This window comes from Malaclemys terrapin, chromosome 2 (genome assembly GCF_027887155.1).
Source record: "Malaclemys terrapin pileata isolate rMalTer1 chromosome 2, rMalTer1.hap1, whole genome shotgun sequence".
Classification (NCBI taxonomy): Eukaryota; Metazoa; Chordata; order Testudines; family Emydidae; genus Malaclemys; species Malaclemys terrapin.
Window position 1 is genome coordinate 50,848,062 of NC_071506.1, and position 144,179 is coordinate 50,992,240.

Consider the following 144,179-nt stretch of genomic DNA (forward strand, 5'->3'; position numbering starts at 1 on the left):
CTTGACCTTTTTTATTTCTTAGCTCCAGTCATTTGACATGGCTCAGGGCTCCAAAAGGTTAAAATCCCTTCCCTATGGCAAACTGTCTATTGACTACACTGCCTGCTGCTACACCTGGATGTGCTGGTACACACTGGACGTCGGATTCTGCTTCAAGATAGCACAAGTATCAGCAATATAGTCTGCATAGAAAGCAGCACTAGTAGCAACCCATATGACTACAAATCCCAGCATACAATGCGATGCATGGGGCATACGTGACCTCACACGCAATGCCGTGAGTAGAGCCTGCAGCTCCCAGCATGCGCTGTAGTTTTTGCCGCGGTGTCTGCCGGGAGCGGCCGCCTATTTGTGGCCCCATTGCCTGCTGGGACTTGTAGTCTTAATGCTTTCTAAACTCGCTGCCAACAGTCCTTATTGGTATCAACCGGGAGGTGGGCGGGCCTAGGCCCGCCCGTCCCAGTACCCGCTGTAGGGCCGACCCCCACAGGTACTGACCATTACCCCGCCCCTTCCCTCGCGAACCTGGGCCTAGCCCCGCCTCCCTTTGCGCGAGGAGGGGGAGGGGCAGCTGGTGTGGCGGCGGCGGTGGCTGAGCGAGGGAGCGCGACGGGGAGCAGGTGAGGAGGCGTCGGGGTCCCCGCGGCCCTTGGGGCACGCGGGTGGGGTGGGGGGTGGAGTCTGTGCGCAGGGAGGGAGCCGAGCCCCCCGAGAGGCGGGGTATTGGCGGCCCGTGGGCGGTGGAACATGGGCAGCCCCCGCGCGCTGAGGGGGGAGGTATCGTGACCCCCCTGCCGGGCAGGCTAGTCACTGAGACCCTGGTCGCGGGCAGCCCCTGTCCTCCCCCCGCCCGGGTAGGAGCCTCGAGCGCTGGGGTGAGGGGAGCCCCCGCCGCAGCCATGGCGCGCGGTGCTCAGCGGCTCCTCTCTGCTGGCGCGAGCTGCTCCGAGCCTGGCAGGGCTCGCCCCAGGGGCTCGGCAAGCGCGCCCCTGCTCTGCCCACGCTGCCTGGCCGGTCTCTCCCCCCACCCCACCCCCGAGGTGGCTGCATGTTAGTGATGGGCGAATGAAACTCATTCGGGAATAAAATAAATCCTATATTTCATCGTCAGGTGGGTGAGTGTACTTTGCGTCTGGGCTGGTATATCGACCTGCCTTGTAGCGGGCGGGTGTTCAAGTTTTTTGGAAGCCTTAAAAGTAGGAATCGCTTGTGGATCTGTATAGTACGTAAAGAACCTGCGGTCTGGTTCAAGGGGCCTGCCACTGGAGCCTGATTCTGCTCCCACTGAGGTTTTGCCATTGACTTAATGGGTTAGAAAAAACGGTTCTGACAACATACACCAGGTATGAAGGCCTAAATCTGAAGATAGTGCAGATACTGTAAATGTAAGATACTGTTTCTTATTCATAAAAGTTGTATGCATTATAAAATACTCAAATTGCCTATATCAGCAGTTTTCAACCTGTGGTTCGTGGACCCCTAGGAGTCCCCAGTCTATGCCCAAGGTTTCCAAAGGGGTCTGCATCTCCACTTGAAATTGTTTAGGAGTCCGCAAATGAAAAAAGGTTGAAAAGCGCTGGCCTATATGGTATAAATTATGTAAGAAGAAAACGTTCAAATTACCAGATTCCAGAGGAAAGGGAGGTAGAGGAAGTTTTCCATGTATCTTCTTGTACTGTATATAGATGCACCTGATATGCCTATTTATCTAATAGATTTGGAAAATGTTATGTTAAAAAAGAGCAGTTTGCACTCTGATGGTGTAATAAAATCGGGGTTGTAGCACAGTGCCAAATGTTCATTTGCTTGATATTTGCCACATTTTTGGAATGTGTTCTAACAGTTTTTAAGTAATACAAACTAATGAGCAGATGTCAACCGATGACTGGATAAAGGGGTAGTGGCGATTGTTATTTAGTTTTAAAAACTTAAATTATTCAGAACCATTAAGACATGGATATAGCTAGCCTATGTGAGCACACTTTTTTTATTGCTGACGCCTTTGTCTTGCTGATTAATAAGCTCCTGTATGTTTTTTACAACACTTTGCACAACTGGCCTTAGCTTCACTGAGTCTCTGAGCAATATCTCAGTAAACTAATAAATGGCTAAATGGACAGTATCCATTTAAATTTAGCCCAAAATTTATTTTTTGTAAAAACAAGCTTTTATAGAACCTAAGACCCATAGAGATGTTCCTAAAATTTAACAAAAATCAAGTGTTTGAAACCAGAACTCTAGAAGTGAAATTGACTAAAACAAAACTGACTCTATTGTCCAAACAGAGAAGCACTAAAATTAAACAGAGCATAAATAGTGACAAGTAAATTAAAAAAAAAAAAAATCAATCTAAAGTTCTAAATAAAATTTTGTTTACAATATATGATTTTAAGTTTTGTGGTTTTTAACTTTTTTGTGTGTGGCTTTAGTGAAAAACATGCTGTTTTTTTAAACTGTTATCAGTATCCAACACGTTTAAATACAGACAAATTCTTTCTTTATGGTGTGTTGAGTTTAGATGGTTCACTTCAAGGAGAGAAGAGTTGGGTGTTGTAAACATGGAGACAGGAGAGATTGGCATCTTTGTTTTGTAGCATGTGATGATACAGAGATTCTGGAATCCAGTTCTTTGATGGTATTTATTTAGCAGTTAATCATTTTCAGACAACAACTTCAAAGGTGACTCCTCTTTTCTTTCTATTTAATTCTTGCTTTGCTGTTGGGGTTGAACTATCCCAAACAGAGGTTTGGGAGAGGAACAAATCTCTTCTGAAGATCAGGGAAAATCCAGGTCTCTCTGGATAAGATGAAGAAAAGTTGTTTACTTTGTTGTAGCGTTAGAATGTGCTGAATGTTTTGCTGTATGCATCCGTGAAGTTGCTGGGGTGTAATGATTCCACTGCTTTATTGTAATGAAATATGAGAGTAGTATTAAACTTTAATACATTAGATAGGTAGCTCATTTAAAATTATCCTTAACCGGTCATCCTCACTGCATCAGTGTGGGCCTCTTATCTGTCAAAATACTTTTAAGCAAGTAGCAAAACAGTTTTTTGTCTGTTTTTTCTTCTTCATTTTCATGTGTTGTGTCAATCCAAAATGTGTAGGAGCGATTACCTTAAGTTCAGTTGAGATTTTGGGCTGTCACATTTGCATTGTTTTCTTTTGCTGATGATTTGGCTTCCATACATTCTAGTTTTTTATTGTATTTTTGAACTCTGCCATTAGCAAATCATGACAGATCAAAAGGTTTTTGTTGTTGAGAATTTAAAACTGTGTAACATGATCTCCAAGTATGAAGTAGTGTGTTCTTGCACATTATGTGTGTCTTTAAAGTCAGGGCACCTGAAGGAGTTAAGAACATAAGAACAGCCGTACTGGGTCAAAACAAAGGTCCATCTAGCCCAGTATTCTGTCTTCCGACAGTGGCCAATGTCAGGTGCCCCAGAGGGAATGAACAGAACAGGTAATCATCAAGTGATCCATTCCCTGTCGTCCATTCCCAGCTTCTGGCAAACAGAGGCTAGGGACACCATCCCTGCCCATTTTGGCTAATAGCCATTGATGGCTCTGTTCTCCATGAATGTATCTAGTTCTTTTTTGAATCCTCTTGTAATCTTGGCCTTCACAACATCCTCTGGCAAAGAGTTCCACAGGTTAACTGTGCGTTGTGTGACAAAATACTTCCTTTTCTTTGTTTTAAACCTGCTGCTTTTAATTTCATTTGGTGACCCCTAGTTCTTATGATATGAGAAGGAGTAAATTACACTTCCTTGTTTATTTTCTCCACATCAGTCATGATTTTATAGACTTCTATCATATCCCCCCTTAGTCGTTTCTTTTCCAAGCTGAAAAGTCCCAATCTTATTAATCTCTCCTCATACAGAAGTCGTTCCATACTCCTGGTCATTTTTGTCGCCGTTTTCTGAACCTTTTCCAATTCCAATATATCTATTTTGAGAAGGGGTGACCACATCTGCAATCAGTATTCAAGATGCGGGTGTACCACGGATTTATATAGAGGCAATATGATATTTTCTTTCTTATTATCTATCCCTTTCCTAATGATTCTCAACATTCTGTTCACATTTTTGACTGCCGCTGCACATTGAGTGGATGTTTTCAGAGAACTATTCACAATGACTCGAAGTTCTTTCTTGAGTGGTAACAACTAATTTAGACCCCATCATTTTATATGTATAGTTGGGATTATGTTTTCCAATGTGCATTATTTTGCATTTATCAACATTGAATTTCATCTACTATTTTGTTGCCCAGTCACCTAGTTTTGTGACATCCCTTTGTAGTTTTTCACTGTCTGCTTTGACTATCTATCTTAACTATAGACTTAACTATCTTGAGTAGTTTTGTATCATCTGCAAATTTTGCCACCTCACTGTTTACCCCTTTTTCCAGATCATTTATGAATATGTTGAATAGTACTGGTCCCAGTACAGACCCCTGTGGGACACCACTATTTTTCTGTCTCCATTCTGAAAACTGACCATTTATTCCTACTCTTTGTTTCCTATCTTTTAATCAATTATCAATCAATGAGAGGACCTTCCCTCTTATCCCATGGCAGCTTACTTTGCTTAAGAGCCTTTGGTGAGGGACCTTGTCAAAGGCTTTCTGAAAATCTAAGTACACTATATCCACTGGATCCCCCTGTCCACATGCTTGCTGACCCCCTCAAAGAATTCTAGTAGATTGGTGAGGCATGAGTTCCCTTTACAAAAACCATGTTGACTCTTCCCCAACAAATTATGTTCATCTATATGTCTGACAATTTTGTTCAACCAGTTTGCCCGGTACTGAAGTCAGACTTACAGACTTGTAATTGCCGGGATCACCTCTGGAGCCCTTTTAAAAAATTGCCGTCACATTAGCTATCCTCCAATCATTTGGTACTGAAGCAGATATAAATGATAGGTTACACACCACAGTTAGCAGTTCTGCAATTTCACATTTGAGTTTCTTCAGGACTCTTGGGTGATACCATCTGGTCCTGGTGACTTATTCCTGTTTAATTTATCAATTTGTTCCAAAACCTCTTCTAATGACACCTCAATCTGGAACAGTTCCTCAGATTTGTCACATAAGAAGAATGGCTCAAGTTTGGAAATCTCCCTCACATCCTCAGCCGTGAAGACTGATGAAAAGAATTCATTTAGTTTTTCCACAATGGCCATATCGTTTTTGAGCGCTCCTTTAGCATCTCGAACATCCAGTGGCCCCACTGGCTGTTTAGCAGGCTTCCTGCTTCTCATGTACTTAATTTTTTTTGCTATTACTTTTTGAGTCTTTGGCTGGTTGTTCTTCACATTCTTTTTTGGCCTTCCTAATTATATTTTACACTTCACTTGCCAGAGTTTATGCTCCTTTCTATTTTCCTCACTAGGATTTAACTTCCACTTTTTAAAGAATGCCTTTTTGCCTTTCACTGCTTCTTTTACTTTGTTGTTTTTTTCACACTTTTTTGGTTCTCTTACTGTGTTTTTTAATTTGGGGTATACATTTAAGTTGAGCCTCTATTATGTTGTATTTAAAAAGTTTCCATGCAGCTTGCAGGGATTTCACTTTTGGCAATGTACCTTTTAATATTTGTTTAACTAACTTCCTCTTTTTTGTGTAGTTCCCTATTCTGAAATTAAATGCTACTGTGTTGGGCTTCTGTGGTGTTTGCCTCGCCACAGAGATGTTAAATTTAATTATATTATGGTCACTATTACCAAGCAGTCCAGCTATATTCACGTCTTGGACCAGATCCTGCGCTTTACTTTGGACTAAATCAAAAATTGCCTCTCCTCTTGTGAGTGCCAGGATTAGCTGCTCCAGGAAGCAATCATTTAAGGTGTTACAAAACTTTACCTCTGCATCCCATCCTGAGGTGACATGTACCAGTCAATATGGGGATAGTTGAAATCCCCCATTATTATTGAGCTTTTTATTTTTATAGCCTCTACTCTTCTTTTGTTCTGCAAATGCTTCCAATACTTAATGCTTCCAGCTCAAACCATGTAAAATGTGCCCAGATAACATGGTTATAAACGCCCTATAAATGCCTGTAATATTGTATGCTCTACACTTAAGCATTTTTTCAAACTTATAATTTCCTTTGCAAGGATACGTGCCATATTTTAGTACATATGAAATATACACAAATGTATCTTCCATTCCACCCACACCTGTAGGTTACTGTGTGTTTCCTGTTGATTCATGATATGTAAATCATCATTATTATTATTATGGATTTGGTTTATGTTGTGTGCTTCTTAAGCCTTACAAAAACTTATAACAACAACACTTCAGGAGGGAAGCTTCAATTTGTTTATGCTAAATATTAGTAATTAGTAAAGTAGTTGCCGTTTGTTTTAAGTATCTATCTATGTAACCTAAAAGTTATAATTTTTCCCCTGGTGATGCAACACTTGGCGGCGGGGGAAGCTTCCCCTTGGAGAGGCTAGTCCCCTGCCCTGCCTCTTCTGGCCAAGGCCACGTACCACTTGCTGCTCTCAGCCCCCGCCCCACTGTGCTGAGAGCTAGGTGGGGCCATGAGTGGGTGGGGGACCTGAGCTCAGCCGGGGTCAAGTTCTCGGCCGGCACCGGCAGAGCTCTCAACCCTAGCTGAAGCCCTGAGCCTCTCCCCTATTCTGCCCCTTCCATCTGCCCATGGTCCAACCCCGTTCTGCCTCTTCCCCTGCGGCTCTGTCCCCACTCCACTGTTTCTCTCCAAGGCCCCCGCTCCTTCTCCCCCCACACCCTGCTGCAGCCCTGAGACCGGAAACACTCTGTGCCCCTGCGAGGGCCCCAGGGCCACAGCAGGGAGTGAGAGTTCCTCCAGCCCCGGGGCAATGGCAGGGGAGATTTTTCCGAGTGTCCCAAATCCACCACTGTTCCCCTTTCCCGGCTGCCTCCCCCGGTCTCCATTTTGCATCACCCATGATGCAACAGTATTTAAATACAATCTTTTTCTTTGGGTTTGTGTAATGGGATGCAAGTCATACCTTAACTACCCATTCAGGTTTTAATGGCTCTGAGATGTAGAGGACCTCTCTGACAATGCACCTTTTAAAAATTAAAGATTAACTTTTGAGGGGGCACTTAACATGATAGCAAATTCCATGTGACCGTGTTTTAAGTGTTATCTTAATGTAACTGTGGACTCCTCCAAATACAGTATTTTAATATTATATTCATTGTAGAAATATTAAGAAAGATAGTCATTTCAAAGTGGGTTTTTTTTTGTTTCCAGATATTGTATTCTTGAAAAGAAGAGAATGAACCTTAAATTCTTGGACCACAAAGTGTAGATTTGCTGAAGTTTTCTAATGAAGAATGGCAACCCCCTACGTTCCTGTTCCTATTCCTATAGGAAGTTCCTCTTCCAACTTTACAACAAACAGAAACCAAAGAAGTTCTTCCTTTGGGAGCATCTCAACAAATTCAAATTCTTCAAAAGGGCAGCTGGAGGACTCTACCATTGGTAGTTTTAAAAAGATGAGTGTGCCTGAACAGATTGGCTCCACGTCATCTATATGTAGCAGCCCACTTGTTAGGACTAAATTTACAGGTGTGGACACATCTGTTGAATACTGTACTCAGCCTATGAAAGATATTGAGCAAAATACAGACTCTGGGAGCTGGGAAGATCGACCTTCTACACCTACCATACTGGGGTATGAGGTGATGGAAGAAAGGGCAAAATTCACTGTAAGTTTGTTTCAGTGAAGTGCAGTTCCTCCTATAAAGATAATGGGATCATGAATTTTATTTCATAATGCTTTTCATTTAAATAATTAAACCTTCCGTTCAAGGATCTGAGTGTGTTACAAACTTTAATTTAGATTCAAAATACTGCTGAGATGTCAGAGTAGTTTCCCCATTGTACGGATGGGGAAACTGAGGCACGTAGGTTTTCTTTCCCAAAGTCTCAGACACTCTGCAATGGAACCCAGTTAATTGCCTTATAGATTCCAAGGTCAGAACAAACCACTGTGATGATCTAGTCTGACCTTATGTATAACACAGGCCCATTGAACTCACCAGAAATAATGCCTAGAGCATATCTTTTAGAAAAACATCCAATATTGATTTAAAAATTGTTAGGGATGGAGAATCCACCACGAGCCTAGGTAAATTATACCAATGGTTAATTAAATAACTAACTGTTAAAACTTTACATCTTTTTTTCCAGTTTGAATTTGTTTAGCTTCAACTTCTAGCCATTGGATCATCTTATACCTTTCTCTGCTACACTGAAGAGCCCGTTACGAAATATTTGTTCCCTAGGTAGATACTTAAGACTGCAATCAAATCACACCTTAACTTTCTCTTTATTAAGATAAATAGACTAAGCTCTTTGAATCTCACTGTAAGGCATGTATTCTGATTCTTTAATCATTCTCGTGGCTCTTTCTGAATTCTCTTCCAATTTATCAACATCCTTTTTGAATCGTGGTCACCAGAACTGACCACAGTATTCCTGCAGCAGTCACACCAGTGTCAAACATAGATATAAAATAACCTCTCTACTCCTATTCGAGATTCCCCTATTTATACATCCCAGGATTGCATTAGCTCCTCTGCCCACAAAAATAAATTGGGAGTTTATGTTCTGCTGATTATCCACTGTGACCCCCAAATATTTTTCAGAGTCACTGCTTCTCAGGATAGTCCCCCAACCAGGGAAATGTGGCCTGCATTCTTTGTCTGTAGATGTATATATTTACATTTAACCTATTAAAAGGCATAATGTTTGCTTGTGCCCAGTTTACCAAGCAATCTAGATTGCTCTGAGTCAGTAACCTGTTCTTTTCATTATTTACCGCTACCCCATTTTTTGGTGTCATTTGCCAACTTTATCAGTGATGATTTTGTTTTCTTCCAGGTCATTGATAAAAATGTTAAATAGTGTAGGGCCAAGAACCTATCCTTGCGGGACAGACTTGGAAACACACCCACTCGTTGATTCTTTCCCATGTACAGTTATATTTTGAGACCTGCCAATTTTTAATGCATTGAATGTTTGCCATGTTAATTTTATATCATTCTAGTTTTTACTCACAATGTGTGGTACCAAGTCAGATAACTTACAGAAGTCTAAATATACCCAAACTTGTAAATTCATCAAAAAAGATACCAAGTTAGTTTGACAGGATCTATTTTTCATTAAACCCTTGTTGATTTAAATTAATTACAGTACCCTCTTTGTATTCCTATTCAGGTCCTGTATCAGCTACTCTATTACCATAAGACCATCTTTCCTCCTTTCAGGTCAAAAATTCCTTGGGGAAAAAAATACCAAGCAAGTGATAGAATCATAGTTATCAGGGTTGGAAGGGACCTCAGGAGGTCATCTAGTCCAACCCTTGCTCAAAGCAGGACCAATCCCCAACTAAATCATCCCAGCCAGGGCTTTGTCCAGCCTGACCTTAAAAACCTCTAAGGAAAGAGATTCCACCACCTCCCTAAGTAACCCATTCCAGTGCTTCACCACCCTCCTAGTGAAAAAGTTTTTCCTAATATCCAACCTAAACATCCCCCACTGCAACTTGAGACCATTACTCCTTGTTCTGTCATCTGGTACCACTGAGAACAGCCGAGCTCCATCCTCTTTGGAACCCCCTTTCAGGTAGTTGAAAGCAGCTATCAAATCCCGCCTCATTCTTCTCTTCTGCAGACTAAACAATCCCAGTTCCCTCAGCCTCTCCTCATAAGTCATGTGCTCCAGCCCCCTAATCATTTTTGTTGCCCTCTGCTGGACTCTTTCAATTTTTTCCACATCCTTCTTGTAGTGTGGGGCCCAAAACTGGACACAATACTCCAGATGAGGCCTCACCAATGTGGAATAGAGGGGAATGATCACGTCCCTCGATCTGCTAGCAATGCCCCTACTTATACAACGCAAAATGCAATTAGCCTTCTTGGCAACAAGGGCACACTGTTGACTCGTATCCAGCTTCTCGCCCACTGTAACCCCTAGGTCCTTTTCTGCAGAACTGCTGCCTTGCCATTCGGTCCCTAGTCAGTAGCAGTGCATGGGATTCTTCCGTCCGAAGTGCAGGATAAGTAGCTATGGGAGAGATTCTTCATGTTTTAATGTCTGAAAGATAATTTATCCGCTTTAAAACAAGCATTAAAAGACTGACATGTTTTTTATCTTTACAGCTGTTAAAGAACTTGCTAAAATGCCAAAACTACATGTTTTGTAGCTTTTTGTTTTGCCAGTGTTAGCCCCTTTAAAACAGATCTGTTGTGTTCCAAACACTTCAGTATGAATGCATGAACAATAAGCTGCAAACAATCATGTCTGGCATCTCATGTCAAAATACCAGCTTAACTGTTCTGAAAATTATTTACGGAACGTGTGGAATAGCTGCCAGTTGTAATTCCTTTGACATCCCATTTAGAACTAAACAGATGAAGAAGGCATTTACTTCAATGGATGTGGTTGAGGCACTTCATTGAGACTTCACATTCCTAAAGATTGTGACTTCTAAGTGAAGAAAATCACTTGTGATTAAGAGGCCAATGTGAAATAATGTGTACAGTTTCCTAGTAATGGTCAGGAAAATAATATTAATCACAAAGCAAGTAGGTGCAAATTAGATGGGGCTGGAAATTGGTGAATGGAGGTCTTTTTTTTTTTTTCTCTCTAATTCAGCTTCAGTTTCTTCCAGGTTAATAGTGACTGGAAGTTAATGCCATCAGACACTTACAAATATACTTTTAAAAATGAAAGTTATGAATCTCTTTGTAAGAAGTTTTTTCACTTATAGTATTTTAAAGGAAGTTAACATTTATTTCAGTGACTTCATACATTTCTCAACTTTTAACATTATCCTCGCTATCATTCCAAAAAACACATTAGCAAAATTATGTCACATATAAGTTAATTTTTAGGTTTCTAATAAATACTAGCTTCAAAACTGTGGTGACAGAATGAATGGTGCTGTTATGCTAACAAGTAAGTTTGATCTGAAAAGATGCTAACAGTGAAGTTGTTATAAGAACAATCATGTTCACTTCAGCTTCTTTTAAAATACAAAGATAAAATCATCAAATGCAAAAGGACAAAATAAGATATAAATAAGTGTCTCTATTCTGTAACACTTAAGGTCATATTTAATTAATATAAATATTTACAGGATCGGGGCCAAAGTGTGTGTGTTTGTTTTGTTTGTTTTTTTAAATACAAACATGGGGAGCTTAACAAAAGAGAGGCTTGGCTTTGGACTACAATAAATCTTTTAGTTTGGGAATCCTATCATATGTGCTCCAGGTATTATATTTACACTGATACTTAATTTTTCAGGTTTTTTGCTCTTGCTGAATGCCTTGCTTCTCTTTCCTATAACTGTTGCATTTAAAAATGTATAGTGGGGAACTATTCAACATCTGTGTTTCATGTTTTCAATAAGTAAGTGAAAACCGAGTTATACCTATAAAAACTGTGAGCATTAAGTAATAAGTGAATCAATCACTGATGGATCACATCAGTAATCAGACCTGTGAAACCTTCTTAAAATCAATAAGGCACAGAGGAGGAAGAGGGAAGCTCAATAGAAATAGCTTTTTGAAAAGTTACCAGGAAGAAGACTTCCTTGCTATAGTGGTCAAATACTTTAACATATGGTATTCCCTAAAATATAAATAGCCTTAAATTTCTTCTTTTTGTAGTTTTTGGAATTCAATGACTCCTGCAAGAGTTGCTTTGAAAAGTTGAAGTTTAACTTCATTTTTATTATAGAACACTTTGCTGCTAAAATTTAGTATAAAATTATTGAAATACTTTACTGTTAAACACTTGGTTTCATGTAGTAAGGTGGCTAAGCCAAATGATTATTTTAAAAATAGAAATCTTTTGTGTATAGCACATAAAGCAATGCAAGTAAAGTTGTAAACCAATTATCAGTTGGAAAACCCGACATAAGTCTTGGAAGATTTGAGGGAAGGGAGATTTAAATGATGATAATCTTGGAAGATGTTGATCCAGAAAATATTCAGGACACGGACAGATTCATTATTTTCTGCATATACATAAGCAGACTGTCTTTTTGCATAACTCTGACTGCAGAACTCTACAGTCTTTTAAATGGCTCTGTGGACTTGTTCTTTTATGCTTATTTAATTGCTTGGTGGCAGAGCATTTTCATAAACTGCAGTAACAATCTCTAAACATGTTGAAAACACAAACCAATTGTCAGTTATAGTATATACAGATGAGTGATTTTAGCTTTCATAACCTACAGTTCTCCATCCTTATGTTTCATCACATCAGCAATTAGTTTGTATCGGTGTCTTGGTTTTACAAATGAATTTTGTATCATTAGTCTGAATTACAAGATAAGATCTTATATTTTTAAACCACTGTACAATGCAACTTACACAGAGAAGTGATTTCTATCAGTCTCAATGCTTCAACACATAGAGTTCTACACTCTAAGAAAGTTTTTTTTTTTTTAAGTTAATTAGTGACTATAATAAACATAGGGTATGTCTGTGCAGCAAAGAAAAATTCACAGCTGGCCTGTACCAGCCAACTCGGGCTCACAAGATGCTGGTCTGTTTCATTGCAGTGTAGACTTCTGAGCTTGGGCTGAGCCCAAGCCTTGGGACCCTGCAGGGTGGGAGAGTCCCAGGGCTCGGGCTCCAGCCCAAGCTTAGAAGTCTACACAGCAGTGAAACAACCTCACAGCCCAAGCCCCACAAGCCCAAGTCAGCTGGCATGGTCTAGCCACGGGTTTCTCTTTACTGTGTAGACATATCCATAAAGACCTGTTCATAGATGTGTTTTTGTATTTTCTTTTTCATATCATTCTGTGTATTTATTTTTAAACCATAGTACAACTGTCTACAATGTTACCTTTATGAAGGACCAAATAAGCAAAAAGTAGTCTAACTCTCTGAGAAGGATTCACATAGATTTCCCAGAATTGAGAGTTATTAGCTACTGAGACTATAGCGGAAATTGTATTTACCAGTAAATGAAGAATCTGCTATAAAAAAACTTGAAGTACTGTAAAATTTCCTATACAAGGGGGAAAAGATGGTGAAGCAGAGAATGTATAGGATATCTCTGGGGGAAGAATTGTCTACAATTAAAATTCCAGAAATTTCTTGCTTGTCAATTTAACCAAGGAGCTGTATCAGCCTATACTGTGCCAAAAAAACCCAATATTAACTAAGCTTTTCATTATTTTTCCTTACACTGGGAAATCAAGGTTGTAATCTTGGAGTACTGGAAGTATCTTCACATTGTTTTTACTAATAAACTCATGAGTTCTTGATTCACTGAAGATCTTCATGTACTTAGCTACTGTGTATTGTAGATCAGTGATACTCAACTTATTTTCGTTTGGACAGTGTTTAATATTTTCTATATTACATCATCTCTTTAGCTCCATGGTATTCATGCATTTTTCTATACCATTATCTCTACCTCTGTCACTTTTTTCCCTGCCTCTTTCCTCTCCCCCATATCCAAATGAAAGGTGGAAGAATACTCCCCTGTTGACTGCAGGGAAGGGACAATCTTGAGTAGCCTGCAGGGACAATCTTGAGTAGCCGGCAGGGGGAGTACACAGTGCCTGGGAAGAACATGAAGGTTCATGCATGCATGGGAAAGGGGCTTCCACCCTTGAGGTCTGTTGCCTTACCATTGGGTTGGGATGCGGGAACGAGCTAGTCAACTGGTTCTCATGGAAGCCCAACTCTCCTATTTAGACTTCCCTGGGCTTTTCAAAAGCCTTTTCCTCCATTGTGGATAAAGCTAAAAGGGACCAGCTTTCAAAGGTAAATGAGACGTAGGATTTCACTGGTGGTCTTTTTGCTATGGGGAAAAATGGGAAACCTGAAATCTTCAGACTAAGATCCTCCCTTGATAACTGTTGCCTCGCATGCAGGAGTAGGTAGAGACATTCAGAAGTGAGTCCCAAAGGTGGGCCTACCTGGGTCTACCCCAAGTTATTGGTTGTATGTTGGAAGTCCTGAACACCAAACTGGACCCACTTAAATACCTGGTGTTTGAGAGATGGGGAAGAGGCCCATTAGTGTTGAAGTTGTGGCATGCTGCTTAAAATCCATCCTTTGTGCCTATTGTTCATTTGCCTGCATGTACTGATCAAGTGGGGTTGTTGTGATGTAATGACAGCACATCTGAGTCAAGTGATCAATTACTATAATTTTGATACTGTCAGCTCGGTCACTCTGAACTAGTATGTACATTATTGGCTGGTTTGTCATGTTCAGTCACTTGGGAGGACAAAAACTACCAGGCTGAATAAAAATGTAAGTCAAAACAGTGATTGTCTTTTTGGGGAGGTGGGGGTAGTGGAGGGGGGTTGTCCTGCAGTACCTACATGTGTGAATATGTGCAATCAAGTTTTCAAACCATTATCCAGTGCAAATCTGGATCTTTTAGATGATACAAGTTCAAAATTAATACTGCTCCAGAGCCTGCTTGGTAGCATCAATGTTATGTTTAAGAGGGAGATTGGTCTCATGGATCAGTAAAAAGTAAATACAGGCTAATTCCAACAGACCTAATTAGTTATAGCATGTTTTATTGATGTATCTTTGGTACCAGAGGTTTCAACTTTGGTGGAAAATACTTTGGGGGAAATCCTGGCTCCATTGAAGTCAATCAGAGTTTACCACTGACTTCATTGGAGCCAGGATATCACTCTTTGCTCTTAGAGAGAAAGGAATTTCCCCCTTTTTTTTTTTCCCCTTCCCTTTCCAAGTCAGTCTTCCTTTGCTTAGTTTCCCCTTCATGATCAATGCATGTTAAGTTCCATTTAAATGTTATGAGAGAACTTTTAAATTTAGGGTTTTTTAATCTGTGGAATACCTTTAGTTAATATTTTTGGTTAAACTTTTTTCATTTATATCATCCTTCCACTTTCTTGATCAGGAGAGTGGTTATTTCAGCCTTCCAATCATTGAACTATAATAGGAGGATGCACTGTTTGTACCCTTTTCTGAAGCCATGCTATTGATTTTTACATAATAGGTTTACAAAATACTGGTAAAGAGAAGTCCAGAGGAAAGTTGGGTGGTTTTCAGAAGGTACACTGACTTCTCCAGGCTTAATGACAAGGTGAGTAACAAGTTTAAACTGGCAAGTTCTCAAATGATTTTGTGTGATCTATTTCTTTTGTTTCCTTTATTTCTAACTTTGCTTATCTTATGTTGACTTTTCTACATCTGCTTTTGATTTTGATTTCTTTGCACATATAAAGGATTAGTTTGTTTATACTAATGACTGGAAAACACTGGGATTTATCACTTTTAGAAAATTCATGGAATTTTTTTTCAAGTGAAACTGTTTTAGTGCTTCATAATACACTGTATGTACCTGAATGCAGGGTATTTAATAATTAAACACTTGGATAGAAGTGGGGTAAGACTATCTAGTTGTCTTACAAGAATGATAGAGTATTTATCTAGATTCCTTATCTTCATAGTGTCTCTAATGCAGTAGAATTGTATTGATCGACGGTTAGATCTGATGCTCCTGATTTATATGAGCTCCAAAAGTATGACATATGTTTATGGGAAATGCTAGTCTTCTGTATTTGTCTTCAGAGACTTGGGAGTTAATAGATTCCATAAGTACTTTTATATCAGCTTCTTGTAATTAAAAAAATCAATAAAGGCTAGTACAGGAGAGAGCATGTATAGGCCAGCAACTTAACTTTGAACTTTATAGAAATAATATCCTTTTACAGTGAACTTCTTGTGTTTCTGCTGGACACGTTTGTTCAGTGTTTATAGAACACAAATAGTGGGATACATGAAAATTTAGGAGTATGGGAGTCTACAAGGAGAAATTATATTTTCTCTTTATTCTCAAGAATATCTGCTTCACATTTTGTCTTACTATTTGACATTTCTATTTCTTCTTCAGTATGTTTATTGATGTTTCATTTTTATATTTCTAAACACATTGTAATTTGGCTTTTCATCCTTGTTACATTTTTGTTCAGTTCTTTCTCTTTGTTCTTCTTCTCCTGATCTAACCAATCAAGAGATTATTTAGGCACATGGACCCAAAAAAGCATGGGTGCAATAACGGTTATAACCAATATCTTGGTTATTGTCTTGCAACTTAAGTAACAACTTGCACATTGCACATATACAGTATTTCCATGGAGTCCTTGTGTCTGTTATTGGTTATCCTCTAGGCCACCTGTATAACGACAGGTGTCAAAATACAATAGAATGTTTAAACTAGAAGACCACTGAATATGAATCAGTTTGTCTTCCTGGACAAATTTCAGAGCCTTAACTCCATCTTTCTTATTCTATGCACTGCTTTGGCACTAGCTAAAGCCTAATCATACCCTCTCCCTTCACATTTTCTCTTTCCTTGGCTGTAGTGTTGGTGGTTTCAGTTCAATTGCTAGTAGCCTAGTCATCCATCTAACAATTAACATTTTGTTAGTCCTGTCAAGACAAAGGCCAAGAATTGATAAGCATAGAGATTTAACTCAACACTCTTTCTCTCCAGGTCAAAACTGATTTGTTTTGGTGGAGAAGCTTAATCTTGTTTCGTAGATGAGGGACTGAAGGCATTTTTTGGATGCATTACAAAAAAAATGTTAGTTAGGATATAGGTTGTCAAAGTTGGAAACTAAGACTAAACTGTCTCATGATATTGTCATGCGAGTTTTGTTTGGATGAGTGTGAGTGAAGGCCATTAATATAAAGCCTTTACTTTGAAGTTCCTAGTTTTTTGTCAGCATCATAACATAATAAAGATATTTTGTTTGTTTTAAAGGGAAAACTATCGTAGTGGATTTTTTTGTCTCATTTCACTTGCAGAATTTCACACCTTTCCGATGAGTACTTTCAAAAGTTTTTCTGGCATAAGTTGGAATTTTTCTTTATAATTTTAATATGTGAATCCTCTCAAAGTTTTAGGATTAAAGTACTTTACAGCAAGCTAAATTGGTACTCTAAGGATATACAAGACTTAAAAGAAGCAGAGAGAAAAAGAAGTCTGTCCACTCATATTTATAGTGTTTACTAAGCATGTATTAATACTAGTACTGTGGTCTCTGGATATCTGAGCTAAAAGGCTATACATGCAACAGGGTTCAAAAGACATGATGCAATACAGATCAGCTTAGGCTATGGATTGGGATGATGGCAGAAACCAGAGATAGTCACAGGTGTATGTAGCCTTCAGTTTTCTAGCAAGATAAAGATAACATTACGCTTATAAAACCCCTGACCTAGGTTGATACTGAGATTCATGAGATGGTTGTAATTTCCCTGAAGTTAAAATGAAGGTTTCTATTTGAAATACATGTGATATTTATCACAGAAGTAGACTATTAGGCAATAATTTTTGCCTTTATCATGGAATAATTTTTAACTGCTTACTGCACTGAGTAATTGATATGTCTGTAAGCACAGAGACAGATCTATCTGCAGTAGTGCATAGGTGAATCATATTGAGCACCAGGGTTTGGATAAAGGAATCTGCACAACTTTGAATGTGTGTATATAATATCCACCATACCCAATGTCCCTTTGTTCTGGGCCCCACCTCATGCTTATATCTCTGTTTGGAAAGTACATGCAACAAATAGGGTTGCCAGACATCTGGTTTTCGACTGGAATGCCTGGTTGAAAAGGGACCCTGGCAGCTCTGGTCAACATGGCTAACAGGGCTGCTGAAAGTCTGGTTGGCTGCAGTGGCCAGTGCTGTGTGGCTCCCAGAAGCAGCTGGCATGCCCCTCCGGTTCCTAGGTGCAGATGCAGCCAGGGGAGCTCTGTAGCTACCCCTACCCGTGGCACAGGCATGGCCCCAAGCACTGGCTCCACAGCTTCCATTGGCCAGGAACCGTGGCCAATGGGAGTTGCGAGGGTGGCGCCTCAAATTTATTTTCAGTTCAAGACCTTTATGCATGGTTGAATAAGTAATAAGTTTATGATTTTGGACAGTCAGTTCACTTTCATATTTCATTTTTATATTTGGGTAAAATAGTGTAAAAGTTATTTCTGACACTTCAAAACCATTTCATTGCTGTGTGAATATGCCACAAAATATTTAGCACTGGGATTTTTGCTGGATCTGTGTATCTTGAAATGTTAATGCTCTATGCCATGTATGTGTCAAAATTGATTTTGATTGGCTGGCCCGAAAAAGGGATGACTTGCATTCCTCTGGGTTTGTAATGGCTTTTATATATTTTATTTATATAGCACCTTTCATCCCAAAGAATCCTAAAGTGCTTTACAATGAAATGTTTGATGCTGTAATACTTTAGCATTTGCACAGTGCTTTATAACTCATGAAGGTATACAAAATTAAAGCATCAAAACACAAAAGTGAGGTGGGTAACTCTTCCCATTTTTCAGATGGAAAAATCGAGAGGTCAGTTGACTGCCAAGGGCCAAACAATGAATGGCAACACTGTGATTAGAAACTTACACTGTAGTGTGGATTAGTCATTTTATGTATGCCAAATATTCATGTTGCTTGAGTTAATGGTGATGGAAGGGAATTTCTGATTATTAAGGGAAAAGCTGATTAGTGGCTTATCTAATTCAGTATTTCAGTAGGTACACTATTTGTAGTCTTCCTTCATTTGTCTTTGGTTTCTATTTCAGTTAAAAGATATGTTTCCAGGCTTTCGATTGGCACTTCCACCAAAGCGCTGGTTCAAGGATAATTATAACCCTGACTTCCTGGAAGATCGACAGTTGGGGCTACAAGCATTCCTGCAGAATTTAGTAGCTCATAAAGACATTGCTAACTGGTATGTGCCTGTTTTTTTTCCCCCATGTACTCTAACACCTGGAGTTGGCCTTGCTAGGCTCTAACAAACTAGCCCATCTATTTGAGCAGTAAGGTATGGAATTTTGATGGCTTATGCTCTGCAGTCAACCATTATATAGATTTTACTGCATCTTTTTAATCTCTATAAAGAGGAAATTGTGGTATATTCTATTTTAGATGGTTAATTAAAAACTGCACATTTTAAAAGAATTAAATGCAAGACAAATCACAAGGCATGTTTACTCTGAGATTATTTCTCTGTGCTGAATACAGAATTAATAAATGGCTTTTTATTTATATTGGAATGAGACAATGTTAGGCTTTCACAGTTTTATGGGCCTACAGTACCACACCACAATCACTTCCAACAATGTGCATAAATTTGAGATGTTTAAAGTTATGTAACTTAGTATCACCATGCAAGGTAGTTTTATCAGTGGTATAACAACAGAAGTATTTCTATATTCTGATTTTTCATAATACAATAAAATTTTTCTAGAGTCCCACTGATACGAGACTTTTGAATTGAGGATAATTATACCCTCTTCTTGTGAAGCAAAAGTAACTAACAAATAAAATTTTAAGATTTCATGAGGGAGTAATTGGGGAAGGAGAAGAGATTGAAGTGGGTGCTGGGAGGGAGAAGTGCAAATTAGAGAGCCTCTGCACAGTAGCCTACATTGAAACAAGGAGAGTCGCTAAAAGAAAGGGAAATGGTGTCCATCTCTTTCACCCTCTCAGGGCTTGCACTTAGAAAGGAACCACCAAGTTGTTTCCTTAGACTGTATGAATGTTATTGTGAGCTTTTCCCCCTCAGCCCTTCATAGCTAAAAAAGCTGCCTTTTTATCTCAGGTTAATTAACATGCCTTAGCTATCTTGAGATAAAAAAAATGGCAGTGAAGACCAGACACTTCAGTTTTACCATGAGGTAAACAGCCCTATGCCCCTGCCAGCAGTTAACTGTGGCAAGTTTACCTCATGCTAAAACTGAAGTGCTTTGTCTTCACAGTGTTTTTTATCTTGGGATAGGTAAGGCATGTTAATTACCCTGAGGTGAAAAAGGCAGCTTTTTTAGCTTTGAAGACAAGCCTTTAAGGCTTGTCCACACTTGAAATGCTACAGCAGCACGAAGCTGTAGCACTTCAGTGTAGTAGACACTACCTGTGCCAATGGGAGGGCTTCTCTGTTAGTGTAGGTAATCCACCTCTCTGAGAGGCGGTAGCTAGGATGACAGAAGAATTCTTCCATTGACGTAGTGCTGGGAGTTAGGTTGGCTTACCTACACCACTCAGGGGTGTGGATTTTTCATATCCCTGACCAATATAGGTAAGCCAACATAATTTTCTAATGTAGACCAAGCTTAAGTCTCCTTACCATAAATGTCTTTTTGCAGAGAGTACAAAAATATTTATTGTGTAATTGACTGGAAGGCATCTTGTTCCAAAATCTTTTTTGGGATTGGTCCTAACTACGTGACTATTTGCATGATAGCTGCATTCCACCAAAAAAAATGGAACTGTTGACCAATAGGAGAAGGCTTGTTAGTTTAGGAGACAGCACTTTCACAGAAGCTGGATCTAGCTATGGAACTTGCTCCAGGAGAGAATGCTCATGGCCCTCACCACTTCCAGAACTAAATGCAAAACCTTTTTGGCTTAGTTTTTCCTCAGTAAGTTCTTCCTACATAGATCCTGATGGGGAGGGAGTGTTAAACTAATCAAGCTATTCATCAAGCTGGGAAGTAAGACTTATTTCTATTTTTAAATAGTTGAGTGGTATTCAGATTGTAAGGCAGTGGGTACCATTTAAGTACTTAAATTGGCCACCATGATGGCTGTATTAAAAGAACCTGAATAAAATAGCTTTCCTGCTGGTCACCTCAGTCTGCAATCCAATTTTGTGCATTCTGTAGTATGCTGTGCATTCTGGGATACATTTTGGTCCAGAATCCATGGTATTTGAATTGACTGTTGGATCTTATGTTTAGAATGTGCATGTTTACAAAAATGCTCTGAGACTTGTTTAAGAATGTATGCGTGCACAGTTAAACAGTCACATTCTTTTTTTCAACCCCACCATCATGAAGAAATTGAATACAAAACCCTTTACTAAAAGTGGTTTTATATGAAGTAAAATCAGGAAATTTAGTTATGGTTCTGACAACTGTTACTTGGTCAAGTTGTACATCTGTCTTTAAATTCAGTGTGTGTTTTGTAAATTTCTTGTGTTTTTAGAATTGCCCTTACAGTTTTGCTTGCCTCTAACTGGTTGAGTCCCACAAAACTGCAGCACTGGTTATTATGCTGTGCAAGAGTCTCTTAGACCTTATCTACACTTAAGAGTTTTATTGAGGTAACTATTTTAATTAAGAGTGTGGCTTTAAAAAACAAAAACAGAATAATTACACCAGGAAAAGCTCTAGTGTGCCTGAAGTTATACTGGTGTAAAGGAATAGCTACACCATATAAAGTGCCTGTATATTGGTTTAACAGTCCACACTATGGGTGTTGTACTGCTAAAACTGTATCTGTATAGTTACGGTGGTACAACTTTCTAGTGTAGATAAGCCCTTACTCTGCTGCCATGCATCTGTAGATCTATCAAGGGTCTCACATCTCACAATGACTCTCATATTTAATAGGTCTGTCATGCATCTTAGAGATAGACGTGTTCCACTACAGGATATCCTGTAGCCTAGTGGAATGTATCACAAGCCAGGAGACCAACTGCTGTTAATGTTTCGGCACACTTCACAACCCATATTAACCAAGATTTTATGTCCTATCAAAGGGGTGGTAATTATTATTATTAACACATTTTACATGTAAGATACCTGAAAAATTGCACAAGATCACATCAGGCAGAGCAGGAATAGAAATTCAGTCTCAAATATGACAAATCCACTTGGCCATGCTGACTTTCAGAAGGAATATGCCAAATGGTGAGGTATGACTCTACTCCCAACACCAGGAATCCGGTACTTAACATTCCAGTATTGTCGGAGAGATGTGTAACTACTGGAAAACTGTGTGACATGTTGTCTTCTAGAGGTTTGTCCATAGCTGAAATGGAAGAAATTTGTGCTGTGGCTTTTAAGGTCATGGGCTTACATCCTGCTGATGACCCATATTGGAGGTTGAGCTCTCCACCTACAAAACTTAAGATACTCCTGCAAATCCATGTAATAGGGAGAAAGGAGTCTAACCTGCTAAGTAGGGGACTCAGCTGTGCTTTGTTCTTCAGAGGCAGCAGCACCTTTCTTGTCCTTTCACCCTACCCTAGGGGGAGTCTTAAAGGGAGGCACTCAGTTTCCTGCTGTTCAGTTTTATAGAATAGCTTTACACAGGCAGACATGGAAAGCCACAGTCTTTTGGCTTCTTTAACCTTCATAACATGTCGGGATGGTTTCAACAGCAGCGCCCTCATTTCCCATACCAAGCACCCATTGGGTTGGCCATTTAAAATGTGTTGACCATTTAAAAGGAGGGGCTGCGGTTTTCGGGTGAACGTGCAGCACAAACCCAACTAAAACCCCACTCGCACACACCCAATTCTCTGGGATGATCGCTTCACCCTCCCCTCACCGCGTGGCTAACAGTGGGGATGATTTCTGTTCAGCCACAGGCAAACAGCCCAGCAGGAACGGCCTCTTCTGAATGTCCCCTTAATAAAATCCCCCTATTTCAACCAGGTGACTCTGGGAGTACATTCAGGAGAGCTTCACTGAGATGTCCCTGGAGGATTTCCGCTCCATCCCCATACTCGTTAACAGACTTTTCCAGTAGCTGTACTGGCCGCCAATGCATCCCAAGTCTTCAGGGCAAATTAATCATTAAACACACTTTCTTTTAAACCATATATTATATTTACAAAGGTACATTTACCAGAGGTCCCTTCTCCGCCTTCAAGGTCCAGGAGCCCACCTTGGGTGGGTTGGGAGGGTACTAGCTCCAGGGTGAAAAACAGTTCCTGGCTGTCAGGGAAAACGGTTTCTCTGCTTGCTTGCTGTGCGCTATCTTCAACGTCCTTCTGGCTCATCATCATCCTCATCCCCAAAATCCGCATCCCTGTTGTGTGAGAATTCATTGATGGAGTCCACACACAGGGTGGGGTAGTTGTAGGGGCACCCCCTAGAATGGCATGCAGCTCATCATAGAAGCGGCATGTCTGGGGCTCTGACCCGGAGCAGCCATTTGCCTCTCTGGTTCTTTGGTAGGCTTGCCTGAGCTCCTTAAGTTTCACGCGGCACTGCTGCGGGTCTCTGTTATAACCTCTGTCCTTCATGCCCTTGGAGATTTTTTTCAAATATTCCAGCATTTCGTCTTTTTGGAACAGAGTTCTGATAGCACGGATTCGTCTCCCCATACAGCGATCAGATCCAGTACCTCCCATTTGGTCCATGCTGGAACTCTTTTGCGATTCTGGGACACCATGGTCACCTGTGGTGATCAGCTCTGCATGGTCACCTTGCTGATCAGCGCGCCACGCTGGCCAAACAGGAAATGAAATTCAAAAGTTCGCGGGGCTTTTCCTGTCTCCCTGGCCAGTGCATCTGAGTTGAGAGTGCTGTCCAGAGCGGTCACAATGGAGCACTCTGGGATAGCTCCTGGAGGCCAATACCGTCAAATTGCATCCACACTACTCCAAATTAGACACAGCAAGGTCAGTGTCAATGCTAATCCCCTCGTCAGGGAGGAGTACAGAAATTGATTTTAAGAGCCCTTTAAGTCGACAAAAATGGCTTCGTTGTGTGGACGGGTGCAGGGTTAAATCAATGTAACGCTGCTAAATTGGACCTAAACTCGTAGTGTACACCAGGGCTCAGGGAGTTGGTAGGTAAGATCCAATGGGAACAGGGCCGGCTCCAGGCACCAGCCCACCAAGCTTGTGCTTGGGGCGGCGCGGTGCTCCGGCCGCCGGGGAGAGCGAAGCCCCGGCCGGGCTCGCTGCCCTCCCCCCAGTGCTCCGGCCGGTCCGGGAGAGCGGAACCCCGGCTGGACTCTCTGCCCTCCTCCCTGCGCTCTGGCCGCCGGGGAGAGCGGAGCCCCGGCGGGCGCTCTGGCCGCCGGGGAGAGCGGAGCCCCGGCGGGCGCTCTGGCCGCCGGGGAGAGCGGAGCCCCGGCTGGGCTCTCTGCCCTCCCCCCGGTGCTCCGGCCGGTTGGGGAGAGTGGCCTGTGGCCGGGCTCGGCGCCCTCCCCTGCCACACTGGGGGGGGGGGGGGGGGGGGGGCAGCGGGAGGCTTTTTTGCCTTGGGCGGCAAAAAAGCCAGAGCCGGCCCTGAATGGGAAGCAAGTCTAAGGGGATAAACAGTTAAGGAGAGTTGGCAGTTTTTCAAAGAGACCTTATTAAGGGCACAAGAGCAAACTATCCAACTGTGTAGGATAGGAAGTATGGCAAGAGACCACCCTGGGTTAACCAGGAAATCTTCAGTGATCTGAAACTCAGAGTTCTACAAAAAATGGAAAGTAGGTCAAATTACAAAGGATGAATATAAACAAATACTACAGGTATGTAGGGACAAAATTAGAAAGGCCAAGGCCCAATATGAGAATAAACTAGCTAGAGACAAAAAGTGTAACATGAAAACATTCTACAAATACATTAGAAGCAAGAGGAAGACCAAGGACAGGATAGGCCTGTTACTCAATGAGTGTGGGGGAGGGGAACAATAACAGAAAATGTGGAAATGGCAGAAGCCTTAAGTCTAAACTTACTAAATTATTAATATTAATATTTTAAAAATATTGTTTCGGGGGGCGGGGGGGGGTTGTTTGTTTTCACCAGAAAGGTTAGTAGCGATTGGGCATCTAACATAGTGAATGCCAGTGAAAATGAGATAGGATCAGAGGCTAAAATAGGGAAAGAGCAAGTTTAAAAATTACTTAGATAAGTTAGATGTCTTCAAGTCACTAGGGTCTGATGAAATACATCCTAGAATACTCAAGGAGCTGACTGAGGAGATAGCTGAGTCATTAGCAGTGATCTTCAAAAAGTCATGGAAGACGGGAGAGATTCCAGAGGACTGGAAAAGGGCAAATATAGTGCCCATCTATAAAAAGGGAAATAAGGACAACCCGGGGCATTAGACTAGTCAGCCTAACTTCAGTACCCAGTAAGATAATGGAGCAAATAATTAAGCAATCAGTTTGCAGAGACCTAGAAGATGATAAGGTGATAAGAAACAATCTGTGTGGATTTGTCAAGAACAAATAGTTTCAAACCAACCTAATGGCTTTCTTTGACATAACAAGCCTTGTGGATGGGGGGAAGCAGTAGATTTGGTATGTCTTGACTTTATTAAGGCTTTTGATACTGTCTCGCATGGCCTTCTCATAAACAAACTAAGAAAATACAACCTAGATGGAGCTACTATAAGGTGGGTGCATAACTGGTTGGAAAACCATTCCCAGACTAGTCATCAGTGGTTCAGAGTCATGCTGAAAGGTGCATATTGAGTGGGGTCCCGCAGGGATCAGTTCTGGGTCTGGTTCTGTTCAACATCTTCATCAATGATTCAGATAATGTCAGAGAGAGTACACTGATAAAGTTTGTGGATGATACCAAGCTAAAAGGGGTTGCAAGTGATTTCGAGGATAGGATTAAAATTCAAAATGATCTGGGAAAAGTGAAGAAATGGTTTGAAGTAAATAGGATGAAATTCAGTAAGGACAAATGAAAAGCGTTCCTTCCTAAATGGAATAATCAGTTGCACACGTACAAAATGGGAAATGACTGCCTAGGATGGAGTACTGCGGAAAGGGATCTGGGGGTCATAGTGGGACCACAAGCTAAATGAGTCAACAGTGTAACACTATTGCTAAAAAAGCAAACATCGTTCTGGGATGTATTAGCAGAGTTTTATAAGCAAGACACAAGAAATAATTCTTCCACTCTACTCCGTGCTGATTAGGCCTCAGCTGGAGTATTGTGTCCAGTTCTAGGTGCCACATTTCAGGAAAGATGTGGACAAATTGGAGAAAGTCCAGAGAAGAGCAACAAAAATTATTAAAGGTCTAGAAAACATCACCTATGAGGGAAGACTGAAAAACTGAGTTTGTTTAGTCTGGAGAAGAGAAGACTGAGAGGGGATGTAACAGTTTTCAAGTGCATAAAAGGATGTTACAAGGAGGAGGGAGAAAAATTGCTTTTTGTCCTATCCTCAGAGGTTAAAGAGAACAATGGGCTTAAATTGCAGCAACTGGTTTAGGTTGGACATTAGGAAAAACTTCCTAACTGTCAGGGTGGTTAAGCACTAGAAAAAAATGCCTAGGGAGGTTGTAGACTCTCCATCATTGTCTAGCCTGCTCTTAAAAATCTCCAAACACCTGTCAGGGATGGTCTAGATCAGTGGTTCTCAAACTGTGGGTAAGGACCCAAAGTGGGTCGTAGCCCCGTTTTAATGGGGTTACCAGGGCTGGCTTAGACTTGCTGGGGCCCGGGTCTGAAGCCTGAACTCCATTACGTGGGGCTGAAGCTGGAGGGCTTCAGCCCTGGGCAGTGGGGCTCAGGTTACAGGCCCCCTGCCTGGGGCTAAAGCCCTTGGGCTTTGCTCCCTCCCCCAGCCCAGGGTGATGGGGCTTGGGCGGGCTCAGGCTTCAGTCCCCCATCCTGGGGTTGTGTAGTAATTTTTGTTGTCAGAAGGGGGTTGCAGTGCAATGGCGTTTGAGAACCCCTGGTCTAGGATAATAATTAGTCCTGTCATGAGTGCGGGGGAGTGGACTTAGATGACCTCTCACGATTCCTTCCAGTCCTATGATTCTGTGTCATAATCTGAGAGGGGAAACTCCCTTCCCCATTATGGTCTGAAAGGGTAGAGATAAAGGAAAGGGGAAGAGGCTCTCATTTCCTGCTCCTTTCTCCCTAAAGTCCCTGTTTGGAGTGGGGATGGGGCAGTGAAATTAAAGTTAAACACCATAGTAATACAAATTAAAATGCATTCCCAAGGGAGTTACAGTAAATAGTAGACATAAATTTTAATTTCTTAATTTCTGTTAATGCAAAAATGCATAATGTACATTTTTGTACTTGACTCTAATTTGCCAAAAAAATTTATAGTAGAAAATCACAGGACTTTCCACAAGCTACTCTACTGACGCACCAAGGAACTGATATGACCTATTGTAAATAGAAGTATTTATCTAGCAGACTGAGTACCTAGATGTAATTATTACGCTTTTTGGTTATCCTCTTTCCACACAATAAGAGCTTTACAGCATTTGTCACATTATTCTAATCCCACATTTTGTAGTGTAATAGAATTACTACCAAAATAATGTTGAAACTAGATACTTTAAAATACATTTGGATTGAACTTTGTGAAATCAAGGGTGAAGATATTAGAGGACAATGGTGAGCTGCATTCCTTTCTGTAATAATTCTTCCATGTTAGCCATATGCAATCTCGTTAAACACAGCTCACATCTTCTAAAAAGAATGGTTCAACCAGATAAAGATGGACTATAGAACCTTGTTAAAAAGAGGGTCATCTGTTTAAACAGTCAACTAAACAAATTGACACATTGCTCTAATATGGTTGTTTTTCAAGATGGCCCAACTTTCTGAGGTTGAATAACTATTTTTACATGTGAAAAGTGTTGGATTGATTTTTATTTTTTCTAGAAAATTAATAGATCACTCTGTAATCCAATCAGTCATGGCTGGAACGAATCTAAAATTAGCAGTTAGATAAGATCCAGCCACAATTGATAGGATTACATAGTGATTTCAAGTACTATATGAATATTTAAGACTCAAAATTCTTAGGAAAAACTATTTTAATTGCAGAAAAAACAGACAAATTGTTTACACTAGTCATAATTTGAGTGGGATGGAGACTTGAAAATTAAGGCTTGTAATGGAAGTCTGGATGCAGTCTTAACTTTAGAGTCAATATTGTGTCTCTAACATGGTCTCCAACCTCCACTTAATCTAGATAACAGCCAACTGATTTCCCAGAGCGGAATTGTTTATGGTGGCATAAGGGGTACTGCTGCCTACTGTGATTTAAAAAGTGGAGCGATTGGGGCAAGTGGGAATTTAAACTACATATTGGCAAAAATAATTCCAAAGAGGGAGAGGTCTCTCGAACAGGAAAGTGGAAGCACCATCAACTAGTCATTCAAAACTGAGTTGAAAAAAGCATTTAGGAACATACTTGACAATCCAGCAATGAAACGGAGTATAGTAGTCTCTTCGCAGTCCACAAGTCTAGTGGAGAGTGAAAAGCTGAAAGAAGAAAAAATAGCAAAATAAATGGTTAAGCATAGAGTGGAGAGTGTATTTCTGCATTTCTTTTGGTTGCCAGTCTTAATTAAAGTTGGTTAATTAGACAAGTAGGTGAAAAAAAAACTTGTTCCCATTAAGTTTTACATGTGCTCTTCCACTGAATACCTGTTCCTGTGTTTCAGATTTCGGTGTGGTTGAGAGAAGTGGAAAATGACATTCCCTGCATGCAACCTGTAGGGAGTGAAGGGGGCGGGGGCATATGAAATTAGGGGCCCAGACTTCTCTTTCTACTGCACCAATTCTAGCTTTAGACACTTCAAGGGTGTAAGGAACTGCATTCTTGACATTGTTTTTAATCCAAGTTAAAGATGATGATATCTGTAGCAGGGTAAACCAGAACCCCAGAAGTCAGGTCTTGGCAAGTCAAGGAAGGAGAGAGATTTGAGAAAATGTTAAAAAAACAAAGTTAAAAAAAGTATTTAACTTATTTAATATTAATTAATATTTTTTAAATTTTTCTTTTTTCAAGAAATGTACAAAAGCTATGCAGTGCAAAGAGCACTCAAATTAATAATTACATACACTAAGACAAAGGAATGCAGACATTATGTTATCTATTGCTGTCAACTTCTAGCTTCTGTTTTCTGATACAGGAAATGTCTGGCTTCTAAAGATGAATGTGTATTAGTTACAAATGTCATCTATAAAATATAGGTTTTAGTAATGACAGAACATAACCCACTTACATGCAATTCATCCACGTAACACCAAACTTGGTACCTGTAATTTTTTTTTTACTGTGTATTGGTTAATGGATTGGGATTTTAAACCAAGATTCTGCAAATAGATCATCTTTGTGTACCACTGTATCTGTGCAGAGCCCCATTGATGTAACTGAAGAAGAACTTAGAGGGATCCATGTGTAGGTTCTAGCCCTTACTAATTAGTACTGTAGTGATTTTAGTCCACCTTTTAATATTTATTTTATATATATATATATAAACAAGAGAACTTTACTGTTAAATATTTAAGGTGCCTGATAAGTAGCTTGTCAGTTGTCATCAAAATGATCAATTTCTCTCAAGAAGCTCAGAAATCCTCATTTTAAACTAGAAACTCCCCTATATATTTTTAATTCATAACTTATGCATGGATGTAAAAGCTTATGAGAAATTCATATAGTATCTAAGTACTGTTGCTGTCTAAATACACAAGCATGGCTCACATAAGAAGAGTATATAAACACCTATGTGTATTGGCGGGAATAATATGAAAGCATTGATTCCGTTCTTTAACAAAATCATTAGTCACTTGCAGAAACCCTTCAGTTGTGTTCATCTTTAGATGTTGTTGCATGTTTCTTTTACACCTCAGCTCAATATATATAATTTTTTTGTTTTTTGGTGAAGCCTTGCAGTGAGAGAGTTTCTTTGTTTGGATGATCCACCAGGTCCATTTGATAGCCTAGAAGAGAGCAGGGTAAGTGCTATATAACATCATGTGACAAGAACAAATAGTAAATATAGAACAATAATCATGTTTGTTTTTAGAATATTATAAAATATTGGTGGAATAGAGCAGAATGTTACAACTAAGATCTTTGTTTCCCATATGGCATTGTTCCTGTGTAGCTAAGGTAGACTTTCATTCATTCATAATCAGAAAGTAGTAAATGCTTATGCTTAATTCTAAAACTGACCAACCATTTTTGAATGATCTGGGTCCATTAATAATCTTTTGTCCTCTTCTATTGATACAATGATCCCTAAATGTACTTTGTCCCCAGGGGTTGCTACAGTATACTAGTTGTTGGCACACGTGAAGTGGGTAAGAAGACAGCTAGAGTGTTAGTGGCAAAGGTCTAGTTTAGAGTATGACAAACTACAGGATAAAGTTACTGAAATTGTATGTCATAGTTGTACAAGTTAGTTTTCTGGCTTCACAGTAGCATCAGCACAGTCCCAATCAGCAGGAATATTCCAGGTGGTGAACAAATGGTTAATCCAGGCCATTTACATTTAGTAAAAGAATCTCATGTTTCTCACATTGAGTTACTTTGCAGATAAAATAACTCTGATTCAGACTGAGCTGTCTGTTGTGGCAGCAGTCTTCCCTTGCTTGAATTTCGGTTCAGTGAAAACTTCAGCAATGCTTTTTGCAGGGAGCACATTACCTTGATGCATTGTAATTTATGCTGTCTGATTGTTTCTGGATGCAGTCTGACGTGATGGTTGAGACCTATAAAGCCATAAACAAATTGAGGCATGGCTGTCCAAAGCTATGTCTGCATTGGGGAATTTTAAAAGAATCTCACTGGTTCAACTGAACTCATATTAATGCTGGTGGAAGCTAGAATGTAGATGCAGCTCCTTCAGCCAGACCCATTTTTACCACCGAAGAAACTTGGAACCCAACTTCTGACCATCTCTCTCTGGGCACATTATTGTGTACATCTGCAAGGATTCAGTGTATCATTTTGTATAGTATACACTTTCATTTAGAAGATGGCGAAATCAGTTTTCGTGTTAACCATTTCATCGTAAACTCTGAGGTAAAAACAAACCATTTTTAATAATGCAAACTAATTGAATGACTAGTTCACGCTCATTAAACAAGCGTTCTGTTCATAGCGATAATGATCATAGACATATTTTCCTGATAGGTATCTCAAGCTTAGATTCTATTAGCGCTAATCCATCTCCCTGCCAGCCTAAGAACTTGCATAGTACACTTACTAATGTTTAGTCCCATGCAGATTTCAATAATTTCTTTGGGCAGCAGGGTTTAGTGGAAATCTTTATTGGAAATCCATATTCCAGGATTATTTTTGTAAAAAATAAGTACCCATTTAGCACAATTAACAGCTGCTTTATGGAATCTTAATTCAGTCTGTACATTTTTCTTTCTTTGTGGACTATTTATGACAAACATTTAGGTGCATTAATCTAGCTGTTCATACACTTTTGTAAGAAATTTGTATAAATGTTTTACACTATTTGTACATATATAATGACCAATCTCTAAACCCTAAATACTCTGACCTTCTGCAAAATACAACAGAATCCACATAAATGGCTTCCTGAAATGGAACGCCTGATTAATTGGAGTCATTGTTAAGGGTTCACTGAAAATGTTCACTGTGAAGGTTTCATTGGGTGCTGTGTGTTTTCTGGAAGACTATTCCTGCTGTGAACTTGTGTGAACAAAACTCATGCTAAACTGACTATTTGTTTCTAATGGCCTAGGTAAATTAAGGTGAATTTACTATACCATAGGCAATAAGATGAATTAACTTTTAAACCATGAAGTAATATAAAATCAGATATCTTTTAATGTATAGAAATGTCTCTGAATTGGGGATACATTGTGTTTTGTTTCAAATCTATATAATTGTAAATATTACCACCAATTTCATTAATTGTTATTCAGCGATGGATTTGTTGAAGCAAAATACAGTATCTTTCCAAAACATATTTTTACAGGTGACTTTTAGACCTCTGAAAAACAATAGAAGTGCTGACACTATCTTAACTGTAGCATACAGGTAACTTCACTAATATGAACCATATTACTTTTGACTTTAATAGGGCATAGCTCTGTCTAAAATATTCACATTTAATAAGTCCAGTGAATCAATGGTTAACTGCATGTAATATAAACCAAAAAGTTCACCTCTGAGTTGGATGGTTTCATTATTTAGTGAAGACACATACATTATTAAATCAGAAGTGCTCATTATTGGTGGCAGACTTACTGTTAACAGTAATAGAACAGTAGGCTAGATGCCAAGATTTATACCATATCCGGCACTAAATGGATATATAGCAGTTTACTTTAGCCTTACACATTAAAACTGGAGTGAGTTCACTGCGAAATTCAGTAGCGTATACATGCAAGGATTACCTTGCAGAATGGGGACCTACTTTGTCAATGCTGTACATTTATTTTGCAGTTGGTTAAATACATGTCAGTGGTGTGACATAGCAAAAGTATTTTAGTTGTGGTATGGTGTAATAAATGGTTCAAAGCCAAGTTGCATCTTTTTTTTAAAGACAAAAGTACAACTTTTAAAGCTCATTAGACCGCTCTTCAGGCGATCAATACAAAGAAAAGCAATTATAACCCTGTAACTATTGTATATTTTTAAAAGAAAAGCCGTAAACATAGTCCACTGTGGTGACAGGCAACTAACCTTGACATTTTCTTTTAGGCTTTTTGTGAAACTTTGGAGGAAACTAATTACCGTCTCCAAAAAGAACTTATTGAAAAACAAAGGGAAGTGGAATCATTGAAGAAATTATTAAGTGAAAAACAACTTCATATAGATACTATAGAGACAAGAATTAGGTATGTTGTGGCTTCAGTATTTTCAAAATTTCACAGACAGATATTAGTAGCTATCCAGATACATCAGTCAAGTGGCTGCGCTGAAGGCAGTGTTTTAAATAATGCTTTCTCATACATTGAGGGGCTAGCTAAGGAAATGTTCTGTTTGGTTTTTAAATCATTTTGCCAATCGTACTGGTCCACCTCCTCTAAGATCAGTGAGAACAAGTAAGAATGTTAAGTACAGTCTAAACTTTGTCTCTGCAGTCCTTGGTGTGTGGAATGCCTTCCTGAAGGTGAGAACAGTGGTATATTTGGCTTGCTTTAGAAGTTAAAGTTCCCCTATATTTGAAAGCCTTTGACATGGCAAAATGATTTTGATCTACTCTTGTGGTTTTCTCTCTTGTATTTCATGTGTGTTTATGGTTTTAACTTTGTTGCTCTGAGGTGCTTGGTGTGCTGCAGCAGATAGACAATTTGTGGTGCTGTTTCAAAGCTCTTTAAATCAAAGAAAAAGTGGCAGAGCTTCATAATAAAATTTTATTGTGCATATCTGCTAAAGTGTGCAGCAGACCCAGGGGAGATGATGTTGGAATATTGAGAGTTCTTCAGGACCTGCTGAATCTATCATTCTGGAATTTTTATTTGGAAAGGAATGAGTCCTCACAGCTATGTTAGAAGCTTTAAAAGCTCTAGGGATGTGTACTATGGCCTATACAAGTTCACTAAAACAATGAATATGGTGTTGGATGCATGACTTGAATTTAGTCATTAACACAATAAGAAAATAGTTTGAGGACTGCAGCTATTGCAAAAAAGATTAAGAAAACTCACAAACAAGCCACCAGTCACAATAAACAAAGATATAAATATTATTCTTTTTATAGCTTAAATTTCAACCAATCTTAAAATATACAGTATTAAGATTGTTTTCAAACAATTTTAAATGTTTCCCATCCAACTGCAGTTTCTTCTTTTCATAACACTCTACCTTGAAAACAGCTTTATCTTTTTTTTTTTTAAGGTAGGGGTAGGGATTGGAGGAGATGTTTGTATGGGTAGGAAAAGAATAAATTTGATTTGGAGAGAAGAGATGGAGGCAAGAATGAGAAGAAATTAATGAATAGTATGAAAAAACAAACAGCTTTGAACTTCATTCATGTTACAATTAAGTGCCAGATATATTTCCCAGATGGAATATGCTCTGGGGACAATCCATAGTCTCATGGCAAAATATCCATTTATAGCCAGGATCTGTAGTACAGGAACTTGCCACTGACCTAGTAACTTTTGTCCCATCATGCTTCAGGACAGACCTGCTACCTTTCTATGTTTCATTGCTAATGAAACACTATCCTACTTAGGCAAACTTGTGAGAAGATCTGTGTGTTTGTTATATCAACCAATACCACTTATTTTCCATCATTGGCAATTTTCTATGACCTGTGTTGTACAGGAGGTCAGACTAGATGATCTCAATGGTCCCTTCTGGCCTTGGAACCTATGAAGGAGAGCCTTAAAAAATATTGTCTAACATTCATCTGCATTTGCTGCTAATCTCTTACCCTGAAGTCACAGTCCTCTGAGGCATCAGAATCATTTTGCAATTTGAAGGACAGAGGCTTCAGGTGAGGAATAAGCAGCTGGAGCAGATGAGCTGCTCCAAAACATATATCCTGTGTAAACTGTGGAACTTTCTAATAATAAAAGAAACAAGAGGGGTAAGTAGAGGGAATGATAGTTGTTTCTAAATAAAATGTCCCATTTAAAATGAAGCATTAATGGCCCTTCAAGTGTTGATTCACTACTGAATGTTTTGCCATAAATATATTGGTTGTATTCTACATAAATGTCTCTCTTGAATTTGCTGTAGAGATTTGTCTTTAGGAAATGGGAAAACGCGCAGAATGTCAGGAGAAGAAAGCGAGTGCAGTGGCGAGGTGGAGTCTTCTGCAATAGAAGCAGATCAGGGCGCCTTGGGAGATGACAGCAGGTAAATGCAACTTTATTTTTTAACTTAAAATACATTAAGTACATGACTGCATAGACATACTACTCATCTTTTTGCGCAAAACTGTTTACTGCACAAGATTAGCAGCTGTAAACCGTGTTTGATATGGACCTTGGAGAAGAGGAGGAGGTAGACTTGCAGTGAGGAATAGTTACCTAGTTTTGCAAATGTTTTGCAGATGCCATGAAATTAATACAGAGCAACAAACTGGTTTCTGTATGACATACTTATTGATCTGTTGTTGCAGCTCTGATAAAGAGAATCATGAGACGTGCTGGAGTGGCTCATTGGCTGAAAACTCTGTACCAGAAATTGAAGTTGCTGAAGTAGCATATACTGCTGATGAAGAGGAATAAATTAACAGCAGCTGTCATTACCTTCAAAAGTTTCATAATGCTTGGGACAGACTATTTGTAGGTAAAAGCATGCAGTAGCTGTAAAGAATTTACAGCAAAGAGCAAGAATGCACACAGTTATTGTTTACATAAACAAATCCTTACAAATTATTCACATAGGAAATATACTCATTGCTGCTTTGATTCAGTTTTTATCCAGTCTTTATATATTTAATATATTATACAATCTAATTAGGGCTAAATTCAGCTATGCCTAGATTCTTAAGTACTGAACACAGAAGATCATGATGATTTGCTAGGGTAGTGACTAAAGCTACGTATATGTAGTCACCAATCACATGTGACGTGTTACGTATTGCATGTTGCTACAAATGTGATATATTTAATGTGTTCATCTGTTTGATGTTTGTTTGTTTTTCAAATTCTTATATAGCCGTAAATTAATGCTCATTGACGTAAAGATGAACACAACTTGGGTTTAATCAGACTATAGGAGTTACCATGTTTTTAAAGTTCTAAATGAAAATCATTTCTCTGGAATTTTAATGCAATAAAATAAGACTTGCAGTGACAAAAGAAAAGGATTTATGAAATGATGATCATTGGACATTTTAATAAAACAAACTTGTTGTTGCTGAAAGGAGTGAGCCATGGAAACCCAACACATGGTGTATGTTCATCACATTATAGCATGTTGCAATAATTCATTTAGTTCAGTAATGCATCTTTAAAATCCCACACCTTTGTGTCACACCCACTTAATGATAAAATCAGTGATGTTGCCTTTTATCCAGAACACTACCTCTTACCTTCTTGCTAATGCATACATACTTTGGTTTTTTTAAAAACCAATCTAGATTATATGTAGATGACTGAATGACTTGTAAAAATAAAAAAAAGCCATATTTTTTCTTCACATTCATAATTAGGTTGAATCTAGTTGCAATGTATTTTTGTTTCAATATATTGTACACATGAGAATATTGCTACAAAACATTCTATAGCCTATTTTTCAAAATGTATTAAGCCAAGTGATGCACTTTATAATAATTAAGACTCGTTTGTGCCAAGTTCAATTGGCTAATTTCTTTTGAGAAAGGGGAGTTGCAGGGAGGGAGAGGATTATGTTGTGCCTTTTTGTATTTTACTTGTTCATTACTACAGAAGTTTGCTATAGTACTGTGGGTCAGCTTTATGAAATCTTTCATACAGCTTGTTTCTGTTCTGTACATATTTACTGAAAGTGCCTTGTTTTCTTCTGCTCTTCTAGTGGGAAGAATGCTCTCCCTCCCCAGCCGTATCACTCACTCCTTAGTTTAATGCTGTTAATATGCAGTGTCTGTGTGCTGGAGTTTTCAAAGCTAACTTTGTATTTCAGGCTGTATATATAATCTTTATGCAGAACTGTATGAACCCTTCTGAGTAAATAAAACTACAGACATCACATCAACTTTCTTTATCTGTTGGTAGAAAGATTTTCAGTACCTGGTGAGAGAAAAATATAAAAATGTTTGAAAGACACATCTGCAGTGTCTCATTTATGTCATACAGTTGTTCAACTTTTAGTCTAAACTGTCATTTTTGTACCAAAATTTAATGTCTGCATGAAAATGTAGGAATGCTGCACAACATATCAGGAAACGTACTGTACTTCTACTGAAGGTAAAATAAAAAGTGATTTAACAGTTTGAATATCCTCCTGGGATAGCCTTTAAGGCATCCAGAGAATTCAATACAATTACTGACTTCCGGTACAATTTATAGTTACATCTCTTTTTTTGATAACTTGTCATCAAATCCCAGCAATCACTTACATGTTTTAAAAAACAGGTCTGAACTAAATGTACTAAAATAGTATTGGTTTTCGGATTACAAATGTTTTAAAAAAAAAAAAAAAAAACCTTGAAAGAATTTCGCTGATCATTTAGACAACTCTATTTTAAAATTCTCCACCTATGTTAATTTTCTGTCTGCCTTTACTCATTTAATGAATATAAGCCTAAATACAAACATTTTACAAAGCAATTAAATGGGAGGGTCCAGAGTTGGGGGGGGAGATTTTGTTTTGCCCTGCTCTCTGTAAAGATTGTAGTACAGTAGAACACCAGAGTTACGAACTGACCAGTCAGCCACACACACCTCATCTGGAATCAGAAGTACTCAGCAGCAGCAGAGACAAAAAAAAAAAAGGGGGGGGGGGCAATTACAGTTCAGTACTGTGTTAAACTATTAACAAAAATTAAGGGAAAGTTTATAAAAAAAAAAAAAAAAAAGATTTGACAAGGCAAGGAAACAGTTTGTGCTTGTTTCATTTAAATTAAGATGGTTAAAAGCGGCATTTTTCTTCTGCCTAGTAAAGTTTCAAAGCTGTATTAAGCCAATGTTCGGTTGTAACTTGAAAGAACAACTGTAACGTTTTGTTCAGTGTTATGAACAACCTCCATTCCCGAGGTGTTTGTAACTCTGAGGCTCCACTATATGCCTCTGTTCTTATAAACTGGGCTTTAATTGCCATATTTTGTGTGCAGCCTCTATTTCCTTTGAGCACACTTCCAGTTGGTACCTCTCAGATACTTATGTGGATTGACACAGTGGGTTTTTAAATCAATTATTCATACAGTGCCTTTGAAATGTACTGACTAAGGCTTCCCTGTAATAGTCAGACCCGGCTAAACAAAAAATGCAGTTTTGTGTGGCAAATACTTAGTATCACCTCATGTAAATAGCGTACAGTAGGGGACTTCAGTGTAGTTACACCACTGATGGAAATACAAAAGTAATTCCTTTTCGAGTTGTGCAACACAATGTCATCTTGAACATCACCATTAGCTAGTTTTTATACCTATTTGTTTCTCTAAAATTCACTTTTTGGGGGGGGGGGGGGAAGGTTCTTTGCAAGCTCAAATACCCTTCAATACCCTTATTTTAAACATTCTGATTCTAATACAACAAAAACCAGCTGGCAGTGGTTCCATTCATAAGGACTGAAGTGTGGATTTTTTTTGTTTTGTGCTCTCAACAATGGATGCAGCACGCAAATTGAAATCAGAGCAGAGTCAACTAATTAGATGGATTACAACCCAATAATGCCCTTGTCTCTGTTCTGCCAGAGTTGATACACTGTATCATCTACTCCAACCTGCAGGTTGTTTTCTATTAACATTGCCTAGCCCATATTGCTCCCAGAACTAATATTCTTCCTTTCTGCATTAGTGCCTAACTACTCTTTCCTACCTCAACCACCTCATGCTTAGTTAGTGAGTCTTGCTTTTAGTTCTGACTATTTCTCACCTTTAGCCATAACAAGTTAGAAATAAAAATCCATCTTCTAAAGTATTGCAATCCCTCCCAGTTTTGCATCTCTCTAATTTGATTAGTGTACTCTAATGCGCGTTCTAAAATAAATGAATGAAAACACTGAACAGTACTGAACCAAGAATGGATCCCTCTGTAACTCCACTTTGTGCCTATCCCACTTTGACAATGAACCATTAATTACTATGAGCAAAAATACTCCTTTGGGGTCTGCTCAAGGGAGGGGAGCAAATGCACAGGGAAACCGGGGCTGAAATTTACAGGCGAGTGGAGCCATGCAGCACGATCCTCCTTACAAGTTCCTGCTACCTTCCCTGTGGCTCATCTGTTTGGAACTCCACACCATTTGGGTGGCAAAGTCATAGAACGGGGCTGAGGTGGTACTAAGATGCAGCCACTTTAGGTGGTAGGCGCTCTCAAACGGCAGTTTCTGAGAATACATGAGTGCACTGCTTAGAGCAACAATAAATTCCATTCCCAGTTTGGCTTCTACTTTCTCTTTATTGGAGTTAGTCCATAACTTCAGCCCAGAACCCAGTAGCAGTATGGCTAGCAATCTAGGAGAACTGGTAGTAAATGAAGCTTTCAATTCAAAACTTCATAAATGTTTTCCTGGGTTTTTTCCTCTATGACCATTTTCCAAGTGGCATGGCAAGTTCTGGAAATCCCTGCTTAAGTCCAGCACCTTGAAATCTCTGCAACTGGGACCAGAGTTTTTGTTGTTTTTAGGGATTGTAAGGCTCCACCCAGTGTGAAGGCCAGATCACCTAACCCTCCCATGTAGTCATTAATCTCCATGTGGGGTAATGTGTTTGCTTTTCCTTGGTTTTAATGCCAGTCTGCTTTGAATTATTTCCTCTGTCCCTTCATCCTTTTTCTCTTTGTGTATCATTAGTTCACCTGCACCATCCTGGAGCTATTTCCTTGAGATTTCTAAACAGTCCTGCAGGACATGATGTTCATAGTTACGTACTTTACTATAAAGCTTGAGATTTGACTTTAAGAAGTTCTTAGTTATCCTGGCCTGTATCATTACATCCACATTTCTGTTACTTAGTCTTGGACCCCAAATAATGTGACCATCTAAAGTAGATGGAGACAGGTAAGTTCAATTAAATCCTACAACATCCTATAACAAGTACTGTTCTGGGTGAACAGTAGTTGGAAACATTCTATCCAGGGGAGCAAAGCTTTTGGCCGGTTTTCTTTTCAGTTTTGATTTTTTATCTTTTTTCCTTTTAAATTAGCAGGATTCAAATGTTTGTTCTTTCTAGCAAAGGAGAAAGTGGTTTTTATCTGTCTGCCCCTGCTCTCTGTAGCTCTGCTTCAGTTTCCCTCTGAGACTGTGAGGATGGATCAAATGATTGCCAATCATGATAAACTCTTCCCAGGGTATTTCCTTTAGCCATTAAATGTAGCCTTTTACATTCCAATGGGATTAGGTTCTGCTGTATGTCATAGTCTGTCATTCAGAAACCTATACCTGAAAGCCTGGAGTTTCTTTGTCTATAAAACCTTAACTCTAACTCTCTCAACCCTAATTCTCTGGGCATTTGTTTTAATTATGTGCTGCTTTGTCACAGCCTTGTTTTGCTGGGCACAGCTCTATATTTGGCTTTTTTCTTGTATCTGTTTCAAGGAAAATAACCCAAGCCAGGGTTTTTAATATATTTTAGAATTTGTAAGCCAAAAATTGACCTACCATTTTTATCTATGTGAGCATGATATCCAGTCGTATGAGTTTCCCTGCAATGCTTTGTGGTATTTTTGAAAAAGGCCAGTACTTATGTACAGCTCTAGTTTAATGAACAAAATCCTCACCCTGATGAAACTCAAAATGATGGGATCTTTTAAAGTTTCTCATTTGAGTCTGCAGCTGATCAAACCATCTCACTGATGGGAAATAGTGTGTACTGCTAGCAGCAAGGTTCTCCTGTTGGATTACAAAGTAGTTTCTAATTGGATTTAAGACTGGTGTAACAATCTTGGACAATTTTGTTATAAATTAGAAGAAAATTTCTCTTTAAATTTTGCCTACTGTTCCTAAAACACATTCAAAACTCTTCTAAAATCAACCATCTCTGAGTCCCAATGCCAAAGTGAGACAGTTAATACAGAGAAATATGTAATGATACCCCAAGACACATTATTTATAAAGCAGCACTTTTTCCACTGGTTGGCACAAACACTGCATCTACAGTCATATCTACAATGTCAACATGTACTTTGATTCTGAAACCAAACAAAGGAGCACCACAAGATGGGGTTTTATGCAGGCTGCCTATGCTTGAAGCAGAAAAGGCTTTTGAAAGGAAGTGTTTTAAAGTGTCATTTAAAGGTGGTAAGGGAGGCTCAGGCAGCTGTGGAGGAGGAGCAAGTTGATCACAATGTATGCCTGCACTGTCGCTCTGCTAAATAGCGCCCAGTGAGTATAAATTGAAGGGCATAAGGGGAAGAAATTTTGCTCCCATTGTCACTCTGAGATCTAATGGCAGGTTTGGTTTAAAATCAGCTTGTCCTAAAGAACAGCTGGCCCTAAAATTAAAATTCATGCACAGCAAAGTGTGTAGAGGAGGTGTGTAATTAAATCCCCATCCACAGCAAGGCTTCTGTTTCTTCTACCTCACTTCCAAGTACAAAATATTCTCATTTCTCCCGTCCCTCTTTTGTTTGTGTGCATGGGTGCACTCATCTCAAACCTGCAGCTACATGTATGTATTGCATGACAGACCAGGTAATAGCATGCTTGCTTTTTTAAACCTTTCTCATCCCTTACCTCAACCCCTCCCCACCATTTGTTGGGCTAGACACTGGGCAAACAGAGCAATAGATAGTCCCATTGTTATTTGTACTGTAAAGATTCTAGTGCATTTTGAGGCTTTGTAGAAATAATCAGAGTGGTCTTTGGGAAGAATGAGCCAGACAAAAAGCCAAGCCCAAGGAGAGCCACGAGAAGTGGGGAAGATACTCAGGCCCAACCAGATTGAGGTGCTGTGATGAGAGAAGCTCTGCTTGAGAGGGAAATTTGAATCTGTCTTTTCCAGTCCCATCACTATTAGCTGCGCGTGGACCAACTTCTTCCTCGGGGTGAGGGACACTTCCAGCCAAATTGTACCCTTGTGCTCCAGCCGACAAGTCTGTGGGGCCAGCAGGGAGTGCATTCATCCCTGGCTGACACTTGGCCTTGTGTGCATGAGGGGAAGTTGATGCACTAACCACCATGCCTAACTCTCTGTGTCACTTTTCCATTTTAAGCTCTCCAGAGTAAGGATTTATCTATGTACAGCACCCAGTACTATGAGGTCTCATCGCGCATAGGAGCTATGGGTGCTACCATAATCTAAATGTTTGTTAATAATAATAGCCTGCAATGGTATTGTGTCTTGCACCCAAGCACCTCAAAGTGCTTTACAAACATTTGTTTATTATATTATTCTCCACTTAAAGGAAGGGGTAATTGAGGAAGAGGGAAATTAAGTGATTCACCCTATGTCACAGCATGTCACTCTGCTACTGCTGAATCTGTAGCCTGAACAGCAGTTAAAATTAGATGACACGCTGATGTGAGGAGACAGTAGTCTGTGTACAGGAAAATTGTCCTGGGAAATCTTGACTGAATTTTAAATGTCTAAATGTTCTTGTTCATAAATTATTAGTTTGTTCTGGATTTTATTACTCTCTTGTAGAAGAAGATTAAACCTAAAATGCCCTTGCCTTCTCCTCTCCATCTGGTGATGGTTCTACAGACTAACAAGAGCGGCACAGATATTTTTTCTGTGATGTTAAGAATGACTATAGATCAAATACCCTTTAATTATTTCCGTTTCCATTTATAATTATACAGGTTGTCAAGCATTGCTCATCTGGCTTGTGTGTTATTGGAACAGGTCATGTATTGACGTTTTAACATTCCATTACTGTTGTTGTATGTAAAACTTTTTAAAAATGGTTTAAGAAACGGGTGAGCTATGGCAAATTCCCTCCAGGGCTTCATGACTCAAACATCCTAGTGCTCCTTCCCTGCCTTCATGTCTAGGTAATCCCAAACCAGGCTCCCAGCCAGGTTTTGTGGTAGTCAACTCATGATTTTAAGGGCTCTCTTCTTTTCCTTACTATTTATGTAACAGGAGTACTAAGAGGGCCCAACCAACACCGGTGCCCTATTATGTCAGGTGTTCTACATGCACATACCGAGAAAGATTCCCTGCCCTGCCCTGGCTGGGGTCTGTTGACTCAGGCTCACGGGGCTTAGGCTGTGGGCTAAAAATTGCTGTGTAGATATTCTGGCTCGAACTGGACCCCAAGTTCTGGAACCCTCCATTGTTGCTCATCTCCAGCCCCAGGCCCAGACCAAACATCTACAAAGCAATTTTTCAGCCCAGAAGCCTGAGTCCCATGAGCCTGAGTCAGCTGACGGGGCCAGCCACAGGGTTTTTATACCTCTGTAGGCAAACCCTAAGTGCTTTGGTTCCTCATCTGTAAAATGGGGATAACAGCAGTGCCCTACCTCATGGACATGGTGTGAGGATAAATACATTAAAGATGGTGTAGTCCTCAGATACTACAGTGATGGGGTGGGGGGGCATATAGACAGACAAGCAGCATCTCAGTGACCTAGGTTCTTTTTAGGATTAGCCACAAGCACAGGGCCGGCTCCAGGCACCAGCCGACCAAGCACGTGCTTGGGGCAGCACCTTGTAAGGGGCGGCCAATCTTGGGGTAGCGGGGCGCTGCTTAAGTTTTTTGTTTGTTTAATTTTGTTTTGGTGGGGCGGCGCCCGGGGGTTTTTTTTTGGTTGGGGGGGTAGCGCACGGAGGGATTGTTTTGTTTCGGCGGGGCGGCGCTCGGGGGGGGTTGTTTTTGTTTCGGCGGGGCGGCGCTCGGGGGGGGGTTGTTTTTGTTTCGGTGGGGCGGCGCTCGGGGGGGGGTTGTTTTTGTTTCGGTGGGGCGGCGCTCGGGGGGGGTTGTTTTTGTTTCGGCGGGGCGGCGCTCGGGGGGGGTTGTTTTTGTTTCGGCGGGGCGGCGCTTGGGGGGGGGTTGTTTTTGTTTCTGTGGGGTGGTGCTCTTTTTTTTTTTTTTTTTTTTTTTTTTGCTTGGGGCAGCAAAAAAGTTAGAGCTGGCCCTGCACAAGCAGCTAACATATTAACATGGTTTTGGATACACTTATTGTCCCAGTCTAGACCTGGCCTTGTCCAATTCTCTTCATATATAGTTTAAAAGAAAAGAAATTTTGGATGAGTCAAAATGCTGTTATGACTGAGAAGTTGACATAATAATGGACTTGCTTCTGCTGCTCCATATTCTATGGGGGCCTGCACCTCCCACAAGTCTGATCTGGCTTACCTGATCCTAATTCTAATAAGAAATAAACAGGCAAAAAGAAGCTCTTGGGGTTCAGTTAAGAGTGACCAAATCAATAAACAAACTCATGTGCAATGAAGGAATATTAAGCAGTGAAAACTTGAGCTTGTCGTTGATTACTAATTAACTTTAGATTTTACACTTGAAAGAGTCTGTACATGCAAAGAATTCCCCTAGATGCTGCCAGGCATAAACATTCTCTGTGTAGAGCCTGGAAATATTTAAATCCTTTATTTAGCAAAGTCTTTGCGGAGGCTGATGGTTTCAAACCCGGGTGTGTGAAGTCAAGCACATAATCAGAGGCCTGATTTTCAAATGAGCATCCCTGGCTCCCATTGCAGAGAAATCAATCACAGAAGAGTCAGGATAGTCCAAAGATTAAGCGGACAGATTATTTTCCCTGAACTGTGGAGTTCTCAGCTGTTGACTCCTGTACCTACTGCTCCACATGGCACAGGGAATTGTTGAGGGGAAGCAAATCTTGGCACAGGAAAGACTCCAAACCAAGGTTGCTAGGCCCAACTCTTCAAAGGTATTTAGACTCTGTACTTCCATTGAAATCAATGGGAATTAGGAGCCTAAATACCTTTAGGCTCTAAGCCCTAGTGCTGTTTGGTAGGTGTGATAAATGAAGGCGGGACACCCAGCCAGTTAGCTATAAAGTCCCTCTCGGTGGCTGTTCTCTGCTTGCTTTACCTGTAAAGGGTTAACAAAGTTCCCCAGGTAAAGGAAAAGGAGTGGGCACCTGACCAAAAGAGCCAATGGAAAGGCTAGAACTTTTTAAAATGGGGGGAAAACTTCCCCATTTGTGTGTTGTGGTGCTCCGGGAACAGGGCCGGTGCAAGGAAGTTTCGCGCCCTAGGCGAAACTTCCACCTTGCGCCCCCCCAGCCCTGTGGCAGCTCCCCACCCCAGCTCACCGCTGCCCCCGCTCTAATTCTCCTCCCCTCCCAGGCTTGCGGTGCCAAACAGCTGATTGGTGCTGCAAGCCTGGGAGGCGGGAGAAGTGGAGTGGCGACCGCGCGCTCGGGGAGGGGGGCGTAGGAACGCTGTAAAAAAAAATTGGGGGCACCGCTTTTTGGCACCCCCAAATCTTGGTGCCCTAGGCAACCGCCTAGTTTGCCTAAATGGTAGCACCGGCCCTGTTCGGGAAAGAGCGGAGACAGAGCAGCAATGCTGTAAGCAGCTTTAAAACCAGGTATGAAAAAGCATCAAATCGTACCTCAATCCTACTTATCTGAAACTCCAAAGGTGCAAGTAGATCAGAAATGTTTAGAAAGAAATGATTAGGGTTATTTCTATTTATTTCTTATGCCTAATGGACTCCTCTGTGCTAACCCCAGATGCTTTTGTTTTGCTTGTAACCTTTAAGCTGAACCTCAAGAGAGCTATCTTGCTGCTTAATTTTGTAATTGTTTCTTTTAAGATCTAGCAAAAAGCCTAAGTTCCAAATGTATTTCCTTTCTTTTTGTTTTTAATCAATTTAACCTTTTTTTAAGAACAAGATTGAATTTGTGTGTCCCTAAAAGGTTTATGCATATGTTGTTTAATTAGCTGGTGAAAACAACTAATTTCCTTTGTTTTCTTTCTCAGCTCTTCCCTGGATGGGGGGAGGGGAGAGGTGAAAGGGCTTGAGGGTACCCCACAGGGAGGAATTCCCAAGTGCTCCTTCCTGGGTTCAAGGGTTTTTTTTCCATTTGGGTGGTGGCAGCATTTACCAAACCAAGGTCAGAGAAAAGCTGTAACTTTGGGAGTGTACCTGGAGTGGCCAGTATTAATTTTTAAAATCCTTGCGGGCCCCCACCTTCTGCGCTCGAAGTGCCAGCGTGCGGAAGCAGCCTTCACAGTAGGCCACAGAGCACATACTGTGGGCCAGAGCTTCAAATCACATACATCCATATAGCTCCATTAACAAGGTTCTGCCTTGTGATATTTTGTATTAATGTTTCTTTTGTGAAATGTAAACAATAGGGTGTTACTAAAACTGTATTATACAATATATAGGACGGGCCTCACAACCAAGTTAATGTTGCTAGGACCCATCACATCTGGAGTTTCTAGATGCGTGGCTGATTTTTCTAGGTCAGATGAACCCTGAACTAATGCAAATTAGGATTATTTTGCTGACAAAGCTTTCAAACTATTGGGAGCCCAATGTTTAAATGAGGTTTCACCCTCAAAAGTAAGAGATGATCACTGCCCCCTACGCTCAGCTATTATCTTCTGAAGCTATTTTACTTTACTCTGCAGCCCACATGTAGGTCAGCAGTAACCCAATCAATCCATTTAATCTATTCCACTCGCATACACAATTTCTCACACGTACTTTGTTTTAGCAGCAGTGATCTGAAACAAAATAAGAATCATTGGATCGTTGTGACTTAACCCTGCCCTGGCTGTATGCAGTGGTGTTCCCATGACACTAGAGAAATCAAGTAGATGTGGTAACATCTTTCATTGGACCAACTTCTGCTGGTGAGAGACAAGCTTTCAAGCTTACACAGAGCTTTAACCACGGCTGGCATTTAGTTTTGGCTCTAATGTTTAAGAAGGCTGCACAGAGGGCTGAGAGAAGCTGTGCAGATTACTAGATAGAGCAGAGGCTCAAAGAAAAAAAACGTTTCAACAAAGTTTTAAGCTCTGCCACCATCACCATTTGTAGCCTTCAGTAAATCAGATCAGTTCTTTCTGTGTCTGTACCAAGGGGATACACGTCTTACCTCCCTCTCTCCCAGGTAGAATATGAGGATCAATTAATACTCATAATGATTTGCGAATGTGAAGTGTTATTTTGCATTTGGCTGTTCTGTTCTATTAGATGCCATGCCCAGTATAGTCCCCTTAAAACCTGCTTTTGCCTGACCACTCTCGTCCTTCCTGGAGAACATTTTACATCCTTTACAAGGCATTTCTGGGACTGTAATACATTTGGATGAGGATTTTTTTTTTTTTAAGGGATACTGCAAGAATTCTGAGATGTGACAAAATAGTCTTTCAAGCAAATTAAAATTAGCACTATGGAATTCAATAAACCATTTGCCCAGCTCTAATTAAAGTTGGGGCTGGGAGAAAGAAAGCTAAATGTAACCATTTCAAAGGCACAAAGTGACTTCACAGCCTAGGCTCTCAAGTCATACTGGCGCTTTTTAAAAAATTCACCCTCAAAGTCAAGGATTTAACCCATCAAATCTTGGCCAGGTCTCAAATGCTTGCAGGAGGGCACCCCAGCAAACATTTGCATGGCTGTGTCTCCTCTTTGCACATGTTAAACGTGCAGAATGAGAAACCAAGCAGGGATATGGAGGCAAAACAGGTCAGTAACTATAGGCATATTTGAGCTCTGAACCAGAAAACCTTTTTCTTCCCTTTAAAATTTACATTCCTACATGCAATGCCCTTTTCTTTGCCAGATGATCAATTAGTGAGATTGAAATAAAATTCTATCTGAAAGCAGGAGCCTGCTAAGCAGAATTCAGTCCCCCAGTCGGTTACCATTCCTATGCTGAAGACAGAGCTCCACCTACCGGCTAACAAATTCCTTTCCCTCCAAATACTATGCAGCCATGACTTTGGTGCAGCTTACAAGACCAACCTGCTTTGCAGCTTTATGATGACTGAGGTGTTGCAAATTCAAAGAATATGTCAGTCATTTTAAACAGCCCAACTCCATATCCCGTAAATCCTGGCTGACCTAGATTAATTCAGTATTAATTAAACTAATGATCTCATGCCAAAATATTCCTTTGGTTAGATTTAACACAGACAACAACACAGGGAGTCATGTAATACATCTGAAGATTTAGAGCCCTAAAATACATACCATTTAATCTTTTCAGGAAATAGTACTGCGTGTAGGGATCCAGGTGACTCCCATTTAACTTAATGGGGCTTCCAAATGATACTTCCCTCCGTCCGATAGAAGAGCAGATTCTAGGTTTTAATTTGATTTCAAGTAAGGAAAGGCACTAGCAGCACTGATAATTTGTTGCTCTCAAGGCCGTTGATGTGTTGTGTTTTTTTGTTGTTGTTGTTGTTGTTTCTTTTTTTTTTTTCAAATAAAAAATTACTCTGGAATCTTTAGCCTCCCAATTATCTTCTGAAATTAAACCAATTTCATTCCCACCAGCTCACAACTACCTGAGAGAACAAATGATATAAGTATGTTAGTTGCAACATGCTGCGATTGAAATTGATTTAAGAAAATATTTGGTGTGCATATAAGATTAGGCTTATGATATTAAAGGTCTCTTTAGAAAAAGTCTCCCAACTATTTCCTGGCTTTTAAAAAGGAGGGATAAAATTTGTAAGAGGGCTAAAGTTCCATTTCCAAAAGTGACTTAGTTTAAGTCCCATTGATTTTTCTCTTTGGTGCCTAAATCACTTTTGCAAATTTTACCCCGGGTGCCTAGGGACTGTGAGCATAGTGTTATCAGGACACCTTCTGTTTTTCATTGTTACAACTATCAGTAAGAGTGTTAGAAACTAGCAACTTTTCTTGGCTGTTCTGTTACCCAGCCCTAAACCCTGTTAATTGATGCATTCTTCACATATAGCAGGTATGTTCCATGTAAATTATTCCTACCATAAGCATTTACTTGGTGCCTGTCACTATGGTATTAAGGCTTGAGAGATTCAAGTTCTTGGTGAAAGATTAACCATGCTCCCCAGCTGCTTGCAGCTTTGTGAGTGAGCTGGGAATCCAGGATTTCATTAAGTGGGTAGGGCTGGGAAAGAAGATTGCCACAGAGAGCAAATTCCAGCTGAGCAGACCCACTCTTAAGAAAGCTCTGCCCTCAGCCATAGAATTACAATACTCAGTGAGAGATAGGAATGGGCAGACTTGGGTTTGTCTCATTTTGAACTCACTCAAGTAACATGAGTTCAAAAGCTCAACTCAAATATTGGCAAGTATGAGCTTTGTTTAGGAGAGATTGTGGGAGGGAAGTGAGGAAAGGAGAGAGAGAAAAATCTCATTAAAAATATGCACAGTATACACCTACACACCAGGCAATTAACACAGCTATGTTAAAAAAAGCATTAGTGTTTGCAAAGTGAAGAAAGTCAAGAAATGACAAAGATTATTCAAAAGATCTTAAATTTAATTCTTCCAAGCAGCCAAGTGTGTTTTCAGGCACCACATCATAAACTACCCAACTTGATATCCTCCCTTATGTGATTCTAAATTGGATTGCTTAAAACTCTCTCATGTTTGTGTTGACCCCTCTTTAACTCCAATGTCTAATGAACATTTTGGAGAAGGGTCATCTTTGTGGATTTGACAAGTGAGATCTGAAAGTCCAAAATATGTATTATTTGAGACAATCTCTAGCAACCTCAGAAAGAGGGAAAACCTGCATCTGTCCATCTCTTTCAGGCTCTCTTTTTAAGTCATAAAAAAACCCCAAAGGGGCACAAATCCCAATAAACAAGAGAACACCTCAGCATGTCTTCCTTAAAACTCCAGAAAAGGAGAATCTGGCTTTATAGGAGCTCATTCTAATTCAGTAGAATTTTCTCTGCAGGGTAGAAGGTCCCTGAAGATCTCCAGGAATGTAGCCCATGCATCACTTTAACTAGAATATATATTTTAACTGAATTGCTTTTGGAAAAACTTTTGAATTCAAGAACTCCCCCCAGCCACTCCCAAAATTGTTCACAAGACTTGGCGGGAGGAGGGAGAACTCAAACACTAAAAGTTTGCTCAGCCCAGGTAACAGAATTAAAGTGTAGGGAGGACGGGTTAGATAATAAGATAAGCAAAAACTTCTATAGATCAATTAAGACACCACAATATTTATTTTTTTAATTTACACAAACCGCACAAACTTAACATTTAATTATTTTTACAAAGATTATTTCCCTTTTTGAAAATACCCAGATTAAAGTGTCAAAGCCCAGTTTAAAAAAAAAATTCTTAAGAGAAATATTGTTCATAACGGAGGTTTCACAGAGCGGGGTCAGCTATAGTGAACCTTATGCTTCTAAAATCCTGCTTGTAAGATATGCCCAAGTTAATGGAGAATACTCTCACAGTAGCAGGTTGGCTCTAGCAAGTCCTTCTGCTTCAATATTAAACAAATACCATCTTGGCACAGAAGAGAGACATATATTCAAAAAGAAAGGCAGTTTTCAATTGGATCTGAATTTGCACATAAAGACTAGCTCTTCAGCTGTAGCTATAGCTCCAATTATTTCAATAGTGGCAGACTGATTGGTGCACCTGGGGATCTGGCCCTGTGACCACACAGAGCCTTTCAACTGAAAGTACATCAGTTCAAAAGTCTTAAATATCAAAATATTCATTCAGATTCTGGCCAGTCAGTGCTATGCTCTGACTGCTTTGGACAAGAGGACTAGAGCAAAGAGGCATCTTTGCTCCTGAACAGTTGTCTGACCATCCAAATCTCAGACTCCCTAGGTCTCAGCAATCCTACTTGGGTCTTTAGGACATCTCAGTTGGATGATTGCAGGTTATGGTTCCCAGGCCTTCAGAGGCTTTATTCTTTAAGAGCCGGATTCTACAAGAGGTTCAGCAACTCTGATGTAGCAGTAAGGCCTTGGCTACACTTGCAGCTGTACAGCGCTGTGAGGTAAACCTGTCTTCGTACAGCTGAGTAGGGAAAAGCGCTGCAGTCTGTCCACACTGACAGCTGCCAGGGCAGTGGTGTGGCCACACTTACAACATTTGCAGCTGTGTTGGGAGCGGTGCATTATGGGTAGCTATCCCAGCATTCATGTGGCTGCAATGTGCTTTTCAAAACAGGGGGGTGGATTGTGACAGGGAGTGTGGGAGGAGAGAGAGTGCTTTTTGGAGCATGTCAGCTCTCTATTTTGCAAGTTCCGAACTCCCGGCCCCCTGCTCATTCATTTACTCACTCAAAGCCAGCTGCAAATGGTTTGCTTTTCTCTGTGGTATGAGCTTTGAAACCGGCACTTCCGCATTCCTGCAGCCAGTCACAACACTGGAGAGGATTGGCCACTTGACAAGGTGATTAGTACAGTGCTGCTGCAGCCGTGTACCCAGGGAGATACAGCGCTGTAAGTGCTCTGCCAGTGTGGACGGGGAGTGAGTTACAGCGCTGGGGGAGGCTTTACAGCACTGTAACTTGCAAGTGTAGCCAAGGCCTGAGCACCTTTAACTCCCATGGAGATCAAGAGGAGCTGAGGGTGCCCTGTACTTCACGGGACCAGGACATAGGTGAAAATATAGCTGGAATTCTGCAGTTTGTAGTGCCAGCTTGCTCAAGCTAATGACTGGCCTCTGAACTTTCCATTGTCCTCTGAACTGATCACAGGAAAGGTTCCTGCACAAAGGCAGCACGTTTGCATTTTCTGAAGTGGACTAAAGTCATCGGTAGTCTGAAATGGGAAGATTCATATACATCTTTGGATGTATTCTCTTAGCCTACCAAGGGTGCATGGGAATTTGTGGTGGTCTCTCCAGTGAGATTTCTCACCTTTAGAATTTGTGTTATTGATATGGCTATGTATTGCCCTGCCCTTTGCTAACTTAAAACAACGTGGACTCCAGAGTCCCCTATAGTCTTTGAAGGTATGCTGCGGATTTCTATGCTGCCTTTTTCATTGTGTCACAAGGACGCTGACTCCCTGCCTGCAGTGATCAAAAAGTCGCTGGTTGTTAATATCTAGATACTTATGGGAGGCTTAGATCCGATAGAAATGAGTGCTGTACACAACTAGACACAGAGAAAGCTTTCCAGCAGGGACCATGTCTTTATTTTCAAGAGAAATTAAATAGCAATACAAATATCTCTGGTTACTTCTAAAAGGTACAATCAAATGTACATTGTATTTAATTAGTGTTAGTCAAGCACTTTGAATAGGTTATGTGCTAAGTATTGGAAAACTACTAACTTGAGGAAAAAACAGATGTTATGGGCCAGTCTTTCCAAACTAAGCATGTAAACATATTGGCACTGCCTAACTTATGTATAGAAATGCCAGAGGTGTGCACAGTGATCAGATCTGTGCAAGCACATGGCCAGTTATGTGTCTGAGTAGTCCATCACTGTTACCCAATTTAACCATAACTTAGGTACATTGACATATATAAGTTTGCTTAATCTTGAAAATGTGACTCTCAAACGCATAGAAGACAGATCTGAATAATGCAGAAGATTCGATATTTTAATAAACACCTTAGTCCCAGCAGCTTCTCGTCAGTATCTTGTCTTGCATTTTAGAAGGCAATATAATTGAATGACACTGTTACTGTATTAGTTTCCATAATGTATTTTAAATTTAAAATACACTGTTTTAAAATAGAGACCTACGAAGTTCCAGCTTTCTTTTTCTTGCTCCAGAAAGAGATCCATTCTGGTGCCTCCTAGCTCTGGAACAGAGTTGCACATGCACCTGGTTTTCTCTAAGGGCTTGTCTACACTTACCGGAGGATAGACGCTGTGGCAATCAATGCATCGGCAGTCCACCAGTCGCTCTCCCGTTGACTCCTGTACTCCACCTGATCGATAAGAGTAAGGGGAGTCGACGGGAGAGCATCTCTCGCTGATATTGCGTAGCATGGACCCTGCAGTAAGTAGATCTAAGCTACGTCGATTTGAATTATGCTATTCACGTAACTCAAATTGCATAGCTTAGATTGACTTTTCCCTTTAGCCGAGACTAGGCCTAACAGGTCTCTTAGCTGCTTAGCCTAGTACACAACCTGATTCTCCATTCATACCTACATAGACCAAAAGTAACTGCAGTGAAGTGAATAAAGTTACAATAGTTCTGTACTAGTGTAAGAAAGAGGAGAATCCAGCCAGTCTTATTTCAGAATCCACTCCATTCCATTAACAGGGCTCAACCCAGCAAGATGTTGAGCACTCTGGCCTTTATTCAGTAACACACACCTAAGCACATGCTTAACATTAAGTACAGAAGAATGGTGACTGAAGTCATTTGCTGGTGTGAGGCCAAAGTGCTTAGCACAGAGTCTTAAGTGGTTAATCTGCTGTTGCTACAAGGATAAAGAACCCCCGTTGTCCACTGTTTCCTGGCTGGCCTGATTATCAATTATAATTTTTAAAACTAGAAACCCAGATCAGTACTACTTTGATTTCCAGTACTCTAGAAAAACCCCCAATGTAAGTGTTTCACCATTTCACTACGGATGGCAGTGGGTTACTAAGTCAGAAGGTCTCAGATAACATCAAAATTCACTTTGACAGAAAAGCACGTTTAATTTTGCTTGTTCTGATTTCTCTGCATACACAGTACTTCAGCACTTTAGACTAAAAATAATCAGTTGTGCAATACTGTACATGAACATCACAAATAAATCACTCACATTCCAAGAAGTGAAAAAAAGAAGTTAAGAAACTTCAAACATTAACACTTCAATACAATTTCCATTCAAGTCTCAGTACAGGAACTGAATGCTTGGAAACCAATGTTATTTTGAAATTACAGCATTACAAGTCCCACTAGGACTTCTTTTAACAATCTGTAATATGAAGTTAAGACTCATCCTGGAAAAGTTAAGTTGGGAGGCATATAAGCAGTAGTTAGGCCACAACTCCTCTCGGTCTTTAACAGAATTAGCGGAATCAGTTTTAAATTGGTAGGGACCTAGATTAAAACTAATTCTACACTCTGGTTTTCCCCTAGTCACACTTGAGAGCCAAACTATTTTCACTGAATGAGCCTGAACTGATTTTAAACCTTGATTATAACTAATTATATAGGTGTATATGGTGATTTACGAGGGGGGGGGGCAGATAACACAGAAAATCCCAAAGCCTTCCATAGAAGATTCTGCCCCAAGGAGCTTACAATTTGGCACCCTGATACTGCAAGATGCTCTGGGTGGGTGATCTCTGTGTCCATATGCAGCCCCATTAGGTCCATGTGCTCAGAGCAGCTTATGGTAGCTTTCAAATACTCTGAACCAAACTGACTGCTTGTAAGCCTTTATGACGTTACTACATTTCAAACATTCACTCCAGCAGTGAATTTGGTCATGTGTGTACATAGGGCCTTAGTCTCTCACAAAAATACTCTGTAGTAAGGCTCCACCCAGTAAAAGTTATTTTTTAATAAAAATTCCATCTGAATTTTTCACTGTAAAAATGATACAAGATTGGCCAAGTCCTGAAAATCTCTTTTAAAAAAACAAAACATTTAAAAATAGTATTGAAGTTAAGTAATTATTATTATTATTTTTTAAGATCATTTGGCCCTACCAAAAGTAAAACAAGTGATCAAATTGGGTCTGACTTGTTAAGCATACAAAACGTTATTGCAACTCTTTACATGTGTGTTGTAAGAAACCTGTTGTTCTAAACACTGCAGTCTGATGTTACGAAGCCCAAGCCGCCAGCTGCTTCATATCATCTTCATCTTCCACTTTCTTCCTGGAGGATGCTACAGTGAGAGATTAACAATAATCAGTGACTCAAGTAACAGAGCCATTTTATTCACTGGCAGCAGGATTTGTGTAATGCTAGTCAGCCTAGAGGTATCTCAAAGCGATTTACCAAATAGTGAGCTAAATATGGTAGCCCAGGGAGTAGGCAGACTAAGTGCACAGCCATTATGCTCTCACCAGTAGCTCACTTACAGCCCTGGACATTATGGGTCTGATTCAACTCCCTGACTTCAATGGGAGGTATTTTGAGCCCTAAACACTGGAACAAGGTGGGGAAAAATAAATCAGTGGATAAAAGTTAACTCAGAGTAAATGGTTCAGAAGGACTCTAGAAAAAGAAGGGCTGTGTGTCTAGTTATTAGCTACTGCTTGATTTCAGAATGATACTGTTCAGGAAGCAAGCGTGGCCCATAAGGAAAGGAACTGAAGCTATGTCTGTAAATTTATGAGCTTTCATTTAATTCGCTGGTAAATACAAGATCAGCGGCAAATTTCAGGAGAAGGAGCCATGTTACTGAAATGTTCTGAATCCAGGTCACCCTCCTATTTCAAAAGAAACAAATGGCTGCTTTGCCAGAAAGGGGGGGAATAACTCCCCATTTCTGGGTTACCTACCTATGAGTCATTGGAAAATACTGCCACACCTATGTTAAAGGCCAAACAAATGCCAGAGGACATGCAGCCATTTACACCTGCACAGAATTTGGTCCTAAATGTTTCCATGAACCAAACCATACACCCCATTACTTCATCTGGGCAGGCACAACAAATGGGTAAGAAGACTACACTAAAAGTTAAAGCTGAGTTAAATGCTTCATTTGAGCTTTCACTCTCTTCCCCCTTCTCTCTCAGGACACGGCTTAATTAAAGGAAACTTAAAATGGCAGGCATTTTACCAGGGCGGGAAGGCAGCGATGTGGATGGGACACTTGGCAATCTGACATCCGTCATTTTCTTATTCAGTTCTTCTTGCTCCAATTCCTCCAGTTCCGCCATCAACTCATCCTGAATGCAAGCAAGACATCATTTGCAAAGTTATATTTCAAGCAATGGGTTCAGTTAACATCAAGGGCATCTCAAACCACAATCACTAATCAAGGTACCATTAGGAACATAGGACAGGAAGGGATCTCTTGGGTCATCATGTCCAGTCTCCAGCTATCTCAGGCAGCTCCGTCATATAATCCATTTCATAAATATGTCAAGCACCATCTTAAAACCAGGTAGTTTGTGTGTCCCCACAACTCCTATTGGACGGCTGTTCCAGAACCACTCACCTCTTGATGGTTAGAAACCTTCTAGTTTCCAGTCCAAATTTATTCATGACCAGTTTATATCCATTTGTCCTTGTGTCAACATTGTCCTTTAGCTTAACTAGCTCTTCTCCCTCCCTGGTGTTTATTCCCTGATGTATTTATGGAGGGTTGTAATATCCTCTCTCGGCCTTGGTTTTGCTAGGCTAAATGAGACATGCTTTTGGGGGGGTTTGTCTATACTGCAAAAACAAAAAATGGCGAGTCTCCGAACCTGGATCAACTAACTTGGGCTTGCAGGGGCTAAAAATAGCAGCCTGCAGCCCAGGTTCTGAAACCGAAAAGGAATGTCAACACTGCTGTGTTTAGCCCCATAGTGCAAGCTTGAGTCAGTTAACCCAGGCTCTGAGCTTTGCTGCCGCAAGGGTTTTTATTTGTTTTGCAGTGTAGACATACTCAGTCTCCTCTCAGAAGATAGGTTCTCTATTCCCCTGATCATCCCAGTATTTCTTCTCTGCACCTGTCACAGTTTGAATTAATCTTTCTTGAATATGGGTGACCAGAATTGTACACAGTAGTCCAGTGAGGTCTTATCAGTGCCTTGTATAACTGCATTAATACTTATCCATCTCTACCAGAAATTCCTCACCTGATGCCATTGAACTAACAGTTTTAATTTAACAAAGAGGATTGGAAAACCCATTGGTGTTTTGTTACATAATACAAATTAGCTTAAATTTCAAAATAAAAAGTCATTTGAAAAAAAAAATTTAGAAACAGTAAATTTCTCAAAACTGACCCTTCTTCTGTGAAAAGTTCTGGCAAATGGACATTTTGACGGACTAATGTCTTGTCAAAACATTCCCAACTGGCTCTAATTAAGACCAGAAAGGATGACTATGATCATTTAATCTGACCTGCATAATACAGGCCACAGCATATCTTTTAGAGAGCCATCCAGTGTGGTTTAAAGGTTTCTAAAGAAGACAGATTACATATCCTGTCTTTTCATTTAGCAAAAGTCAATGGGAAAACAAAACAAAATAAAGAAACCCATTGTTCTTTAACAAGTCACCAAAAGGCTAAATATTGAGGAACTGGGCAAAAAAATAAACACAAAGGATGGTTATTTTTTGAGGCACGTATTAAAATCTTTAAAAAATATATATAGATAGATATAGAGGTATAGAGGACTGGAACACTGTATGCTTGTTTTCAGCTGGGGTGGAAAAGGCGATTAGAGTTATTTTACTGCTTTGGACATGGTTTAAACAATTCTTAGTGCTCATCATTTCAAAATCAATATATAAAAATCTTCCAACTTGCCATGGACTTTGAGCTTGATTCCAAGAGGTGCTGAGTGCTTTCAAGAATCAGTTGCTACCTTCCATTGATTCCAGTGCTTATCACTTCACAGGATCAGACCCTTAGGCCCGCAGTGAGAATTAGTATTTTTTACATTTGAAAAAAAATTTGGTTTAAAAATAATTACGGGCCTGATTAAGTGCCCAAAGTCAACAGGAATCCTACTGACTTCAACGGGCATTGGATAAAGCCCTAAGGCCTAGATTTTCCAAAGATTGGATGCCTAAAGATGCAAACAGATGCCTATTGGGATTTTCAAAAGCACCTGAAAAGTGCCTAACTCCCATTGGAGTCAATTAGAAAGTTTGGCACGTAACCCGCTCAGGCACTTTTGAAAATCCTACGAGGAGCATATCTGCATCTTTAGGCAACTAAATACCTTTCAAAGTCTTGCCTTGAGCGTTTAGAGTTGCAAACAGTACAATGTGGCATACAAATACTGACGTTCAGTGCTCCAGATAGACCCACACTTGACTGGGTGTATATTTGGAGCACTGCAAATCACACATTTCAGGTATGTCCACACATACAGGGTAAGAACATGGAGAGCGAGTTTGTGAGATCAAAACTTCTTTTAAAAATATCTATTATAAATGATTAAATGTATCCAAGCAATTTTTGTCACAACTTGCATGGGGAAAAAAGGCTTAAAACAAATCACCACACAATAAAATAATCACTGTATTAGGCGGGTACATCTTTTATCCTTGACTTCATTGCAATACTAACCTCATCAAACTCATCACCAAACCCAACTCGGTTTGAAATAGCTTCTGAGATCTCCTGGGCAACTGCTTGCTGTTCAGTGATATCGTCCATCAGAGAATCAATTTTGTCTAGGTCCCTAGAGAAATAGTATTTAAACTGTTTTTAAAATACACATTCTTAGACCACATCTGCCTTGGGAAAACCTGGTCTGAAAAGGTTCTGGTCCCTTTATTAATAAAAACTCTGAATACAGAAAGTCTCCAATTTAAGGTGCCAATTCAGCAAGATACTAAGCACATGCCGATCTTTAAGCATGTGAGAAGTTGACAAGTCAAACATGGCAGATGTTAGTCCCATCCCTTAATGCACTACAGTGGTGGGGGGGTGGAGTATAAGACCCCATATTGAATAGAACTGATTTTACTTCAACAGGCTTTAAGCACATGAATAGTTTTGCTAAACTGGGGTCAAATTAGAACACCTTTAAAAATCTGAATTACACAGCCATTTAGAGACTTAGAGGAGCAATATGGACTCTTCTCTCCTAAGTGCTATTCTTTTGTTGCTCTCTCTGCCCTCAGCACCTCCCAAAGGCAATTCAGACCTAATAATAACATCCCTGTGCACTTCGTAGGACGGTAGGGCAACCTTTCAGATTTGCTGTTGAGACAAGCTATTTGTCTTCCAAATATAACATTCCAATATCGGGAGCGTTCCCCGAACATTAAACATTAACAAAAACAAAATCAGAACCAGGTGTCTCAGTGAAACTAAAACATTTAATCCATACAGTCAGAGGGCGAGTTTTACAGCACTGAACCCCCTACTGTGGAAGTGGACAGGATGCACTTACATATTTTCATGCACTTTTTTCATTGCTTGTGCAGCATAGCCCATATTCTTGAACACTTCTGTGTTGGTGTGGGAATTTTCCAACGCTTCCCGCTGGAACTCAATGGTGGAGAGCGTCCCATCAATTTGGCTCAACTGTTTCTCATACCTCTTTTTTCTCTTCAGGGCTTGCAATGCAGCTATTGTGTAATCAGAAAGGACAGTTAACTGTCTTTTCAGACTGAAATGCACATATGAGATTCAGTGACAGTGAACAGTGTAAATGGAACAAAGTATAATTTAGGAGACGCTGAGTTAAGCATTCACATTCTCTTGCCTTATTTTAAGCTGTTATCTATAAGCACTGGCACATAAACAGAGGGAAAACAGGACCTACTCCATAAAAGGCACTGCTCCGTGGTCTGCCTGCCTGTTCTGCTATTGCACGAATCTACCCTGTGGAAATAGGTTAGCACCTCTTGTGTATCAGAGAGAAGCAGCATTGCTTGGAGTCCAGAGGCAGCATCTTCCTTCGCTGCAGTTGGCCCTGAGTTTCACCAGGTCAAAGCATAAAGCAGGACAAGACAGGAGGAAAAGAAGGAGCATCAGAGCGGGGCTGGAAAACAGGAAAAGGAAAAAAAAAAGGAGAAGGAAGGAAAAGGAGGCTGGAAAACAGGAAAACCAAAGAAGATGGAGAAAGAAACTATCACATCACTGCTGGTGTCTGTCAGTGATGCTCCTTGAAAGTCACATTCTAGAATTGGCAAGTGGCAGGAGCAATAGAAATCCAGAGTCACCTAGCCAAATAGGTCAATTAGCTGGGAGGGCGGAGTCAGATTTCTTTGGGGCTCAACATGCTTTAGATGGATCTATTTGTCAAAAAACGGTTGTAGGGGCCAATCCCTGACCCTTACATAGATTCATAGATTCTAGGACTGGAAGGGACCTCAAGAGGTCATCGAGTCCAGTCCCCTGCCCGCATGGCAGGACCAAATACTGTCTAGACCATCAAGACCACCAGCAAGGTTCAGTCACTGCCTACTATCTCTGTGACTCAGCAGAAATAATACAGCAACAAACAGGATTTTTCAGTGGGAGCACAGCAGCATAAAGATACCATAAGGCATAAGCAAAACACACACAAGAAAATATGGCCTATGCTGGGGTTGAGGAGGGGTTTCATTCAAGCCCTGGGTGTGGACAGCTGTCTTCCCACAGGCATTCTCCCACTTCTGTCTTTCCAGCAGGCTAGTCTGCCCCTTTAAGAACAGACATTGGGGGATTTATCAGACCCAGCTGGGAAGGGGTCAAGTTATCCCTATAAAGGGCTGAGAGAGTTCAGTTGAAGGGAGATCTTCTGGAGGGAGGTTGGCTCCTGAGACTGGCCCTGGAGCAGAGAGAGGCACCTGCAGCCTGTGTTGCTCAGGGAAAGGGTCTTGGGTGTGGTGTTAGTCCTGCCTGGGTTGGGAAAACAAGCAGCAGCCCTACACAACCCTTCCTCATAGGCACTTGTGCCAGGAAAGCGATGGAGTTAACCCCTTGTGTATTATGGACCAAGTGATACTCCTACACCCTGTCACACTCCTTTCTTTCTTCCTTCTCACTCATATCTCATTTTTGAAGCTGCTGCAGGACTAGAAGATGACTGTAATACTGCATGTCACTGGAGCTATAACTAGCCACCAAATGCCTGACTGATCACCATATTTGGGGTCGGGAAGGAATTTTCCTCCAGGGCAGATTGGCAGAGGCCCTGGGTTTTTTTCGCCTTCCTCTGCAACGTGCAGCACGGGTCACTTGCTGGAGGATTCTCTGCACCTTGAAGTCTTTAAACCATGATTTGAGGACTTCAGTAGCTCAGACCTAGGTTAAGGGTTTGTTGCGGGAGTGGGTGGGTGAGATTCCGTGGCCTGAGTTGTGCAGGTGGTCAGACTAGACGATCATAATGGTCCCTTCTTACCTTAAAGTAGGGTTACCATATTTTGTGCCTCCTAATGGAGGACACTCCCGGGGGGCCCGGCCCTGCCCCCAGCCCCGCCCACGCCCCCGCCCCAACTCCGCCCCCTCCCAAAGTCTCCGCCCCCTCCCCTGCTTGAAGCCTGAAGCAGGTAAGGTAAGGTAAGGTAAGGTAAGGGGGGGGGAGGGAGAAGGAGGCGCGGCGCGGCCCAGGCTGGCCCCCGGCAGCTCCAGCCTGGGTCGGCTCGGGCCCTGGCCGACCACCCCCGGCGCACCCCCCGGCTCCCAACCCCGCGGCCCGGCTCCTGGCTCCCCGGCCCGGCTCCCGGCTCCCCGGCCCGCGGGCCCGGCTCCCGGCTCCCAGCCCCGCGGGCCCGGTCCCGTGGGCCCGGACCGGCCCGGCACTGCGACCCTGGCCCGGCCTGGCCCCCGGCCCGGCTCCCGGCCGGGCACCATGCCCCCGGCCCCGCACAAAGAGGTCCCGGCCGAGCCTCCCGATTTTCCCGGACATGCCCGGCTTTGGGGGATTTCCCCCCGGACGGGGATTTGAGCCCCCAAAAGCCGGACATGTCCGGGAAAATCCGGACGTATGGTAACCCTACTTAAAGTCTCTGACTCTATGACGACTGAGAAGATTATCTATTGTGCTTCATTCAGACTGCCTATCTGCGATAATGCTGAATCTAGATACTGTGGTACCTACACCCACAGATGAAGCCAGGCCCCTTACATAGGTTCAGAACAGTCACCATATGTGGAAGTGCACTGAAATCCACTGTGTTTTACTGATGAATGCCTTGCACTGTGTCTTATCCGTTGTACGAGGACAAATGTTTAGGTAGATTCTGAAATACAAAATATCTTGCAGTGCCGCCAGCAAAGTGTTTTGGGAGGAGGAAATTGTAGTTACAACGTCCCACCACTCAAAAGTACCCAAAATTGGAATGTTCAGATTCAAGATCCACCCAGTTTTGCTAGGCTGGTCCAGTGACTACAAATGTACTGAATTGGGATAATGTGTCTCAGCTGACATTATATAAAAAACCCTTTGACAGTCGGAACCAGAATTTCCACAACCTACGTACATATTATTTCAACTTCACTCTGAATCTTCCCCCCCCCCCCACCACACACACACTTGCATGCATTTTTCATGCTGTTTTACTGCCCTCTGCTCCCAAAGTGCAAAGCACTTCAGCTCTCCTGCTTCAAAATCACTCACTCAACCCTTTTTAGGGGCTACTTAATCATGGATTCACAGTTGTAAGACTAGAAGGGTATTCTAACCTCCTGCATAACACAGACAGCTTTCAACTGCTCTGGATAAAAGATTTTTCGCTATATCAATGTATTTTATGGTGCCACGTGGCAGAAAAGTACACATGAATTTGGGGGAAATGTCTGTTGTGAGGGAATGTAAATTAATAAGACAAAGAAGGCATTTTTGAGCTGTGGAACTTAAAAATGGTGTGTGTGTTAGAGTGCCCATATTTCCCCATCTGAATATGGGACACATGGTAAAATTACTGTTATTCAAGTGAGTTCAATGCCAATCAATTGTACAAGTGTTCAAATTATCATCAAGTTGACTGAGTCGCTGTAAAAAAGAAATACTGCATAGTCAGATTCTTTTTATTTACCTTATCTTTAAGACTTTAGGGTTCACGTGGAGAGGGGTAACACCCCCTACTCCACCACACATCTGGGGAGCAGTGACACACACACACACACACGTACACCTCTCTCACACAGGAGGGGTGACCAACCAACCTGACCCTCCCTGTCCAGCACTCTCCGCCCTCTGTGCCTGACTGGGTCCCCAGGACAGACCCACCTCTCCTGGTACCTGGCACCACATCTTCCTAAGGCAACACGTGGGGGGCTGAAGGGGCACGCAGGGCCACACCCAGATTTCTGACAGGGTTCACACCAGAATGTGGCCAGCAGCAGCCTTTTGGCCCTGTGTGGGAGGGAAGGGACAGGAGCTGCTTCCAGCTGCAAGGGAGGAGGAGGGGGTGAAGGGATGACCTGGCCTGTGTCTTTGCAGAGTTCATCTCTCCGTCCTCGACCCCTGTGGCTGGAAGCAGCTTGTCCGTTCCTGCCCGCAGAGTGTAGGGTTACCATACGTCCGGATTTTCCCGTACATGTCCGGCTTTTTGGGCTCCAAATCCCCGTCCGGGGGGAAAGCCCAAAAAGCCGGACATGTCCGGGAAAATCGGGACACACCGGCCGGCGGTGCGGGTGCTCGGGGGCCGGGCCCGTGGTGCGGTGCCGGGGGCTCCGGGGCCGGGCCCGCGGTGCGGTGCCTGGCCGGGGGCTCCGCCAGGGCCGGGCAGGCCGGCGGTGCCAGGCCGGGCCGGAGGCTTGGGGGACGGGCCGGGGACCGCAGTGCTGGGCGAGCCGGGGGCCGGGCCCGGCACCCCAGGGCCGGGGACAGCCTGGGCCGCGCCTCCTCCCCCCACACTCCCCCTTACCTGCTTCAGGCTTCCCGCGACTCAAATGTTCGCGGGAAGCAGGGGAGGGGGCGGAGACTTTGGGGAGGGGGCGGGGCCCCGTGGAGTGTCCTCCATTGGGAGGCACAAAATATGGTAACCCTAGCAGAGTGTCAAAAGGCTGCTAACACCTCCAGGCTTCTGCTGGACACGGACATAACAAAGCCACCTCCGGCCACAGCATAGGCAGGAAGGGGTTAATCCAGGGGTGGGCAAACTATGGCCCCTGGGCTACATCCGGCCCACCAGCTGATTTAATCTGGCCCTTGAGCTCCTGCTGGGGAGTGGGATCTGGGGCTTGCCCCACTCCCACGCTCCAGCCGGGGAGCGGGAGCAGGGTTGGGGGCCGCTCTGCATGCACGAGCTGCAGCTCCACATGGCTCCCGGAAGTAGCGGCATGTCCCCACTCCAGCTCCTACGTGTAGGGGAAGCCAGGGGGCTCCACACACTGCCCCCGTAGCTCCCAGTGGCCTGGAACTGCAGCTAATGGGAGCTGCAGGGGTGGTGCCTGCGTACGGGGCAGCGTGCAGAGCCGTCTTGCCACACCTCTGTGTAGGAGCTGGAGGAGGGACATGCTGCTGCTTCCAGGAGATGCTTGATGTAAGCGCAGCCTGGAGCCTAAACCCCTGAGCCCCTCCCATGCCCCAACCCTGATCCCACTCCGACCCTCCAAACTCCTCAATCCCAGCCCAGAGCTCCCTCCCACACCCTGAACTCCTCATTTCTGGCCCCACCCCCAGCCAGAGCACTCACCCCCTCTTGTGCCCCAACTCCAATTTCATGAGCATTCATGGCCCGCCATACAATTTCCATACCCAGATGTGGCCCTCGGGCCAAAAAGTTTGCCCACCCCAGGTTAAGCCCTAAGGATGCATTGTGCACCAGTGCCCAGGGAACCTGACTGCAAGGGCTTCAGCAAACCTGGCTAGAGAGAGGTGGCTCAGCTGGGGAGGGTGCCTAGGGACCGGAACAGCCCTGTACTCTCTGGAAGCAAGACCCAGGGTGTGGTGGAGTGCTAAGCCCCTGTCCGGGGGGCTGTTGTGGAGCCTGCAGGTTCCCCCCCCCCCCCCCCCGGTCCCATCCCACTACTCCAGAGCTTAGCTGAGGGGCAGAAAGATTTCCCTGTGCTAGCGCTGTGCCAAAGTCCCACACATGCAGGGCTTGGCTCTTCCTGGCCAGCACCCTAGGCCAGAAGGTCTTGGGCTTTTCCAGGGCACTGACCCAGCCAGAGGCAGGGTGGGGGGAAGGAGGAGTCTGCCTGCCAGGCTGTTGGTGAACTGAGCGCTTTGAGCAGGGGATAGTTCTCCATACAGTGCTGGGAGTGGGATGCGCCCCACCAGGAGGGGATATAGAGGACACGGGGAGCTGGGTGGGGTGAAGGGAAAAGGCAGGGAGAGGAGAGCCAGAGGGGAAGCATGTGAAGGGCTGATGGGTGGGCAGCAGAGGCAACACGTAACCAGCCCCCGCCTGGCGCCTGCCCGCACTCACCACCACAGCAGCTTGAAGCCAGTGCCAGCTGGAAACAGAATCAGGGGTGGGCCCCTGCTGGCCGAGAGCTGACACGCAGTGGTGGCTGCGCTAACAGATCAGCAGGGGGAGGGGGGTCTCCACCCACAAAAGAAAGTCTATTTAAGCCCATGGGAGACCCCTCCATTTTGTCTTCAGCTGGCTCAAGAGATAGCCGTTCCACCTCCAAAGTATGCCTGGAAGAAACTGAAACAAAGGACAGTAACCGCAGGAGGCGAGAGTGATTACTGGACCCAGACTAGAAGGAGACTAGTCTGTAAAAGGAAGCTTACTGGAATTCCTCTGAGGGTGAGGTTTTTATCTATATTCAGTTTTCTTACTGTATTAGGCATAGACTTGCATGTTTTGTTTTATTTTTTTTGGTAATTCATTTTGTTCTGTCTGCTATTACTTGGAACCACTTAAATCCTACTTTCTGTATTTAATAAAATCACGTATTAATTAACCCAGAGTTAACCCTGAAAGGGGGCAAACAGCTGTGCATCTCTATCAGTGTTAGAGGGCAAACAATTTATGAGTTTACCCTGTGTAAGCTTTAAACAGGGTAAAACGATTTATTTGGGGTTTGGATTCCATTGGGAGTTTAACACTCAGATGCCCAAGACAGGAACACTTCTTATGCTGCTTTCAATTAAGCTTGCAGTTTGTGGGACATGGTTTAGACCTGAGTCTGTGTTTGTGGCCAGCAAGCGTGCCTGGCACAGCCAGGCAGGTCTCTGGAGTCCCAGGCTGGCAGGGAAAGCTTGGGCAGTAGTAGTCTTGCACATCAGTTGGCAGCCCCAAGGGGGTTTCTGTGATCCAGCCCGTCACATATACAACATTCCCATGCCCCCACTTGATTAACCCATATTTGTGAACTGAATGCCACATTTGCTAGTTATCACATTGCCCAGTATTATGTGATCATGTACATAAGAGGCAGTATTGCAATACATAAAGGCAAGGGAGTTAAAGCTTCCCTGTGAATCTCAGATTTGAATTTCTACATTTCATAGATTCCAAGTCTCAAAAAAAAAAATGTTCAATTGATTTAGGGTTTTTTTTTTTCCCCCTTATTGCATAGACATATGACTCCTTAAACATTTGTAACTGTTTTACAAGTAGATGGTAGAATTGTACTGAAATTCTTCTCAGAAATGCTACTGTATAATAAATAACCCAGCTGTAAAGGAATAAATGACATCAAAAAGCAAAGAAAATGAGCAGAGGAGATAAACTTACTTCACAGAATGAGACTGAAAAAGGATGTTCTCCATTCCAAAGATTTCAGAAAAAGAATAGAGCCAGGCAGGAAGACTCAGAGTATAATCTGAGAAAATAAATGTAACACCAATTTAACCAGGAACAGAACTATGTTTTCTTCAGGAAACAACAAGCTTACATTAACACTAATTTCAGAGTGGTACCTGTGTTAGTCTGTATCAGCAAAAACAACGAGTCCTTGTGGCACCTTAGAGACTAACAAATTATTTGGGCATAAGCTTTTGTGGACTAAAACCCACTTCATCAGATGCATGGAGTGAAAAATACAGTAAGCAGTGATATATATACATACACACACACACACACAGCACATGAAAAGATGGGAGTTGCCTTACCAAGTAGGGGAGTCAGTGCTAAGGAGGCCAATTCAATTAAGGTGGAAGTGGCCTATTCTCAATAGTTGACAAGAAGGGGTGAATATCAAGAAAGGGAAAATTACTTTTGTAGTGCTAACGAGGCCAATGCAATCAAGGTGGATGGCCATTTCCAACAGTTGACAAGAAGGTGTGAGTATCAGCAGAGGAAAAATTACTTTTTGTAGTGACCCATCCACTCCCAGTCTTTATTCAGGCCTAATTCGATGGTGTCCAGTTTGTAAATTAATTCCAATTCTGCAGTTTCTCCTTGAAGTCTGTTTTTGAAGTTTTTTTGTTGAAGAATTGCCACTTTTAAGTCTTATTGAGTGTCCAGGGAGATTGAAGTGCTCTCCTACTGGTTTTTGAATGTTACAATTCTCGATGTCTGAGACAGAGTGGATGTGTCACTACAAAAAGTAATTTTCCCTCTGCTGATACTCACACCTTGTCAACCATTGGAAATGGCCGACGTCCACCTTAATTGAATTGGCCTCGTTAGCACTGACCCCCCCAATTGGTAAGGCAACTCCCATCTTTTCATGTGCTCTGTGTGTGTGTATATATATATATCACTGCTTACTGTATTTTTCACTCCATGCATCTGATGAAGTGGGTTTTAGCCCACAAAAGCTTATGCCCAAATAATTTGTTAGTCTCTAAAGTGCCACAAGGACTCCTCGTTGTGTTAATACTAGTCTGCTCCTAAGAAGTTCTGAGCACCTGCAGCTCCCAGTGAAGTGAGTGGCAGCTACCAGGGCTCAGAAGCTCTCAAGATCAGGTGCACTATGCTGAGCCACACTCAGGCTGAAGCAGAGAATCTCCTGAGGTGTCAGGAATCACTTGGCCTGTCTAGCTATACTACTTATAGGGTCTCCATTACCGTACTATCAGAGCACTTTGCAGTCTTGATTGCATTTATCTTCACAGCACCCTTGTGAGATAGGGAAGTGCTGTATCTAGAGCTGCGTGAATAATGGATTTTTCAGTTCATGGCTAATTGCAGAAAAAAAGGAAGATTTTGGATCATACCAAAAATGAAATGTTTCAACATTTTCAGCACAATGGAAAATAAGTATGTATGTTTCTGGTCAAATCAAATGTTTTGTTCTAATAAAAATTACTGCTAACACTGCTTTGATTTCAACTATTTTAAAATTATTTTGTTGTTTAAGGAAATTAAAAGAAACTCCGAAACAAAGTGGTTTTGAACCAAAAAACTAAAAAACACACTTCATTGTGAAAATGTCAAAACTTTTTTTGTTAAACCTTTTGCCCCCTAGTGAGTAGCAATGCAACAAATGAGGGAAACTGAGGCATACACAGACTTCAAAAAAATATTACAGAAAATTTCTCACTTCATCAGACTAGATATTTGGCACAAATTTGTCTATCCTCAGGGCTCTCAAATTAAGAGGTATGTTAGGCGGTGAGCAACGTGTGCCTCCCACAAGATCTGTTCTGTAAGAGTACTGATTAATTTAGCTCTCTCTTACCCAGTGGGTCAGATTTTAATCTCACACTGCTGCGAATAAGGAGTAACTTGAGAAGCTAATGGAATGACACCAGTGTAAGTGACATCAGGATCAGGCCCATAATTCTTAAAAACTTGTGGGAGAAGATTGTGTGTATTTGTTACAAATAGCACATGACAATTTCGGGTCTGATTCTTAAAAAAAAGGACTAGGAATGCTGGCTGTAACATATGGTACAGTAAGGGTGCTGGGGAAGTTTCCCCATACAGCTCTGCCAATCCACTTCCTCATCTGACATACTCCCTGCTATTGAGATGATGGACTTGTTTTGTGGTAACATGAAACTGTTGCATCATTGTTCAGCGTCAGTAACCTTATGACAACTAAGTCATTTACAAGGAATGTCAGAACACCAGGCATGCCCAAATGCATCAACACCACACTTGCGGCAGGCTCTATTAGTAATGTCCTAAGATGGTTATTATTATCCCATGCCTCTACCTAGGGTTTGTCATCACTAATCTGCTGTATGACTTTTGACGTTCTAGCTAAACTTTGTTCCTGGTCACAAAAGAAGATTATTCCCTTTTTACGTGTTCAATTTCTTTTCAATCAATTCTTAGTGTTCATGGAAAGTGCCAGATTGAGACCACAATCTAATTAAATAAATGCAGCCCAGGCAGCAGCTTTGCAGACTTCCCCAGCCTACCTCACCAATGGATCTCAACTCTGAACTGGAGGTATTACCTCTAGCCATTAGAAGGTTGTTTCATTCTTCTATATGCTCATTCAAGTCCTTGGTTTCTCTGCTGAAATTGTAGGCTAATGGTGGGTTTTGTGATGTGGAAACCACTCCACAAAACACTGCCCAGAGAACACCAATGCATTCATGTGGGCAAGCACATCACCATCAAGTAATAACCACTTTTGGCCACTCCTGACTTGCGTCTGGGTTTGAACTGCTGATACAGAAGTATGAAGAGAATGCAATGGTAATCGACTTGTTGATTGGAACTTGCATCTTTCCAATAACTTCACCTTCCTCCCCTCTCTCAAACCTATTCAATTTCTAAAATTATATTTTAGATCACTTTCTATCCTTTCAATTTCTTTGGTTTTCTCCGAGTGCTGAGAAAAAAAAAGGCCAGACCACAGTAGGGATCAATAGGTGTAGTGCAAATTGACTCAAGTCAATGGAGCTAACTGAGGATGTGGCACAATGTGTCTGCAAAGAAATTCAGTACAAACAGGTGATTGTATATGGTGCACAGAGAGATTGCAAAGCTGTTGTGGAAGGAAACAGAGCTTGTAATGACAGCACCAACACAAAGAATTCCAAAAAGTTGCACTTGTATCCTGGCCAGAGAGAAAACCCCTACAGTTAGTGTAGCTGCAATGAGATGTTAACGTGGAAAGGTGGAAGTCATTTATGACTACATTTGTAGCTACTTTCAGACTAAGATGCAGGAATTAGTTGTATTCTCAACAATTATCAGTGAGGAAGACGACAGATTCTAATATCTTTCTATTTGTGTAGCTATTTTATTATAGTTCTTAAGTCACATTTCTTGGGCTGGCTGATGTTATGAAGAACTGGGGCCTGAATGGGACCTCACTAATGTTAGTGTAGCTAAGCTCAGACTCACGCACCTGGAATCTAATGAGGTCATTCCTGTTCAGCCAGTATGCATTCTGTATGGGATGTCCCAAATTCTGCAGTGTACATCCTACTCCTGTCTCAGACACTCCTATTTTAGGTACATAAAGCCTCTCAGATCATGCAATTACAAATGAAATTGTCCCCAATGCCCACTCTCCCCCACCCCCGAAGTATTAACCCCAGCTAAGCAAAGTAAAATCAAACTTGTACTCACTCCGTTTCTTATAGCTCCAGTTCATGTAACAAGATTAATGAGGTATTATCTATTTTCCTTTCAACTAACTATTTTGCAAAATATACCATAGTATATTGACTAGTATGTTATTAAATATCAATGATAATTAAAACACACAATGCTCGAAACAAATGAAATATTTTCGGGGATAGTATACTTGTTTTTTTATTATTTGTTCACTAGCTAATTTGCAAAATTCAGTCATTTACCGATGTGGTTCTCAACCGGGGTACATGTACACCGGGGGGCCAGAGTGTCGAGTTGTATGGGCCTGTGGTGCCCATGCTCCACCACCGGCAGCACAATGGGGCTAAGGCAGCTTCCCGCCCACCTGGCTTTGCTTCCAGCATGTCCCTGCGGCCCCTGGGGACGGTGTGTGTGTGTGTGTCTCCATGTACTGTCCCCGCCCCAAGCTGCGGCCAATGGGAGCTGCGGAGACAGTGCCGGCAAGCAGCAGCACAGAGATCCCTCCGGCCCCCCGCCTACGAGCTGCTGCCAGAGGGGAGTGCAGGTCGCTTCCAAGAGCTGCCCAAGGAAAGTGCTGCGTCCCTCTCCCGCACCCCAACACTATGCCCCAGCCTAGACCCTGCACCCAAACTGCCTCCCACAGGCTGACCCCCGCAGCCCCTCCCGCATTCCAACCTCCTGCCCCCACACCCAAACTCCCTCCCAGTGACCGTCCCCTGCACCCCCTCCTGCACCGCAACTCCCTGCCAGCCCGCACCCTAACTCCCTCTCAGTGCCCATCCCCGCACCCCAACCCTCTACCCCAGCCCAGAGCCCGCACCTCAATTCCTTCCCAGAGCCCACCCTCAAACACCCTCCCAGAGCCCTTTCCCCCTCCCCAAACACCCTCCCAGAGCCTCAGGCAGGGGGGCAGGACTTGGACCTGTTCTGGGCACCACCAAAAATTATACAAACCTGCCACCCCTGCCTAGGGATACACAGAGGTCTTCCAGACGGTACATCAACTCATCTAAATACTAGCCTAGGTTTACAATAGGCTGCATAAAAAACACTAGCTAAATCAGTACAAACTAAAATTCCATACAGACAAAATGAGAAAGTAAGCAATTTTTCAGTGATAGTGTGCTGTGACATTTTCGTATTTTTAGGTCTGATTTTGTAAGCAAATAGTTTTTAAGTGAGGTGAAATTTGGGATACACAAGACAAATCAGACTCCTGAAAGGGATACAATAGTCTGGAAAGATTGAGAACCACCGATTTGCAATATCTCAGTCATTTGTGCAAGGATCTATTGTGTTGACTTTACTCACTTTCCTGTTGTTCTTATACAGTTATCTACCTAGTAATCCTTTTTAATTAAAATCTTTAACTCCTGATAATCCTTAGAGAAAAGTACAGTAAACCTAAAGCACAGCAGGCTACCCTTAATAAGCAGCCTTCTATGAGACTTCTCCAAAGTATCCTCCTATATATTTAAATTACATGACATTAGCCTTTAAATTATTCATCAGTAGAAAGATCGAGTAGAGGGGAAAACCCACCACTGAGATTGCCTACTAGCATAGCACAATTTTAGTGATATATTAAATTTCAGATCTAAAAAGATCTTGTTAAATCCAAAAGCTTGTCTCTCTCACCAGCAGAAGTTGTTCCAAAAAAAGATATTACCTCACCCACCTTGTTTCTCGAATATCCTGGGACCAACACAGCTACAACAACACTGCATACAATATTGCCTCTCATGATATTTGGGGAAGGGGGAACGTGTTTCAAGGCAGCGGTCCTGTACTGAAGATTATTTTATAATTTCAGCACCATAGTTGGCTCAAACAGTTAAAAATCCCATCACTGAGCTGTTAAAAGTGGACTTCTGAGCAAAAACACTGAAGTTTAAAGGGGCTAAAATTTCTGAAAAAACAGCTTGTTGCAACTCTAGTCAACTTATTGCTAAGGGTGCTCAGATTTCCCTGCTTTTGAGATTCAATTATTTATCAAGACAACAGAAGGCCTGCTCCTGCACTCTCAGAAATTAATGGGATTTTTTTCACTGACTTCAATAGGAGCAGGATCAAGCCCATACTATCCCGCTGCCACAATGCTGATTTATTCCCACAGCTAAAGGAAGAAAGATGGTTAGTGATTAAGGCTCTGTGTCGAGAAATGTGGGGTCATTTCCCAGTTCTACCATAGACTATCATTTAATCCATTTATATACATCTGTAAATGTTTCCCCAACTTCCCCGTAGTGTTGGAAGAATAAATCGGTAAATAGTTGGGAGATGCTCAGGTACTTCAGCAATGGAAGCTACTATTTTTCTGCTGCATGGTTGGTGCTTTATTTCACCTCCCTAAGGCCAGACTGTGCTGCTCTTATTTATGTTGAGCAATCTTTGCACCACAAGTACATCCCACTGATGTCAACAGAATGTAGGGTGCAAAGTACTATTCGATATTCATAAGGGCATCACAATCTGGCCCACAGTTAATAAATTAGTTAAGGGCAAGATAATTTAATTATTGTGAGCATGGAACAGATTAAGCTGAAAAGCATTGATTACACAAAGCTTTTCTTGTACAGCACTAGTGTACAAACATGAAAACACACCTCCTCTAACTTCACACACCCAAAAATGTTTAATGTTTAGCAGGAGAGTCTCTAGGAAGTCATAAAAGAAATCAAACACCATGTATATGCAGGTTTAAAAATAGATTAGACTCTAGCATGAGCCAATACTCTCCTACAAGACCTTCCATCGTGTCTTTTTTCTCTGTACCAAAATATGGCATATAAAAAGGAACACAATGAAGATTGATACATAGTTGGTCTCTACATGGAAGTATTTAAACTCATGCAGGATATTAAACATTTAAAATGCCATGTTGATGGATAAACTAAAATGAACTATCCCTGTGCTGCCCTGCCCTATACACACACACACTCCAAGAGAGAGAGAATTACACCCAAATTCATCTGCTTCTGGTGTTGTAATGTGCAATACAGACATAGTTTTCCATTCAAACAAGCTGACATGCCTAGCAGGCATTTACACTGAAAGCCAGTGATCTCTCTGCATCGCACTGCCCTACAAAGACCACCAATGCCAGGAAGCAGCCCCGGCCTGAGAATAGCAGCTGGCTACGTTTCCCCCCCACCGCCAACTTCCCAGCACCTGCCGTACAGCTCCCAACAGGTGCACAGCGGGCGCTTTTGCAGGCCCCCCGTGGGGGCGGGCTGGCCAGTGACGGCGGGGCGTGGGGGCGTTGCCCAGGGGCGGTGGCTCTGTGTGTAGGGGTAAGCCCGCAGGGGGCGGGGGCTGGGCTCACCTCGCTTATTCCTGGTGCCGTGCTGCTTGGCCGCGGCCAGCTCCCTCTGGATCCTGGTCTCCAGATACTCCTGCTTCTTGGTGAGCATCTCCTCGGTCTCCCGCAGCCGGGCTAAGGCCTCCTGCGGCGTGGGGCCCGCGCGCCCCTTGGCGCGCCCGGGGCCGCCGCCCTTGAACAGCTTGCCGAGCTTACTCATGGCGGCGCGGGGGCAGTGGCGGTCCGGGCTCGGCGCTGCAGCCCCTGGGGGTCGCTCAGCGAGCCGCCAGCGGCCCGGGCATTTCCCGACTGACCGGCCTGAGCAGCGCTGGGAGGAGGCGGAAGCTGCTGGGCAGGGAGGCGGGGGACCACGTGACGCTCCCCACACCTGGGCCAGGTGTCACCAGAGACTCCGCCTCCTCTGAGCCCTTTGGACCCTCTCTGCGCATGCGGCTCGGGGGAGGAGGCTGCCCAGGGTGACCCCCTGCCTGGCTGCTTCTTCCCCTGGCCCCAGTCAGCTGACCCCAAGCGGGACCATCGACGGCGATCGCTCTGCCCCAGGCCAGAGTCCCCCATCTCCAGCTGTTACTGGGGGGCTCACCCTGCCTGCACTAGCCTGGTTCAGTTATGTTCCCCTCCATTGGCAGCACCCTGGACGGTAAAAAGGAGCTGGAACCCCAGCCTGAGGCATCACCTCTCCCATTGCTCGCTCCTTCCCAAACCCTATGCAAGACAGATGGGCAATTAGTGGGGGGAAGGGGTCAGAGAGCTGAGCGGCAGAGGGGATGGGCAGATAAGAAGCCCTCAGTGGTGAAATAACAGGTTAAGGACTATTTAGAAAAGCTGGACATACACAAGTCTAGGGGCCGGATGCAATGCATCCGTGGGCGCTGGGGGAGTTGGCTGATGTGATTGCAGAGCCATTGGCCATTATCTTTGATAACTCATGGTGATCGGGGGAGGTCTCAGACAACTGGAAAAAGGCAAATACAGTGCCCATCTTTAAAAAAGGGAAGAAAGAAAACCCGGTCAGTCCCACCTCAGTTCCTGGAAAAATCATGAAGCAGGTCATCAAGGAATCCATTTTGAAGCACTTGGAGGAGAGGAAGGTGATCAGGAACAGTCAACATGGATTCACCAAGGGCAAGTCATGCCTGACCAACCTTATTGCCTTCTATGATGAGATAACTGGCTCTGTGGATATAGGGAAAGCAATGAACGTGATATACCTTGACTTTAGCAAAACTTTTGATACGGTCTCCCACAGTATTCTTCCCAGCAAGTTAAAAAAGTATGGATTGGATTAATGGACTATAAAGTGGATAGAAAGCTAGCTAGATCATCGGGCTCAAAGGGCAGTGATCCCTCAATGTCTAGTTGGTAGCTGGTATCAAGCAGAGTGCCCCAGGGGTCGGTCCTGGGGCCAGTTTTGTTCAACATCTTCATTAATGATTTGGATGATGGGATGGATTGCACCCTCAGCAAGTTCATGGGTGACACTAAGCTGGGGGGAGAGGTAGATATGCTGGAGGGTAAGGATAGGGTCCAGAGTGACCTAGACAAATTGGAGGGTTGGGCCAAAAGAAATCTGATGAGGTTCAACAAAGACAAGTTCAGAGTGCTGCATTTAGGACAGAAGAATCCCATGCACGGCTACAGGCTGGGGACCGACTGGGTAAGTGGTAGTTCTGCAGAAAAGGACCTGGAGATTACAGTGGACGAGAAGCTAGATATGAATCAACAGTGTGCCCTTGTTGCCAAGAAGGCTAACGGCATATTGGGCTACATTAGTAGGAGCATTGCAAGCAGATTGAGGGAAGTGATAATTCCCCTCTATTTGGCACTGGTGAGGCCACATCTGGAGTATTGCGTCCAGTTTTGGGGCCCCCACTACAGAAAGGATGTGAACAAATTGGAGAGAGTCCAGTGGAGGGCAATGGAAATGATTAGGGGGCTGGGGCACATGGCTTATGAGGAGAAGCTGTGGGAACTGGGCTTATTTAGTCTCCAGAAGAGAAGAATGAGGGGGGATTTGATAGCAGCCTTCAACTACCTGAAGGGGGGTTCCAGAGAGGATGGAGCTCAGCTGTTCTCAGTGGTGGCAGATACAGAACAAGGAGCAATGGTCTCAAGTTGCAGTGGGGGAGGTCTAAGTTGGATATTAGGAAAAACTATTTCACGAGGAGGGTGCTGAAGCACTGGAATGGGTTAGCTAGGGAGGTGGTGGAATCTCCATCCTTAGAGGTTTTTAAGGCCCAGCTTGACAAAGCCCTGGCTGGGATGATTTAGTTGGGGTTGGTCCTGCTTTGAGCAGGGGATTGGACTAGATGACCTCCTGAGGTCTCTTCAAACCCTAATCTTCTATGATAAGAAGCTGAGGAGGAGCAATAACAGGGGAGGGGGTGGATGAGCAGGAAGAGGGGCATTGGGAGAAAGTTGCTAATGTTGATTGGATGTATTCATGGACATAATGACACATGACAATCCTTAATTAAAGATTCATTTAATTCCCAGAGATGCCAGGACAATATGTACATGCATATGGGCTGGACGAGCACAGTGGGGGGCTGTATGCACATACATATAGGACTTGAGGAGCAGACTAGGAAGGTGGAGGGAACAGAAGAGCAGACCAACCCTGGGTGCAGAGAGATGGACAACAGCTGCCTCTGTACCTGATGGGGGCTGGCAAGCAGATCACTGGATTAACCATGGGTTCTAAAATGGTGCTGAACACAGTTTGCCTTTGGTTATGCTTGCAGTTAAACCACGTTCAGCAACGTTTCAGCTGCACTCATTGCTGACCCCTGGGTAGTTTTCACAGTGTAGAGTACAGATGGCACAGTGCTCCAAGTTCAGTGCTGTGCAGGCTCACCAGTTACAGTAGGCCTAGTTGTGGTGTCACACTGCTCCATCATCACACGTTTCAGCTGACCCATATGAGGAACAACCTGTGTGCACAATTCCTGTGGTCACGTATGCCATGTTATACTAAAGATCTGTTAGGGGGCAGAGCTGGCACAGAGCAAAGCATCTATTTATTGTGCTCTTATCTATTCCTTTCTCATGAGCTATGCACAGATCCTTGTAGATCTGAAACTTGCCTTTATTGACAGTCACACAATCTTTAATAACATTGCATAATTCAAATCTTATGCAATACAGTTATTTATTACTATTCACCATATTCTTCACATGCTCTTCTCTGCAGAAATAGTAGTTTTATTATTACTGAACAAAAACTTCCATTTTCACAATTTCAGACCAAAAGGGTAAAACAAAAATTAATAAAATAGAAAATAAGTTTGACTTCCACAATGTTATACAATGTTACTTGAAAGGAATTTAATAACCTTATTCTTAAGGCTGTAAGTGCCCAATTCAACTTTATTCTTTACATTCCAATAACATCCATAATGTGCTAGTGTGACCGGGGTTCCACAGGAGCCACAATGAGGTTACTCAATTAGGGTAAACTGCAAAGAATGGGGCAGACAATCCCCGAAGCTGGTGGATATTCCAATATGTAGATTTACCAAGACAGCACAAACAGCTTCTATAATACCTTACTGGTTACCCAGAAGTCAACAACACAGTTCCCTTAAAGCAACCCAGCCTCAGGCCTCCACCCAGACACCCAAGTCAAATATGATGAGGATTACTGAATATCTTATTCATCATAAGAAAGTTCTACCAATCCCAAAGGATCAGACACATTACCTGCCAAGTTAAGAAATATTTCAGATCTTACCCACATACACACTTACAGACAATCCTTATTAACTAATCTAAAATTTATTAAAAAGGAAAAGAGAGAGAGTATTGGTTAAAAGATCAGTATACATACAGACATGAGTACAGTTCTGAGATCAGATTCATAGTAGAAATGGTGAGCTTTGTTGCTGCAAAGAGTTCTTTCAGAAACAGTCTATACGTTCTAGACCAATGTTCATATTCCGGGTGATCCAGATGGGACTGGAGATCTCAGTCTTATGACTCAAGCTTCCTCTGGATAAAGCATCAAGCAGATCTGAGATAAAAAGGATCAAGACCCAAGGCTTCTTTATACAGTTCCAGTCCTTCTCTTGACAGCTCGGAGTCCTTGGGCGAACAATAGGCAATCATGGAGACTTTCAAATAGACCTATTTCCTAAGCATTCCTGGTAATTAGTTACAGGGATTAACATAAGGCAATTGCCTGTTTTCCACCATTCTGAGATGATTGCTATACATTTCAAAGAAAGATGAATACAGTGATATCACTATATTTATAGTTAATTTAAATGTTAAGGTTTTCTTTTGATCTCTGAATTAACAGGATACAGCATAGGCAGGGACTGTTTGATTACATTGTTAACCTCTAACAATCTATATGTAAACATACAAACCACAAATATTATCTACCAATATGTCCCTAAAGGTTGAATTTGGGTCATTTATCCTGCAGGATGCTTAACCCTTTCTGGCCATGTGTCACAGCTAGGCTTTTTCCACACCCACACACAAATACACAGTCCTTCATTAAGAATCTAACTAAATAAAGCTTTCTAAAAAGTTTCTCAACAGCTTGTGCAATTTTTCATTTTCCAGCTTCATGCTGTAATGAGTGTTTTTAATAATTATGCCTATTTCTTATATAGATCAGTAGATTTCAAAGCACTTCATCTTTTAATGTATTTAGCCTTACCACACCTATATGAGGTAGGGAAGCATTATTATTCCCATTTTAATGGTGGGGAAACTGAAGCACAGAGAGGCTAAGTGACTTGCCTAAGGAACACCAGATGTGCATGATAGAGCTGGGAACTGAACACTAGTCTCCTATACCCAGGCTAGTGCCCTAACCAGCAGACCATGATTCCCCTCAAAGGGCAAACTACACACATAGGGAACTTTTTCAGAAAGATGACCATTCTTATTTTGGTTTCACATAGCTAAATTGCCAAGAATGTATTGTTGATTCATGGATCCAATAAGAGACACAACAGGGGACAGATTAACATGTCTGCCCTCTGACTTCAATGGAGCTCTTAATACAAGTACTAGATTTGGCAGCAAGTGTTCCCGGAAGACATATGCCAGATGTTAATCATGTTGCTTAGTGCACTACTGGCATATGCTCAGCTACTATGGTGATGAGGCTGGTATAAGAACCTGAATAAAACAGAATAGGATTGGGCAAATAGGTTGTAAATTGATTGGGACAGGGACTTATCAGTATTCAAAGCACCATGCACATGTAAGGTGCTCTGTAAGTAAATAATAATATCCTAACTTAAAAAAAAGAGAGTTGTCCTCATTCTTTCCCTTTGCACTTATATACTTCTGAAATTAGGCCCCGTTCTGGATTCTAAATTGAAATGAAAATGTAGATGCAAAAACTGAACAATTGTCCTTATGTTAAAAAAAAATGTGGATTTAATTTATAAACTGCACAAGATATTTTAATACAGTTTCACTTTTTCTGCCTCTTATCTCCATCTTTGGCAGTGTGCTTTCAATAATCAGTATAAAAGTGCTGCTATATCTAAGACACACTTTGGTGTTAGGCTAGTTCCTAACTATGTGTATATACAGCAGCTAGCACAGTATGACCTTGTCCTTGGTTATGGATTTTAGGCATTACTGTAATACAAATGACTAAATAAGTATTTAAAGCAGGCCTGGTAATATTTTAGTAAATAATTCAAGTCAGATAGAAATTATAATTTGTCACTGCATAGGACACAGCTGATACAAAAGTACTTTGGACAATGATTTTGAAAGAAGATTTAAACCGGAGGAGCTGCCGGCATAGGGCTGCCCGGCAGCTCCATAGTCTGCTCCTTTCGCCACTGCAGTTCCTGGAAGAGCCCTGCAGTTGAGGGCTCTCCTGGGAACCACAGCGGTTAAAGGAGCAGAACGTGCAGCTCCTCCGGCATGGCTGTACCGCCCCTCGCCCTTCCACGCAGCTGCATGCCTGTGTCTCCTGTCCGGGGTCTGTACAACAGCCCCACCAGAGGACAGGGCTGGGAGTAGTACAGCTGTGCCAGAGGAGCTGCCAGCATGGGGCCGCCCGGTGGCCCCACTTCTGCTCTTTTTGCTGCTGCAGTTCCGGAGAACCCTGCAGTTCAGAAGTCTCCAGTGCAGCGGGAGGACAGAGCCTCCCCCACTAGGTAACATGGGATGGATCATGGGAGGGGAGAAAAGCATGGGGCCCTGAGCTGGGGGTGGGGCGGGGTCATGTAGGGGAGGTCATATGCCTCCCCCTCTTTAGCTGGTGCAGCATACCGGTAATAAATTATTTCTACTTGGCACCACTGATTATAGCCAATATTTATACACAGTGGAACAGCTTCAGCAAGAGAGCACCCCCGCCCCCCCTGCCTACTGGTTAGGGTGCTTTACTGAGAAGTGAAAGACCCCTGTTCAAATCATATCAGATGCAGGGGGAGGTGCAGTTGAACCTTGGTCTCCCACATCATAGGTGAGTGCTCTAGCCACCCAGCTGGAAGTTATAAAGGAGGTACCCCCTCCTCTGGGATTTTGAATGGTCTGATCCAACAGACATGGTCTGAGCACATCTACTAGGTCAGGCCCGACAAGAAAGACAGGAGGTTGGAACACCTATCTTCCCCTACTTTGAGGATCCCTCTAGTCCTTAGGCGTCTGGATGCCCCCTGAGGCTGCAGTGACTGTGCTCAGAGGCAGAAACTTAGGCGCCTAAGGAACTTCTACAGTGAACATTTAGGTGTTGAGCAAGTTTAGGTGACTACAGGTTTAGGCAGCAACCAAGCAGAGGTTTCGACACTTAAATGTGGGGATTAGGGACCTAAATCACTTTGGGGATCTGTTACCCCAGAAACTGACAGTACTGCAGTCAGCAATTGTGTATGTTCAGCCACTGCTGCTGAAGATAAACATCATAGAGGTAGGAAAATCTTAGGCCCTGAGAGGCACGGCCACACAGCTGCATGTTTGCAGCATTGCTGTCAGAATGGGAGGATGGAATAAGAAGTGAAGGTTTAATGACAATAGGAGCATTTGGACAGCCAACCTTGGTCCTGAGTGCTTTTGAAACCTTTTATATGTACATTTTATTATTGTTATGACTAGAACTATTTTGATAACAGAAAATGAATAGTTTTGCTGAAATCAGGAGAACTGGTGACCCACGAGGAGTCACTATAGGTTATATGCTTTGTTTGAAGTCAGAGATAAAAAATTAGAGAAATGAATTTGCTTTGCAGCAGTCTGAGGAACCTTTCTTTGGGCAGGTTTCAGAGTAACAGCCGTGTTAGTCTGTATCCGCAAAAAGAAGAACAGGAGTACTTGTGGCACCTTAGAGACTAACAAATTTATTAGAGCATAAGCTTTTGTGGACTACAGCCCACTTCTGCATCCGAAGAAGTGGGCTGTAGTCCACGAAAGCTTATGCTCTAATAAATTTGTTAGTCTCTAAGGTGCCACAAGTACTCCTGTTCTTCTTTTTTCTTTGGGCAAGGATTTGACAGCTAAGTTCCCCAGCAGTCAGACAGAAGGAGAGGCCTCCCCAGAAGCCTGGCTGCCGATCCCTCAGAACCATTTCAAACTTTTTGGATAACTGTAAATGTTTTGAAATGCTCTAAACCCTACTGTGACACTGTGTGTGCATGTGCTTGAGTTCTAATAAAAAGTAGTTTTAGGTGAAAGCACTTTTGCTTGTGCCAATTATTTATCAGAAGGATGAGTTCTGCCCCCATTGATTTATTCCTGACACTGCCTGGAGACAAACAGTAGAAGTACCACTGGTTTGGGTTCTGAAAACCCTGGGTAACAGATCTGTGCTATAGTCCCTTCAGGGGAAAGTTGAAGCACAGTGATAGGAATTTGGGGAAACTTACAATGACCTGTCCTGTGGGTAAACAGGATTTCTTAATGCAGATCAAGAAAGAAAACCCAATGGAGAAGTGTGATTTACCCTAGACACCATAATCACACCCCTCATTAACAAGCTCTGGATAGGATAACCACATAGCAGAAGAGCAGGAGTTATCAGCCTTGATGGACTATAAAATAAAGGGAGACGTACAGAAAAACGGTCTCATTTAAACATAGGTGTGGAGACAAAATCTCAATCTCATAATCCTTTGAGAGCAACACTGTTGATGTTCAGGAGACCCAAAGCTTCAAGGAGCATGAAAATTCCATGGAAAGTGAGAATTTATGGTGCATGCCCTTAGAACCAGAGATGTATCACCACACCAAATATTTACAAAATACAAAACTGACTTGTCCAAGGTCACTCTGCAAGTTGGAATCAGTGGCCATGGTGTAGAGTATGGTGACAATTCTTAACATGGCACCCATGAACGTATGAAAAGTATGTGTATTACACCTAAGTGGGGTGAAACAGCAGCAGTTGAAATGCTAAAATTGGTTTAAGAGGAATAAACCTTACCTCATAAACAATTAATTTGGTGCCCTATCTCTAGGATTCATTGCCGCCAATGATGAGGGAAAGGGGTGACTCAGAGGCTGCCCTTTATCTGGTGCATATCAAGGCCATTGCAAAGAAGCTAAATGAATTCTTTGCATTGGCATTATATTTAGGTGACAAATCTGAGGAACTGTCCCAGGTTGAGATATCAATAAAGGAGATTTTGGAACAAACTGATACATTAAACAATGATAATTCACTAGGACCAGAGACAATTCATGCCAGATTCTGAAAGAACTCGAATATTAAATTGCAGAACTACTAGGTGTGGTATGTAACCTATCACTTAAATCAGCCTCTGTACCAGATGAGTAGACGGTAGCTACTGTAATGCTGATTTTTTAAAAAGGCTCCAGAGATGATCTTGGCAGTTACAGTCCGGTAAACCTCACTTCAGTACCAGGCATATTGTTTGAAAGTATAGCAAAGAACAGAATGATCAGAAACATAGATAAATAATGTTAGGAAAGAATCAACATGACTTTTGTAAAGGGAAATCACGCCTCATTAGAATTCTTTGAAGTGTCAATTAGGGTGACCAAATGTCCCAGTATTATCAGGACTGTCCCAGCATTAGGTGCATTGTCTTATATATGCAACAATATCCCCCCCTCCCCACCACAAAAAAGTGTCTATTTTTCACACTTGCTATCTGGTCACCCTAGTGTCAACAAGCATGTGGACAAAGATGATGCAGTGCATATAATGCACTTGGACATTCAGAAAGCCTTTGACAACGTTCCTCACCAAAGGCTCTTAAGCAAAGTAAGCAGTCATGAAATAAGAGGGAAGGTCCTCTTGTGGCTCAGTAACTGTTTAAAAGCTAGGAAACAAAGAGTAGGAATAAATGGTCAGTTTTCACAATGGAGAGAGGTAAATAGCGGTGTCCTCCAAGGACCTGTACTTGGACCTATGCTGTTCAACACATTCATAAATGATCCTGGGAAAAGGGAGTGACCAGTGAGGTGGCAAAGTATGCAGACAAAACAAAATTACTCAAGACAGTTAAGTCCAAAGCTGTCTGCACAGAGTTACAAAGGGATCTCAAAAAACTAGGTGACTGGGCAACAAAATGGCAGATGAAATTCAATGCTGATAAACGCAAAGTAATGCACATTGGAAAACATAATCCCAACTAGACAAAGAAAATGTTGGGGATCTAAATTAGCTGTTACCACTCAAGGAAGAGATCTTGGAGTCATCATGGATTGTTCTCTGAAAATATCCATTCAATGTGCAGCAGCAATCTAAAAAGCTAACAGAATGTTAGGAACCATTATGAAAGGAATAAATGATAAGACAGAAAATACCATAATGCGACTATATAAATACATGGTAAGCCCAAACCTTGACTACTGTGTGCACTTCTGGTCGCTCCATCTCAAAAAAGATATATTAGAATTGGAAAAGATGCAGGAAAGGGCAATAAAAATGATTATGGGTATGAAACAAGCTGCCATATGAGGAGAGATTAAAAAGACTGGGGCTGTTCATCTTAGAAAAGAGATGACAAAGAGGAAATACAATAAAAGTCTATAAAATTAGGAATGGTGTGGAGAAAGTTAATATGGAAGTGTTATTTACGCCTTCACATAATACAAGAACTAAGGGTCACCTAATGAAAGTAATAGGCAACAGGTTTAAAACAAACATAAGGAAATACTTCTTCACAAAACACATAGTCAACCTGTGGAACTTGGTTGTGAGGGGGTGTGAGAAGGCCAAAAGTATAACTGGGTAAAAAAAAAAAAATTAGATACATTCATGGAGGTTGGTCCATCAATGGCTATTAGCCAAGCTGGTCTGGGACACAACCCCCTGTTGCAGGTTCTCCTAAACCTCAAACTTCCAGAAGGTGGGTTTGGACAACAGGGATGGATCACTCAAAAGTTTCCTGTACTGTTTATTCCATTTGAAGCATCTGGCACTGGACACTGCCAGAAGACAGGATACTAGGCTAACTGAACTATAGATCTCACCCAGTATTGTTCTTATAAATAGTCATTTTATACCTCGGTATTTCACCTTTGGCATTTACTCTGCTGAGCTCAAAGGGTGGCAGAAAAGGGGCACGACATTGAAGCATTTATGGTCTCAGTCCCACTCTTAGACTAGCCCAGAAACTGACCTCTCCCCAGAGACAGACTTCAACCCCCATACACAGTCCCGCACCACACTCCCAGCCTCCCAGGAACGGCGAGTTATATGGGCTCGTGGTGCCCGTGCTCCAGAAATATTCAGGGCCCGGCTTCACCAACGTTCGGGGCTGGGTCCGTCCCCCGTCCCCACCTGCCGCCACTGTGCGCCTCCCCCGGATCATCTCCCAGCCCCACCTGCCACCCCCAGGTGATTTAAAAGGGCCCAGGGGCCGCCATCACCACCGCCAGCACAGTGGGGCTAAGGCGGCTTCCTACCCACCCTCGCTTTGCACCACTCCTGGAAGCGGCCGGCAGGTCCCTGCGGCCCCAGGGTGGGGGTGTCTCTGTGTGCTGCCTCTGCACCCCTCCCACACCCCAACTCCCTCCCAGAGCCTTAGGCAGGTGTGGGGGAGGGGGCAGGACTTGGACCCATTCTGGGCACCACCAAAAATTATATAAACCTGCCACCACTGCCAGGAACCCCTCAGCACTGAACACCCTTCCACAAGACATGACCACCCTGACTCCTCCAGCCCATGCACCACCCCCCCCCGCAAACTCCACACCCTCCCCAATGCCCGTACCCCTCCCCAGCCCCATTCCTCGCACACCACCGCCCCTCCCCCTCCCCAGCCCCATTCCTCGCACACCACCGCCCCTCCCCCTCCCCAGCCCCATTCCTCGCACACCACCGCCCCTCCCCCTCCCCAGCCCCATTCCTCGCACACCACCGCCCCTCCCCCTCCCCAGCCCCATTCCTCGCACACCACCGCCCCTCCCCCTCCCCAGCCCCATTCCTCGCACACCACCGCCCCTCCCCCTCCCCAGCCCCATTCCTCGCACACCACCGCCCCTCCCCCTCCCCAGCCCCATTCCTCGCACACCACCGCCCCTCCCCCTCCCCATTCCTCGCACACCACCGCCCCTCCCCCTCCCCATTCCTCGCACACCACCGCCCCTCCCCCTCCCCATTCCTCGCACACCACCGCCCCTCCCCCTCCCCATTCCTCGCACACCACCGCCCCTCCCCCTCCCCATTCCTCGCACACCACCGCCCCTCCCCCTCCCCATTCCTCGCACACCACCGCCCCTCCCCCTCCCCATTCCTCGCACACCACCGCCCCTCCCCCTCCCCATTCCTCGCACACCACCGCCCCTCCCCCTCCCCATTCCTCGCACACCACCGCCCCTCCCCCTCCCCATTCCTCGCACACCACCGCCCCTCCCCCTCCCCGGCCCCATTCCTCGCACACCACCGCCCCTCCCCCTCCCCGGCCCCATTCCTCGCACACCACCGCCCCTCCCCCTCCCCGGCCCCATTCCTCGCACACCACCGCCCCTCCCCCTCCCCGGCCCCATTCCTCGCACACCACCGCCCCTCCCCCTCCCCGGCCCCATTCCTCGCACACCACCGCCCCTCCCCCTCCCCGGCCCCATTCCTCGCACACCACCGCCCCTCCCCCTCCCCGGCCCCATTCCTCGCACACCACCGCCCCTCCCCCTCCCCGGCCCCATTCCTCGCACACCACCGCCCCTCCCCCTCCCCGGCCCCATTCCTCGCACACCACCGCCCCTCCCCCTCCCCGGCCCCATTCCTCGCACACCACCGCCCCTCCCCCTCCCCGGCCCCATTCCTCGCACACCACCGCCCCTCCCCCTCCCCGGCCCCATTCCTCGCACACCACCGCCCCTCCCCCTCCCCGGCCCCATTCCTCGCACACCACCGCCCCTCCCCCTCCCCGGCCCCATTCCTCGCACACCACCGCCCCTCCCCCTCCCCGGCCCCATTCCTCGCACACCACCGCCCCTCCCCCTCCCCGGCCCCATTCCTCGCACACCACTGCCCCTCCCCCTCCCCGGCCCCATTCCTCGCACACCACCGCCCCTACCCCTCCCCGGCCCCATTCCTCGCACACCACCGCCCCTCCCCCTCCCCGGCCCCATTCCTCGCACACCACTGCCCACACCAACTCTAAGCAGCCATCCCGCCCCATCCCGCCCTCACACACTGGACTGGACTCACTGGACTATACAGCCAGCTTCCGTCGCCCCGCCCCCCCGGTCACAAGGTTTCTCCAGCCAATCCCCGCGGTGGAGGCAGCGACGTATACACAAGGACAGTAACTCCGCCCCTCTGACAGTCGCGGAAAGGAGACCTCCAACATCCCAACAATCCCCGCGCAAACACACTGCCTGAGCAACCCCGTGGCGCAGGCGCTGGGGGCTGCGATGGCGGAGCTGGCGATCGGGCAGCACTGCGGGGCGGAGCACTGCGGCCAGCTGGGTAGGTGAAGGGGCACTCGGGGTCCCCGCTACGCCCGCCTGGGGATGGAGGAACCACTTCCGCTTGGGCGGTGCCGCGAGCCCGAGCTGCCCGTGGCTGAGCTCAGGAGGCGGGACACGGCGGAGAGGGGCGGGGCTTGTCAGTCTGGTGCTATAAAGGGGTGTGGCCTGTCTCTGAAAGGGGGCTCGGCAGGTAGCGAGGGCGTGGTACCAATTGCGAGGGGTAGGGCCTGGCGGGAGGAGGCGGTGACCATGTGGGAGCTGCTGACCCTTGTTGGCTCATCTCAGCCAGGCAGGGCCAGCTCCAGGCACCAGCCCACCAAGCTTGTGCTTGGGGCGGCACCTGGAAGGGGGTGGCGCGGTGCTCCGGCTCTGGCCGCTGGCGAGAGCGGAGCCCCGGCCGGGCTCGCCGCCCTCCTCCCGGGGCTCTGTACTCCATCAAACTGTAACTGGGGTAATGATCAGAGTGATCTTGTCATAAATAATAAATTGGCCGACACTGATAAAATACAGCTTGCTTTTCTTCAGGTTTTTGTTTAAATTGATTTTATATAAAAAAAAAAAAAACCTGTTCGCACTGCTTACAGAAGTACACTTCAAATTCCTTCTTGTAGAATATACATGAATGCACTTCATTTGACCTCTTATATTTTTAGTAGCAGTAGCAAACTAGAGTATACTGTGCTACAAAAAAAACAACAACATTGTTAAGTAGATTGAACTTTTTGAGTCTGTAGAATTAGCAAATAAGACTTGGTCCAAGTTCTTAAATATTAATGCAGGCATTGTATGAAGGGCTGAATGTAAATTGGTTTGAATGCTTTGGTAGGGAAGACATTTTTGCATTTGTTTCTTGTGGGCATTGGTAGTTAACCTTATAAATATTTAGATTAAAAACTATTAGCTAAATAATTACCTTAGCTAATTAAAAAACCCTCTCTTTTGGTTTCAGATTTTCTGCCCTTTGTATGTGATGGCTGTTCAGGAGTTTTTTGGTAAGACATCATATAATATAAGATCTTAGACACAATTAAACTTGAATCCAACTACCAAAAAGGAAATGTTACAGTATTTTAAGCCGAATAGAAAAATCAAGGAGAGTGTCACTTTTGATTTAATAAAGGAGGAGATAAAAAGTTATTTGTTGCATAAATTCAGGAACAGATATCATGAATTCTTATTAATGTCCTATTTTATTTCTGTGGGTCTTTTGTGAATGAGTGCAATTAGACAAAGAAGATGGCCATACTCCATAGGGCGTATTTGGTCTTCAGCTTGTGTTTTTGGTACCTCCGATTTAAGTCAACAGGAAGACTATTTTTGTACGCAGCCAGATCAAAACAGAGCTGTCTCACTTAGAGTTCCCTACGTTTGAGTTAAAATTCTTGGAATGTGTACTATAAATTTATCTCTTTTCTTTCCAAATTAACCTGTCAGAGCAGCTCACTGCTCATAGGCTTCCTACGCTTCTTATTGCTTTCTGGTAATATATGGTCAAACGAACTCATTTAACTTTCTGCTGCCAGTTCTGAGAATCTTGATAAATAAACGTTATATTTGATGGGACACTCAAATTAGATTAGATTCTGATGTGAGTCTTCCTCAGTCTCTCCTGTTGAAGATGTTCTACTTTGGAGAAATAATTTAAATAGTCATTGGAGAAATAAATAGTCAGAGAGGGGGAGTGAGAATGTCTCTCTAGCCTGGTAATTAGAGCACCCATCTGGAAGATGAGAGACCCAGGGTCCAGATCTTCTGCTCTGTTGACTGGGTCTGCTACATCCTGGGTGAGGGCGCTAGCCACTGGGCTGAAAGTTATAAGGGAGGCACACACTTCCAGCCCCCTTCCTGGATTTTGAACGTGTTTCAGGCTGGTAGGCATGCTCAGAGCATGCTTACCGGATTGGACTATTCAAGAAAGATAGGTGCTCCTCCATTACCCCCCGTTTGTGGATTGCGCTGGGGTTTAGGCATGATTGGATGCACATGTCTAGAGGCAGAAACTTGGGTGGCCAGGGAACTTTTACAGCAAAAATGTAGGTGCTGAGCAAGTTAACGGTTAGGCAGTAGCTGAGTGGGATTTTTATGGATCACTGAGGGGCTTAAAACTGGGACTAGATCGGGGGCTTAGCCAGCTAAGTTGATTTGTGGATCTGTGCCTTAGTTTTAAGCATGTGAGTAGCCCCTTTCAGTAAAAGTACTTTGCTGAATTGGGGCCTAATTTTTGAGAACTAAACCATCATACGCTGTCGAGCAATCTGACACTTTTAGTTTTATAACCAATCCCCTTGGTGATAAAAATCTGTATGCTGGTACAAGTTTTGGAAGAGAATGGTGGTTATTTAGTTGAAATTTGATCATGATGAAAGCCATGCTACATTACTTATCAAACACTTATATGGAGTGTTTGTGTGTTTGTGTGTTTGCTTTTTTGAAATTTGGATAGTGATGGAGACTTTTTTTCTTTTAACTTTAAGCCTTCAACATAGAAGCCGGGATTCTCATGGCTGTTCTGAGGTAAGTTGATAATTTGTGATTTTTTCTTTGCAAGACATCAAAACCCCCACAAAATCTGGTTATTGGGGATGTTCAATTCACATAGCTGCAAGTGGAGAACTTTTTTGTGTTTGTTTAAAGCTTGCAGGTCTCCCTTAAAGCACTCTAAATTAATTTCCTGTTTTTCTGTAATGTCAGAATCAAAGCACTAAAGCAAGTTGGATAAGGATGCAAATTATTTTTCATTACATATGTGTATTTACACTGCATGTTTCTTAATAATGTTTAGGTGAATATAAGAAGCGAGAGCATGAAATTGGACGAACATCGATCTTACCCATGCACGTATAAGGGCTGCAATGGAAAAGAGCTTTTACCAGTTTTATGCCCCTACTGCAAGAAACAGTTTTGCTTAAGGTGAGCAGAGCAAAATGTTGAAACACCTATGCTCTGTTGTTAACATATGGAACATCTAATGAGAGTTTGCTGTTCTATTGTTTATAGACACCGTCATCAGTCAGACCATGAGTGTGAGAAACTGGATACCCCTAAACCTCGCATGGCTGCTACTCAGAAGCTAGTTAAAGATATTATAGGCAAGTACCATAGGATATTTATTGTATTATTTTCTTCAGTGAGCTGTTTGATCTTTTGCATTAGTCTAGAGGTCCAAGCTTGTCAAAAGAATGAAGGCTCCTTGAATGGATAATGCCTGCCTGTGAGTGCCCATGTATAGCCCTGCTCCTATATTTGGAGACATGATACACTATGGCAGATGTCCCTAAAGTCCAGATGTGGCCCAGGCTGCCCTTTCCCTGCAAATCCAGGATGAGGACAAAGCTGATGGAGACTGGATTTTATTGCTAATCAAGTCTAAATAGCAGTTTCTGTTACGATAAAAGGTAAGTATTGTGATTAGGTGGATTAGTAAAAATATTAGGTAAAAATATATGCAGATTGAGTGCAAACCTTAGGCTGCTGGCATGTTGCCCAGGCAGCCCTCATAGTAGCAAAGTTTGGCCACAAAGTAGGCACTTTTATGACCTTGTGGGCTAGACCTACACTAAGGAGCACTGCCAGACATGGCCACTTTATGTTTGTGTAGTGGAGGGGCTGGAATAGTACCTCAGGGATGTTGTGGTGAAGCACATTTAGAAGTATCACTTACTACATCTGTTCAGCTCATGTAGCTTATGCTCCCCCAGTGCTGCTCTGCAGCCACAGATCAGTGCAGAGGACGTGGTCTCTTTCTGCTCCATCCCAGCACGTTTCTCTGGCCCAGTTACTAATAGGGCTGTCAATTAATCGCAGTTAACTCACGCGATTAACTCAAAAAATTAATCGTGATTAAAAAAATTCATCGCAGTTTTAATTGCTCTGTTAAACAATAGAATACCAATTGAAAATTATTAAATATTTTGGATCTTTTTCGACATTTGCATATATATTGATTTCAATTACAACACAGAATACAAAGTGTAAATTATTTTTATTACAAATATTTGCACTGTAAAAATGATAAACAAAAGAAATAGTATTTTTCAATTCACCTCATACAAGTACTGTAGTGCGATCTGTGTCATGAAAGTGCAACATACAAATGTAGATTTTTTGTTTTTGTTAAATAACTGCACTCAAAAACAAAACAATGTAAAACTTTAGAGCCTACAAGTCCACTCGGTCCTACTTCTTGTTCAGCCAGTTGCTAAGACAAACAAGTTTGTTGACATTTACAGGAGATAATGCTGCCCTCTTCTTATTTACAGTGTCACCAGAATGTGAGAACTGGCTTTTGTAGTCAGCATTGCAAGGTATTTACATGCCACATACGCTAAACATTTGTATGCCTCTTCATGCTTCGGCCACCATTACAGAGGACATACTTCCATGCTGATGACGCTAATTAAAAAAAAAAAAAAAAGAGTTAATTAAATTTGTGATTGAACTTCTTGGGGGAGAATTGTATGTCTCCTGCTCTGTTTTACCTGCATTCTGCCATATATTTCATGTTATAGCAGTCTCGGATGATGACCCCAGCATATGTTCATTTTAAGAACACTTTCACTGCAGATTTGACAAAACACAAGGAAGGTACCAATGTGAGATTTCTAAGGAAATGCTTTCTAAAGCACTTGACCCAAGGTTTAAGAATCTGAAGTGCCTTCCAAAATCTGAAAGGGACGAGATGTGGAGCTTGCATTCAGAAGTCTGAAAAGAGGAACATTCGGATGTGGAAATTACAGAACCCGAACTACCAAAAAAAGAAAATCAACTTTCTGCTCATAGCACCTGACTAGAGGATGCAAATGAATATGTGTCAGTCCACACTGCTTTTGATTATCAAGCAGAACCCGTCAGCAGCATGGATGTATGTCTTCTGGAATGGTGGTTGAAGCATGAAGGGACATATGAATCTTTAGCGCGTCTGGCACATAAATATCTTGCGATGCCGGCTACAACAGTGACATTGTAAACAAGACACAGGCACCATTATCTCCTGCAAATGTAAACAAACTTGTTTGTCTGAGAGAGTGGCTGACCAAGAAGTAGGACTGAGTGAACTTGCAGGCTCTAAAGTTTTACATTGTTTTGTTTTGGAGTGCAGTTATGTAACAAAAAAAAATCTACATTTGTATGTTGCACTTTCACGACAAAGAGATCGCACTACAGTACTTGTATGAAGTGAATTGAAAAATACTATTTCTTTCATCATTTTTACAGTGCAAACACTTTTAATCAAAAATAAATATAAAGTGAGCACTGTACACTTTGAAATCAATATAACAGAATACAATTGCAAATTTGAAAATGTAGAAAACATCCAAAAATATTTAAATAAACGGTATTCTATTATTGTTTAACAGTGTCATTAATCGTGATTAATTTTTTTAATCACTTGGAATTAGTAAGTAGGGCTATCAATAGGACTGGCCAGACTTCCTAGTACTCAGAGTACCAGCAATTGTATGATGGTTGCCCGGATGCATGGAAGAGAAGGGGATCCACTCACAAAGAGTATGTCTCAAACTTAGGGGGACAGGTGGGCTTGAGGGTCCGAGCTATAGTCCGAGCTGCCATGTCCATACCGCTATTTTGGTGCGCTAGCTCAAGCCCTGCTATCATGAGACTGTCTACCTTGGCTGGGAGGCTCGCCTCCGCTGCAGTGTGGGCACACCCATAGAGGCAGATCTAAATTATTCCAGTGCACTGAACTCTAAACTTTTGTGACAATAGACACATTGGTAATTTCATTTGTAACAGAGTGAAAGAAAACGTGACTTGGAGTAACCTTCAGAAATAATATTTTCCTCAGATTCTAAAAAGGAGGAGGCAGTAAGAAGCAAAAGACGGAAAGGAGCAAAAAACAGTGAAACAGCAGCAAAGGTGGCACTAATGAAACTGAAAATGCACGCATGTGGGGATAAGTCCTTGCCACAGGTCAGTCATACGCAGTTGCCTTCAAACCACTTCCGTGTTTCTGATTTACTCTATTTAAGGATATAAACAAATTTCTAGACTTTTGTTGTTAATTTTACTCTCTCAATATTAAAAAAAAAAAAAAAAAAAGTATTTGTTTGTTTATTTTTGTTTCTGAATTAGCCCCTGAAAACACAATCATTTACACTCCTGCTTAACTTTACACATAAGAGTAGTCCTATTAAACTCAGTGGAGTACTCGTGTGTAAAATTCAGCATATGCAGGATCAGGGCCTGAATCTCCTGCCTGAAAGCAAATTCTCTTATATTGTGCATGAGAGAGAAAATGGACATGTAGTTTGCTATTTAAACAGCAAAAGCAAATTAATCTGCGACACTAACCATGAACAAATTGCAGTCCAAAAGAAGGCCTCGTCTACACCACTAAGGGCTGTGAAAAATGTTGTGCCCTGTGACATAGTTAGTTCAGCTTAATCCCCACTGTAGACATAATTGACCTAGGTACTCCCTCTCAGAGAGATGGATTACTTACATTGACAGAAAACCCCTTCCAACAATGAAGGAAGCATCTATGCTACAGGGACACAGCTGCAGTACCATAGCTGTGCCACTGAAGCATAGACATGACCTAAGTCTTAAAGCCAATAACCCCTGAGAGAGGCTCACAATTGAAGCACTGCCTGCCCTCTCATGTGGATGCAGTGACCCTGGTTGGTGCATAGAGGGTGCAATTTACATACCTTTGTGCCAGCCTGGAGAAATCTAGCTCATACTTGGCCTGAGCTTTGAGTGATAAAACAAGATTTGTTCACACTTCTTCTGCAGTTTAGCTGAGCTACATATATCACCATAGCCAAGGTCAGCAGCATCCATTACTTCACTGATTCTTCATTATTTCTCACTATGACCATTCAGAACAACAGCTCAATTTTTTTTTCAAGCCAGGGTGATTTTTAGTTTGTAAATGTCTTTCTATTTCCCTCTTGCAGGATTTCATTCTAGACCAATTTGTAATTTTATATATTGGCCACATCATATACAATGCATTTAATAATTTTTACCATTAGGCTTTGTCTTGTTTTACATTTAATTATTGTAAAACAAACGTAGCTCTTCCATCTCTGAATCCTATTATGACTTCTTTTTCTCTACTACAAATCTCCACATGCTTGGAGTACAAATTAAACATTCCTGTTTAGGTAGCAATCTTAATGTGAAGTCCTGCTTGCCGCACAATCCTTAGATTATGCCATTTTAATAGATGTACGAATGGAGACAGTGATTAACGTCTTGAGATGCAGGAGGTAACATAATGAGTTTGGGTTTTTTGGTTATAAGGAAATTAAATTGCTGTTCCCTAACTCTAAAGATTGTAACCCACAGCGCAAATGGCTCTGTTAATTCCTTTCATTATTCATTTGCTTAACTGGAGTTTAATTGTTTAATCATGTAGAATAGTGATAATCTATCATAGATGTAATTAAACTCCAACCCACAATTGTACTCTCTTTTTAGTTCCCTTCTCAAACTCTCTTCCCAGCCCTCATTCTGTGCTATTCTCCCCAACTCTCCCTTCAGCTTAGTGACAGATGTCCCTTGGATCCCTCTCTGCTGCATCACTTTTCACAGCTGGAAAGTTGGTCTAGTTAAGCCCTCAAATTTTTCTTGTCGAACCCTTTCTAGATTTGTAGGGTTTTTTTTTCCTAGATTGTTTCCCAGGATATGTCTTGACTTCAGAATAAACTCAAGTTACTTCTCTTGAGTTTGCCTGGCTTGAGTGAGAGTAGCCAGATTGTGAAATAACAGTCAAGTTGCTATGTCTGCCCTGGCATTGTACTCACTCAGGTGTTGCAGAAACTTATGGAGGCATATCTCATGATTAGTATAGCAATATGCTGAGCCACTATCTGAATTCTGTCCCAGTGAATTGTGAGAGAACTTGTCTGTCCTTTCTTGGCACACAGTAGGAATTGTGGGAAAGCATCGGAGGACTATGGCAGTAGAGTGGCACTATCCTGCATCCAACTATAGAGTGGTCATGTTAGTAGGTTATGAGTTGCGCTTGTTTGAGTTTCAGCCTATATCCCCTCTTGGGCCAGCTAACTTGAGTTAAAAACACCACCATGCTTGAGTTAAAGGTTTTTGTGTATGGATGGAATTCAGGGTTAGGGTCAGCGCTCTAGTTATTACTTGAATTAACTGCAGTGAAGACAAGCCCACAGACTTAGGGGTGGTGAGGGTGGGGAGGTATGAATTCTTTCTAGGGAAAACCCAAGTAAAACCAATGAAAAGAAGAAATATTTTTTTATCTTGCTTTCAGCTGGCACCTGGCAAAGGCGAACCTATCTGTTGTGTTTATAGAACATAAAATAGAAGTTGATGAAACCAGTATGAAGGGGAAAAAACAGGTGGTCCCTACTTCATATTTAAAATATGCATCTTTTAGGCAATAAAGATTGTAATAGTACCCTCTCTTACAAATGTTTCAGTTGTGGGGAAGGCCACAAAGCTTTTGGTACCTACAGGGAGGAGGGATGGGATGAAGGTTGAGAAGCTGGCCTAGACAAAAGTGCTGGCAGGCACCTCTGATATCACTGATTGCTCTTTATCATCAGAACTCAAGCACATCGACTCCACAGTGTACATGACTACCAGTAGCCTTTTGTTTGCTTTCCACCTTGGGACTTCCACAATATTGTGACATATTGTATTCCTGACACACACCAGCACGGGAGCCCAACCAGCATTACCTCTTTAAACTACACCTCTACCTTGAGATAACGTTGTCCTCGGGAGCCAAAAAATCTTACTGCGTTATAGGTGAAACCGTGTTATATTGAACTTGCTTTGATTCACCGGAGTGCGCAGCCCCGCCTGCCTGAAGCACTGCTTTACCAAGTTATATCAAAATTCGTGTTCTATCGGGTCACGTTATATTGGGGTAGAGGTGTACCTTCTTCCTCTTCAAAGCGACCATTATTGTCTGATAGCCAGGGCAGGGACTTTCTCTTCATAGGTATTTGTAACAGCATCTAGCACAATTGGAGCCTAATCTCGACTGAGGCCTTTGGGGAGTACTGCAGTATAAAGTGATTAATAATAATAATAATAATTAATAATGTACATGTCAGCTTAATTCTCTTTAGACCAGCAAAATTAATTGATGTGTGTTTGTGATTGTTCATTTCTCCTGAGTGTATGTTTCTCTGTTTCTTACTGTAGACAGAAAGAATTTACTTTCAAGTGTTTTTACCTAAGGGAAGCAAGGAGAAGAGCAAATCCATGTTCTTTTGCAGTAAGTGGAGTATTGGCAAAGTAGTTGATTTTGCAGCTTGCTTAGCAGACCTTAAAAATGACAACAACAAATCAACAGCCAAGGTAAATCAGTGGTAGCAATTTTCATTTAATGTTATAATTTTTTTCTGTCTTTCATGCATGAATATGAATTAACAACAAGATTTTTTTTGCGGGGGGGCATTTCTTGCAGAAATTAAGGCTGTGTCATACTGCATCTGGAGAAGCTTTGCCATTGGACCACACATTGGCTACTTGGCTATCCAATCAAGAGTGTCCATTATATAATGGTGGAAACATTATTCTGGAATACCTTGATAATGAAGATCAGTTTATAGAAGATACAAATTCATATTTAGAGTAGCTAATTGGTGAACTGGATGGAAACAAAGATCACCAGAAAAAACACTGAGATAAAGCCAACCACAACTTACATTTAGAATGGGTTAAGGCCTCATTCGGCCCTCAGCCACCCAGACACAATTCCCACCAACTTCAGTGGGAGTTGCATCTGCATAACTGTGGGTAGAATTGAGCCCTATCTCTAAAAATAAATGTATATTTTTAATGTAGAACAGTTGTGGTTACTTGAAACAATAGTTTAACCCATTTAATAAATATTTGATGTCGGTCAATTTGAAATAGTTATAAGACAGAAAGTATTCCAGTCACAACTGGCACAGGATGCCTATGGCAAGTAAACTAACTAATCCACTAGCTACCAAAACTTGGGAGTGGTTGATACTGCTAAAAAGAGAATGGATTGGTAAGTGGACATCACCTCTGTGACATGAATCTTTCCATTTATTTTATTCTATTGCCATTATGCAACCAAATGAAATTTTTATCTTTGGTTTTGTATTTTAAAGTATTTTTTTGTACATTACAAAGTATTGATGAAAACAATAAATGAATTAATAATGTAAACCAGCAGAGTGAACCATTAACTAAAGAGATAAGAAGCTGCTTATATTATTGGAGGGGATATCTGGTTTGACCTAGAGCCCTTCTTCATTCTACAGCTCCCTCTTTTGTCGCTAAACAGAGTGACAGCCCTACAAAACAGAACAGTCCAGTACCTTTCTAAAGCATGACAGTAATGTATGTTTTATTCTCTATTTCTTCCTTTTAAGAAAGTACAGGACAGAGTTTGAAAAAAAACTAACCCATGTTTTACAAGCTCACATGTGAGGCAGTATTGTCCAGTGGTTAGGGAGCTAACCTACAACATGGGAGACCTGGGATCAAGTCCCTACATGGTCACAGACTTCCTATAAGACCTTGGACTTAGTCTCTCTGTTCTTCAATTTTCCATCTGTAAAAAGGAGATAATAGCATTTTCCTACATCTCAGGGGTATTATATTTATCCTTATATTAAAGATTCTGAGGCACTTAATTACTGAGGTAATTGGGGCTATATAAGTACAAAAGACAAGCAAGTTTTCATAACATGTAAAATGCTATTTAGCTAATGAGAGTAGATATTTGAGTTTAAACAGGTGTTTTCTCCCAGACAGGGATCCATGTCCGATGCGGCACATTCAACACAATAATGTTACAGGCAGGCACTGCAGGTTTATGCAGCAGAAAGCTCAGCTTTCTACATTTTCATACATATTGTATTGTGTTGTAATTGAAATCAAAGTGTATATTATCTTTATTACAAATATTTACAGCGTAAAAATCATAGACAAAAGTAATAATATTTTTCAGTTCACCTCATACAATCTGTAGTGCAATCTTTGTCGTGAAAGTGCAGCTTACAAATGTAGATTTTTTTTTTTGTTACAAAATGGCACTCTAAAACAAAATCATGTAAAACTTGAGCGCCTATAAGTCCACTCAGTCCTACTTCTTGTTCAGCCAATCGCTAAGACAAACAAGTTTGTTTACATTTACAGGAGATAATGCTGCCCTCTTCTTATTTACAGTGTCACTTAGGGTTACCATATCTCATAAATAAAAAGAGGACCCTCCACAGGCCCTGGCCCCGCCCATTTCCCCACCCTAACTCCGCCCCCTCTTCCCTTCCACTCCCAGCCAGGGGGAAAGGGCTGCCCCAGTGCTACCGGCTTCAGGGTTTGCCGGGCAGCCCCCAGACCCTGCGCCCCTAGCCAGCGCTTCCCCAGCGCAGCTGGAGCCCAGCCCGGCAAACCCTGAAGCCGGTAGCACTGGGGCTTTGGGCAGTTCTCACTTTCTAGTGACATTAGGGTTACCATACGTCCTCTTTTTCCTGGACATGTCCGGCTTTTCGGCAGTCAACCCCCCGTCCGGGGGGAATTGCCGAACATGTCTGGGAAAATGGCGGCTCTGCTCCTCCCTGGCTCTGTGTAACTGACACAGTGTAAATTACGCAGAGCCGCTGCGGCTGGAAGCTCTGCTCCTCCCCGGCTCTGGTTAAGAGCCGGGCTGCCCGAGCGCTACCGGGCAGCCCCCGTGCCTCCGGACCCTGCGCCACCGGAGCCCAGGCGGGGAAGTGCCCAGCTGGAGGCACGGGGGCTGCCCGAAGCCGGTAGCGCTCGGGCAGCCTGGCTCTTAAACAGAGCCGAAGAGCCGAGGAGGAGCAGAGCCGCCATTTTCCCGGACATGTTCGGCTTTTTGGCAATTCCCCCCGGACGGGGGTTTGACTGCCGAAAAGCCGGACATGTCCGGGGAAAAAGAGGACATATGGTAACCCTAATGTCACTAGAAAGGGAGAACAGGCATTTGCATGGAACTTTTGTAGCTAGCATTGCAAGGTATTTACATGCCAGATATGCTAAACATTTGTATGCCCCTTCATGCTTCGGCCACCATTCCAGAGGACACGCTTCCATGCTGATGGCGCTCGTTAAAAAAATAATGCATAAATTAAATTTGTGACTGAACGCCTTGGGGGGGATTTGTATGTCCCCTGCTCTGTTTTACCCGTATTCTGCCATATATTTCATGTTATAGCAGTCTCGGATGATGACTCAGCACATTTTGTTCATGTTAAGAACACTTTCACTGCGGATTTCACAAAATGCAAAGAAGGTACCAATGTGAGATTTCTAAAGATAACTACAGCACTCGACCCAAGGTTTAAGAATCTGAAGTGCCGTCCAAAATCTGAGAGGGACGAGGTGTGAAGCATGCTTTCAGAAGTCCTAAAAGAGCAACACTCCGATGTGGAAACTACAGAACCTGAACCACCAAAAAAGAAAATCAACCTTCTTTTGGTGGCATCTGACTGAGATGATGAAAATGAACATGCATCGGTCTGCACTGCTTTCGATATTATTGAGCAGAACCCATCATCAGCATCGATTGCATGTCCCCTGGAATACTGGTTGAAGTATGAAGGGACATATGAATCTTTGGCACATCTGGCATGTAAATATCTTGCAACGCCAGCTACAACAGTGCCATGAGAACACTTGTTCTCACTTTCAGGCGACATTTTAAACAAGAAGTGGGCAGCATTACCTTCTGCAAATGTAAACAAACTTGTTTGTCTGAGCGATTGGAAGTAGGACTGAGTGGACTTGCAGGCTCTAAAATTTTACATTGTTTTATTTTTGAATGCAGTTATTTTGGACATAATTCTACATTTGTAAGTTCAACTTTCATGATAAAGAGATTGAACTACAGTACTTGTATCAGAGGGGTAGCCGTGTTAGTCTGGATCTGTAAGAAGCGACAAAGAGTCTTGTGGCACCTTATAGACTAATAGACGTATTGGAGAATAAGCTTTCGTGGGTGAATATCCACTTCGTCAGACGCATGTAATGGAAATTCCCAGAGGCAGGTATAAATATGCAGGCAAGAATCCGTCAAGAGATAACAAGGTTAGTTCAATCAGGGAGGATGAGGCCCTTTTCTAAGCATCATCAGTGATCTACAACCCATCCTGGACAACGATCCCTCGCTTTCACAGGCCTTGGGAGGCAGGCCAGTCCTCACCTACAGACAACCCGCCAACCTTAAGCATATTCTCACCAGAAACCACACACCGCACCATAGTAACTCTAATTCAGGAACCAATCTATGCAACAAACCTCTATGCCAACTCTGCCCACATATTTACATCAGTGACACCATCATAGGACCTAACCAGATCAGCCACAACATCGCTGGTTCATTCACCTGCACATCCACCAATGTAATGTGCCAGCAATGCCCCTTTGCTATGTACATCGGCCAAACTGGACAATCCCTACGTAAAAGGATAAATGGACACAAGTCAGATACCCCTCTACCTTGATATAACGCTGTCCTCGGGAGCCAAAAAATCTTACCATGTTATAGGTGAAACCGCATTATATTGATCTTGCTTTGATTCACCGGAGTGCGCAGCCCCTCCCCCCCGGAGCACTGCTTTATTGCGTTATATCCGAATTCATGTTATATCGGGTCACGTTATATCGAGGTAGCAGTGTATTAGGAATGACAATATACAAAAACCTGCAGGAGAACACTTCAACCTCCCTGGACACACAATAGCAGATTTAAAGGTAGCCATCCTGCAGCAAAAAAAGTCAGGACCAGACTTCAAAGAGAAACTGCTGAATTCAGTTCATTTGCAAATTTGACACCATCAGCTCAGGATTAAACAAAGACTGTAAATGGCTAGCCAACTACAAAAGCAGTTTCCCCTCCGTTGGTGTTCACACCTCAACTGCTAGAAGAGGGCTTCATCCTCCCTGATTGAACTAACCTCGTTATCTCTAGACTGATTCTTGCCTGCAAATTTATACCTGCCTCTGGAAATTTCCACTACATGCGTCTGACGAAGTGGGTATTTACCCACAAAAGCTTATGCTCCAATACGTCTGTTAGTCTATAAGGTGCCACAGGACTCTTTGTCACTCACTACAGTACTTGTATTAGGTGAATTGAAAAATACTATTTTGGGGGGGGGAGGAGGGGGTTTGTAGTGCAAATGCTTGTAATCAAAAATAAATATAAAGTGAGCGCTGTATACTTTATATTCTGTGTTGTAATTGAAATCAATATATTTGAAAATGTAGAAGACATCCAAAAATATTTAAATAAATGGTATTCTATTATTAACAGTGCAATTAATCGCAGTTAACTTTTTTAATCACTTTGACAGCCCTACTAATAAATATAGTTCATTGTATGGGGAATTTGGGGACCAGTCCTATATCTACTGAAGCCAGTGGAAGTTTTGCCACTGACCTCAGTGGAAACAGGATCAAGCCCTTAAGGCTAGATTGTGGCTTTTCAGCTACGGTCTGAGTAGGTGTCAGTGTGGAACAGGGGTCGGCAACGTTCAGCACGCGGCTCGCCAGGTTAAGCACCCTGGCAGGCCAGGCCGGGCCAGTGTTATTTACCTGCTGACGCAGCAGGTTCGGCCAATCGCGGCCCCCCCTGGTGCGGTTCGCCGTCCCGGGCCAATGGGGGCAGCAAGAAGCGGCGCGGGCGAGCGATGTGCTGGCCGCGGCTTCTCGCCGCCCCCATTGGCCCGGCACGGCAAACCGCAGCCAGTGGGGGCCGCGATCGGCTGAACCTGCCACATCAGCAGGTAAATAAAACTGGCCCGGCCCGCCAGGGTGTTTACCCTGGCGAGCTGCGTGCCGAATGTTACCGACCCCTGGCGTGGAACAAGCAATCTGGAGAGCTCAGAGATGGTTGTTGTAAGTTGCCCCAGCACAGCCATACAAGGAGAAGAAGCTTCTTGCTCACAATTTGGGCCTTACAATGTGGATTACTGAAGTCAAAATAGATCCAGTAAGTCTCACGGTGGATGAAGAAATGATAGGTCAGGGAAGTAGGCAATATGAAGTTGTGAGATCTAAGAATGTACAGGTTTTATCAAGAGGGCTGCTTTAAGTTACTGTTCATGAAACCAGAGGGATATATGGGGATGAGTGGTAGGGGAAGGGAGGGGAGGGGAGGGAAGAGAGGTTGGGGGATCAGGTGAGGGAGGCATGGCACACTCCAGCTCTGCTACTGCACCCCAGTCCTCATGCATCCACAGCTCTGCCAATGTACCCCAACCTTTTTCCCCCTCAGCTCAGCCAGTGTACCCCAACCCTGCACCCATACCTCTGCAGGTTCATCCCAATCCCCAGCACCCCACAACTCTGTAGGTGCACCCCAAATCCCTTCACCCATAGCTCTGAGTGCACCCCAATCTTCCTGCACTTTACAGCTCTTCCAGTGCACTCCAGCCCTGCACCTGAACCCTCCTGCACCCTCAGCTCTGTCAGTGCACCCCAACCACCCTCCATCCCACAGCTCTGCAAGTGCACCCCAACCCATGCATAAGCCCTGCACACATCCACCAATTCACGTTGACTGAATTCTTTGAGGCAGGGAGTATCTCTGTTATTATAGTGGTGTGGGAGTGCCACTATAGTTAAGGCTGCATCACAGCTGAAAGGACAACTTTTCTAAGTCCTCTAAAATCAACAAGCTTAGCTGGATTCCTTTGAAACGTTGACAGCAAGAAAAGGGACCGAAAGGAGAAAGCAGCACCCCAGAAAGAAGCCACTGACTGCTCCTAACAGTTATGGAGAGCCAAGTGGACACTCTCCAGGCGATACTAACTCTTCAAACCGAGCAACTCTGTGCCCGCTCTCCCCTGCAGCCACTGTCACAAAACTCTTTCCCATGCTCCCCACACATACCTGCCAACACACAGTTATCAACCTCCTGGCTCCACTCTCTACCCTCAGCATTCCACTGCTCTCTCTTCACAGTCCAGGCGTGTGGACTTCCACTACCCACTGCACTCAACACCCATCCCTCAGCAGTTTGGCCCTGCTGAAGTACAGTACCTGCTTCACTGTACTCTAAAGGAGAAGATTGGATATGATAGGCGCTAATAGAGGAGGTATCTGAGCCTCTAGCTATTATCTTTGGAAAATCATGGGAGACAGGAGAGATTCCAGAAGACTGGAAAAGGGCAAATATAGTGCCCATCTATAAAAAGGGAAATAAAAACGACCCAGGAAACTACAGACCAGTTAGTTTAACTTCTGTGCCAGGGAAGATAATGGAGCAAGTAATTAAGGAAATCATCTGCAAACACTTGGAAGGTGGTAAGGTGATAGGGAATAGCCAGCATGGATTTGTAAAGAACAAATCATGTCAAACCAATCTGATAGCTTTCTTTGATACGATAACGAGTCTCGTGGATGTGGTATACCTAGACTTTAGTAAGGCATTTGATATGGTCTCGGATGATATTCTTATCGATAAACTAGGCAAATACAACTTAGATGGGGCTACTATAAGGTGGGTGCATAACTGTCTGGATAACCGTACTTAGAGAGTAGTCATTAATGGTTCCCAATCCTGCTGGAAAGGTATAACAAGTGGGGTTCCGCAGGGGTCAGTTTTGGGACTGATTCTGTTCAATATCTTCTTCAGCGACTTAGATATTGGCATAGAAAGTACGCTTATTAAGTTTGCAGATGATACCAACTGGGAGGGATTGCAACTGCTTTGGAGGATAGGGTCATAATTCAAAATGATCTCGACAAATTGGAGAAATGGTCTGAGGTAAACAGGATGAAGTTTAACAAAGACAAATGCAAAGTGCTCCACTTAGGAAGGAACAATCAGTTGCACACATACAGAATGGGAAGAGACTGTCTAGGAATGAGTACGGCAGAAAGGGAGCTAGGGGTTATAGTGGACCACAAGCTAAATATGAATCAACAGTGTGATGTTGTTGCAAAAAAAGCAAACATGATTCTGGGATGTATTAACAGGTGTGTTGTGAGCAAGACACGAGAAGTCATTCTTCCGCTCTACTCTGTGCTGGTTAGGCCTCAACTGGAGTATTGTGTCCAGTTCTGGGCACCACATTTCAAGAAAGATGTGGAGAAATTGGAGAGGGTCCAGAGAAGAGCAACAAGAATGATTAAAGGTCTTGAGAACATGACCTATGAAGGAAGGCTGAAAGAATTGGGTTTGTTTAGTTTGGAAAAGAGAAGACTGAGCGGGGACATGATAGCAGTTTTCAGGTATCTAAAAGGGTGTCATAAGGAGGAGGGAGAAAACTTGTTCACCTTAGCCTCTAAGGATAGAACAAGAAGCAATGGGCTTAAACTGCAGCAAGGAAGGTTTAGGTTGGACATTAGGAAAAAGTTCCTAACTGTCAGGGTGGTTAAATACTGGAATAAACTGCCTACGGAGGTTGTGGAATCTCCATCTCTGGAGATATTTAAGAGTAGGTTAGATAAATGTCTATCCGGGATGATCTAGACAGTATTGGGTCCTGCAATGAGGGCAGGGGACTGGACTCAATGACCTCTCGAGGTCCCTTCCAGTCCTAGAATCTATGAATCTATACCTAGACATACACAAATCTTTAACCGTCCCGGGACCCCACCACCTCCTGAGACCCTCCCTTTCCCTATTCCCCTCAGTGCTAATGTGTTTTTTCGTTTGTCCCTCTCCTCCGGTTGTTGTTTTTTTTTTAAAGAATTGTTTTGATTTGAAAGCAATCTTTATTCCATTAATTGAAAGCAAACAGAGCCCTGCAAAGCAACACGTAATTTTCTTAAACCTTCATAGTGCATCGTCTGCACCAATCACAATCACCTTCTAGCATTACGAGCACTGCACTCCCGAGCATAGCAACAAATATTAGTGGCTTTCAGCTTCAAATTGCTGCCTCGAGGCATCCCTGATCCTTATGGCCCCGCGCTGTGCCCCTCTAATAGCCCTGGTCTCTGGCTGTTCAAATTCAGCCTGCAGGTGCTGAGCCTCAGCAGTCCAGCCCTGAGTGAAGCTTTCACCCTTCCCTTCGCAAATATGAAACGTACAGCACATGGCTATAAGCATAGGAATATTGTCATCGACCAGGTCCAACCTCCCATATAGGCAGCACTAGCGGGCCTTTAAACGGCCAAAAGCACATTCAACAGTCATTCTGCACTTGCTCAGCCTATTGTTGAACCACTACTTGCTGCTGTCAAGGTGCCCCATGTATGGCTTCATAAGCCACGGCATTAAGGAGTAGGCAGGGTCTCCCAATATCACAATGGGCATATCAATTTCCCCTACGGTGATCTTCTGGTCCGGGAAGAAAGTCCCTGCTTGCAGCTTCCTGAACAGGCAAGTGTTCCGAAAGATGCGTGCATCATGCACTTTCCAGACCAGCCTGCATTAATGTCTGTGAAATGCCCTCAGTGATCCACAAGCACCTGGAGAACCATTGAGAAATATCCCTTCTGATTAATGTACTCGGCGGCTAGGTGGTCTGGTGCCAGAATTGGAATATGCGTGCCATCTAGCGCCCCGCCGCAGTTAGAGAAGTCCATTTGTGCAAAGCCATCCACAATGTCATAGACGTTGCCCAGAGTCACAATCTTTTGGAGCAGGATGCGATTAATAGCCCTGCACACTTTTGTCAACACCAGTCCAGCGGTCGACTTTCCTACTCCAAATTGGTTAGCGACCGATCGGTAACAGTCTGGAGTAGCCAGCTTCCACAGTGCAATCGCCACGTGCTTCTCCAACTGCAGGGCAGCTCTCATTCTCATGTCCTTGCACCGCAGGGCTGGGATGAGCTCATCACACAGTCCCATGAATGTGGCTTTCCTCATCCAAAAGTTCTGCAGCCACTGCTTGTAATCCCAGACGTGCATGACGGTGTGATCCCACCAATCAGTGCTTGTTTCCCGAGCTCAGAAGCGGCTTTCCACTGTGGTCAGCACCTCCGTGAATGCCACAAGCAATCTCGTGTTGTAGCTACTATAGGTGGTGAGATCAATGTCGAACTGTTCTTGCCTTTGTAGTTTAAGGAATAACTCCACTACCACTTGTGATGTGTTAGTGAGAGCGAGCAGCATATTGGTCAACAGTGCGGAATCCATTCCTGCAGACCGAAGAGTGTGCAGTACACAAACTGTTGAAAGATAGTGCCAAATGCGACGGAAGCCAAATGCTGGGATGCGAAGCAATGCATGATGGGGACAGGACCCAGGATGCCCTGCAATCCCATTCACCTCCCCCCAACTCTTAGCGGCAAAAGAGGAAGAGATGCTCTGTGGGACAGCTGCCCAGAGTGCACTGCTCTGATTACTGCTGCAAGTGCCGCAAGTGTGAAAACGCTATTGCGCCGGCAGCTGACAGTGTGAACACACAACAGCGGTTTCCCTTCAGCACTCTGAGTGGCGCTGTAACTCTGCCACTGTAGACATACTCTTAGAAGTTCATTGTATTCAAAAGGCAAATGTTTGTTGTGGGACTGTATGTAATGTCTCCAGGGAGGAGACCTGACTAATGTAAACCCTAGGAAGTGCTGTGAGCTTCAACTGTTTGAAACTGTGAACTTTTAAAGTGAAGCGAGTTTCTTAGGAAATATCTGGAGGGAGGGAATGTAAATTTCTCACCTCTGAACCCAATCTTTTGATGCTACCTCTTGAGGAGGGGACCTTTTGTCTTCTGATCACCTGTTATGTGAGGCCAGATCAAATACCCAAAGGGTATAAGGAAGGGACTCTCAGATTCATGGGCATGATTGTTCCGAGGTAACAGTGTTATGAACCTGTGACCAAACAGAACCGCCAGTGTGGGGGTTGAAGGACTGTTCACCTGCTAGAGCCCTTGTTGAAGTGGGGAGTGATCTAGCTTATTGGCATGGGTGTAGGTTCTTTTATTGTTTTTAATGTGTTTTCTCTCTAATGCCTTTACCTTAATAATAAATGTGTTTGCATAGAAAGAACTGTGTGGTAAATTAACTGTAGGCGATTACATTGTTTGTTATCTCTCGGAAGGCAAAGCAGGCCTGCTGAGGCAGTCTGATTTGCTGGGGAATTCACCTTGTAGGCAAGGAACTTTGCAGCATGGAAATACCCTGATTAGGAGGAAGAAAGAGACATGGATCTGCACCCAAAAGAGGTGCTGGCTGGGGAGCTTAGAGTGGGTGCCATTACTGGACCATGGAAAGGGAATACAGCAGCATTATCCCTGAATTGGGATGGCAATGAGGTAGGTAGACCATGGGAATGCACTACAGCAGTGGCGGATTAGCCAATGGGGCCTGTGCCCAGGGGCCCCAGCCAATTGGGGGTGCCCTTGTGCCTCAACCCACTCTGCCCGCCTAGACTCCTGCTAGGGAGCAGGGTTGGGGCATGGGGGCTGGCCCCACTCCTGCCGGATTGGGGCATGGGGGCTTGCCCCACTCCCTGGCAGGAGTGCCGGGTGGCAGAACAGTGTAACTCCCCATGCCTTAACCCCATTTCCCTGGCAGGAGCGCAGGGTCCCCACTTGCTCTGGCCCAGGGCTCCACAAAGGCTTAATCCACCTCTGCATCACAGAAGCAGGAATGAAAGCTAGCACAATGATGAGGAAGAGGGGAGGCCCGCGGAGATGGAGAGCACTAATGGGGGTCCGCTGGGCCACAGGGAACAGCGAGAGCGCGCGCTGGATAAATGCATCTGCCCCAAATCTGCCCGGCCCCAGAATCTGCAGAGTCCCCGCTTGTCACGTCCCCTGAAATCCCCACTGTCCTGCCAGTAACGTTACAGGGAGGCCGGGTCCTCCGCCACCGAGAACATCCCTCTCCCCGCTGTGCTGCGGGCACCCACGGAATGCGGGGCGGGGGCTGCACAGCACTTGCAAAGCGGGGGAGGGGGGGGAGAGGGACGCCTCTTGGCTGGGTGCTGTCGCCTCGCGCAGGCGCAGAGGGACAGCCGGTCAGACAGCGCGGGGAGGAGAGTAAATCGAGCAGAGGGGAGGGAAGGGTTAACACTTACCGCAGATGCCGGCGAAGGGCTTCCGCCTGCTCGCGCATGCGCACTACCTCGGGCTGGTTCTGCGGGGGTCACTGACTCACCACCAGCACGGATAAGGACCCCGGCACGGGCTGTGTGAGGTAAGCGGGGGGGACGGGACTCCCCGCCCGGGGCTACCCGGCATCCGATTGCCGCGGGCGGGTCGGTGTCAGCCGGTGTCGGAGCCGGCCCAGCCCAGCTCCCCCCCCCCCCCCCCCCCCCCCGCGTCCCCGGCAGTGGCCGAGCCCGGGCGGCGCCCGAGGGGCAGAGTGTAGCGGCACAACCAGCAGCCCTCCGCTTTTGCAACTCGTCGCAGTTCCCGCCACGCGGACGTGACCTTCTTGGCTACTTCCCAGGACTTGCTACCGCCTGGTCCGGGGGTTGCGGGTTAGGCGGGATGAGGCTTTGGGTTGAAAACTGTCACGATTTGCTTCCTCCTTGTGTGTCGTCACCCCGGCCCGCGGTGTGTGGGAGCCCGCTCCGGGCGGGGGCGGGGGCTGCGGCGCTCCGGGGTCGCTCCGTAGCGAGCCCCAGCCGTTACTCGGGGTTTGAAACCCTTCGTGGCTGCTCCCCGCTGTGACTGTTGCCATCGGGCGGGCGGCACCTGGATGCGCGGTGGCTCCGAAGTGGATTGAAGTAAATCAGAAGAGGGCGCTCCCGTTGCACAACAAGTGCCCACGCAGGGACTTATGCCGGGCTCAGTATCAGAACAGCTATTTTGGTCAATTCCCATTTGTAGGCAAGCCCTCACTCCCAGTAACCCATGCACACCTCTAGTGTCTCCCCAAATACCCCCTCCAGCTGCCCCCCGCCCGCCCCGGGCAGTCTCCTCTCTTGGGGAACCTGAAATATAGTAACTTCACCCATTATCATGATACATCTTTACTGGCTATATAACCTTATTCTGCTTAATGCCGTTCTTACTAAATCCAGTAGCCTAACATGATTATTTTTCAGAGTAACAGCCGTGTTAGTCTGTATCCGCAAAAAGAAGAACAGGAGTACTTGTGGCACCTTAGAGACTAACAAATTTATTAGAGCATAAGCTTTCGTGGACTACAGCCCACTTCTTCGGATGCATCCGAAGGTGCCACAAGTACTCCTGTTCTTCTTTTTATGATTATTTTTACATGTCTACAACTATTTTTATTGTAAGTGTTATGATATTTAACGACAATGCCAGAATGCTCTTAATTCAACAGATCCTTCTGCCATGGAGAGAATACTTTGCATTGCATTGCTTTTTAGCAATCCCTTTCTCAGTTTCAGGAGCAGTATTGATGGAGTGCTGTGGTGGATCCATCAGGTTTAGAGCACTGTTCTCCAGAATAGGTTTTGGAGTACTAGGACTATACTCTCTGTTTTAAATAAATAAATAATCCCTGGAAATGCCAGAGGTTCCTACAGTTCACTTAATCTAGTGGGTCATACACTAATTTTATGTCATTAAAATTAATCTTATCTAAAATTATTGTGTAGTACATTATATAGAACACTGCTTGTGCAAACTAACCTAAATTATAATATTGATGATGTGTTTTCATACTGGTGCAGAATATCTTGAGGATGTAAAAGCAAGTGTGTACTAAATAACTGATATTCTGTAACTTTTTCTATGTGGAATTAACCATTTTTGAGGGGTCTGTGTGTGAAATGTATCTCTAAAATAGGACAGCTACTTATTTTGCACTCTGGTTTTAAAATGTCTGAAACAATTTAACCCAAAGTTGGTTTAAAAATAGTCGGCCAGTTTTATATCCAAAGCAAATTATAGTGAAAATTCTAACAATTTGACTGAGCATTAGACATTGTCTAAAAACATGATCATAACACCACTATGGCCCTGATCCTGCAAAGCCATATATTAGTGCTGAAGTTTACACATGGTGAGTACTCCCATCAAAGTTGCTGACTGCCCACCGTATGTAAAGTTAAGCACGCATGTATGTCTTTCCAGTTTCAGGGTCTATGCTTAATAGTGTCTTGGATTTAATCTTGCCTGCTTGTTTTTAAAAGTATAGAAAAATAATAATAATGATATAAACTTTAAATTACCCAACAATACACGAACAACGCAAAGCTTTAGTGTTTTCATGAATTAACCCCTGTACTGTGGAGAACAGGCAAGCTTTCATTGTCCAGCATTTTTGTATGAGCATAAATTCCAGCAGAGAGGGGATGTTGAAGTCAGAAACAGGTCAACAATTATGGAGGACTTGTAAAACTTTCTATATATAGTAAGAGCTTTATCTGGCATGTTGGGGAAATGGCAGGTGCTGGTTAGTCAAAAATTCCGGTTAACTAAGAGTTATACTTACCAATGGAAGGAGGGAGTTTGGGCGTGGGAGGGTACTCAGGGGTGGGGGTTGGAGTGTGGAAGGGGTTTCGGAGTGCCAGATCCAGGTGATGCTCACCTCAAGCAGCGACATATCCCTAGGCAGAGGCGCGGCCTGGCGGCTCCGTGCGCTGCCTCTGCCCACAGGTGTCACCCTCACAGCTCCCATTGGCCATGATTCCTGGCCAGTTGGAGCTGCGAAGCCAGCGTGTGGGGTGGGGGTAGCACACGGAGCCCCTGTGGCCGTTCTTCTGCCTAGGAGCAGCAGGGACAACCAGACCTCTGGCAACGCCATTGAAGATTTGTATTGGGAGATATCAGAAATGCCTATTTCTAGAGCTTTCTGGTTGATGAAGTGCCAGATGACACAGCTTTTACTGTATTAAGTATCTGTGTTAACAAATCTACCCAATAGGTACTGTACCTAGGATAAGATGGCTGATCCTTGGCAACAATGCATGGATTATGCAGTTACTTTAGCAAGAAAGGCTGGAGAGGTATGTAAACTTACTTAAAAATTACTGTCTGTTTCTAGAGAAACTCATGTATGTCTTATAGGGGAATTTTACTTTTAGGTTTGCCCAGATATTGCACCTCTATATTTTGTCAAAAACAAACATAAATTAGCGTAATCGTCTAAAGCAAAATGACATTAAGTTAGAAATAGGAAGGTATCCTGTTCTCGATTGGGCTAATTTAGGAAAAAATCTTTGCAACGCCTGAGGCTGATACTGAGCAATGATTTGTGGTTTATCCTTTCTCCTTGTTGCACAAACGCTTTTGGTACCTTAAATTTGGTTAAAAGTGTTTCCCTTTAAGTTCCCTTGCTGCTGTAGCAGGCAGCATCTCATTTGTCCCTCATACCACTGTCTTTTTGTCTGAACAGTTTTGTACTGTACTTCAGTGTGCATGGCTACTGGCAGCATTTTCTGAGTGGTTTTTCCATAGTTCTGTGTCTCTTCTCACAGGAAGTCTGCTTCCACTATGGTGCCTCTCTAGCCCTTGGACAGACAATTTGCCTCCTTCTTCCCTCCTCTCCCTTTCATTGAGGCTCTCTCCCTTGCCAGGCAACAGCTCCTGCTCTCTCACTATAGGTGGTTTGCCCCTCCAGCTGTGGTCTAACATGGCAGGAGAGCAAGAAAAAGAGCTAGCAGATCTCTGAGGAGCCATGGGGTAGGGTGGATGGCCAGGTCTCCACTTCCTGCCTCTGCTTCTATACAGTAGCCTCTTACTGTGTATCCAGGTAAGACGAGGGCATATACCAGCCACACAGTCTTCAGAATCACAGTAAATATTGAAGTCCCTTCAACTGCCTCAGTAAACATTCCTTCAAACAAAGGTTCATCTCATTTCATTAGAAGTCCTCAATAGGATTTTCTTGGCTGGGAGGTAGAGATTCAGTCACATGTGCATGGCCTGGCCTGAAAATAACTTACCTAGGTGCAGCGTTTAGTGTTTCATTACAGCTTTGTAGCATTGATAATACTCTTACAATATTTTAGCAAGAAATTTTAAAACAGCTCCTAAGAAAATGGAGCCGACCGATGTTCCATCTTTAAATGAGATTACTTGCAGTACATAAAGTTAAGCACATGTGTAAATTAGGATCAGATTACTACAGTCAGAAAAGAATAATGATGTGTTGAACTTTCCTGGAAGCCATAATAATAATAATAAATATTAAATAATAATAATAATTTCCTGAAGTTTCTTATAAACAAAATAATATTCTTTACAGGTAGTCCGGGAAGCATTGAAAGAGGAAATATCCATTATGGTTAAAAGCTCACCAGCAGATCTAGTGACAGTCACTGATCAAAAAGTGGAAAAAATGATTATTTCTTCTATAAAAGAAAAATATCCTTCTCACAGGTACAACTTCTATTGATATTTTAATTGCTACTCATGGGAGAAGAGGAAATGGTGGGTGAAGGGCTAAAGTATGGAGTCTTTTTTTTTTTTTTTTTTTCTCAAGGAAATTTAATATGAGATTGCCAGGAAGTTAAGGAAGAACTCCATAACTTCAGATGTGAAATATTTAAGTGGCACTTACTATAAGGTCCGTAGAAGTACTTCTGATTTTCTACTTGTACCTGACAGTGTGTAGTCATAGTACACTTTGGCACAGGAAAAGGCCTTCTGGTCATACATGACCAATAGTTGAACATATTCTCTTCAGAGTTTTTAATTATATCCCTCAACCTTCCCAGTTCTTCAGAAATAAATGGTTTATTGAATGAGAATTTCATATATTTTGCTTAATTGACGATCCTCCCCAAGGCAGCCTCCCAATTGACTTATTGCTTATGTTTAGTTTACATAAAACAACTTTGCCAAAATTCCCTGTTGTCCTCTAGTTTCTTACATCCTTATGTGGTACTATGACCTCATGACACCGTATATATTGAAAAATGGTAAACCAGACTGCTCTAATAAGAAGAGAAACTTCAATGTTATGTCTAAAATAATGCTAAATTTTGTAAACTAATATTAAAGGATAGAAACATTTTTACTAGCTCGACCATTGTGCCTCCTTATCTCCAATACCACAAATATCATTCCTCAACAGGTAGCCCTCTAGCTTGCTAAGATACCAGTTGCAATTTAGCTGTTTTCAGATAAATTTCAGATTAATAATTGCTGTTTAATTTTCAGGTTACATCTGGTTTTCTTTTAAGAATGATAAACATCACCCACTGCAAAGTTAAATTCTAGCCTCTTAAACTATTCGTGTTTTAAATATATTTTGGCTACTCTAGTTTCATTGGAGAAGAATCTGTTGCAGCTGGAGAAGGCAGTACCTTGACAGACAATCCCACGTGGATTATTGACCCTATTGATGGAACTACTAACTTTGTACACAGGTATATCTGTTTATTTTGTCCATGATTACTACTTAAATTGGGCAACATTTAGACTAGAATTTTTTTTGCTGTTTCTTTGGAACCATTTAAGTAACCATGTTTAATGGTGTTTCCAATTGTGTTCATTGCATCTCTTTATAGATCTTGAGTTTCTTGCTTATATTTGATTAGAAACAGCCAGGCAAGAGTAGCAGTGCTTCTGCAAGTACTATAATGCTCTCAAATAGAATGTTTTCCAGCTGTAACCAACAGTTGGCATGCCTTGAGAGACTAGCATTATATAGTATAATTAGTACAAAGTTAGAAGAAAACACCCATTTTGCTGCAAATATCAACCTGAAAGTTTGAAAGCAAAAGATGCAGTATTAACAAATAAACCCTATGTAATTACAGTTCGCATTGCTGAGCCTGTTTGGTGACGAAGGGTAGCTTACACCCTCCATATTTCCTCTGTTATTACATGGCTGGAATACAACTAGGACTTTAAAAAATGTATAGTAACAAAAGAAACATAATATCTCAATTATAAACTAGTAAAATATTTTGTTTTGTTTTGAAGGTTTCCATTTGTGGCAGTTTCGATTGGCTTTGTTGTCAACAAAAAGGTATATTTATTTTATTACTTAACATCCAACAGAGAAATAAAATCAAATTCATAACCTATTATTAACCACCACTCTCTTTATGTAAAACTGGCATTTCCACACTAATGGAAAAGAAACCTTTCTTCTTTGCAGATTGAATTTGGAGTTGTATACAGTTGTGTGGAAGACAAAATGTACACTGGCAGGAAAGGAAAAGGTGCATTTTGCAACGGTCAGAAGCTTCGAGTATCCGGACAAGAAGGTGAGTTGAACTGAGAAGCTTATTTTGGGAAGGGGAATGAGGATGGAAATTCTTACATTTATTTTTTCCAAAATATAATTATTAGAAACCATTGATGTATAATGTCTCCTTTTCTCATAGCTATTCCTCACTCACATACCTGCACAAATGTACACTTATTTACCCATAGAGTGTAAGCCCTTTGAGGAAGGATCCCATATTTTGTTTTCTTTGAAGCACATAACATGCTTGTGAATGTTATAAAATAAAAGTAAAATTAAGAAATTTGGGAGTTTTATCTATATTTGTTAAACTGGTCTGTTTAGAAACGGTGACAAATCTACCAAACAATTAGTCTTATTTCAGCCCTGAACCTGCGAAACATTTAAATTGTAGGCCTAACTTTAGTTGTACCACTGTTCACCTGTTTCTCAATTTACATGAAATTAAGTCCATGTTTAAATACTTGGCTGCATTAAGACCTTAACGATTTGAAAAATGTTCCGATTCTTATTAAGAATCGCAATTTGCGATTATAAGTAACCCCAGTGAACACATGCACAAAGTGAGACTGGATAGTGCTGCCTTTTTTCCTTCCTGTTAGTGTCTAGCCAAAAGTAGTTACTTCTATGCTATATTGAATATAAAGTGAACATGTGAGATGAATGTTTATTACAATGAGCAATCAGTGAAAGTGCATGATATGTTTAAATATTGTCCTTATATAAGTCAAAGTGTTGGGAAAAAAAATTGTCACTTTTTCCCTTCCTAGATATTACAAAATCACTTTTAGTAACAGAAATGGGATCTAACCGTGAACCAGAGACTTTAAAGATAGTTCTTTCTAACATGGAAAGGCTTCTCAGTATTCCTGTTCATGGGTAAGGTATTTTTTAATTTGTTTTTCGTCTTCTGCTTGAAGCTTACACCAAACATGATTTTTAGAAAGGAAAGTGGCAGTCAAACTCAGCTTTCTTTGCTATAATTTAAAAAAAAAAAAAAAAAGGATGATACAATTTAAATCAAGCTGTCTTGTGGCTTTTACCAAGAAACTGTACGTAAGAGACAAGATTTACGCAACATTGTTATTTATCATGATGAGAGAGAGGCATGGAGGTAGTTTGACTTCTATATTTGGAGGGGGGGGAGGCGGCTCCAGTCAGGCCAGTGGGGTTGCGTGTGGACAGGGAGCCATTTCCGATTGGGTGATTCCAGGGGCTACTTAAGGAGCTGAAAACTCTAGCTTTTTGCAGATAACTTAAAAATTAGCTGACAAGAGCACTATATCTAATTCCTGTATAAAGAATGAAAATTAAATAAAGGGACAGTGGTTAGGTTTAAAAATTTTAATGTATATTCTTACTTTGTTACTACTCTTGAATACAGCAGTTGAAACAATTGTAGAAAAATCTGATTGTCTATCATTTATGCTACTTACTTTTTTGCAGTTCACCAAGCATGGAATAGAACATTTAACTTTTGGAAACACCCTACTAGGGCAAGGCCCTTTGAGTTTATACTGCACCTGCCTGGAGCTCTAGATGTGTTACCCTAATACAAATAATAATAGACTAGAAACTGACTTTAAACAGGAAAGTGTCAGTTTCACTCAAGTCATTTTCATTTCAATTTAAAGTCAACTTACTTTCCAGAGGCTCTTAAACACAATGTTGCAGTGATTGAGTTGCAGTTCTCACAGGAGAATATTTAAAACCAAACACCGAGAAAATTCCATATTTTAAAGTTGAGAAAAAAACAGACTTGTTTATTATTTAGAGTTTGTGTATATGTATATATACATTTTTTTTGAAGTACCATTCTGTGTTTGGACACTGTGCCTCAGTTCCCATTGCTGTAAAATGGAAAAAAACAACACCTGCCTGCCATATGGAATTAAAAGGATTAGATTGATATCTGTGGAGCAGGAACTGGGTGGTCTTAATGTTTTGTATGATGCCTAGCACAATGGGGGACTCCTACTGGTTTAAGGTCTTTGTGTGCTACCATAACATTAGTCAGCTTTTGAGATGCCCACTGGTGGTATCTGAAGGGAATTTACTTGGTGAGTTGGATGTCGGTGGAGTACAGGTCAATCTCTAGGTTGACCCAAATAACAGCTTTCATCCCCCACGAGCTCAGCACCTACTAGCAGAATTTGCAGCATAGCATGGACACCTACGTGTCCTTGAAGCTGCAACCACTAGTGAACATGATGGCTCTGGACCAGAAGGGTCTGTTCCCGGCCTCTTCCCATGGAGAGGAGAGGTTACTCCCTGCTTCTCTGAGGGAAAACTGACCCCAAGACCCACTTAGCTGCTCCTAGCCCCCCAGCCTTCTGCAGCTCCCCCTCCCTCAGAATCCTTGCACTAGGGACTGTTCCCTCTCAGCTGCTCCTCCCTCAGGACACAGCCCTATGCCCTCTCCTCTCCCTTCCCCTGAAGATTGACTGCCCCCCCCCCCCCCATGGCTCCAATATCCTCATCACAGGAGGCCCTGTGCTTTCCGTTTCCTTCCCACCACTATGCTACCACCACCACTGTAGACCCTGTGCTCCCCCTCCTTGCCTGCCCCACCCTGAGAGACCTGCTCACTGCCCCGCTACTATTGGTTCGGAGGGTTGTCATTTCATATAGTCTCAGCTGCTGATTGGTGGAGGGGGACGGGATGGGTGAGCTAGTGCAGCAGAGGAGGAAACTGACAGGGGTGAATCCCCGGCTCCTGGAGGAAGGGACCTGACTGCACGGTGCTGCAGCGAAGAGCTCTTCCTGGGGCAGGGGTGTGCACCATGAGCAGACTTCTGGTACAAAACTCAGGGGTGAGCAGGTGCCCCCCCCACCCACCCTGTCCCTCTTAAACGGTGAAAACGGTGGCCCTGTGTGGAGGAGGGAAAATTCTGCACCTGCCTGATTTTGCAGTTTGAGGGGGCAACGCCTGCACCTCCCCAAATTATGCCCATGGAGAGAAGTACTAAACTTTGTAATCTCAGCTATTCTTACAGATCCTCGTGGCTTTGTTTAAACCCAAGGCCTTGAATAGAAAAAAAAATGAATAGGAATTTACCTTGAAAAACCCGCTTAACTAACTATTATTTAGAAAGTAGGATATATAGTACAAAACCATGCCAATCAAAACACCATTGAGGATTTAAAGACTTTGGTATATGCTTTGAACTAAACGTTAGTTCTCTGGTCTAAAAAGTATCATTTTATACTGGGTTCTAAAAACGAAGTCTTCTATTTTTTTCTGAAATCCATGTTTTCTACCTTCTGGTACAGAGACATTTGAAAAAGTCATGTGAAATCATAGAAACTAGATACAAAGAAGATTTATCTAGGTTCCCCTTCTCTGATGTAACTAAGGAGAAAAATCAGGAGGTAAAAAAAATGTAACTATTATGTAGAGCTTTTCAGAGTTGTTGGTTTTTTTTTCTTTTTCCTGCAGACAAAAAAAATTCAGCCATGGACTGTGTTTTTTTTTTTTTTTTTTTTTTTTTTTTTTTGGTTTTTGGCCAAAAAAAATTTCCACAAAAATCAGTTTTCCACAGCCAATTTTTTTTATCATAAACACAGTTTCAATGGATACTTTTTGACCAGCCTTACTTGTGTGTATATATGTGGCTTTAAGGGTCCAGTCATGCACAAGCCGTAACCCAGGTGGGGCAAGAAGGGCAGCCGCCAAGGGCACAAAACAGTGGAGGCAGAAAAATGATGATGGAAAAACGGTAGTGGTGCAAATATGCTTGTTCACCCAGGGCGCTAAAATGCCTAGTTACAGTTCTGGTCATGCAACTTTTATTCACACGAGTACTCTTACTGAGTTTAGTGGGAATATTTACATGAGTAAGGATTGCAGGATTGGGCCCGACCAGGAAATATCCTTTCTTCCAGGTTTCTTAGACTCCTTTCTGGTTCCTTGAGCACATATGCCATTCATACTTCCACAAAGATTTTTGATATAATGAAACAAGGTATCACCTGTCTATACTTGAATTCAGATTTTACATTTTCTGTGAAATGAAGAGTTAAACTACCTTTGCTCAGGGCACAGTAGTATCATCTGTTCCATTTTGAATCTTCACTTTGAAGTTCTAAGCTGCCAGCTATATGCTGTTTGTAAATCAAGGGTCACAGATGATTAACTGGCTCTTGCCATGACTTGAGCACCACCCTGCTTTATATAACAATTCAATCTATATTTTATTGATAACTGTCTGATATATGAAAATATGTGATGGCTTTTAGTGAACTTGTCAGATAATTGTACAACTGGTTCAGGGGCAATAATGCTGATAAGAGCACTGTGAATATGAAACAGAAAAGAATATTGAAAATGTCCTCTTTATAGCTGATTTACGTTGCATAGTTGTTTGTTTTTTTTGTGAGAATTACATTTACGTTTTTGTAAAAGTCAAGAAAACTGCTTATTGACTCAGTTGTGAAAGCTAAGTAACTTTTCCAATCAGACAACAATTTAAATTGCACATTAATTAGCACTCACAAAGCAAAGTGGACTATCCATTATTTCAAAAGTGGATATTTTTAATAATGTTTTTCCTGGATTATTTAAACACACCTCAAGCTTTCACCTTGAAAGCAATTTTGAAAGTGATTTCCTTTAAATTACTTTATTACTCTTTCTTTTTAACACTAGTTAACTGAAATCTGGGAATGAATGCATGCACACTTGTTTGCAATTAGGATAAAAAATAAGCAGGAGAAAACAGAGGAACTGGCTTATGTCTCACAAGTAATATGCCTTAACATTAGCCTTAGTTTCCTTCTTTGCTTTATTCACGCTGGCTGGTATACACTGTTTGGTTAGTTTTAATATTTTGATGTTCCCGTAAACTACTCTCAATTAATGAATCTTGTATCTGTTTTAGGATTAGAGCTGTTGGTACAGCAGCTGTAAACATGTGCCTTGTGGCAACTGGTGGAGCTGATGCATATTATGAGATGGGCATTCATTGCTGGGATATGGCAGGAGCTGGAATTATCATTACTGAAGCAGGTGGAGTGCTGCTGGATGTATCAGGTAAATGAAGGGGAACCTTCAGGAAATTGTTTTTTTGTTTTTTTGTATTTTTAATCAACCACCTGGCAAACTATAACGATGACCCATATCAGTAAGATTTTCAGCCATCCTATTATCTGGGTGGTTCTTAACTCTATTAAACAGTGTTTCCATCAAATTAATGCACAGGGATAGTTGTCACTTGTTTTATCCTTTAGTTCACTTAGCAGAAGTTCTTGCTCACTAGCATTGAGTCTTTTGTAGTAGAATCATTCCCTGTTAGGATATGAAAGTCCATAATAAGTCTGAATTCTTCTCCCAGATATTAATGTTAGGTACCAGCTGAACTCAATGAGACTTGTGCATGCTTATCCAGGGGCAGAACTTGATCTGAACTAATTACATTAGTTAAATACACCTCTACCCCGATATAACGCTGTCCTCGGGAGCCAAAAAATCTTACCGCGTTATAGGTGAAACCACGTTATATCAAACTTGCTTTGATCCGCTGGAGTGCGCAGCCCCGCCCCCCTGGAGCACTGCTTTGCCGAATTCGTGTTCTATCAGGTCGCGTTATATCAGGGTAGAGGTGTACTTACAATTTTTCTGTGCCAGTATAACAACTTTTTAATTCTGCCAAAGTGAAATGGTGCTATACATTCAACCACAGACAGTAAAACCCTTCCATGTTTGGGTAAGTGATGGCAAAAAGAGGCTTCAAAGAAAGTGGAGACTGTCTAGACCCACGCTAAGGGATAGTAGAGCTCCCACCCACCTCCATTGTCATGGTGGTCCCCATTTCTGATGGCCATTCCCTGTGCAGTGCAAGGGTCAATTTCTAGTTTTACCTCAATGATAGGGTCAAATTGGAGGTATGCAGGATTTACATCAGCCACAGGGCTGAAGTCACCCCAGTGAAACATCTCTTCAGCCACTCTCTGGGTTCCGTGGAGGATGCCTTCCCAATCTCCTTCAGCACACAGCTTTGTTGTTCTGTCTTTTCCCTGATTCATTTCTCACCAAATCCTTTACTGTTTCTCCAAACTAAAAATCAAATGTATGTGGTTTTTAAGTGAAACATGTTAAATGTCTGCTGCTTCCCTTATGCAACCATTAATAGAACACATTTCTAGTATTGTTAGGGGGTGTGCAGTATAAACCAAGTAGAGTTAGGAGCCCGTCCCCTTTGGCAGCATTTCCTAAGGTTGGGTAGCATGAAGAATTTGGTTGCTATATACATGAATGAGCCACTGGATTGTGTTTTACATTGTTAGTGTTGAGAATTTGATTTTACACACTGTAAAATATATAATTTTTTTTTTAAGAGTTGGATTTAATACAATTTCTGCTAGACTAAGTATTGCATTTTGACAGTTGATCTTAATTCTCATTTTTGTCAAGATTAAAATTCTTCTAAGACTATGAGCCAGTTACATTGTTGACTTTGTTTCTAGGAGGACCATTTGATTTGATGTCACGAAGAATAATTGCTGCAAGTAGTCGAGCCATAGGAGAGAGAATAGCGAAAGAGCTTCAGATAATCCCCCTACAAAGGGACGATGCCACAAATTGAATACCACAACTACACTTAAGTGTGGTAATACTAAGTTTGTCAACAGTTGTCACATACTCTGGGAATTTAGAAAATAACGTCCCATGTAAGGTCACATGTTGCACTTAAATGGGTAGTAATATACTTCTGAATATATCTTATTACAAATTGATTTCTAAATAGGGTTTTGAAATCAGACCCATTTGAAACTGTTATAGAACTGGTTCTAACAAAGTTTGCGGTTTGTGTAAATAAAACATCAGTTTTGCTGTAAATTTTATTTCCTATGTAGTATTATGGCTGCTTAAAAGAGTTAAAGGAAAAAAGGACACAATCCCATAAAAGTGATATTTAAAATTTATATAGCACACTGGAAGATAGAGAGCAACTAATGCTCTAAGTCATATGTTACAAAGAGAAAGTTTATTGCACCTGGTTCCAATTTTCTCATGGTTTTCCCCCAATGTGATCAAGGTTGATTGTTGCTTATGAGATTTTCATATAAAGCCTCTAAATTGTTACAGTGCTATCAGTCTGTCTGGAAGTTCTCACCGGTGAAGGAAATGTAGAAGTAGATCACATGATCCCAGACCTCACTTTGGAGACAATCACATTTAGTTTTTGGCACACTTCAGGACACTTGTATGTTATCACTGTGCAAGAGTGATTCAACAATGATTTCAGTTGCTATTGCAGGGAATATTTAGAGAAATACCTAGAGAAAAGAAGACACATTTATTTTTTAGACTTATGTGCCCATTACTTCTATAGACCTAACTGACCGCTGTTCCTAAAAAATAAGATGTAATGTGGAAGAAGAAAACTCTGTACGCACCTCCTGTCATGCCTTCAGGCAAAAGTCTGAGAAATGAAGTGGGTTTTATGCTAAATAGTTAAAAGCAAGACCATAAGCTAAATGGGTCCATTGGTTTCAGTTGATGCTGCCTCCTGCATATTCTCTACTTGATGTGTGTGTAGCTCTCATTAACTGTTTAGGGGATTTACTCATATATTTCCAGGAGAGAATCTACCTCAAAGTCTAAATACAATTTGAAATCCAAAAGATTCTCATAACTCATTGACCTACCTCCCAAAAAAACAACCCTCCCCACCCATTTTAATTAAAATTAAGACAGTAGTCCAGACTTTCATCTTAATTATTATTTGATCGTTATGACAGTAATGACCAGTCAGGATCAGGGTTCTATTGTGCTACATACTGTATAAGCACATATGAGGGCACAGGTCAAGCTCTAAAATTTACAGTTAAAGAAATTACAGTATTTTAAATCTTAATGCTAATTTTTCTAATTTCAAAGCCTAAAGGTTAGTTGTTCTTTGCAGTCTGAGTTATTTTTAGAATTATGTTGATATCAGTGGGTACATTGAACAGTTACTGTACATTTTAGAGTAAAAATTAGTCAGTTTAGGGACTGATTAGTAACTAGGGCCAAAAATTTCAGAAGTGTCCTCTAAATTTGGATGTCTAATTGAGACACCCCAAGTTATGATCACTTTTGAAAATACGTGGTTGTTTTTTATTTCTTACGCGCTGGTTCGGCGGCTGGCAAGACGCGATAAATCGAACCCAGAAGTGCTCCCCGTCGACTCCGGTAATCCTGCTCGGCATGAGGAGTACGTGTAGTGGACGTGGGGAGCCTGCCTGCCGCGTCTGGACCGTGGTAAGTTCGAACTAAGGTACGTCGACTTCAGCTACGTAATTCACGTAGCTGAAGTTGTGTACCTTAGTTCGAATTGGGGGGTTAGTGTAGACCAGGCCTTAGTGTGGAAAAAGGTGTTTTTGTATCTTAAAATACAAGCACCAGCAGGTATCTTGATAAATTTCCTTGGAACAGTTATATTTTGCTAGTTTTACAGAAATGTTTAATTAGAAACTCCAGTGCCAGGCCAACTTTAAACAACTAGCCCTAGTGGAGAAAAAGAATTGCATGATAATTCAGGGGCTAAGGAGAAGGAACTCATTAAAGTTTCATTTCTTGGGGGCCCTGTAGGAAAAAAATAATCAAAACCTTTTGAACTTCACCACAGCTTCATTGTTTTTAAATCTAAGATATGAATGTGATGTCTTAGCAGGTCTGCCCAATATATTTTCTCTATGGGTTTTTGTGAGAAATTTGAGTTTGAGTGTGAAATATGAACTGTGCAGAAGTTCTGATGTTAAACTGATTTGTTTTGTAAAATGGAAATGTATAAACTAGTACTTGATGTGAGAGATGTCTGCAATAAAAGAAAACATTGCTTTATTAGTGGATTGTCTGAAAAGTTTCTGTACATATTTGGTTTGTTAGATATTTTCATTCTGTCTTTCAAAATGCTAAAGGCGTTTAGACCATATTACACACACAATTGCTGCTGGCCAATTTTGATTAATATTAAAACTGTTTTTAATTATTAAAAAATAAAAAGAGGTCAAACTAGCAAACTTTGTATTCTGAAAAAGACGAGGAGTCCTTGTGGCACCTGATGAAGTGGGTTATAGCCCACAAAAGCTTATGCCCAAATAAGTTTTAGTCTCTAAGGTGCCACAAGGACTTCTCATTGTTTTTGCTGATACAGGCTAACACGTCTACCCCTCTGAAATTTGTATTCTGATTATACCTTTAAAACTTAGGGGTGTGTGTGTGTGTGTGTGTGTGTGTGAAGTAGGCAGACTCTCTCTCACACAATCTATCACATATTTACAAGAAATAGCAAATGCCTCTTTGCAACTACCAAATTTGTGACTCCATTTCCTCACTCTTAATTAGAAGGAATACCCTTCTGTTCCCTCACTCCCTGTCCAAATGTCCCAGTTGCAGCCACAGACTTTCAATTAGGACTGCATGACTACTCCTTCATGCAAATATTTACATCTTACCATGGGTGGGTTCCTACACAGTTGATCAGTTAAGCATAATACCAATCAAAATCATTTTGCCTGAAATAAGCTTAAAGATGTTGTACAGCCCGTGCTTTTTTATGGGGTAACAGTTTCACTGTGGAGAACAGTAAGGCAAGTGAAGCATCCCTTACACTAGAGTTTCCCATGCCAAATGTGATGCTGGGTGGGGAACAAGACTTCCTCTCTCACAGCTGGGCAGGAGGAAGGGAAAACCAAAAGACAACAGCAACACTGAGGTGTAGGAGCAAATCCTTTCTTATGAGAAGGGATGAGGTAGTTTTTATTTGAATATTCCTGGCTCGATGAGAGCCATTCTTCTCTCATGTGACTATGCAGGGGAAGTTACTTCAGAAGATGAAGTTCTGCTGCTGGAGGTGGAGTGCATAGAGCTATATACAAATTCCCTGTGTTAAATAACCCACTTCCCTATTTTCCCTTGGATGGTAGGCTGGTGCTATTCAACCAGCCTGTGTCATTTTGTGACCTCAGAGGTGCTAAACACTTTTTCTGGATTGGGTCATAAAATGACTTGCACCTGAAGAAAAAAGGAAAATCTTTAAACTATAACTCTAGCTCATGCTCTTTGTATACAGTATTTGAGTAATATATAGACAAATACTATGTGTTTCAATGTGCCTGCCTGAACGCTAGATGGCAGCTGGACCTAGAAAATCCACTATAGTGCAGGGTACCTTTTGAAAGACAGATTTTTTCCTATTTCTGCTGTCCTTAAAGTGGTGGTGAATGGAAATAAGAGCATTTCTGAACCCGGACCTGAAGAAGAGCTCTGTGGAGCTTGAAAGCTTGTCCCTTTCACTAACAGGCTGTTCAATAAAAAATATTACCTCACCCACCTTATCTTTCTCATGATAGTTATTCAAAATACCTAGAAATCAAATAAGTGAGGATTTGGACCATGTGTGTTGCTGAGGAATATGGAAAAATAATTCTTTCGCAATACTAGCATGAACACACACATCCCCCTGCCTGTTTTAAAAAAGTACATGTATTGATATATTGAAAGACAGTGACTATTTTGCAAATTTTTCATAGATTCATAGATTCTAGGACTGGAAGGGACCTCGAGAGGTCATCGAGTCCAGTCCCCTGCCCGCATGGCAGGACCAAATACTGCCTAGACCATCCCTAGTAGACATTTATCTAACCTACCCTTAAATATCTCCAGAGACGGAGATTCCACAACCTCCCTAGGCAATTTGTTCCAGTGTTTAACCACCCTGACAGTTAGGAACTTTTTCCTAATGTCCAATCTAGACCTCCCTTGCTGCAGTTTAAACCCATTGTTTCTGGTTCTATCCTTAGAGGCTAAGGTGAACAAGTTCTCTCCCTCCTCCTTATGACACCCTTTTATATACCTGAAAACTGCTATCATGTCCCCTCTCAGTCTTCTCTTTTCCAAACTAAACAAACCCAATTCTTTCAGCCTTCCTTCATAGGTCATGTTCTCAAGACCTTTAATCATTCTTGTTGCTCTTCTTTGGACCCTTTCCAGTTTCTCCACATCTTTTTTAAATTGCGGCGCCCAGAACTGGACACAATACTCCAGCTGAGGCCTAACCAGAGCAGAGTAGAGCGGAAGAATGACTTCTCGTGTCTTGCTCACAACACACCTGTTAATGCATCCCAGAATCATGTTTGCTTTTTTTGCAACAGCATCACACTGTTGACTCATATTTAGCTTGTGGTCCACTATAACCCCTAGATCCCTTTCTGCCGTACTCCTTCCTAGACAGTCTTTTCCCATTCTGTATGTGTGAAATTGATTTTTCCTTCCTAAGTGGAGCACTTTGCATTTGTCTTTGTTAAACTTCATCCTGTTTAACTCAGACCATTTCTCCAATTTGTCCAGATCATTTTGAATTATGACCCTGTCCTCCAAAGTAGTTGCAATCCCTCCCAGTTTGGTATCATCCGCAAACTTAATAAGCGTACTTTCTATGCCAATATCTAAGTCGTTGATGAAGATATTGAACAGAGCCGGTCCCAAAACAGACCCCTGCGGTACCCCACTCGTTACGCCTTTCCAGCAGGATTGGGAACCATTAATAACAACTCTCTGAGTACGATTATCCAGCCAGTTATGCACCCACCTTATAGTAGCCCCATCTAATTTGTATTTGCCTAGTTTATCGATAAGAATATCATGCGAGACCGTATCAAATGCCTTACTAAAGTCTAGGTATACCACATCCACCGCTTCACCCTTATCCACAAGGCTCGTTATCCTATCAAAGAAAGCTATCAGATTGGTTTGACATGATTTGTTCTTCACAAATCCATGCTGGCTATTCCCTATCACCTTACCACCTTCCAAGTGTTGGCAGATGATTTCCTTAATTACTTGCTCCATTATCTTCCCTGGCACAGAAGTTAAACTAACTGGTCTGTAGTTACCTGGGTTGTTTTTAGTTCCCTTTTTATAGATGGGCACTATATTTGCCCTTTTCCAGTCTTCTGGAATCTCTCCCGTCTCCCATGACTTTCCAAAGATAATAGCTAGAGGCTCAGATACCTCCTCTATTAGCTCCTTGAGTATTCTAGGATGCATTTCATCAGGCCCGGGTGACTTGCAGGCATCTAACTTTTCTAAGTGATTTTTAACTTGTTCTTTTTTTATTTTATCCGCTAAACCTACCCCCTTCCCATTAGCATTCACTATGTTAGGCATTCCTTCAGACTTCTCGGTGAAGACCGAAACAAAGAAGTCATTAAGCATCTCTGCCATTTCCAAGTTTCCTGTTACTGTTTCTCCCTCTTCACTAAGCAGTGGGCCTACCCTGTCTTTGGTCTTCCTCTTGCTTCTAATGTATTGATAAAAAGTCTTCTTGTTTCCTTTTATTCCCGTAGCTAGTTTGAGCTCATTTTGTGCCTTTGCCTTTCTAATCTTGCCCCTGCATTCCTGTGTTGTTTGCCTATATTCATCCTTTGTAATCTGTCCTAGTTTCCATTTTTTATATGACTCCTTTTTATTTTTTAGATCGTGCAAGATCTCGTGGTTAAGCCAAGGTGGTCTTTTGCCACATTTTCTATCTTTCCTAACCAGCGGAATAGCTTGCTTTTGGGCCCTTAATAGTGTCCCTTTGAAAAACTGCCAACTCTCCTCAGTTGTTTTTCCCCTCAGTCTTGATTCCCATGGGACCTTACCTATCAGCTCTCTGAGCTTCCCAAAATCTGCCTTCCTGAAATCCATTGTCTCTATTTTGCTGTTCTCCCTTCTACCCTTCCTTAGAATTGCAAAGTCTATGATTTCATGATCACTTTCACCCAGGCTGCCTTCTACTTTCACATTCTCAACGAGTTCCTCCCTATTTGTTAAAATCAAGTCTAGAACAGCTTCCCCCCTAGTAGCTTTTTCAACCTTCTGAAATAAAAAGTTGTCTCCAATGCAGTCCAAGAATTTGTTGGATAGTCTGTTCCCCGCTGTGTTATTTTCCCAACATATATCCGGATAGTTGAAGTCCCCCATCACCACCAAGTCTTGGGCTTTGGATGATTTTGTTAGTTGCTTGAAAAAAGCCTCATCCACCTCTTCCACCTGGTTAGGTGGTCTGTAGTAGACGCCTAGCATGACATCTCCCTTGTTTTTTGCCCCTTTAAGCCTAACCCAGAGACTCTCAACACTTCCGTCTCCTATGTCCATCTCTACCTCTGTCCAAGTGTGTACATTTTTAATATATAAGGCAACACCTCCTCCCTTTTTCCCCTGTCTATCCTTCCTGAGCAAGCTGTACCCATCCACACCAACATTCCAATCATGTGTATTATCCCACCAAGTTTCAGTGATGCCAACAATGTCATAGTTGTATTTATTTATTAGCATAATAATAATATATTATAAATATTATAAATAATCAACTCTATCTTAAAATAAGAAACACCTTTGATCCACACTGTATGTACATAACCTCAGGACATAGATCTAGGGACACAATGCAGATATAAATTATCAGAACTCAATTCATTATATCCCATGTGGAGATGTACCTGTTAAGTTGCCCAAAGGTCAATAGAGAGCATCAAACGCGAGAAATATTTAGCCAAAAATATGCTGTAATGAGTTAACACTAGTTCCTACTATCCTTGTCTGTGCCCCTTCATGTACCCTGTTTCTTGCTGGGCTGTCCCAGGACTATGTCTTTGGGGTTAGTTCTGAGCAATTTTACTCTTTCCCCACCCGGTAGTTCACTCTGAAGTTCAAGCCTCTGCAACTTGTAAAAATTTCTCCATGGCTATTTGAAAGCTATGAGGGAGAAGAGGTGGGCTGGGGATTGTGGGCTTAAGACCCCTTGGACTCAGTTTGTCTGTGTCTGAGTGAAGAAATGGGCACAGGGTGCTAGTTATGGCTCCCTGATCCTGCACTGCCCAGCCTTGCTTGAGTTAGAGCTACTCAAGAGCTACCTACACGACTTTAACCCAGTGAGTATCAGCATAGTGGAACTCTGTTCCACCACAGCCTCCCTCTGCCCCTAACTCTTCCAACAAGACCCCTATACTTTGGGTGGGAGTGAAGAGCTGGCACAGAAGGCAGCTAAAGTACTCCCATCAGCTTTTCTCCAGCAATGAGTGCTCCTAAGACAGGGAAATTAGTCGCTATTTCTGTCCCCTTTGCTCTCAGCCGTGTAAAGTGTAGATAGTGAATCAGAGGATCTGGCCCCTGGACTCAGCAATTGAGTATTTTTGGCTGAGCAAAGCATGGCCCTAAATTCAACTTGATGGCATTTGTGTTTGTCTGTATGTACATAACAAAAGACCTTTTAAAATTACCTGTTTCTGAGTCACTGACAAGTCATAAGAAATGAGTCAATGTCCTAACAGATAATGCACAAGAAGGGAAACACTTTTGTGTCTTGCCACAGACCACCAAATCACACTAAGAAATAAGATGACCAGTTCCATAGGCGGGAAAAAGTTGAGTGACCATTGGGGACTTTAATCTGAGTGATATATGTTGGAGGTCTCATGCTGCCAGTACTAAAACATCCTTGGAAATTGTAAATATTATAGATGACAGTGTCCTAACTCAAAAAGTGTTGCATCCAACATCGGGGAATTTGATATTAGACCTTATCTTGACAAATAAAGAACTGATCATAGTGGTAAATTAGTAGTAGCTTGTGTACAAGTGATCAGGACATGTGAATAGAATAAAGTCCCAAACCAGTAATATATGTAGAGAGAGAGAGAGAGAGATACTAGGTGCTTTCAAAATGCCAATTTCATAAAGGTGAAAACAACTATGAGCCAAATCATTGAGAGAGAGAATTTAAACAGAAAAATGTGAATGATAATTGGGAATTAAGAACGTTTTACTACGGTAGGTGTCCCAAAAGCCAGAATCAAGAAGGAAGGCTGCACTGGTTAAAAAAAGCCAACCTGGCTTAGAAGACAGTTATTAAAAAAACAAAAGACCCACCAATATATAACAAAAGAAATGGGAAATTAATGGTAATGAATATAGATCAGAAGCTAGGTACTTAAACAACAGGTACTAAAGATGGACATTTTTAAATCAGCACATCTGGATAAGTTATGTCCAAGAGTTTTACAAGAGCTTGCCAAGGAACTCACTGGACTCTTAATGTTGATTTTCATTAAGTCTTGGAACACTAGGGAAGTTCAAGATGATGTTGTGCCAATATTTAATAAAAGGTAAATGGAATGATGAGGATAATTATAGGCCTGTCAGTCAAATCAATTCTGAACAAAATAATGCTGATGCAGGACTTTATTAAAAATAATTAAATTAGGGTAATATAATCAATCCCAGTTAACATGGGTTTATGGAAAGTAGGGCCTGTCAAACTAACAAAGTGTTTTTGTGATGAGATTACAAGTTGGTTGATACATGTAACTGCGTGGCCCTTATAGGCACTTGGCTTGGTATCACATGACATTTTGATTAAGAAACTAGAAAGAATTAGCATGGTACATGTTAAATGGATTAAAAGCTGGCTAACGCATAGCTCTTGAAATGTAACTATAAATGGGAAAATCATCGAGCCGGTGTGTTTTTAAAGGGGTCCTGCAAGGTTTTGTTTTTGGCCCTAGGCTATTTAACGTTTTATCAGTGACCTGGAAGAAAACATCACTGATAAAGTTTGCAGATGACACAAAGTGATAAAGAATGAAAAGAACAGGTCACTGACAGAATGATCTGGATCACTTGGTAAGGTGAGCACAAGCAAACATGACCCCGATCCACAAAGGTGCTTGGGGGCTAAAGCCCAGACTTTGGGGACTAAGTCTGGGGTTTTGGTCCCAAAGTCCCAGTTTTGGCTCCATTGTGATTTACGAAACTCCAGCTGCAACCTGTAAATGTCTAAACTCACTTGGCGCCTAAGTTTTCAGAGTAAAAGTCCCCTCAGCACCTAAGTTTCTGCCTCTGCATATGAGAGAATGACTGTGTTGTCCAGTGAGTAGGGAGTACTGTCCAGGGAGGACGAGAGACCCAGGTTCCAGTTCCCTTGCTGCAATCGAACTAATGAAAATTAGTTATCCACAGAGGAACAGCTTCAAGAGGAGAAACTGAGGGAGCCTCATGTCATGTACCTCTTGTACGCAATAGGTCTCAAGGCTGCTACAAGCAGGTCAGGCTCCTGTACCATTGATATGGACTGACTACAGAACTTCCTTGTCAGAGAGAGACACACCAGATGTGTTCAGTGTAAGGTTCTTCAGTATTCTGCCAGGTCTGGCTGCAGTTAGCTTACATAAGGCATGATGCACATGGCACCATCTAGTGGTGCAGTATTATACCGTTTAGCATTCCATTACATCTCCCCCTTTGGCTACCTATGTGCTACACACCACTTTCGGCAGCATGCAGTGAATGTGCATCACAGTGAAAGCACACTGCATCCATACTGAAGCTACATGTCACTGAAGGTTCTGGCAGAGGGGAGGCAGCGGGGAAAGGCTTCAGCTGCCCACCACTGCCAGAGCCTTTCACTGTGGTGAGGAAAGGTTCTGACAGGGCAGAGGCTGAGCCTTTTACCCACTGCCTTGCACCTGCCAGAGCCTTTCCCAACTGCTGGAGTATTTCTGAGAGTCTTTCCAGCAGCGGTGAGGTGGCAGGACACTGCACTACTAAAAATAGCAGTGTAGATGGGAGGCACAGCAAGGGTCAGTAGAGAACATGTAGGTTATGTACACCGGGTACGTACCCACACCTTTCAGGTGTGTTTGTATTCTACTGGCTTAATCCATGACCCCCCATCTACACTGCTATTTATACCGGTGCTGCGGGGGAACAGGACACAGGTACACATGTATGTATGCTACATACTGCTGAAAGAATTCTGCAGTGTAGTTACGCCCTTTAAGTTCAGTATGTATCAGTTTGTTAAGTGTCTCTGAATCGTTTCTAATTACATGAACCAAACCCATAACAACTTGGTCATCTGTCTGTCCATTAATTGCAATGACTGGCTGTGATTGGTCTGGAATCACTGAGTCTTCTTGTTAGGCATCTGCCATCTGTAGCATTTGCTCTGTTGATTGTTCTTTCTGAGGAACAAACTGTAGGTGTTAATAGTTTCTTTTGAACTTTCCACACGATTACATATGACCTAAACGCTGAATTCTTTTTCTTTTCAACATCTGGAGTTGTCCTTTATCTCCATCCAATTTGATACAAACACGATCACCAGGTTCTAGACTCAGCAGTTCTCTGAGTGGCATCTGTTGTAGAAGTGATAATAAGCTTTTTTTGCCTTTTTATCTGATTTGACTACTGTCTTCATGTCTGGCCACTTTGTAGATAGATTCTTTTCCAAAGGTGGAACACTAGTGCTGAGTTGTCTTCCCCTAAGGAGTTGTGCAGGATTATAGCCAGTAGCTACTATTGGTGCTGATCTGTGACTCAGAAGAACAAGGAATGGATCTTCCTGCCATAGGATTTTCTTAGCTGTCTGTACAGCTCTCTCAGCCTCTCATTTCGTTTGTGCATACTGTGGGCTGCTAGTGTGAGCAGGGTCTAAATGAATGTTTCCCTGACAGCTAGCTTGGTGGGGGAGAGACTTTGGCTGCGTTTATGTAAATACAGTTTGCTCCTGCTCTGCTCAGATACTCAGCAGACAGAGCGGTGTCAAAGTAATCAATTTTGGCTTGTGTTGGGTTACAAATCACTTTAGTACTGAACGCAGGGATAGTGAAATATTATTGTAGGAATACAGGGAAGCAGGACTGTGCTCAACCTGTCCCAAATGAGGGGATTACCCTCAGTGGAAAGAACCTCATTAAGCCAGGGGCTTGAATGCCAGAGCCCTGTGAAAGTAAGGGGAGGGGGAGATAGATGTCCTAGTTAGGAGGATTGTAAGCCTTCCCCAAGGGTTGTCTGGTTTAATCTGTTTCTTCCCACTGTTTAAAGAAAAAGCTAAATAGGTGTCATTAGGAGCCTCTTTTGTTATTTTAAATGCTCAATCAGAGCTGAAATCACTTGAGAGGGGGCAACGTCTCTACCCAGCCTGCAAAGAGCTGAAAATCACCGAGAGACTGATGTGCAGGGGTCACAGCAGAGAGGCAGGTGGCAGCAGAAGGTGACTGATAGTCAGCTGGCAAATGAGTGGCTGGAGAGGCACAGCAAGTAAAGTGCCTCCTTACCTCCACACAGGGTGGGAGGTGAACTCTGCAGCTGCACCTTTGAACTCTGGGTCTGTATTGACCAAGGACAGTGACTGTGAGTGGGGTGCAGAGAAGGGACGGGCACGTTAAAGGGATGTTTGGGTTGATCGACTTAAGAACCTGAGGGAAAAAGGACACTGCCCAACTTACTTGGGGGTGGTTTTTTTGCTCATAGTTTATGACCCCTGTTTGCAGTATTTTCCCAAATTAACGTTGAGTTAATTCTCTCCTTTTATTAAAAGTTTCTTTTCTACACTCAGAGACTGTGCTGGCGAGGGTAGTATTGCCTCTCAGGGGTGCCCAGGGTGGTGTGTAATTGTCCCAAATTACTGGGTGGAGGCTTGAGCCAGTTCTATGTTGTATCAATGGAAAGGATCCCCTAGATATTGAACCCGGCCCTGTTGCTGCTGACTCTGCCTGGCAGAAGGGTTACACTAGTAATATGATCAAAATCCTGCCTAGAATGACTTAAATTCTGTTGCAGTGAATTGTGGTCCATTGGCTAGCTTTGTTGCCCCCTGCCTAGCATGCTGAATTTTGTGGATCCCATTCTAAAGCTCCTATCTCTCCTCATTCATTATATAGGAAGCATATGTGCGTACCTAGGTTATACATCTAGTTTCAAAGAATGGAGGCCAGACTGACAGGACGGGCAATTCTATCCTGGGACACAGTGATTCTGAAAATGACTTGGGGTCATGATGGATGATCAGCCAAACATGAGCTCTTAGTGTGATGCTGTGACCAAACTGGCTAATGTGATCCTTGGATGTAAAAACAGGGAAATATCATGTAAGGGTAAGGAGGTCATATTTCTTCTGTATTTGGCATAGGTGTGACTGCTACTGCACTACTGTGTTCAGTCTGGTGTTCACAATACAAGAAGGATGTTGATAATTTGGAGAGAGATCCAAAAAAAGCCACAAGAACAATTCAAGGTTTGGAAAATCTGCCTTATAATGATAGACTCAAGGAGCTCAATTTATTTAGCTGAACAAAGAGAAGAGTAGGGGGTGACTTGATCTCAGTCTTTAAGTAGCTACACGAAGAACAAAATTTTGATAATTTCAATCTAGCAGAGAAAGGTTATAATAAGTTTATAACTGTGAATAAATCAAGAAGGCTTTACCAGTCTTGGGAATCTGTTATAAATGAGTAACAGACTCCGATTACTAGGGCTTTGCACTAGCCTCTGTGGGCGAAGGACAAAGAAATGTTTGTTGGGTTTGCCCTAGTACCGAAAGGTGAACATTATAAAAGTTCCCTCTACTTCTGCTTCATTGTACATGTAATTACAACCAGCATTCTGAACTCTCACATAGGAAAACACATTTAGAAGATAGCAGTTCTTAATAGTGTTAGAGATTCCTGTTTCAATATTTACTCTAAGGCCATTGGTAATATATTAGCACAGAAGGGCCAATTGTATTGCCCCTTTATTCATGCACCTCAGTTGGCTAAACATGTATAAACGTGATTGTTAATGACAAACTACTATAGCAGAGAGAGAGAGAGGTTAAAAGCCCTCATTCTGTAGATACTTAGCTCTTAATATGCCTTTTTGTTGGAGACAGAACAAACACTAATGTAATGTTGCCCATCAAAAGCTGTTTGAAACTGAAAAAACATTGGCATTCAGTCCGATAAATATCAGTTACAAAAGAAAAAAAATTTCCACTCTCTGGTATTTTTGTCTATATAGTCAACTGGCCTCTTGCCCCCCACTATGACTGGCCACCCTCCACCAGGCCCTCATCCCCTACTCTGCCCAGCATCCCCCACCTCCAGCTGTGCCTTTCATCACAGTAGCTAAACACCATGGAAAATGAATACGTGGTGGAGTCTATAACAACAAGGGTGTTAGTTCTTTCTGTGCCCCAGTGTCTGAAGTGTGTAGTGCCATTCGGCACCTCCAGAAACTGCAGCCTAGTTCTAACCTGAAACCAGCCCTTCCTTGTTCATCAGATGGCATTGCCAGTGGAACTGGTAGGAAATTCTACAATCAGATGGTTTTCCATCTGCAAATGCTGATTTGTCAAAAGCAAAATCTTTCACAGAAATGTGCCGATATTGATGACTCTTCTTACAAATCACAGACAGGGTTTGAAACTTACCTGCCTGGTTTTCTGCCAGCTTGCCTGTCAGGCTCATCAGCAACCCACCCGAAGGACTGTCCCAGGGCTTTCTAGGGTCTACAGCTCTGTGGCAGCCCATCATGCCAGTTGCTTTGGGGTTGGAGACCCTAGAGCTTACAGGGCTCCCTGCTGTGGCTTCTAGGCTCTCTGTTGAAGAACTGGGAGCTTGGGTATCCCAGATCTCAGGCCTGCAGTTCAGACATGACTCCCAAGACATCCAGGCTCCCTTCTGTGAAGCTAAGAGCGAAGAAACCCTGAGGGGCCCACCTGAGTTTGGGTTCCCAAGTTTGTGAACCCAAGTGGCATTTCATTTTGAAATTTTCAAAATGAAGCATTTTGATTTTTTTTTTAACATTTTTTTTTTCTTGCAACTTCCCTTCCCTGGGAATTTTAAAATTGCTACTTTTTGTTCTGAAACAGAACATATTGTATTTCAGAATTTCAGAATTTCTTGCAGACTGGGAATATAGCTCCATTAAACCAACATAGCTCCATTAACATCAATGGAGATGTGCCAGTTTCTACCAGGTGAGGCGCTGACTAGAATCTTAGTTCATTTCAATCCATTTGGCATTTGTCAGTGGTTGTAAGGAAATAGGGTGCACATCCTAGAAATTAGAGATGGAAAAGCCCTATGCAGTCATTATTCCCTTACCAATACAGAACTGTTCCCCATATTTTTCTAGTGTTGTCCATTTGTAGGTGTAAGCAGAGAGTCAGTTCGTGGGACAGCAGGAGTGGGACTGCGGGTGGAGTGGAGCAGTTCGTGGTGAAGGCTGGGTGGAACCCCACGGAGAAGCAGCCGGTTGGCCTCGGATCACGTAAGGTGCCCCTTAACACCCTGCTCACACCCCCCCCCCCTTTTGAACTCTGGGGCTGCACTGATCAGGGACAGAGACTTTGGGGGCTTGTCCGGGATCCCCTGGGTCAGTACCCCTCGCAAGCACCAGTTGAGTGTCCCACTGCATTGGGAAACAATTGTGTTTATATTTTGAGGAAATTATTGTTTGTATAATGGCTAATATGTCAGGTTTGTTGGGCCCCGGCCCTGCAGCCTCTAGCTCAGGGGCCGCAGCCTCAGCTAATGATTGGGCAAAAGCACTGGGGCAAATATTGGAAAAGGTTGTGTTGTCCCATGCTAGGTCAAACTCTTGTCGTGAGTTAAGGTTATTTGCTGGGGCAGAGGAGTTCGAACCCTGGTTGGAGCATACCACTGAAATGCTGCAGGAGTGGGCCGTACCTGATGCAGAAAAGCGAAGATGTCTAATAGAGAGCCTTAGTGGCCCAGCATTAGATGTGATTCGCACCCTGAAGCTCATTGACCCTGGGGTCAGTGTGAAGGACTGCCTGGAAGCCCTTGATCATACCTTTGGGAGTGTAGAGGGCCCTGAAGACAGTTACTGTAAGTTCCTTAATTCCCGACAGCAAATGGGCGAGAAGATTTCAGCCTATATACAGAGGCTGGAGAGACTGCTTCAGAGAGCTGTCATGAGGGGTGCAGTGACTGCTGAACAGATGGATCGGACCAGACTGGTTCAAATTGTAAGAGGAGCTCAGTATCAGAACCCGATTCTACTCCATCTCCGGCTAAGAGAACGACGGGAACATCCCCCAAGTTATTCCCAGCTGATAAAGGAGATCAGAGAAGAGGAAGAAAGGCAGGCTGCCAGCGAGTTTTGGGAAGCCCAAACATTGGAGCCAGCCGGCACAACACCACTGCAAACGGCCAGTGTACTGATGGTGAGCACCACAGAGGAACTTGCCCAACAAGTGCAGGTCCTGACAGAACGGATAGCTGAACTGCAAAGCACCATTGACCGAGCTAAGACTTCCAGGAATAAGGAGCCTCTGACTGTGGCGATGGAGAAGTCAGCATTTAGAGCCACCATCCCATCTGGGCGAAGGGGGAAAGGACAATTCTTCTGCTACCGATGTGGTCAGGATGGACACAGTGCTGCCAAGTGCCATAATGAAGAAAACCCCTCCTTAGTGTATGGAAAGCTGAGGATCAGTTGGGAGAGATCCGGTAGTTGCCAGAGGGGACGGGGACCACCCAGGCCTGCAGGATTTGAAGATTCCCCCAGAAAAGACCGTCCAGCTGGGATCCCCGCAGGACTGATAGGGCCTCGAGCAGAGGTCATGGTGAAGATTGAAGGGGAGGAGTGTAAAGCCGTGCTTGACACTGGATCTCAAGTGACTATTATATTTCAGTCATTCTACCAACAAATGCTTAGGCACCTGCCTATACAGCCACTGACTGGCGTTGGTCTGTGTGGCCTCAGCATGGATGAATACCCCTACCAAGGGTATGTCATAGTGCACCTGGAATTCCCAGAGGAGGTTGCTGGGGTAAGAGAAGAGGTGGACACAGCTGCATTAATATGCCCTGACCCTAAAGGGACCTCTGATGTGTCTGTGCTGATAGGGACCAACTCCAGTCTCTTCAAGGTGCTCGCGGATTACTGCAGACGACGGGCTGGGGACCAGTACCTGAATACCCTGATGATCCATACGCTTTGTGCTGAAGCCTATAGGAAGATTGAGAGTGCTAAAAAGGAGACATCTGAGCTACCGATTGGGGCACTGAAGTACATGGGCACAACCCCCTTAGTAGTGCCTGCAAGGACGGAGCAAGAAGTGCTTGTCATGAGTACTCGGCTGAAAGGCAGTAAAGGGACATTAGCAATGGTAGAGCAGCCAGTTGAAGGAGAGCTCCCAGAAGGAGTGCTGGTCCCCAGTGGAGTCATAACCCTACCTTCTGAAGCCCAAGAAAAGGTGACTATACTGATTGCTAATGAAACAAGTCGAGATGTTGTTGTGAAGCAAGGACAAAAGATAGCAGATCTCTTCGAGCCTGAATCAATTGTAAAACCCCAGTGTGAGACTCAAGTTCCGACAATAGACCCTGCAAAGTTTGACTTTGGAGATTCACCATTGTCCGAGGAGTGGAAAGATCGCCTGAGGAGGAAACTTTGTGAAAGATCCAAAGTGTTCTCATTGCATGAGTGGGATGTGGGATGTGCAAAAGGAGTAGAGCACAACATCAGAATACATGACTCTCGACCTTTCAGGGAGAGATCTAGGAGGATTGCCCTCTCCGAGATGGAAGATGTGCGACAACATCTTCAGGAGCTGGCTGCGAATGGCATCATTACAGAGTCCCGCAGTCCATACGCCTCACCCATTGTGGTGGTCCGTAAAAAGAATGGGAAAATCCGGATGTGTATTGACTACCGCACCCTAAACCGCCGTACTGTGGTTGACCAGTACACAATGCCCCGAGTCCAAGATGCCTTAGACTGTTTGCTGGGAAGCCAGTGGTTCTCTGTGTTGGATCTTCGGAGTGGATACTACCAGATCCCTCTGGGTGAAGAAGATAAGGAGAAGACAGCCTTCATCTGCCCATTAGGGTTTTATCAGTTTGAACGCATGCCCCAAGGGATTTCTGGAGCACCTGCCACATTTCAACGTCTTATGGAGAAAGTTGTGGGAGACATGAATTTACTGCAAGTGTTAGTTTATTTGGATGACCTGATTGTGTTTGGAAGAACCTTGGAGGAGCATGAAGAAAGACTTCTTAAAGTGCTTGATAGGTTAGAGGATTATGGTTTGAAGCTTTCAATTGACAAATGCCAGCTCTGCAGGACCTCAGTGAAGTATATGGGGCACATCGTGTCCCAAGAGGGTGTGAGTACTGATCCCGATAAAATAGAAGCCCTCACTACATGGCCATGTCCAAGTAACTACAGAGAACTCAAGACCTTTCTTGGGTTTAGTGGCTACTACCGCAGATTTGTGAAGAACTATGCTACGATTGTAAAACCTCTGAATGATCTTACCAGGGGATACCAGTCCAGCAGGAACAAACCTAAGACCAAGAATAAGGGGAGGTCCCCAAAGCCTCCTGTGCAGAGACACTATGGCCCCTTCGAACCATTTGGGCCACGGTGGGATGAGAGATGTGAAAGGGCTTTTAGAGAAATCATTACATGCCTAACTCATGCTCCGGTCCTAGTCTTTGCTGACCCAAGCAAGCCATTTATCCTGCATACTGATGCCAGTTTGGAGGGTCTGGGAGCAGTACTGTACCAGGAAGTGGAAGGAAGACGTAAACCTGTAGCCTTTGCCAGCCGAGGACTGTCTGACAGTGAAACTCGCTATCCCATCCACAAGCTGGAGTTCTTGGCCTTGAAATGGGCCATCACTGAGAAATTTCGAGACTACTTGTATGGTGCTCAGTTCCAGGTGTGGACAGACAACAACCCATTGACTTATGTGTTAACAAGTGCTAAGTTGGATGCTACAGGGCAGAGATGGGTGGCCGCCTTGGCTAGCTATGAGTTCAGCATTCAATACCGATCAGGGAGAAGCAATGTAGATGCAGATGCATTGTCCCGGCGTCCGCAGGCACCAGAAGTGGCTATGATACCCGTGGATGGAGTGAGGGCTATTTGCAGTGTGAGTCGCCGAGAGCCAGAGGCCCATGAGAGTCTTCATGGATGTGTTGCTGAAGCTTTGGGCCTGCCCCCTGACTGCGTGCCTTCTGCTTCTGTGAACTATATTGCATTGGACCAATCTCCCTTGCCCGTGCTCAATGCGGCTGACTGGCAGGAAGCCCAGCTGCAAGATATTGACATTCGTGATACACTACTTGCCAAAAGGGAGGGGCGAAGCCCAGCTGCGGTTGTCCCTCCTAACCCGGAGGGTAAACTACTATTGAGAGAATGGACCAAACTAAAACTGATCCAGGGAGTGTTACATCGAATGACCACCGACCCTTTACAAAAGCAACGAGCACAACTAGTGCTGCCAAAAGAGTACAGAGCCCTGGCCATGAGGGCCCTGCATGATGACTTTGGACATTTAGGGATGGAGAGGACCCTGGAACTTCTTCGTAGTAGATTCTATTGGCCCCGGATGGCTGAAGATGTTCGTAGGAAATGTGAGACTTGCGCTCGATGTGTTCAAAGGAAAACTCTGCCCACGAGGGCTGCATATCTCAAGAACATCACCAGCACCAAACCTTTGGAACTGGTATGCATCGATTTCTTGTCTTTAGAAGTAGACAAGAGGAATATTGGGAACATTCTAGTAGTGACTGACCATTATACACGATATGCGCAGGCATATCCCACGCGTGATCAGAGGGCCACCACTGTTGCTCGAGTACTGTGGGAGAAATATTTCTCAGTTTATGGATTTCCAGCCTGGATACACTCGGATCAGGGGCGGGACTTTGAGAGTCATCTTCTGAAGGAGGTGCTGTGGATAGCGGGAATTAAGAAGTCTAGAACAACGCCTTATCACCCGCAAGGTGATCCTCAGCCAGAGAGGTTCAACCGAACCCTATTAGATATGTTGGGGACTTTGCGACCAGAGCAGAAAGCAACCTGGAGCCAACATGTTGCATATCTGGTGCACGCCTACAATGCCACAAAGAATGATGCTACAGGAGTCACCCCATATCTCTTAATGTTTGGACGAGAACCAAGATTACCCATAGACCTGTGCTTTGGTGTATCAGAGGATGGAGATAGCTATGAAACTCATCAGCAATATGTATCCCGACTGAGAGAAAAGCTGCGGGATGCTTATCACTTAGCTACATCTGCGGCTCGGAAGAATGCAGACCGCAACAAACATCGATATGATGCTAGGGTACGTCTGCAAGAACTCCAGCCGGGGGACAGAGTTCTGCTGCGAAATTTGGGTATTGCTGGCAAACACAAGATAGCCGACAGATGGAAGGCAATACCTTACTTGGTGATGGAAAAGCTAGGAGACCTGCCGGTCTACAAGATCAAACCTGAAGAGGGTCCAGGGCAGACAAAGACAGTGCATAGAAACCTTTTGCTCCCTGTGGGGGAATTGGTAGGCACCCCGTATGAGATGGGCCACAACAGGGCAACTGGGCAGAACGAGGGTGCTGGACCAAAGCCGCCCTCCAACGTGGACAGCCAGCCCCCGGCAGCTAACCTACCCCCATGCAGCACATCTGAGAGTGAGTCTGAGGAGGAAGATACAACCATGGTGTATCCTGGGATGGAGACAAGATTTCAGTCTCGATCGGCTGAATCAAAAGAGAGCTCCTCTTCTTCCACCCTAAACCCCATGGCAGAAGTATTTAGGCCCATTCCTGACACCCCTGAGCCACTGGTGGGACCCCCATGTGATGACACACCCAGGTTATTGGACAGTGGAGACATACAGGTGGAGGATGTCCTGGGCACCTTGGACCCTCCACTGTTAGAACTAGAAATGCAGGGGCCTATGCCAGTAGCCGAGGGACCCTCAAAGGAAACCTCTCCATCCATCGTTCAAGAGGCTGTCCCGCCCACCACGGCAACAGAAATTCTCAATAGACGAGACAGGGTAATAAGACCAGTAAAACGGTTGACTTATGATGCACCTGGGGTAACTAGTGAGGAACCAATATGTTTAGCACACAGGCTTGTGGAAGCTAAAGTGGGCTATCTGAGGCCCTTTGGAGGGAACCAGTGAGTTGTTATAATAGGGAGTGTGATTTGTCGGGACGACAAATTTTCGGCTGGGGGGAGGATGTAAGCAGAGTCAGGATGAGCTCTACCCTGACATCTGGTGGTGAATTATGGCGAGTGTGGAAAAGAACTCCAGGGGCTGATCTTGTTTGCATAGGCACACCCACTCGCCTGGCATGAAACAACAGCAACTCAAAGTGGTTACTTTGGCTGGTGTGGGATCCCCAGTTTCTCTGTTATTGGGGCAGGAAGAATAAAGTTTTGTTACCCTGATTCTGTGAATCAAGGCCAGTGGAACTGTGTATGACAGAAGGACTGAGTGAGTCATTCACCATTACCTAAGTAGCATGTGCTTGTCAAGGGGCATGGGTTACAAAACCCAGTGAATTGAGAGAGGATGGGGACAGGTATTTGTACCTGATGGTATGGGCCCTCTCTGAGGGGTTGAAACACCAATTGCACTACCTCCTCTCTCCATTGTTGAATATCAGAGCTAACTTTTGATTCCATTAGAAGTCTAGTTACAGACTGCTGAACTGAATTCACTTTGGGCCAGTGGTGCACTAGCACTGGGGCTCCCCTACTATGAGCTGAAATCACAAAAGAGCTGAGATCACTGAGGCGGTGTTAACTAGTGGGGGAGCCTGAAGCTATAATGCTAAGCGGCTGGCAGAGCAGCTAGCAGAGTGGAGCCTTGTGGAACGGTTGGAGTGGCGCTGAGCGACTCACAGGTCGGTGAGTGGAGCAGCTGGAGGAGCAGCTAACAGAACAGAGCCTTGTGGGAGTGGCCCAAAGGACGGCTGGAGCGGAGCGGAGCTGAGCGGAGCGGCTCACAGGTCGGTGAGCGGAGCGGAGCGGAGCAGCGCGGTGCGGCACGGCTCACAGGTCGGTGAGCGGAGCGGAGCAGCGCGGAGCGGCACGGCTCACAGGTCGGTGAGCGGAGCAGCTGCCAGAGCAGTTCGTGGGACAGCAGGAGTGGGACTGCGGGTGGAGTGGAGCAGTTCGTGGTGAAGGCTGGGTGGAACCCCACGGAGAAGCAGCCGGTTGGCCTCGGATCACGTAAGGTGCCCCTTAACACCCTGCTCACACTCCCCCCCCTTTTGAACTCTGGGGCTGCACTGATCAGGGACAGAGACTTTGGGGGGTTGTCGGACTTTTGGGACTTTGGTGATTCTTGGGTCGCTGGTTCCAAGAACCAACGGGAGAGGACACGGCCCAATTTGCTGGGGTGGGTCTTCGCTCATGGTTTGGTCTATGAACTCTAGTTGTGGTGTTTTTCCAATTTAATGCTGATGTCGTTTACCTCATGTTATTAAACATTTTCTGTTACACTCAGACTCCGTGCTTGCGAGAGGGGAAGTATTGCCTCTTAGAGGCACCCAGGGGGTGGTATGTAATTGTCCCAGGTCACTGGGTGGGGGCTCGAGCCGGTTTTGCACTGTGTTATTGAAGCGGAACCCCTAGATACAGAACCCGGCCCTTGTTGCTGCCAACTTAGATGGGCAGAAGGGTTACATAGGTTTGGGAACGGGTACTGAATACATTCCAGACTGGAACATCATTAAAGTAATTTATCAGTTTGCACCCTTTTTATGCTGATGATATTGAAGATTGTGTAGACTATCCAAAAAGGATCTGAATGTCAGCTTGCAAATACTGTGAATGATTTTGTGATTTACTGCTACTTTACATGTTTATTTTTCTAGCCGTTCTGAACGAGGCATAGAACATGAAATGGGAAACTGCCTTGGGTATCTAAAGTCATTTCACCAAAGTTTACTCCTCGGCATTCTTTATCCACTAGAGCAGTGGTTCTTAACCTTTACTGCAGCCTGCACCCCTTTGATTCTCAAAATATGTTCTCGCACCCCTTATCAAAAATCATTGAAGTAGGTCAGTTTTTTAAACCTAGATATATTTTTTTGTTTGTATATTACAGTAATCATTAAAAAATGTATAATGTTAATAAATACATAGGTTTGATGAAACAAAGTAGTTGTACTTACGTGCCTGTGCTTAATTTGTGGTTTCGATGAGATACCTTCTAAAAAAATCTGGCACGTCTCCCACCCCCAGAAAGGGCATCTCGCACCCCCAGGTGGTGTGTGCACCCCAGGTTAAGAACCACTGCACTACAGGGATTCAGTTCACTACATTAAATTTTGGTGTTATACCAAAATACAGTTAGTAAATCACACCAATGCAATGCTATCATCTTCACATTTATAAAACTGATAACTTAAGTGAAAGTACAGCAAATCAATCTCCTTAATTAGCCAGTAACAACCAGCTTGCCAATAGCATCAGATTCACATGCCAAGACAGATTTGCTTCCTTCCACTTATACAAACAAGCAGCTGTATTGAGTACAGCAGAGATGCCTACGCTGCCACTCAGTGGTGCAGGTAGAGCATTATCTGTACCCATGGTTTGCAGAATAAATATAATATGAACTGTTGTGTGGTGGTGGGTGGTTGTTGTTGTTTTTAAATGAGATCACCTATCTGCTGAGAACTGGAGCGAGATCACTATTTCAGGGCTTGATCCTGCATCATTGAATTTACTGGGGAGGGGGGATAGCTCAGTGATTTGAGCATTGGCTGCTAAACCCAGGGTTGTGAGTTTAATCCATCAGGGGGCCACTTAGGGATCTGGGGCAAAATAAGTACTTGATCCTGCTAGTGAAGGCAGGGGGCTGGACTTGATGTCCTTTCAGGGTCCCTTCCAGTTCTATGAGATAGTCATATCTCCATATAATAAAAAAAAATGGGAACTTCTCCATTGACTTCAATGGGCACAGGCCCCACTCCAATAAAAATTCATGCACATGCTTAATTTAAACTGATGAGTATCCTCACTGAAGTTAGTAGTGCTACTCTCATGATTGAAGTTAATGTGTATCACATTGCAGGATAATTCAGATTGCATGCTCTACATGCATCCAAAGAAGTGGGTATTCACCCATGAAAGCTCATGCTCCTATATGTCTGTTAGTCTATAAGGTGCCCCAGGACTCTTTGCTGCTTTTACACATCCAGACTAACACGGCTACCCCTTTGATAATTGCAGGATAAGGCTCCTGTTTTACGGACTAGTGGTCTATGTGAAATCTCTTGGGAATTTTGTTATTATTTAATTTTAATATTATAGTGCGGTGGCACCTAAAGGCTCCATTGTGCTAGGTGCTGTACCAGTATGTACTAAATGACAGTCCCTGCCCTATGCACTAAAGTTTAGTTTTGAAAGTTGTAGGGTTCTTGTTGTGTTTCAGATTTTGGGTGGAGCTCAGAGGAAGGATGAGCACCAGAAAAATACAATTAAAAATAAAATGCACAGCCATCAGAAAGTAACAACTATTCAGCTCTCATCCTACAACAAAGCAGTCCCTCTATTCAATCTGAAGCTGATTGCTCTACTGAGGTACCTCAGCAGCAGTGTTGTAACCATGTTATCTAATCTTGGTATCTAAGATATTTGTAGAGTGTCAAGATTTCACCCACAGCCACCTTAGTATTTAATGTCAGGATCGGGTCCTGGGTGGCCAGACCTAGTAGTCAGAGTCAGAGTTCAGGGTGATAAGACAGGAGTCAGCTGGGTCAGGATACCAGGAGGCTGGAAGCAGGAGACAAATGGGAGATCAGAACCACAAATCAAATGCCAGGAGTCATGCTAGGTCAGGATGCCAGGGAGCAGGAGACCAGAACAGGGTGGAGCCTAATTATTCGGACAGCTTCCTGTTCCTGATGCTGACTTCAGTAGAGGCAGCCGGCCAATCAGCTGCTCCAGGACTCTGCCAATAGGACTTCAGGGGGCGGCACCTCAAACTGGGGTTAGGCTTCATAGGTGCCAGGTAAGCAAGCATCAGTAGACTGCCAGATTGGAGCATGGTTGCTCCTACAGACCCCAGTCTGAGACCCCTGGGTCGTGGCATCACCCTCTCCCCTCTGGATGACATGTGTCCAGGTTTCTCAGGGTGGCTCCTATTGAAGGCCTGAACGAGGGCAGGAGTATGTACAAGTGCATTCCTCTGGGCCATAACCTTCCCCATTGAACAGGTACCATAATTTGCCCAGTTACACTGGCAGACCTGGTGTCAGCTCCTGCCAAAGCCCCAGGCCAATCCACTTGTTTATTAGTATAGATCACAGTGATTGTTAATTGTATAAGAATGTATTTGGTGTTAAAACTTAATGAAAATGAATGGGATGTTACATGCCCGGTTTTCACTTATCTCATCCTGTTATAATGTAATAGCAAACATTTACATTGTATATACACCTGTAAATAAATAACCCATCAAATGAGAAAGAAGCCTTGTGTAATGCAAATGAAGAACTTTAGCAGGAAAGTGCTAATTGGTGTGTATTTGAAGGCAAGTGGTCACTGTGTGTGATGATCAGAGATCTGAGGTCTTGTCTACACTGCCAGTTTACAGCGCTGCATCTTTCTCACTCAAGTTTCAGCACTGGAACATGGCAGTGTAGACAGTGCTACAGCGCTGGTAGCTACTCCCCTCATGGAGGTGGTGTAACAGGGCTTCTTCTCCACCTCAGTGGGTCCTGCACTTCCTTCTAGTGGTGGGTCAGGATAGCGTCTTGTCTCTCAGAATCCCCTCCCCCCACATTTATAGTGGGTGGGGAAATTCTGTCTCCAAGTGACCTTCCCATTTCTGGGCCCCTTATCAAAACTCATTGAAGTAGGTTAGTTCTTTAAACCTAGATATATTTTTTGTTTGTATATTACAATGGCCAGCTTGTCAGATGGAATTCCAGAGACAGAGATGAGTGTGAGCAGGTCTTGGAAGTAATTTGCTTTAAGAAAGTTATGGCATTTGAGACTGTGGTCTGGTTCCAGACTGGAGCCTTCTGGGTCAGGCCATATCTTTGGGACAAGGCACTGGCCTTGCCATTCCTGATTCCAGGGTGGTAGGTCAGGGTAAATTGAACTGGGAGAAAAATAGGGCCCATTGGAGCTGTAATTGGTTTAAGGCCTTAGTCCTGCAAAGGTATTCCAGGTTCTTGTGGTTTGTAAACACTTGGACTGATGATGGGCCCTTTCCAAGTGGTGTCGCCGCTCTTCAAAGGCAGTCTTAATTGGCAGGAGCTCCTTGTCCTGGATCTCATAGTTTCACTCAGCAGGTGTGAGCTTCCTTAGGTAGTGGGCAATGGGATGCAGTGTTTGCTTGGGCCCCTGACTTTGGGAGAGGACTGCCCCAATCACAGTACTAGAGGTGTCTGCTTCCACAGCAAAAGCTTGAGCCATGTCAGGATGGGCCAATACTGGAGCAGTGGTGAAGGCAAGCTTCAGTTGCTCAAATGCTTGCTGGGCCTTGGGTGACCAATGGAACTTGGCATTTTTTTGGAGTAGGGCAGTAAGGGGCTTGGCTTGTTTTGAAAATTTTGAAATGAACCTGTTA

At 43.0% G+C, this 144,179-nt stretch overlaps 4 protein-coding genes across 9 annotated transcripts; 3 read left to right on the top strand and 1 right to left on the bottom strand.

Annotated features, from left to right (window-relative positions):
- Window positions 1-496: 496 nt before the first annotated feature.
- SNX16 (sorting nexin 16) lies at window positions 497-36,403 on the top strand. 3 transcript variants are annotated; one of them, XM_054019961.1, is made up of 8 exons: window positions 497-620; window positions 7,256-7,713; window positions 15,017-15,103; window positions 18,628-18,776; window positions 29,432-29,501; window positions 32,233-32,369; window positions 34,222-34,341; window positions 34,607-36,403. In XM_054019961.1, the coding sequence occupies exons 2-8, from the start codon at window positions 7,339-7,341 to the stop codon at window positions 34,713-34,715; spliced, it is 1,047 nt and encodes a 348-aa protein (XP_053875936.1). In that variant the 5' UTR covers window positions 497-620; window positions 7,256-7,338; the 3' UTR covers window positions 34,716-36,403. The 3 variants fall into 3 exon arrangements, with proteins under 3 accessions (XP_053875936.1, XP_053875937.1, XP_053875938.1); XM_054019962.1 differs by lacking the exon at window positions 497-620 and adding an exon at window positions 818-1,111; XM_054019963.1 differs by lacking the exon at window positions 497-620 and adding an exon at window positions 1,288-1,343.
- A 14,701-nt stretch (window positions 36,404-51,104) lies between these two features.
- Window positions 51,105-72,535, bottom strand: CHMP4C (charged multivesicular body protein 4C). Its single transcript, XM_054018558.1, has 5 exons — window positions 72,194-72,535; window positions 57,963-58,140; window positions 57,131-57,245; window positions 54,680-54,788; window positions 51,105-53,779 (listed from the first exon to the last, which is right to left on the bottom strand). The coding sequence occupies exons 1-5, from the start codon at window positions 72,387-72,389 to the stop codon at window positions 53,715-53,717; spliced, it is 663 nt and encodes a 220-aa protein (XP_053874533.1). The 5' UTR covers window positions 72,390-72,535; the 3' UTR covers window positions 51,105-53,714.
- A 12,341-nt stretch (window positions 72,536-84,876) lies between these two features.
- On the top strand, window positions 84,877-98,007 carry ZFAND1 (zinc finger AN1-type containing 1). Of its 2 annotated transcripts, none has more exons than XM_054018554.1 (8): window positions 84,877-85,049; window positions 86,001-86,043; window positions 87,526-87,565; window positions 87,834-87,961; window positions 88,049-88,140; window positions 90,858-90,982; window positions 94,205-94,360; window positions 94,470-98,007. In XM_054018554.1, the coding sequence occupies exons 1-8, from the start codon at window positions 84,995-84,997 to the stop codon at window positions 94,638-94,640; spliced, it is 810 nt and encodes a 269-aa protein (XP_053874529.1). In that variant the 5' UTR covers window positions 84,877-84,994; the 3' UTR covers window positions 94,641-98,007. The 2 variants fall into 2 exon arrangements, with proteins under 2 accessions (XP_053874529.1, XP_053874528.1); XM_054018553.1 differs by lacking the exon at window positions 84,877-85,049 and adding an exon at window positions 85,301-85,502.
- A 7,112-nt stretch (window positions 98,008-105,119) lies between these two features.
- IMPA1 (inositol monophosphatase 1) lies at window positions 105,120-120,853 on the top strand. 3 transcript variants are annotated; one of them, XM_054018557.1, is made up of 9 exons: window positions 105,120-105,212; window positions 108,748-108,829; window positions 110,071-110,204; window positions 111,092-111,196; window positions 111,756-111,801; window positions 111,934-112,042; window positions 112,794-112,902; window positions 116,904-117,055; window positions 118,489-120,853. In XM_054018557.1, the coding sequence occupies exons 2-9, from the start codon at window positions 108,767-108,769 to the stop codon at window positions 118,605-118,607; spliced, it is 837 nt and encodes a 278-aa protein (XP_053874532.1). In that variant the 5' UTR covers window positions 105,120-105,212; window positions 108,748-108,766; the 3' UTR covers window positions 118,608-120,853. The 3 variants fall into 3 exon arrangements, with proteins under 3 accessions (XP_053874532.1, XP_053874530.1, XP_053874531.1); XM_054018555.1 differs by lacking the exon at window positions 105,120-105,212 and adding an exon at window positions 105,994-106,098; XM_054018556.1 differs by lacking the exon at window positions 105,120-105,212 and adding an exon at window positions 106,028-106,088.
- The last annotated feature ends 23,326 nt before the right edge of the window (window positions 120,854-144,179 follow it).

Excerpts from the sequence above, each read along its gene's own strand:
- SNX16 (XM_054019961.1), top strand. The coding sequence starts at position 7,339 with ATGGCAACCCCCTACGTTCCTGTTCCTATTCCTATAGGAAGTTCCTCT. Across the intron at positions 15,104-18,627 it reads TCTCCAGGCTTAATGACAAG|TTAAAAGATATGTTTCCAGG; the intron begins GTGAGTAACAAG and ends TTTCTATTTCAG. Across the intron at positions 34,342-34,606 it reads GCCTTGGGAGATGACAGCAG|CTCTGATAAAGAGAATCATG; the intron begins GTAAATGCAACT and ends CTGTTGTTGCAG.
- IMPA1 (XM_054018557.1), top strand. The coding sequence starts at position 108,767 with ATGGCTGATCCTTGGCAACAATGCATGGATTATGCAGTTACTTTAGCA. Across the intron at positions 110,205-111,091 it reads GAAAAATATCCTTCTCACAG|TTTCATTGGAGAAGAATCTG; the intron begins GTACAACTTCTA and ends TGGCTACTCTAG. Across the intron at positions 111,802-111,933 it reads GCTTTGTTGTCAACAAAAAG|ATTGAATTTGGAGTTGTATA; the intron begins GTATATTTATTT and ends TCTTCTTTGCAG.
- CHMP4C (XM_054018558.1), bottom strand. The coding sequence starts at position 72,389 with ATGAGTAAGCTCGGCAAGCTGTTCAAGGGCGGCGGCCCCGGGCGCGCC. Across the intron at positions 57,246-57,962 it reads AAAAAAGTGCATGAAAATAT|GGACCTAGACAAAATTGATT; the intron begins GTAAGTGCATCC and ends CTATTTCTCTAG. Across the intron at positions 53,780-54,679 it reads ATCGCTGCCTTCCCGCCCTG|CATCCTCCAGGAAGAAAGTG; the intron begins GTAAAATGCCTG and ends CTCTCACTGTAG.
- ZFAND1 (XM_054018553.1), top strand. The coding sequence starts at position 85,301 with ATGTGGGAGCTGCTGACCCTTGTTGGCTCATCTCAGCCAGGCAGGGCC. Across the intron at positions 87,962-88,048 it reads AAGAAACAGTTTTGCTTAAG|ACACCGTCATCAGTCAGACC; the intron begins GTGAGCAGAGCA and ends TATTGTTTATAG. Across the intron at positions 88,141-90,857 it reads GCTAGTTAAAGATATTATAG|ATTCTAAAAAGGAGGAGGCA; the intron begins GCAAGTACCATA and ends TATTTTCCTCAG.